The sequence below is a fragment of the Littorina saxatilis genome, linkage group LG2 (genome assembly GCF_037325665.1).
Source record: "Littorina saxatilis isolate snail1 linkage group LG2, US_GU_Lsax_2.0, whole genome shotgun sequence".
Lineage (NCBI taxonomy): Eukaryota > Metazoa > Mollusca > Gastropoda > Littorinimorpha > Littorinidae > Littorina > Littorina saxatilis.
In genome coordinates, this window is record NC_090246.1 from 58,131,110 (window position 1) to 58,251,941 (window position 120,832).

Consider the following 120,832-nt stretch of genomic DNA (forward strand, 5'->3'; position numbering starts at 1 on the left):
ACCTTACTTCCTCCTTTCTAAGACCTTACTTCCTCCTTTCTAAGACCTTACTTCCTCCTTTCTAAGACCTTACTAAGACCTTACTTCCTCCTTTCTAAGACCTTACTTCCTCCTTTCTAAGACCTTACTTCCTCCTTTCTAAGACCTTACTAAGACCTTACTTCCTCCTTTCTAAGACCTTACTTTCTCCTTTCTAAGACCTTACTAAGACCTTACTTCCTCCTTTCTAAGACCTTACTTCCTCCTTTCTAAGACCTTACTTCCTCCTTTCTAAGACCTTACTTCCTCCTTTCTAAGACCTTACTTCCTCCTTTCTAAGACCTTACTTTCTCCTTTCTAAGACCTTACTTCCTCCTTTCTAAGACCTTACTAAGACCTTACTTCCTCCTTTCTAAGACCTTACTTCCTCCTTTCTAAGACCTTACTTCCTCCTTTCTAAGACCTTACTAAGACCTTACTTCCTCCTTTCTAAGACCTTACTTCCTCCTTTCTAAGACCTTACTTCCTCCTTTCTAAGACCTTACTTTCTCCTTTCTAAGACCTTCCTCCTTTCTAAGACCTTATACTTCCTCCTTTCTAAGACCTTACTTCCTCCTTTCTAAGACCTTACTTCCTCCTTTCTAAGACCTTACTTCCTCCATTCTAAGACCTTACTTCCTATTTCTCAGTAAGATCTTACTTCCTCCTTTCTAAGACCTTACTTCCTCCTTTGTAAGACCTTACTTTCTCCATTCTAAGACCTTACTTCCTCCTTTCTAAGACCTTACTTCCTCCTTTCTAAGACCTTACTTTCTCCATTCTAAGACCTTACTTCCTCCTTTCTAAGACCTTACTTCCTCCATTCTAAGACCTTACTTCCTCCTTTCTAAGACCTTACTTCCTCCTTTCTAAGACCTTACTTTCTCCATTCTAAGACCTTACTTCCTCCTTTCTAAGACCTTACTTCCTCCTTTCTAAGACCTTACTTGTACAGAGTCTCTGTTTATAACCCTTGTAAATTTACCTCCATTTTATTTTATAACTGATTGTCTCAGATTTGTGGAAGTCTTAACGACAGGGCCCGAATGTACATTCTGTTGTTTGAGATGACACAACATGCATAGGCACTCTCTCTCACACAGACACAGAGAAATCCACACACACACACACACACACACACACACGTAGGCACTCTCTCTCACACAAACACACAGAAATCCACACACACACACACACACGTAGGCACTCTCTCTCACACAGACACAGAGAAATCCACACACACACACACACATAGGCACTCTCTCTCACACAGATACAGAGAAATCCACACACACACACACACACACACTCTCTCTAACACAAACAGAGAAATCCAGACACACACACATAGGCACTCTCTCTCACACAGACACAGAGAAATCCAGACACACACACACACACACACACGTAGGCACTCTCTCTCACACAGACACAGAGAAATCCAGACACACACACACGTAGGCACTCTCTCTCACACAGACACAGAGAAATCCACACACACACACACACACACATGTAGTCACTCTCTCTCACGCGTCCGCCCCATGATCGGAAGGTCGTGGGTTCGAACCCCGGCCGGGTCATACCTAAGACTTTAAAATTGGCAATCTAGTGGCTGCTCCGCCTGGCGTCTGGCATTATGGGGTTAGTGCTAGGACTGGTTGGTCCGGTGTCAGAATAATGTGACTGGGTGAGACATGAAGCCTGTGCTGAGACTTCTGTCTTGTGTGTGACGCACGTTAAATGTCAAAGCAGCACCGCCTTGATATGGCCCTTCGTGGTCGGCTGGGCGTTAAGCAAACAAACAAACAAACTCTCTCTCACACAGACACAGAGAAATCCAGACACACACACACACACACCTCACACAATTACGCACACACACAAACATAGTCACACACACATATTCATTCCCTACTGCCTCTTACCCCCTCTGTTACACACACAAACCACAATTCAGACAAGGCGATAATTTTCCAGTTTAGTATTTGTAAATCATTTCAAACAGAAAATAATGTTTATATCACTGAGCAGCACAGATACAACAAAACAACACTAGGAAATAAGAATATGGCTTTGCAAATAATAAACAATAAAAATGAAATTCTTTTCTTCAATAATGTCCATTGGTAGCTTTGTTTTCCCTGTAAATGATATGCATTGTTGATCAGTTTTATACTCAGCATTTTGAATCAAGATGAGTTACAGATCAAATAGAGATTGATCTGTTCAATCCATTCCATTGCTATCGCTAGATAAACATGAATATTAAAACCAAAGTGTTCATCCCAATTTGCATGTGCTAATTAGTGTGTATGCATGTGTGGGATCCACAGATGTGTGTGTGTGTGTGTGTGTGTGTGTGTGTGTGTGTGTGTGTGTGTGTGTGTGTGTGTGTGTGCGTGTGTGAGCGCGCACTGTGTGTGTGTTTGTGTAAATCTTTGTGTGCATGTGTGCATATCTGTATTTGTGTGTGTGAAGTGTCTGCCTAGTGGCACTTGTGGGGGTGGATCAGTTGGATTGAGCGATACGGCGGAAAAGGGGGAGGGGGGTATATTGTGGAGCCAATTGCTGGGACTCACACTTTAGAAAAGCTATTTATTATTATTATTATTATTATTATTATTATTATAATTATTATTATTATCATATATAATGTGTTAACTTTCAGCTAGTCAATGCGTTATTCAAAAATATTATTTCTGCACTGAAAAAATTCACAAACATACACGTGTCAAAAGAAAGCAAACAATGATACAAACAAAACAACGGAAAAACAGCATAAAAACTACGGTACAACTAAAACAACTCGTTTTAATATTTGAGAAAAACAACAACTCAAAATCTGTATAAGGCTACTGGTGTTAATTAAATAGAAAATCTGAATAAAATCAAAATTACAAAGAATCCCACATCTAGAAGAAAAAGTATACCAAAGCTGTTAAGCCTCACTACTAAAGAACATCAATCAGCTTCCACAATTAGCCTAAATCACTGTAAATGGTTTTTTTTTATTTAATGCAAATGTTAACAAAACAATTTCTTTTCTTTGATATGTGCAGACATCCCTGAAGCAGTCAAGAGTGCTTTCTGTACAAAACGATTTATACAGAATTTGATAAACATATTTCACCATGAAATACATACTTTTTCAATACAATATGGGAGATAACTAAAAATTAATAATCCGTGACTACTTCGTAGACTGATCCAAATAGCCCTAACTAAAGACTGCCAAACAATCTTACCTAGTAAAAACTTAAACAGAAATTCATAAGAACAAAACAGGAGCAAATATGGCAAGAATTTAATTTGCTCACATCACAAATTGGAAATAAACATTTAAAAAATCATGCTGTCAAAAAGACTACGCTGAATCGCACAATATATTATCAGTATCAAACTATTATCATTACAAAATAAATTACAAATCTCAACATCAGATATGCGACTCACTGAGCAGGAAAAAAGTCCACAGATATCAAAATCTTATCACCTCCAAGCAGATCAATTTCCGAAAGGAAATATGTGTCCCTCCAAAAACTTAACATTATACATACAATATAATGTTAAAATAGTACATGTATACAAAATATACAAAGTATGCTTCAATTAAAATCCCCAATACTGTATTTCGATCATTTTTGCCCCTCAAACCTTCAACTCAGATCCAAAAAAATGTATAAACTTTGCCGACAAAAATAGTAATTGTTATAGTACCAAAAATACTGCATCTAGTTTTCACTGTGTAAAACCCAACATGTGTTGCTCCAAATCTGGTTCTATACGTATCCACTGTTCTCACAAAGTATCAACAAGATTTTGCATGTCAGCTCTAAAATATTAAGCAAAGATTAGCAAAAAGGAGTCAGATCAAACATTAAAAAAAAAGATAAATTTAAAACGGGCAAAAAGTTGAAGCATTTGGGCAGATTCTGATTACATCTGTGATATGTAAATGTATATGAGTACAAATCATAATTTTACAATGATATTCTTGGAATGTTCTGATTATTGAGGCGTGGATTGGGTGGGATGGGGGAATTAACTGCTTTCTACCACTCTCTTCAAAAATGACCCATTATCCCTTCAGCATTTTGTGAACCTTTGTAATGAAATGTTTCCCTCAATTGGGATCATTGCTTAATTTGTTTTTCCCTTTTGTTTCAACCTCTTGCATTAGAGATCTGCTTTCAGCTGAAAAGTCAGTCACCCTAATGCACAGAGTCAATGTACAAAAACAACACAAACCATGGAAGGAAGTACTTTTGAAAGAAAGTGGAAATACAGATCAACAAGTAGTGTACAGCCAAAAGAAATTACACAACTTGAAATCTCTCATCACACCCTGTCTTATTTGGCATTCAGGCTGGAGGTACTAGTGGTGGACATTATACAGTGGTAACTCCAACAAAAGGACACCATTGGGACAAGCCAAAGTGTTCCTTTAACACTGCAGGTGGTTTTTCCTAACAGCTACAGTTAACCTTTGCCGATGCCGCTTTTGACTACACACTCCCGACGATGCGGGTTTGTCTGTACCCATACATTTGAAAGAGGGTTTTTACCGTTTATTCCTCTAACGACGATGTGGGTTTGTCTGAACCCATACATTTGAAAGAGGGTTTTTACCGTTTATTTCTCTAAAGACGGGGTGGGTTCAGGGAAACCCACAGCGCTACTTCAGTGGGTGCATCGAATTTCTCCCTTCACCGACCTCTTGCAGGGGAGGGAGAGGGGGAGGGAGAGACTGAGAGAGACTGAGAGACTAAGTAAGAGAGAGAGAGAGAGAGAGAGAGAGAGAGAGAGAGAGAGAGAGACTAAGAAAGAGAGAGAGAGAGACTAAGAAATAGAGAGAGAGAGACTAAGAAAGAGAGAGAGAGAGAGAGACTAAGAAAGAGAGAGAGAGAGACTAAGAAAGAGAGAGAGAGAGACTAAGAAAGAGAGAGAGAGACTAAGAAAGAGAGAGAGAGACTAAGAAAGAGAGAGAGAGAGACTAAGAAAAAGAAAGAGAGAGACTAAGACTAAAAGAGAGACAGAGAGAGAGACTAAGAGAGAGAGACTAAGAGAGAGAGAGAGAGAGAGACTAAGAAAGAGAGAGAGAGAGAGATTAAGAAAGAGAGAGAGAGACTAAGAAAGAGAGAGACTAAGAAAGAGAGAGAGAGAGACTAAGAAAGATAGAGAGAGAGAGACAAATAAAGAGAGAGAGAGACAAAGAGAGAGAGAGAGAGAGAGAGAGAGAGACTAAGAAAGAGAGAGAGAGAGAGACTAAGAAAGAGAGAGAGAGAGAGACTAAGAAAGAGAGAGAGAGACTAAGAAAGAGAGAGAGAGAGATTAAGAAAGAGAGAGACTAAGAAAGAGAGAGAGAGACTAAGAAAGAGAGAGAGAGAGAGAGACTAAGAAAGAGAGAGAGAAACTAAGAAAGAGAGAGAGACTAAGAAAGAGAGAGAGAGACTAAGAAAGAGAGAGAGAGAGACTAAGAAAGATAGAGAGAGAGAGACAAATAAAGAGAGAGAGACTAAGAAAGAGAGAGAGAGACTAAGAAAGAGAGAGAGAGACTAAGAGAGAGAGAGAGAGAGAGACTAAGAAAGAGAGAGAGAGAGAGACTAAGAAAGAGAGAGAGAGACTAAGAAAGAGAGAGAGACTAAGAAAGAGAGAGAGAGAGAGAGAGAGACTAAGAAAGAGAGAGAGAGAGACTAAGAAAGAGAGACAGAGAGAGAGACTAAGAGAGAGAGACTGAGAGAGAGAGAGAGACTAAGAAAGAGAGAGAGACTAAGAAAGAGAGAGAGACTAAGAAAGAGAGAGAGAGAGAGAGAGAGACTAAGAAAGAGAGAGAGAGACTAAGAAAGATAGAGAGAGAGAGAGACAAATAAAAAGAGAGAGAGACAAAGAGAGAGAGAGAGAGACTAAGAAAGAGAGAGAGAGAGAGAGACTAAGAAAGAGAGAGAGAGAGAGACTAAGAAAGAGAGAGAGGGAGACTAAGAAAGAGAGAGAGAGAGACAAAGAAAGAGAGAGAGAGAGACTAAGAAAGATAGAGAGAGAGAGACTAAGAAAGAGAGAGAGAGAGACTAAGAACGAGAGAGAGAGAGACTAAGAAAGAGAGAGAGAGACTAAGAAAGAGAGAGAAAGAGAGACTAAGAAAGAGAGAGACTAAGAGAGAGAGACAGAGAGAGAGACTAAGAGAGAGAGACTAAGAAAGAGAGACAGAGAGAGAGACTAAGAGAGAGAGACTAAGAGAGAGAGAGAGAGAGAGACTAAGAAAGAGAGAGAGACTAAGAAAGAGAGAGAGATTAAGAAAGAGAGAGAGAGAGAGAGAGACTAAGAAAGAGAGAGAGAGACTAAGAAAGATAGAGAGAGAGAGAGACAAATAAAGAGAGAGAGAGACAAAGAGAGAGAGAGAGAGAGAGACTAAGAAAGATAGAGAGAGAGAGAGACTAAGAAAGAGAGAGAGAGAGACTAAGAAAGAGAGAGAGAGAGACTAAGAAAGAGAGAGAGAGAGACAAAGAAAGAGAGAGAGAGAGACTAAGAAAGATAGAGAGAGAGAGACTAAGAAAGAGAGAGAGAGAGACTAAGAAAGAGAGAGAGAGACTAAGAAAGAGAGAGAGACTAAGAAAGAGAGAGAAAGAGAGACTAAGAAAGAGAGAGAGACTAAGAGAGAGAGAGAGACTAAGAAAGAGAGAAAGATAGACTAAGAGAGAGAGAGAGACTAAGAAAGAGAGAGAGACTAAGAAAGAGAGAGAGAGACTAAGAAAGAGAAAGAGAGAGAGAGACTAAGAAAGAGAAAGAGAGACTAAGAAAGAGAGACAGAGAGAGAGACTAAGAGAGAGAGACTAAGAGAGAGAGAGACAGAGACAGAGAGAGAGAGACAGAGAGAGAGAAACAGAGGGAGAGAGACAGAGACAGACAGTCAGATAGACAGATAGACGGATAGACAGATAGACGGATAGACAGACAGACAAACAGACAGAGCAACTGACAACAGACAGACAGACAGAGAGATACGGACAGACAGACAGAGAGACAGACAGTCTCTTGGAGACAAACAGGCAGACAGACACTGTTCCGCCGCTTTGGTAATTATGGGTGTAGCAGAACCCGCGCCGTCGGCAGAGGGATAGTTACATTCACTACTACTCTTTAAAAGTATGGGTATGTGTGAACCCGCGCCGTCGGCAGAGGGATAGTTACAATCACTACTACTCTTTAAAAGTATGGGTATGTGTGAACCCGCGCCATCGGTAGTGTTTATGTAAATTATCATAATCAATTAATTTTAATGTTTTGTCATGTACACACTAAAAATTTGCAGACAGAGAGCAAATTAGGTGTGTGAGAGATACTTAAAATTTCAAAACGATACCTTTAATGGTTCCAGAGTTACAATGATTTTAGTGTGTCTCTGGGTACAGGTGAACCCAGGAAGCACGGCAAAGGTTAAGTCAAGTTATCAGACAAAAGGACAACACACGGTGTCCTTTAGTAGAGAGTGTCCTCTCATTGGAGGGGCCTCACATTGCAGGTACCACTGTAGTCTGAGTGTGTTGCTCAAGCCAAAGTAATGACATCCAGACTCACACAAAATGAGCACAAGTTGACCCAAAAGATGCAACGATAGGTCAAATGTGCACAGCATAAATACAAAGTGCAGTTTCTGCATAGGTATCACTGGGTTTGATGTTGACAACATCATAGATATGTTTAGAATGCTGGCAAAAAGCACAGCCAGGAATGTTCATATTACTTTCCATTTTAATGTTCACAGTTCTGCTTTGAAGTTTCCTTTATTGACATACACACATGCTCTCTCTTTCTTATTGACTACTCTAGTAAACAATTTATTTTTTGAAGCTTGTGAAATTGCATTGTTTACAGTTGGTAAAAACTCTCTTTTGGTGAATTAACAACCCAAATGAACAAAAGTGGAGGCAAGATTCAACTTTTGACATTAACCCCATGTATATCTAGTGTATGGAAATGCATGTATCTCACACAAAATACTGTGTGCAAATAAGCATTTTGGGCAACCTGAACTACAATTTCAGTATTTTTTCCTTCCAGTTTCATCAGTGACAAAAATCAACACACACAGCAATTAGCAATCACACTTTCAGACCAATCATGATCAAAGTAAACCTGGGTAAACTGCCCATAGATCATTTGTATATGAAACAAAATCTATAAATGAATTGAATCATTCATTTAAAAGAAATCGGAGCACAACATTTTATGCACTCTGGAATGTAAGAAATGTGTTCAAATAGTCACAGTCATGATGCCGAAGACATCACAATGATATGTATCAATGACTGGTTAAAAGCTCAGTCTGGAATGTGTAGAAGATTCATTAGTTTATCTCAAAGGTTTGCATTGAATATTTGTCATTAGCGCTCTGACAGTAGGGGGCCGATTCAGGTTTGTTCACATAATGTACACACTCCAAAAGAGTCAAAAGTGGCATTAGGAAAAAGCTAATGGTATTGTTCAAGGTAGATCGCCTGACGGGCGCAGTGGCGTGGTGGTAAGACGTCGGCCTCCTAATCGGGAGGTCGAGAGTTCAAAAATGTGATTGTTGACAGAAAATAATCTTGAAAGTCAGGAATAAAATCTGAATACGATCTGCTTGAAGTCGATCCTAATATAGTATCCATCAATTAAAGTCAGTGAGAAAATAAGACACAAAAGGGGATTCTTCCAAAATGATCTGATTATACTTCAAACAGGTACATTAACATCTGACTACGTTCAGCCAGAGCTTCAAACACAGCATTAACCCATGCATCTTTTCAGTCACTTTTTGAATTACAAGTGTAAGTATAACCCTGTATTTGAATAATCTGTAATATTACAGACTTGATTCATATGCTCATTCGTCTAATTATACATAGGTGACAATGTATATACCTATTTCCACAAATCTGTAAATACATTGTTGATTAAACATACGCCCATACAACAGGATAACAGCTTTCAAATCAGAGTCCCTGGAATGCAAAAGAGTAGTGTCCCCTTCCCATCATTATCTTCCCATACACCGAATAGTATGTGATAAATATTTTTTGTACACATCTTTGGTGAGGGAGATCAAGTACACAAGAACATTTGTCAACTGTAAGCACACACATAGTAAACACATATAAACATTTTCACCAAACTCTGTATAATTATGACACCAACGGCAGAGGAAAGAATTAGGAAATACAGTGCAATCTGGCAAAAGCCAACATCTTACACCTCAGATCAGTCTGATCAGATCAATCAAATTAACGCGTTTTAATTTTGCTGCAATAGTATCAGTTCCTTTTAAGGAAGGAACACATTCAAAGCAAGTATTAGTGTTTTCCATAAAAAGTCAATCTCTTTTCGGTAAAGTTAAACTAATATTGACAAGGCAAAGCTTGTCTTCTACATAACAATTTGTTCCTGTGGTCTTTTACGAGAAAAGAAGATACACCTATACAACAAAGAGAATCTCAACCTCTTAGTTCTAAAGGGGGAGATCTCCTTTGTTTCAAAATGCAGTCTTTATCAAATGGCCATATGGTTACACAGAAATCTCAGGAGAGAACAAAAAAATCTTTTTTCTCTTAGGAGTATCTTCATCTTAAGGCAAGAGTATAAAACAGGCAAAAATCTCAGAGAAAAAGTAACATGAACTTCTTGTCTCTAGAGAATGCATTTGTCCAAATTTTATTTGTTTTTGTTTGTTTGTTTGCTCAACGCCCAGCCGACCACGAAGGGCCATATCAGGGCGGTGCTGCTTTGACATATAACGTGCGCCACACACAAGACAGAAGTCGCAGCACAGGCTTCATGTCTCACCCAGTCACATTATTCTGACACCGGACCAACTAGTCCTAGCACTAACCCCATAATGCCAGACGCCAGGCGGAGCAGCCACTAGATTGCCAATTTTAAAGTCTTAGGTATGACCCGGCCGGGGTTCGAACCCACGACCTCCCGATCACGGGGCGGACGCCTTACCACTAGGCCAACCGTGCCGGTCCAAATTTTATGGGTATTATACACCAAATATATCTTTGAAAAAAGGCAACCTTTTCTCTTTCAAAACCGCCCTGATATGGCCCTTCGTGGTCGGCTGGGCGTTAAGCAAACAAACAATCTTTCAAAACTGCATTTGTCTTACAGCTAAGAACATAAAAACATTCATATCCAATGTGAGAAAATAGTGAACAGAACAAAAAGAATAACAATAAAAACTATCACAAAAATGATCATATTAAAAGAAACCTGAAAAAAACCAGCATCAAATAGTCAACAAGAAGGGCAAAGCCCATACGACTCACATGCTTGACCTAAACCTAGCAATGACATCATACACTAAGAACTGCTTTACACATTTTTACAAGGTCAAGGTCATCCAAGGTCATGCAACACAAAGCTGTTAATTCAAGACATAGGAAGTACAATGGTGCTTATTGGCTCTTTCTACCATGAGATATGGTCACTTTTAGTGGTTCACTACCTTATTTTGGTCACATTTCATAAGGGTCAAAGTGACCTTGACCTTGATCATATGTGACCAAATGTGTCTCATGATGAAAGCATAACATGTGCCCCACATAATTTTTAAGTTTGAAACAGTTATCTTCCATAGTTCAGGGTCAAGGTCACTTCAAAATATGTATACAATCCAACTTTGAAGAGCTCCTGTGACCTTGACCTTGAAGCAAGGTAAACCAAACTGGTATCAAAAGATGGGGCTTACTTTGCCCTATATATCATATATAGGTGAGGTATTCAATCTCAAAAACTTCAGAGAAAATGTGAAAAATGTGAAAAATAGCTGTTTTTTAGGCAACATTTATGGCCCCTGCGACCTTGAAGCAAGGTCAAGATGCTATGTATGTTTTTTGGGGCCTTGTCATCATACACCATCTTGCCAAATTTGGTACTGATAGACTGAATAGTGTCCAAGAAATATCCAACGTTAAAGTTTTCCGGACGGACGGACGGACGACTCGGGTGAGTACATAGACTCACTTTTGCTTCGCATGTGAGTCAAAAACCCTCTCCTCTTTCTAGACTTCTCTATTTAGAAACAGCTACAACAAATCAAACAGATTTTTTATGAATAAGTGATTACAATAAAAAAATAAAAAAGTTATCACTATGCAAAGGTAAACCACTACAACAGAACTACTAGCCAAGAACAACATCGAACTATAACAAAGCATACTAAAATAAACCAAAAAATCCAACTATGCATGACAAATTGTCTGCATATTTTCTTTCTCATCTCTCCTTGCATAATGCAGAAAAAGCAATGTTCACCAACAAGCCAAGTTAAAAAACACACAACCTGTTATCACATCAAGTATCTTTCATCGGTCAAAAGCTTTTATAAACATGGCTTCCTTTCAAGTTCAGCTCTGATTCCAAAATTTTAATAATAAATTTTCATTTAATTAATATACTTACCCAACTCACATATAGCAATTAACTCTAGTTCAGTGCTGGTAACGCTGTACGCGTTCCCCTTGGTAACAAGGGAGACCACCCTAAAAAAGAGTGATCCATCCCATAATATCAGACCGATGTCCGGTCCAACATCCGTATGCGTGCGCATACGCCGCCATTTGTATCATTCGAACGAAGCCCAACTCACTACTTTTTTAGAACCCAATACCACCACAGCGGGGAGGCGGGAGGGTTTAAACGATGTGAGTTGGGTAAGTATATTAATTAAATGAAAATTTATTATTAAAATTTTGGATTAAATTACATATCTTTACCCAACTCACATATAGCAGATTGCTACTATAGGTGGTGGGTACTTACCAAAATTTAAGCACGCAGGACCTGCCCCGCAGCTACCATCGCAGGTAGCGCAGAGCTGCCATCCTGCCTCACTGAAGAGACATCTCTGAGGTAGAAATTGACAAAGACGTCCTCAGAACGCCAGTATGCAGCTTCCAGTGCTTCGGCTAGTCTGCCAGACCGGAGAACTGCCACTGAGGATGCCCAGGCTCTCGCCTCGTGGGTCCTAGCCGAGGTGAGAGGCAAAACTGCCCTAATATCACCGGACTGCAAGTGCCACCAGGCATATGCTTGCTTGATCAAAGTGGAGATCCATTTGGTTAGAGTCACCTTTGCGATATCCTTACACCTAGCCGTGTTTAGAGATATGAAAAGTAGTTTTTGACTCTCTGCCCTAAGAAGCCGTGTTCGAGACAGGTAACATCTGAGAGCCCTCACGGGACAATTCGCAATATCAGGATCTCCAGGAGCCAAAATCTTGCTCAAGGGTGGAATGCGCAAGATGGGAGAAATCTGACCGGGTTTCTGGTTCTTCGCGAGGAAGCCGGGAATAAACTTGAGAGAAATGGAACCATCCTTCTCAAACGCAATGTCTTTATCTAAACCTGACAAAAGAGTGCACCTCGCTACCTCTCCTTGAAGTAGCGAGAAGCGTTAAAAACACGGTCTTACGCGTCAAACTGGCCAAACTGGCTGACAAAATAGGCTCGAACTCCTCCGAGGCTAAAAAATGAAGACCAAAAACAAATCCCACGCAGGCAGCAGCGACTTGGAACGAGCCGCTGAAAGGGAAGCACCCTTGATAACGCTAGCGATCACTCCGCCGAGTGAAATCTTGTGACCTATTTGCACGAGAGTTGAAGAGATCGCGGACCTCCGAACCCTAAGAGAAGAGGGAGAAGCTCCCTGATCAGCCAACCAAGAAAGGTGGTTGGCTACTTGAATTGACCTAGGTGAAAGAGGCTTAACCCCATTAAGCGAGCACCACCTAGACCAAGCTGCCCAGTGTGAGGAGTAAACTGAAGAAGTAGACTTTCTATGTGCATGGCCAACGAAATTCAGAGTAGAGGAAGAGGCCCCCGCCCTACGCAAAGCGCTTCGGACAGAATCCACGCGTGTAGGGTCAAGACCTGTGGGTTTTCGTGCTGAACGCCTGACCGAGGCTGCACGAGATCTCCTCTTTTTAGGGCGAGGGGGATCGGGGGCCGAACTGCTAGACGCAGTAGGTCGGGAAACCAGTGCTGGCTTGGCCACAGCGGAGCGACCAGAACCAGCGCTGGTCTCTCCAAGTCCACTTTCCTGAGGACTTTGCCCAGAAGGCAGAACAGAGGGAAGGCGTACGCTAGTAGGTTTGACCAATCTATCTCTCTATTCACCTTCCAAGCCAGAGGATCTGGGAAGGGGGATACGAAGAGAGGAAGTCTCGCCGAAAACCTCGTCGCAAAGAGGTCTACCATGGGCTTGTCGATCTGAGACCAAAGCCGATGCAAGGACTGGTGTGTGAGAGTCCACTCTGAATGAACAATCCTGTCCCCTCTGCTCAGCGTGTCGGCAAGGACGTTCAGGCTGCCTTTCAAGTACACTGCTGACAACAGAATGTGCTGGGCGTGACACCACGTCAAAATGCGGCATGCAATGCCGGAAAGACTGTGAGACCAAGTCCCCCCCTGTTTGCTCACGTACGACGCGACAGACATGTTGTCGGTGTGAAGACGGACATGACTGCCCTCCAGGAAAGGCTTGAACGCTAGAAGCGCCAGGGAAACGGCCTCCAACTCCAGCACATTGATATGCAGGGAGGCCTGAGAGCAATCCCAAACCCCCGAAACCATGTGCTCGTCCAGATGAGCACCCCACCCCGTCAGAGATGCGTCCGTAAACAGCTCTCTCTCCGGCGGTGGACGAACAATGGGAACCCCTATGAACAAATCCGGAAGGAGCCACACACTCGTGGTCTGCTGAAACCAAGTTCCCATTGCGATCGGAACACTCCAGTCCTGGGATGTCTGATCCCACCTTGACTGCAGGGAGGCCTGAAAAGGCCTCTTGTGAACCCTGCCTAGCGGAATAAGAGAAGCCATGGATTCTGGCTAGAGAGAAAGCATCAGACACACCTGCCGGAAGAGAACGCAGTTCCTCCCGAGTGGAAGACAACTCCAACGCTAACGTCGAAACCTGCGCGCTAAGCGTCAACAATAACGCCGCAACATCAGCTGGTGCTAACCCAGGGCAACCAGGCGTAACAGAATCAGTAGGTGCTACACCAGAAAGACTACTCTTGTCAGAAGATAAACAAGTCTGACCGGAAGCTGCTTGAACGTCTGTCAAAACGGGAGACTTAACAGAAGATGGCTCTGACGATAAAGACGCGGATTTTCCTGCGCCCTTATCTCTCCTCGAGCTTCTTTTAGGAGGCGTATCGTCAGGTACCTGCCTCGAAACTATGCTTCCGTTTCGCGCTATCAATGAGCGCAGCCTCCGCCATAGCAAACAAACTCACAAAAAAATTTCACAAGTTCAGACAAGCGACGAAACGTCGCTAAAGTTACAACAAAATCAGAAAGATCTCACCACACAGCATAGGTACAGGTGAAAAGCTAGGCGGCGACCAAGGGGAGAAGCCAAAGCCAAAGACTCTGGAGAAAAGCTGAAAACAGCCGGAGCGTACGTCAGGAGCATCCAGTCCACTTGAAACGCTGAGTGAGAATGATACAAATGGCGGCGTATGCGCACGCATACGGATGTTGGACCGGACATCGGTCTGATATTATGGGATGGATCACTCTTTTTTAGGGTGGTCTCCCTTGTTACCAAGGGGAACGCGTACAGCGTTACCAGCACTGAACTAGAGTTAATTGCTATATGTGAGTTGGGTAAAGATATGTAATTTAACTATTACTTTATTTCAACTTCCAGTCACATTTTCATTTTTCGCCCCAGGAATCTGTTTCTCTTGTCAGTGTCTCTTCTCCTTTTTAAAAACAAAATACAAAACAAACCACACTTGTGCACACACACACACACACACACACACATAAACACACACTTACTCACAAACACGCACTCGCTCACACATCACCATTATGTCTTGGATTCATTTGGGATCTCTGCATTGGACACTTGGAGAGTGGCGACACCGTTATTGTTAACTTTTACACCGATACCGTTGGGATCAACAACATTAGCGTATCTTGTGTCAGGATTATCCACATCCGGTTTCGATGCCATGGAAGCGGCTGCCACCATCTGATCTTCATTGAGACGAGCATAACCGAAGTCTCCATCCTTGTCTGGCTGCTTCTGAGGTTGCATGACTGAGTCGTCAGGGTTCTCTCCTGGTAGGCTGCCAATCTGTGATTAGTCACAAAGCATTGTGGATAATAGGTGAGAAATTCAAGTTTTACGCCCTCACGGCAAAGCCATTAAGGGCATGTACCCGGGTTTTAACCCGACTTTAGATGAGATACACAAGTGTATGCGTGTTTAGGTGGTATCAGCCATCTGCACTTATGGCAGAATGACCGAGGTCTTATACGTGCCACTGTGGTGACACGGGGGTGGGAGATGGATACCGTCTCTGGGTCTGCACATAAAGTTGATCCGTGTCCGTCCCGGCCCGAATTAGAAACAGCGACCTTTCGATAACAAGTCCAGGGATAATAGGTGTCGTACAGCAGCAACTTTAGGGGAGAGGGCAGAGGTGGAAGGGAGATGGTTGGGGGGAGGGCAACAGGGGAGGAAGAAGGGGTGGGGGGGGGGGGGGGATGCAGCAGGGGATGGAGAAAGTGGGAGGGGGTTACAGGACTTAACTTTTTCAAAAAATGTATTCTTAAAATCATGTATTTCTGAGCATGGTGTATATTCAATCTCATTTCAACTTATGCGTTATGCTCTGTTGGAAAATACATGAAAGCTGTTTCTAATGCACCCGTAACCACAAAAAAAGTTCTGCGGTCAATGATGCAGCAGCCATTCTCAACTTTTCCTTGTTTCTTCTTCACATCAAGGGCATATGGTCTGCATATTTCTAAAACACTGGTATTTGGTGATATGACATAAATTCATCTGGAAACAGACAGACAGACAGACAGACACACATTGTTCTGTACTCACGTGCACCTGCTGTCGATCCCCATAGCCAGGGTTTTCAAAGGAAACAGTTTCATTCAATTTAAACCTTGTTCCTAGACGGCTTCTGTTGGGAAGAAAAATTTAAAAAAGTGTTACGTCTTGTTCATTCATACAACCAGTACTTTGACTCTAAATGTGACCAAACTATTACTCAGTACTTGTACGCGTGCACAAACACAGACATTAAAACAGACAGACACACACACACACATAAAAAGACAGACAGACAGACAGACGGACACACACACACACACGAACAGCACACTATTCGAACACACACACACACACACACACACACACACACACACACACACACACACACACACACACACAGTGGAACAAAAGCTGACCTCATGAGCAGAACACACACACACACACACACACACACACACACACACACACACACACACACACACACACACACACACACACACACAAACACACAAAGTGGAACAAAAGCTGACCTCATGAGCAGAACGGCCAGAACGACAACAACGATGATGACAACGACAACGGCCAGGATGATACCAGCAACTTGTCCTCCGTCCAGACCGCTGTCACTCCCACCTGAATGGCACACAGTTAATAAGGAACTTCGATCAGACGCTTTTAAAAAGAAACACAGGCTGTCTAATACAGTGTCCGCTCGATATCATGCCTTTTTCTTTTGAAAACATGTGCATCATAGCTCTTTATTCACTGCGCTGTGAACAGTGTGTCTCCACCAGTAATTCCCATTGAGCTGTATCTAGTCAGCTTGCCTCACCCTAAAACCACAACAACAAAAACCCTTCCACAGGCCAAGAAAACTCGGACAAGAGTTATTTCCAAACATCGTCGATTCTTGCTGACTGAGATAAAAATGCGTTGTTGCTGGGTAACATAATTACATCATTAGTTATCTAAGAAACTGTGTGGAGTGAGTAAAAGCATTATTTTATACACTCACCTTGAGCTGCAGATCCAACACCTCCTGGGGATACGGTAGTTGTCATACCTGCAATAATAGGTCATTAAATAATCAGTAATCAGTGAACGCACATGTTTTGTACACTGCTACAGAGGAATCTCCCCCCCCCCCCTCCCCCACTTTAAGATTTCCAAAATTCTGAGAAATCAGGTCTTGAAAAAGAGAGAGTCTTAAAATGAAGGTAAATTTACAGGTGCTATGAACAGAAAAACTGAAAAAACAAGTATCTTAAAAGGAAGGCAGTCTTAAGTCAGGGGGTACGGGCAGGCCTACACAGAGAAAACACTTGTCATGTGGGTCACAGGTCACCACAGTAAAAGCCCCCCTTACAAGACCCCTGCTTAAAGGTACTGAGCTTGTCAAATCCAGGTGCACGGAGCCCCTGGGGCTTTTAGTCATACCTCAGGCAGCTATCCGTTAGAAGAACTACCAAGTTTCATTGACTTGCACCCAAAGAGTCAAGAACAGCGATTATTTTACGAATTAATTTCGTACTCGGACCCGGCTGGTCTTGACCTATTTTTGGATCTAAATTTAGATCAGGTAGATCACCACATCATGCACAAAAAGACACGTCACTAAGCAAACTATGTCAGACGTCATCATGAGTTTGTGTAAAACAAAATCGAGGCCGGAATCACTCAGTTGAATCGAACTCCGACCAAACACCACGTAATAACTAGGTTAATGTATGCACTCGCGTGAACAAGAAACTGTCGAGCTTCACAGATGTCGTCGTTGGGTAGTTTTGGGTTTGTTTTACTACCATAGGAGGATTTTTGAACTGTAAATGCACTCAGCTGCAACAAAAACGCAAAATGAAGGCTGTGAGCTGCACTGTGCCTTTAAGGCCATTGGTTTTCAGACCTCCTCACCCCCCTCCGCTTCATACCATGCTTTTTCAGATTTTCTGTAAAAAACAACTTCTGCAAATGTACAGACCTGGGAACCCCTGTTTTCCACTTCAAGCAAACTTAAAAATTAAAATAAGCGTTCTCTACACAGCATTTGTACATCCATGATTCAACCGTGTTTCACACGCATCCATCACACCGTTAATCAAATTTACCAAAACATTTAAAAACAAATGCTTCTTTCAATGTTAACTGACAAAAATTGTAAACATGAGTCAAAATACTGGATCGGCTTTGGGATGCGCTTGTGAAGAAAAATAATCTAGGAATTTTTCTTGTCAAATTTTTGTCACCAACTGTACTGCTCGTATTCTAGACAATCATGCGTACTAAATATGACGAACTTGTATGGGTTCCCAGGTCCGATTGTACCCTCATTTTAACACACACACACATTCAATCTCTCGATCCCTCTGTCACTTTTTCCTCCTCTTCAATCCACCCCCCTCTACCCCACTCCTTCAAGCTTCAATCCACCCCCCCCCCCCCCCCTCTACCCCACTCCTTCAATCACTTACCAGACATAGAAACAGTAACAAAATCAGAATTCTGGCTCCGCCCAGCTTTGTAACTCTCAGCCGTCATCCAGATATTATACATATGGGCGTCATCAGCATTCTCTAGCTCATAAGTATTCTTCGAGCTGACAGCATATGCATCAGTCTGCAAAGCAAAAAAAACAGTATACATTAAAGTTTCCTATCACAGAACACATGCAACTTGGAAACAAATCACAAGGATGTCATTAAAACTTGCTTCAAGTCACCAAAACTAATGCCATCATTTCAGCAGAACTGCCAAACGTGTGTGTGTGTGTGTGTGTGTGTGTGTGTGTGTGTGTGTGTGTGTGTATATTTGTCTATGTGTGGGTGTGTGTTTGTTTATGTGTGTGAGTGTGTGTGTGTGTGTGTGTGTGTGTGTGTGTGTGTGTGTGTGTGTGTATGTGTATGTGTGTGTATGTGTGTGTGTATGTGTATGTGTTTGTGTATGTGTGTGTGTGTGTGTGTGTGTGTATGTGTGTGTATGTGTGTGTGTGTAAATAACATAACTTCAATGACCATTTCAACAAATTTGCTTGAAAAAAAAAATCCTACCCACATCCCTGCATAATCACTATCACATGCAGACAAAACTGTACCCACACCTCCACCCCCACCCCCCCCCCCCCCACCTTCTACCCTCCTCCATTTACTTTCCATCCACTAATGACTGAATAATAAAAACACACAAAACTGAACAAATGGTAGACTTGTTGCGCCAAATTCTCATGCTGAAAAATATACGTTTTTTTTAAATATGCTAATTACTATAAGGCTTATTTCTCAGCCGTTGAAGACAAATTACACACACAGCAACTACTGAAAACTACCGCAAAACACACACACAAAAGCTGACAAGATGCGCTCATTTACACATTATAAACCATAGTGAGCCATAAAAGAAAGGGGGGGTAAAAATTGCATGATGTTGGTATAAATTACACTGAACTAGCAGTCGTTTAGGAAAGCCAGGGTGAATCACTTACAATGGTTTCCATCTGTGGCCTTGGATTGCCAGTGAAGTTGTAGTAGACATGGTAACTGGTAACACGGTCAGCATTGCGAAGGGGTTGATCCCAACCGATTTTAATCTTGCCACCCACAAACGAGACAACAAGGTTTACAGGAGCTGTAGGAATCCTGCCTGAAAACAAAATAATGATCTGTGAGTTACACTCAATATTGATGAGCTAGGAATAATGCGGTATCTTCTAAGAGGTTACCGGTTCTGAAAGGATCTACAGCGGTCAGTTGGCTGCAAGTCTCACTGCAAACCATAGGGTAAAAGAGACAGAGTAACACTAACAGATTCAGTAAAAGAGACATACATGTACTGATGCAAATACACATCAGACATTTTGTAATGCACATTTTCACTGAAAACATCACAGATCGCGAGTTTAATGGGTAGGGACATGCTTATTGATGCTTACATATTGATACAGTAAATCCTTTGTTTGAGGAACCTCTGTCTTCAGACCCCCTCTGTTTAAAGACCTCATTTTCCAAGATTTTTCTTCATTAATTTAAATCAGTAAATGTACCTCTATTTCAAGACTCCTACTATCATAGGACCTAATTTTCTCAGATTTTCTTTCAGGTCTTAAGACACAAGTTTCACCCTGTATGGTGTGATGGTCCATGTGACTGTTCAGAATAGGATGTCAAGAGCAAGGCTATTGGTGCACTGAGAGGACACTAGCCAAATGTGTCCCTCCATTGCAGGCGTCCTCTAATGGAAAATTTCCTAGATAAATTTTCATTTAATTAATATACTTACCCGAATCACATTAGCATTGAGTCACCTGAGATGCTTATCACTGAAAAACGCTTACCCGGCTAAAAATTTTAAAGGGAAGCAACCCCATCACCAAAACGAAAGTGAAAGTAGCTTTGGTAATGGGCCAGCACACCGGGAGTTACCTCCCATACGGGTGTGTGCCACGTCACTTCCTCTAGGAACACGTGCCTATTCTCATACGGCTTTAAAAATCTTAAAACCATACGCGGGGCAGGTGGGAGGGAATACAGTATGTGATTCGGGTAAGTATATTAATTAAATGAAAATTTATCTAGGAAATTTTCCATTAAATAACATATTCTTACTCCGAATCACATTAGCAGATAACATCAACAAGGCGGTGGGCTAGAAATGAATCAAAACTCACCATCAAGTTCTGGACAGGAACTGGCCTGCTGCTATGAGCGCTGGAAGGCTTCTGAAGCCATCCTGTCGAAGAGCCGAGACGTCCCGAAGATAAAAGTTTAAGAAAACATCTTCAGAACGCCAAAACGCAGTTGTCAGCACCTCCTCTAGACATCTGGAGCGCAGTACTGCCAGAGAGGATGCCCACGCCCTCATTTCATGAGCTCGGGCCGAGTCAAGTGGCAAGGAGGGCATGACCCCCCCCTCTTTGTGCGAGTCCACTCATAAGCTTGCTTAATGAGCGAGGACACCCACCAGGCCAACGATACCTTCGACAAATCTTACTCGCGCCTAGAAAAGGGCGAGATAAACAGCAACTTCTGAGAACTAGACCGAAACGGCTGAGTCCGGGCTAAGTACAGACGAAGAGCCCTCACAGGGCAATTGACCGAATCAAGGTCATCCGGGACCAACGCGCTGATCAGAGCCTTGACTCTAACCAGCGGAGAGGCCTGCCCCGGAGACTGATTCTTGGCCAGGAAATCGGGACGGAAACGCAAAGATGCGGAACCGTCCGACTCAAAGGAGATATCTCCAGGCTGACCCGACAGGGCGTGGACCTCGCTACCCCGTCGGGCCGTTGCCAACAAAAGAAGAACCAGCGCTTTGCGAGTGACATTGAACAGAATGGCCTCACTCAAAGGCTCAAAATCCGCAGAACATAGGAATTCCAGGATTAAAAACAAGTCCCACTTGGGAGCGGGCAAACGAGCTTTAGCTTCCTAAAGAGCAGCCCCTTTAATGACCGCAGCTATAACGCCCCCGACTCGAACAGACCGACCGATCTGCTTAAGAGTCGCCGAGATAGCGGAGCGCCGGACCCTCAACGAGGAGCCTGAGGCGCCCTGCGACGGGGTCAGCTCCGACTTTGCCCGGTTGATCGAGAACCCCAACAAGTTGGATTCTCGAAGAACCGTCAGGGTATCTTGCGAACAGCCGCTCTGGGACTGGTTCATGATGAGTCAGTCGTCCAGATAAGCCCGCAGGCGGATACCCTAGGACCTCACCAGTGCACAGACCTGTCTCACCACCATGGTGAAAATCCATGGTGCGAGGGACAGCCCGAAAGGGAGTGCGCGAAACTGGTAGATCTGATCTCCCCACCAGAAACGAAGCCATTTCCGGTCGGCCGGATGCATAAGAATGAAAGTATGCGTCCGTGAGATCGATCGAGGTCACCCAGTCTCCTGGGCGGAGAGAGTCTCGGACAGAGGCTGGCGTCTCCATCTTGAATTTTATCTCACTCAAGAAAGTGTTGAGGAGAGATAAATCCAACACGGGACGCCATCCTCCTGACGCTTTGGGAACGGCGAAAAGACGCCCTTAAATCCCAGGGAGCTATGGACCCGAACTCTCTCCACCGCGCCCTTCTGCTCCAGGGAGGCAATTTCCGACTGCAAGACGGAACGTGCTTCCTGCGAGAAGAGGCGCGGCGGCACTCGGGTAAGAGGCGCCTTTTCCTCCCGCCAGAGCAGGCGGAAGCCCGATCTCACCACTCCCACAATCCATTGGCTGTCTACTACCGACATCCAACGAGAAAGCGCACGGGAGAGGCCTCCCGCCATCACCAAGGTGGAAGGCGGGAGGGGGGTGAGATCGGGAGCGCTTCATTGGGGGTGTGGCTTACTCCCAGAGCCGCCACACCCCCTCCCCGATGCCGTCCTCTTCTTCCCGCCACGAGCGACCGGCAGAGCCTGCCGCTTCTGAGCTGGCTTGAGGTTCGACAATGTCTGAGCCTGCTTTTGCTTAGAAGGCTTAGACTGTTTCACCCCCTGCAGAGTGAAGTCGAGGAACTGACTGTCCTTGTTCGACTGAATCTCCTTCTGTCTGGCATCCATTGCCAGAGAACAGAAGCGAGATTCCTCTGAGACCGGGGAGACTCTCAAGGTCTCCCTAGTAGCCAGCTCCGTGAACTGGGACTGCGAGAGGAAGAGATCCCTCCTACAGAGGACCGCTTGAGTGTACTGTAGGGAGGAAAGACGCAATTGTTCCTCATTGACCTTGGCCAAGGCGGTAAAAAGCGCAGAGACATCGTCCGCATTTTGTTCTTCACTGAGAGTGAAAAGAACCAGCGAATCGGTCAATGCCCGATACAGAGTCCGAACAAGAGTCTCCGCAACGGAGGACAGTTCGATCTGCCGACGTCCAACCTCCTCAGCAGAGAAGAGGGAAGCCTCAGAAACCGGCAGAACCGGATCATGCTTGATCGGTTTAGCCAGAAGAGGCAGCCAGCTCTGGCTCTGAGTGGGCAAGCTAAGCTTCCTATTGCCCGTAGGCACAAAGGAAGAGGCTTGAGAAGCCGACGCCACCCACTGCTGAGCTGATTCCGGAACTGGACCAAAAGGAAGCAGTAACGGAACAGGCACTGGCCGAATACCACTCCCCGCATGTGCTGGACGAACCAGCGAATGCGAAAGTTGGTAAGCCACTGACGGAGACTCGGCGAACCGGAAGGAAGAAACATCTTCCTGTGCCGGCCGGAAGTCCGCCATGGCCGAAGGAACGAACGGAGCGGAAGAGTCCGCAGCCACTACCCCTTCGGGGAAAAAACGAGACGCTACTTCCGCCGCGATGTCAAGAACAGACTTGAGCTTCGACGGAAACACGCCCCGAGACTCCTCGTTGACCACTGATGGAGCATCAGAATAGTCACACATGGAACCATGACCAAAACCACCAGTTCCGGAAGCAGAAGCATGCCCTGGCAAACCGGAAACCGGAATGCCTGTGCACGAACATCATCCTGCAACCCAGAACCTTGTGAAGGTAAGGGTAGGCAGGACGACCATCCGTAAAAACCGGAGCTGGATGAGCTGACGTCACTCCCCCATCCGAGTGGAGTGATGCCTGCTCAAGCCTAGGCACTAAATGGCCGGAAGGCGTACGCTGGAATCCACCCTCTGGTATCCGGAAGGAAGCACCAGAAGAGGAAGCAGCGTGTCCGGCCGAAACCGGAAGTGTAGCCGACGAAACCGCGCAATGCGGAATTGAAGGCTGCACTGGTTGACTTCATGGTCCGGAAGAACCGGAAGTCAGTGAATACTCCATACTGCCGCAGCCGCCGTAGCGTGCCTGCGTGGACGGATCATCACTTCCGGCGAGTGCCGGTAGTGTAGCCGACAGAACCGCGCAATGCGGAAGCGAAGGCTGCACTGAAACCAAAAACACCAGTTCCGGAAGCAGAAGCATGCCCTGGCAAACCGGAAACCGGAAATGCCTGTGCACGAACATCATCCTGCAGCCCAGAACCTTGTGAAGGTAAAGGGTAGGCAGGACGACCATCCGCAAAAACCGGAGCTGGATGAGCTGACGTCACTCCCCCATCAGAGTGGAGTGATGTCTGCTCAAGCCTAGGCACTAACTGGCCGGAAGGCGTACGCTGGAATCCACCCACTGGTATCCGGAAGGAAGCACCAGAAGAGGAAGCAGCGTGTCCGGCCGAAACCGGAAGTGTAGCCGTCGGAACCGCGCAATGCGGAAGTGAAGGCTGCACTGGTTGACTTCGTGATCCGGAAGGACCGGAAGTCAGTGAATACTCCATCCTGCCGCAGCCGCCGTAGCGTGCCTGCGTGGACGGATCATCACTTCCGGCAAGTGCCGGAAATGCGGCAGCCGAAACCGACTGCCGCCGCTGTTCGATCAAATCCGGGGCCTCGTAGGTTATCGCCGGAAATGAAAGATCAGCATGGTATCGGTCGTGACCCGATGCGAAAGAGCTGTCTCCCGAGAGAGAACGTCCAGGCGCCTCACGAGGGCTATCGGACCAGCTCTGCTTACCAGCCGCAGCTGAAGAGGGAGGACGCTGCTCCAAACCGGAAATGGTAGGCAAAGACACGGAAGCCAACGCCCGGACGTCACTGCCAGATGCCGGAAACGCCAAACAACTGGCGACAGAACGCTGGAACTCTGCCTGCACCAAGCTGCGGATTTCCGGAACCAGTGTCTAAAACAGAAAGGAACCAACGCACCCTGCACAGGTGCTAACAACGAGGACGAAGTCTCCGTAGTAGAGAACCGGAGCAGACGTAACAGTAGCGCTAGGCGCCGCAAAAGATAGCAGAAGTAGTAACAGCGCTAGGCGCCGAAATAGGTACAGACAACAAAGTGCTACGTTCTTGGTCTGTACAAGTAAAACTGCTTAAGAAGAAGCCTTGGGCTTAAATTTCCCCTTGGGGTCCGACTTGCCACAGCGCTTGTCTGAATCAGACATGCTGTCAAATCCATGTAAACAACACGAAAACATTTTACTGAACGTAAGTCTAAACGACTGAAAACTCAGTAAAAAACACACACTTTCGCGTCAACAAATTACGATAGCTACACTTGCCCGACAAAAACAGAGGCACGTAGAGCTACAAACAAAGTCACACAAGCTAGTAAACTAACTCACACAACAAAATGGCGAAACACGCAAGTAACTGACACACAAGTCAACAACGCGTGGCAACGCGAAAAAATTTACTGACACGTAAGTCTAAACGACTGAAAACACAGTAAACACACACTCTTTCGCGTCAACAAAAAACGATAGCTAAACTTGCCCCACAAAAACAGAGGCACGTAGAGCTACAAACAAAGTCACACGAGCTAGAAAACTAACTCACACAACAAAATGGCGAAACACGCAAGTCACTGACACGCCAGTCAACAACACGTGGCAACGCGAAAAAATTTACTGAAACGTAAGTCTAAACGACTGAAAACACAGTAAACACACACACTTTCGCGTCAACAAAATACTATAGCTACACTTGCCCAACACAGAAAGGGGCACGCAGAGCTACGAGCAAAGTCACACGAGCTAGCTAACTAACTCACACAACAAAATGGCGAAACACGCAAGTCACTGACACACAAGTCCGCAAAAAACGGACAACGTACAGTAACGAAAACAGCGCAAACAACCAACAACAAACGGGAACGAGCTCACCAAACTGTAGGCAAGGCGAGCAGAAAAGCTGGGAAACGTGGCCGGCGGGTGTCACTCAAACACACAAGGTCAGCCACAGAGCGTCAAAAAGTGAACCGTCCTCTCCGAGGTGAAAAAGACGTATGAGAATAGGCACGTGTTCCTAGAGGAAGTGACGTGGCACACACCCGTATGGGAGGTAACTCCCGGTGTGCTGGCCCATTACCAAAGCTACTTTCACTTTCGTTTTGGTGATGGGGTTGCTTCCCTTTAAAATTTTTAGCCGGGTAAGCGTTTTTCAGTGATAAGCATCTCAGGTGACTCAATGCTAATGTGATTCGGAGTAAGAATATGTTATTTAATGAGGGGTATACTTTGTCAAGTTTATAAAACAATAGGCATTTCCTTTTGTTCTCTTCAGATGTACCTCACATTGCAGGTACCACTGTACAGACTGACACCCTTCAGATGGACCTCACATTGCATGTAGCACTGTACAGACTGACACCCTTCAGATGGACCTCACATTGCAGGTACCACTGTACAGACTGACACCCTTCAGATGGACCTTACATTGCAGGTAGCACTGTACAGACTGACACCCTTCAGATGGACCTTACATTGCATGTAGCACTGTACAGACTGACACCCTTCAGATGGACCTCACATTGCAGGTAGCACCGTACAGACTGACACCCTTCAGATGGACCTCACATTGCAGGTAGCACTGTACAGACTGACACCCTTCAGATGTACCTCACATTGCAGGTACCACTGTACAGACTGACACCCTTCAGATGGACCTCACATTGCAGGTAGCACTGTACAGACTGACACCCTTCAGATGGACCTCACATTGCAGGTAGCTGTCACAAACGGCCATTAAAACTGCCACACTCACCATATCCTTTCTCAGCACATTCCAGAATTGCTGTTTCCTCTGCACACTGCATCAGATATGGAGCGTCAAGGATATTCTGGGGCACCTGTGCTTTGCATAAGGGCAGGCACATGCCCGGCACCACAGCGTCCTCACAGCACAGAGAGTGATCCGCTCCGTCTGAGGGAAACAATGCACATTTGTTAGACTTGAAGGAATAGGAAATTATCAGCTCAGCACAGAGAAACAGAGAGAATGATAGAGACTTTATTTGCATGCTTGTGTAGTTGTTTGATTGAATGTGTACATCACAGTGTTTGTGTGTACATGTGTTTGTTTGATTGTGTTTGCATGTGTGTGTGCATGCGTGCGTGCGTGTGTATGTGTGTGTGTGTGTGTGTATGCATGTGTGTGTGCCTATGTCTACGTGTGTGTGTGAGTGTGTGTATGTTTGTGCGTGCGTGTGCATAGGTAATTGCCTCAGTCCCCTAAGAAAAATCACTAACCACATGACTGTTTTGTAGGACTTTTTTTCTCGAGACAGAATAGCACCTTACGCTGCCTCAGCAGTCAAGCAGACAATTTTGTAGCACATTATTCAATTAACCAAACAAGAGCAACTAAAGGAGGGAACGAGGGCTGCTAGCTTTACCTGCTGCACATTCCATGAGCTCCTTGAAGTAGAAGAGACAGAAGCCGTACGTCAAGGGATTTTGGATTGCTTGTGCGGGACTCACTTCAAACGTGCACAGTGGCATGCAGTTTGTAGGAACGTTTTTACGTGAACAGCAAGCTGTGTGGAACAAAATCACATTGTCATTGTGGTACTTGTTACTACTCTGTACATTACTGATACTGCAGAGAGAGAGAAAAAGAAGAAAAAAACCTGCCAAAGCAAGAAAGAAAGAAAGAAAGACAGAAAGTAAATAAGAAAAAAAGAAAGAAAAGAAGAAATAAAGAGAGATCAGCACACACATCTATACATGAATGCACTTATGTTCCCGCTTCCAAGCACAAGTATGTACACACACGCATGCACGCACGCAAGCACGCGCACACACACACACACACAGCAACAAACACACACACACACACACACACACACACAGCAACAAACACACACACACACACACACACACACACACACACACACACACACACACACACACACACAAAGTGAAATAAAATCAGCAGAAACAAAAGTACAGCACAGTACGTTTATCATCATTACAGCTTAACTTCAAAAATCCAACTCAGAAAAATTGACTTTAAGTAAATACTGACTCACCTGATACATTTCTCTGTACCGATGGTGGTGGAGGAGGAGGGGTTGGCACCTTGGAAGGATCTTTTGACACAAAGAAAGTAAAACATTCTTTTTTTTCTTTTCCGCCTAACATTTTATCTTTAGACTATGTGCACCCAACTTAACAGGAAAGAGGGAGATCAGAAGACAAAGTAATGGTCAGGTTGGATGGATGTGATGGTTGTAGACGGAGAATGACAGATGGAAATGGCGAGATTGAAAGGGAAAGACACATAAGAGGCTAATTAACATTCGGCCAGACAGGGACGGTGAGATTTGAAAGAGACTGACACACTCCCTCTCGCACCCTTCGTTCTTCTGATGATGCTCGACTTCTCTGTCAAGGTCGCTTTAAACGCAAGGCTCATGGCTTCCGCACGTTTTCGTATTATGGACCTCAGTTATGGAATTCACTCCCCTTTCAATTACGTCACTCTCCATCCATTTCATCTTTTAAGTCCAATTTGAAAACTCACTTGTTCCAACAACACTACGGATAGTTCCTTAGTATAGAGTCTGGGGATGTGAGATGTGCATGATGTGTTGTTTGAATCTGACAGTGATTGTATGATTTTTGTATACATGTATTGTTGTCACGCGCTTTGAACTTCTGATAAGGCGCTTTATAAATGCCCGTTATTATTATTATTATTATTATTATTATTATAAGAGACAGACAAACAGAGATGGCAAGATTGAAACAGACGCACAGGCAGGGGGGGATAACAGACAGAGACACACAGGTCAGTAGAGATGGTGAGACTGAAAGAGACTGACACAGGCAGGTAGGATAAGAGACAGACAAACAGAGATGGCAAGATTGAAACAGACGCACAGACAGGGGGGGATATCAGACAGAGACACACAGGTCAGTAGAGATGGCGAGACTGAAAGAAACAGACACACTCGCAGGGAGGATACTAGAGAGAGAGAGAGAGAGAGAGAGAGAGAGAGAGAGAGAGAGAGAGAGAGAGAGAGAGAGAGAGAGAGAGAGAGAGATGGACAGATCGAGATGGTGAGATTAAAAGAGACAAGCACAGAGGAATAGAGACAGACAGACAGACCAAGTTGGTGAGATTAAAAAAACCCAGCCAAACTGGCAGGAAGGAAAAGTAAGAGACAGATGAACAAATAGAGATTGTGATTACACACACACACACACACACACAAACACAAGCATACAGATGGGCTGACAGAGATGGCGGGATTGAAAGAGACAGACACAGGCAGGGAGGATAAGAGACAGACAGACAGAGATGGCAAGGGTTTGAGACAGACACAGGCATTGAGGATGAGACAGAGAGATTGAAAGCAACAGACATGCTAGTAAGGAGGGATGGTAAACTCACACACATGCACGCAAAAACACACACACTCCTAGACTCTCACCCGCCAGTTGCGTTGTGCCAGAAGCCTTCCCATACTGGTTAAAGACATTGCACCTGTAGGCCCCATAATCGGATGGCTCAACACGCGCTATCTTCAGTTTGAAGGCCGTAATACCGGTGTGGTAACGAGAGTCGAATGAAAAGGCATAGCGAGAGGAACTAGGAATCGGCATGCCGTCTTTCGACCAGATGTCTGCTGGGTTATCAGTATTCGGATGACCTCTGAACCAGCACGCAAGAATGGCTTCTGCTCCAATGTTCGGTCTGACTGTGTCCGTTCGGAAGTAGTTAAACTCCGGTTTGACTGGAAGAGAAGGATGGAGAAGATTGGTGAATATGCCCTAACAATTTATACTGAAGAAAGGAAATGCATAAATCAATCAAATCAGCCAGTCAGTGACATTTTTTCTCTACATATATAACTGAACCAGTGTCTTCATATGGTTCGTTTAACCTGTCACCAAAACTGTTTGTTTGTTTGTTTATTTGTTGCTTAACGTCCAGCCGACTACGCAGAGCCATATCAGGACGAGGAAGGGGGGGATGAAGGGGGCCACTTGTCAAGCGATTCCTGTTTACAAATGCACTAACCCATTACTTGTGTCCCAGCAGGCTTTAGTAAAACTAAATTAATACCTACTGGAAGATTACCAGTTTCCAGTATGTTAAAATAGGCTTAACCTATCTACTGCTGGACTTACATCAGAACACTAACAGATTAAACTATACATGAATCGCGAGACAAGCGGCAAGAGAAGAGATTTTTGGAAAAAATACAGGTGAATGAGCAAGAAGGCAGAAAAAAGAAAAGAATTCATGAAGAAAAAGAGAGCATGACAGGAAAGAGGAACCAAAAATCTACCTAACAGCAAACTAGAAAGCTCCTGCGGTTCCAAAAACAGGAGGGGCCTTTAATTTCATAACCGCAGTGCCCCACTGCGGGAACCAAAACTGTGTGACCAGTTTCCTACAAAGACACTTAAGACAGGTTCCATGCTGGTAACTTCTGGCTGGTTTGTAAAATGCTAGAGTAACCACTGGCCTAGTTCTGTATTTAAGTCATTCTTCAGTGTGAATACTTACATCGCACATTGACATAACTGAGAGCGCTTGCGTTGGCGCCAGAACTGGTGGCAGTGCAGTTGTAATTTCCCTCAGAACTCCTGTTCACATTCTGCAGCACAAGGATTCGGCCAGTCCATCCGGGCAGAACACGATCACGCAAGCGCCATGTAACAACTGGCGCCTCTTTGAAGTTGATAACAATACAGATCAACCGAACGTCTGTACTTTGCTCAAAAACTTTTCGTTTTGGTGAGTGGGATATAGAGACCTGAGGGGCTGAACACACAGAAAAACAAACAAAAACAGCCATTTATTCATTTAAAATACACACAAATACATACATTATACTCTAACCAAATTCAGTATCCCCACAAAATAGTATGTCTACAAGCAAACATGCCAATATCAGACCTGTTTACCTACAATTACTTGCATGGGCCTTTTCAAACTAAATCCTGTGGATTTCTGGAGGGATCCTCCAATTTTGTGATGTAACATGAAAATGCCACACCCTAGGTGTCATGTTCAGCAACTTTTAGGCAAAACAGATATAAAATGGTGTTGAATTGGAAGCTGCTCAAATTTCTTTTCACCAAATTTTACACACACACAAATCGAAAATTTTAGTAGTAAATTTTCATTTGATTAATATACTTACCCAACTCACATATAGCAATTTACTTCAGTCTAGTGCTAGAACGCTGTATCGCATCACCTTGGTAACAAGGGAGGCCACTCTAAAAAAAGAGCTACCTTGACCCATAAACAGGACAGTCACGTGACTTCCTGACCTTGCCGCCATATTGTAATCATTCGCACGAAGGCGCAGAAAAACTTCCCTCTTTTTTTAGAACAACCCCACTAGCGTGGAAGGTGGGAGGGAATTAACTATGTGAGGTGGGTAAGTATATTAATCAAATGAAAATTTACTACTAAAATTTTCGATTAAATTACATATCTTAACCCAACTCACATATAGCAGATTGCTAATAAAGGTGGTGGGAAAAACACTTACTTCAGACAGCAGGCAAGACTTGGCCTGCAGCTACCAGGGCTGGCAGGGAATTACTGCCGTCCTGTCGCGTACCGGCAACATCCCGCAGGTAGAAGTTGATAAAGATGTCCTGCGATCTCCTGTATGCAGCATCGAGGACTTCTGCCAGCCTTCCTGAGCAAAGAACTACCAGCGAAGAGGCCCACGCCCTGGCTTCATGTGTTCTTGCAGAAGTCAGAGGAAGGACAGCATGTCCAACACCCTCCTGTCTGTGCCACCATGCGTACGCTTGCTTAATCAGCGGAGCAATCCATCTAGCCAAGGTTACCCGAGACACGTCCTTACTCCTTATTGTGTTCATGGAGATAAAAAGCAATCTCTAGACCTGATGGGCGCTGTGCGAGCTAAATAACTGTTTAGGGCCCTAACTGGACAGTTAACCAGGGCCGGGTCTCCTGGAGCAAGTACCCGACTTAAGGGAGGGATCTGAACGATGGGGGAGGCTAGACCAGGCTTTTGATTCTTAGCGAGTAAGTGAACCATCGCTTTCAAGAGAAATGTCTTTAGACAGACGTGAAAGGGCATGCACCTCACTGCCTCTACGGGCAGTAGCTAACAAGTCCAAAAACAAAGCTTTGCGAGTCAAGTTAGCTAAACTTGCCGACTGCAAAGGCTCAAAATCCTGCGAGGCAAGAAATTTAAGAACCAAAAACAGATCCCAAGATGGTAAAGGAGACTTTGATCTCGAGGAACCTATAGCTGCGCCCTTGAGGACGCTAGCAATGACACCGCCTAGGTTAATGCAATGTCCTAACTGTTTCAAAGTAGACGAGATAGCAGAGCGCCGAACCCGCAAGGAAGAAGGAGATATGCCCTGAGCAGCCAACCAAGAAAGGTGGTTGGCAACCTGCATGGACCGGGGAGAAGTAGGATTAACACCATTCCCGGAACACCACTTTACCCAAGCTGACCAGTGGGAGGAGTATACCGATCCAGTGGAAACTCTGTGGGATTTCTGTACAAATTCTAATGTGGAATCTGAGGCGCCTGAGCGACGCAGAGCGACCCTGACAGTATCCACACGTGAAGCCTCAGCGATTGGGGGTTCTCGTGATGTACGCCCGATCTTGGCTGAACCAGTTCTCCCTTTTTGACGTCTAGAGGAATGGGAGGACCGTCCGCGAGACGAAGAAGATCGGGAAACCATTGTTGGTGGGCCACCAAGGGGCTACCAACACCAGGTAAGGCTGTTCTGTCTCCGCCTTCCTCAGAATCTAAGACATTGAGACTGCCTGGGAGGTATTTTACCGACAACAAAATGCGATGCTGACTGCACCAGATCAGAATCTGACAGGCTTTGACAGACAGAGTGAGAGACCGAGACCCGCCCTGCCGGTTGATGTAGGCCGTTACAGTAGTGTTGTCTGTGCGTACCCGAACATGTTTGTCCGTAACCAGAGACAGAAAAGACTGGAGACCCAGAAAAACAGCCTCCAGCTCCAGCGCATTGATGTGCCAGCTGCTTTGTGTCATGTTCCACAGACCTGAAGCAGTGTGAACAGAGAGGTGAGCACCCCAGCCCTCCATGGACGTGTCTGTTAACAGGTCTGTGTCCGGTGGAGGAAGAGAGATTGGGACTCCCTGTGAAATCCAGGGCAGTAGCCACTGCCTCATCGTGTGTAGAAACCACCCTTCCAACGAGACTGCTGTCTGCCAGCCTTGAAGAGAAGGCTTCCACACCGAACTCAGAGCCGCCTGAAATGGTCGTTTGTGTACCCTGCCTAGGGGCACAAGGGAAGCCATAGATTCCATCTGACCGAGTAGGGAAGCTAGAACGCGCACAGGCGCTTTCTTCCTCAGAGTCAGAGATCTCACCAGGTCCTGAAGCTTGTCCACCCTTCTCTGAGAAGGGCGGCTCGACCAATCGACTGTGTTGAAAGTCATGCCGAGATACGTAAACACCTGTGAAGGCGTGAGTTCTGACTTCACCAGGTTTACTGAAAATCCCAGGTCCAGAGATTGACTGAGGACCAACTGGGTATGGGCTCTACAAGCCTCCAAATCCTGATTGAGAATGAGCCAATCGTCTAGATAAGCCCGTAAACGCACCCCTTTTTGCCTGACCAGGGCACAAAGCTGACGCACGACCATTGTGAAGATCCACGGGGCAAGAGAAAACCCGAACGGGAGAGCTCTGAATTGAAAAACCTGTTCTCCCCACAGAAATCTCAGCCACTTCCTGTCCACAGGGTGAATGAGTATGTGAAAGTAAGCGTCTGTCAAATCTATTGACGTGACCCAGTCTCCCTGTCTGAGTGCGTCTCTTACCGACGCCGGAGTCTCCATAGTAAACTTTACCCCTCTTAGGTATTTGTTCAGGGGAGACAAGTCCAAGACTGGGCGCCAGGCACCCGAGGCTTTTGGGACCACAAAAATTCTGCCGTAGAAGCCCTAGGAATTGTGGTCCAACACCTCCTCTATTGCCTCCTTCTTCAGAAGAGAAGTGATCTCGCCCTGAATGGCCAATTGAGCTTCCTGTTTCCTGGGGAACTGAAACGAGGGAGGTACTCTCGTTAACGGAGCTTTGCCGTCGAACCAGAGTAGCCCGAACCCCGAACGCACAATGCCCACAATCCACTGGTTATTTACCGACTGTAACCAGCCTAGCAGGGCCCGGGAGGGGCCGCCCGCCACCCCTGCCCCGAGAAGAAGGACCTTGGCGTTGCGCCTTGCCCCTATTCGACGAAGAGGTCTGAGGCTTAGGAGGACCCTGACTTTTGTTCTGGTGTGAAAGACCATGGTGAGCAATCTGTGCTATGGCCATGTCTCTTGCGTCCTGCGTCTCCTTACGGAGAGCATCAAAGGACGGCTGTCCCAGCAGAGAACCCTCAACAAAAGGAGAAGACTTAAGAGACTCGATCGTAACTTTGTCTTGAATCCTAGAACCCGTGAGGAACGCAGACCTGCGAGCGTGAACGGAATGAGCGTAAAGGCGCGCTGACAAACTCATTTGTTCAGACGACACCTTAGCCAAAGTGGCTAACAAAGTAGTGACATCCTTAGCCACAGCGTCGTCCCGAAACTGAAAAGAGTCGAGAGACGAAGAGATCGATCTAGAAAGAGATCTTTGCAACGTCTCCGAGAGAGAGGATAGCTCCAACAAACGCCTGCCAGTTTCCTCCAGAGACACGAGGGCTAACTCCGTATAAGGAATCGCCCTGTCCCTGCTGTAGCCATCATGCCGAAGAGCCGCTAGTTCCGGAGTGATCGGAAGCGTAGTGCGCGGCAAGGCAAACGACTCAATGAGGTTAACCGGGTTGGACGGAAGGCAGAATCTCTTTGCCATACCATGAGGTAACGGCACGGAGAGGCTCGCAGAAGCGAGCCAAGGCTGTGCTGAAACAGGAGCCTGACTGTGCGCCACCAACAGAGGAACTGTGAGAGAAGCACTACCAGATTGCCCCCCAGCCAGCACTCTGGACAACTCGTAAGCTACCGAAGGAGACTCGCGGAAAGGGAGCTGCTGTTTCACGTCTTTCTCTGAGCGGAAATCTCCCAAGGCTGAAGGAGGTGGGGCAGACAAACCTGTCTGTGTTGCCACGCCTTCTTCGAAATACCGTGAGGCAACTTCCGCTGCCAAACCCAAGGCTAGCGGAAGCTTGTTCGGTACACGGAAGTTGGTGTCTTCATCATCCTGAGCGGAAGCACCGAATTCCGAATCGTAGTCCCGCACTTCCGTGCATGCCGGAAGTACACTACCGCCGTGGCTGTGATAGCCAGGCGAAGCGTCAACCGGAAAGGAAGACACCCGAGGGATTTTATACCCAAGCGGTGTCCCCCTAGGGACTGCTTCCTGCCCCCCTGGCGGAAGCGGGGAACGCTGTGCCGGTCTGGCCTCGTACGATACAAAGGCTGCCGACGGTAGCGAATCCCCTGTTTGATCAAAGACCGAACGCGTATCTGGGCTCCTACCCTGAACCAGCCTCCCGCGCGAGCGGAACGGCGTAGCCAGGGGATCGGAACTTTCACTCTCTGCCCGGCACTCGGGTGGAGCTACTTCCTCCAGGATACGCCCTTCGCATTTGCCGGAGAACCCAGCTACTGACGAAGGATAAATACCTTGAGCATAATCAGACCGAAAACCAGAAGAGGCCTGAGTACGCAGAAGAGAGACTCCGTCGCCCGCATCAAAGGAAGCATGCACATCGGCCGAAGTCACTGTAGCCGAGGGGGGAACACGCACCCTGGCCAGGGAACGTGTATCGCCGACACCCGTAGGCAAAGACAAAAACTCCGCCCTAGTCGACGAAAGCTCTGCTGAAAGGGAGGAAACCTGAGCGCTCAAAGAGCGGAGAATAGAGGCAACATCCTGTGTATCACTAACAGAGCTAGAACCGGAAGCAACCGGTACAGATTCTGACAGCAGACTCGGCATGGAGGGAGATTTAGGCATGTCAATCTTAACATCAAAAGAATGTTTGGAAGAAGGGTCTAAAACCTTCACAATGGCTTGACTAGAAGAGCCCTTCGACTTACGAGACTTAACAGGAGAAGGCTCCGTCACTTGCTTAGAACTTTTCTTCTTACCGCTATCCGACATGGCGGACGAGAGCGTGTAAAAAATTTCTAAGTGCAGAACAACCTGAGTCAAGCAATAAAATGACAAAAATATGCAAAAAAGCTCACCCCAAACACAAAGTAGGAGAAGAGGGATGTGCAAGGAATACCAAGGTGAAGTCTGACCCAAGGAAAAGTCAGACGAAAGGCTGAAAAGCCTAAGCGAAGCGAAACACGTCCGTAGCCACGGAGCGCTGAGTAGAGAATGATTATAATATGGCGGCAAGGTCAGGAAGTCACGTGACTTTGTCCTGTTTATGGGTCAAGCTAGCTCTTTTTTTAGAGTGGCCTCCCTTGTTACCAAGGTGATGCGATACAGCGTTCTAGCACTAGACTGAAGTAAATTGCTATATGTGAGTTGGGTTAAGATATGTAATTTAATCTATTAGCCTCAGAACCGCACATAACCTGATTCTTTTTTGTTTTAATCACAATTTTGTTTTCTGAACTTCTAATTTTGACCTTTGCTTGTAAAAATTACAGAAAAACCTAAAGGACACAGGTCTGCGAAACTGACACTTACTAGCCCTATCAATGTAGAGGGTTCGCCATGGAGCAGCAGGGCCACTGCCTTTTAAGTTGTGCGCTGTGACAGTGAAGGTGTACATAACTTCTAGCTCGAGTTCACTGATGGTGTATGGAGCCGTCACATTCTGCAGACATAACAAATTTCATTATTGCCTGCAGATATATTTCTCAGTCTTTTTGCAATAGACGATTTTCGGAAATAACTCTGTTGGGTTTGCATGGGTTCTGAAACAGTGAGTACCCTTGCATTTGCGCAGCCAAACTTTGCCATGTGCTTCCTGTACACATGGTTGAGACACACGCTCTCGCTAGTGACCGGCCTATAATGTCACACGGGAAATAATGTCACTTTGGGAAACTTCACATGCATATTATTGTATTACACATTCTTATGAATGTGTACTATGCACAACATCTTGCAACATGCGCTCCTCTAACACACTAACCGTATTACACATTCTTATGAATGTGTACTATGTACAACACCTTGCAACATGCGCTCCTCTAACACACTAACTGTATTACACATTCTTATGAATGTGTACAATGTACAACACCTTGCAACATGCGCTCCTCTAACACAACAACCATATTACACATTCTTATGAATGTGTACTATGTACAACACCTTGCAACATGCGCTCCTCTAACACACCAACCATATCACACATCTATGTACAACACCTTGCAACATGCGCTCCTCTAACACACCAACCGTATTACACATTCTTATGAATGTGTATTATGTACAACACCTTGCAACATGCGCTCCTCTAACACACCAACCGTATTACACATTCTTATGAATGTGTACAATGTACAACACCTTGCAACATGCGCTCCTCTAACACACCAACCGTATTACACATTCTTATGAATATGTACAACACCTTGCAACATGCGCTCCTCTAACACACCAACCATCTCACACATTCTTATGAATGTGTACTATGTACAACACCTTGCAACATGCGCTCCTCTAACACACCAACCGTATCACACATTCTTATGAATGTGTACAATGTACAACACCTTGCAACATGCGCTCCTCTAACACACCAACCGTATTACACATTCTTATGAATGTGTACTATGTACAACACCTTGCAACATGCGCTCCTCTAACACACCAACCGTATTACACATTCTTATGAATGTGTACAATGTACAACACCTTGCAACATGCACTCCTCTAACACACCAACCGTATTACACATTCTTATGAATATGTACAACACCTTGCAACATGCGCTCCTCTAACACACCAACCATCTCACACATTCAAGAATGTGTACTATGTACAACACCTTGCAACATGCGCTCCTCTAACACACCAACCATATCACACATTCTTATGAATGTGTACTATGTACAACACCTTGCAACATGCGCTCCTCTAACATCCTAACCGTATTACACATTCTTATGAATGTGTAATACGGTGAGTGTGTGTGTGCCCCTGAATCCTCCAACCACTTCTCTCCCCTGTCATTTCTTTCCGTTCCTAGAGTTCCTTCCCTTTAGTGTTTCCCCTCCATCTTCTTTTCAAACCTTGTTCGTTCCGTGTTGCTTTTGCTTTTTGTAACCCTTTGTGTTGTTTGTTTGTGAACCTGAAAAGCTTTCATAAGTGAAAATTCGCATTGTATTGTGCTGTCCTTGTATCGGTGAGTACAGAATTTTTCAGTTCTGTAACTTTAAAAACATTTAGTCAATCTGTAGGCATCAAAAAATAGATCAACTTCTAAAACCAGTCATTAGCGAGACTACATTCAGACTGTCTCGGCTAACCATACCCAAAGACCGAGACGGGTCACGCTCGTCTCCGCGAAGCATGCGAACATTATACTCAACCTATTTTGTGGATTTTTTCTTCTCTCTGAATGTGAAGTGAAAAAAAACAAGTCGCGTAAGGCGAAATTACTACATTTAGTCAAGCTGTGGAACTCACAGAATGAAACTGAACGTAGTCCGCCGCTAGTGCAATAGGGAGTGAAAGTGACGAGCCTGTTTGGCGCGGCAGCGGTTGCGCTGTGCTTCATAGCACGCTTTACTGTACCTCTCTTCGTTTTAACTTTCTGAGCGTGTTTTTAATCCAAACATATCATATCTATATGTTTTTGGAATCAGGAACCGACAAGGAATAAGATGAAATAGTTTTTAAATCGATTTCGGAAATTTAATTTTGATCATAATTTTTATATTTTTAATCTTCAGAGATTGTTTTTAATCCAAATATAACATATGTATATGTTTTTGGAATCAGAAAATGACGAAGAATAAGATGAAATTGTTTTTGGATCGTTTAATAAAAAAAATAATTTTAATCACAAGTTTCCGATTTTTAATGACCAAACTCACTCATTAGTTTTTAAGCCACCAAGCTGAAATGCAATACCAAACCCCGGCCTTCGTCAAAGATTGCTTTGCCAAAATGTCAATCAATTTAATTGAAAAATGAGGGTGTGACAGTGCCGCCTCAACTTTTACAAAAAGCCGGATATGACGTCGTCAAAGGTATTTATCGAAAAAATGAAAAAAACGTCCGGGGATATCATACCCAGAAACTCTCATGTCAAATTTCATAAAGATCGGCCCAGTAGTTTAGTCCGAATCGCTCTACACACACACACAGACACACACACACATACACCACGACCCTCGTCTCGATTCCCCCCTCTATGTTAAAACATTTAGTCAAAACTTGACTAAATGTAAAAATGGGCATGGGAAATCTATTTTTAGTAACGACATCTTAATATCACGTGACTCTTCAGTCAATTTTATGTTAATCTTATGCATACCCTAATAGAGCTTTTTCAATTCTGAACACAATAATATACAACACAAACAAATGCGACCAGAGTAGCATTCTCGATGAGCTTTTGAAAAACCTCAAGCAATGAAATGGAGAAAACAGGGGGGAAATAGCAACTGTTGAGAGTTAATAGTTATGGCAACACAAACAAGAATAAAAGAGGTACACACTTGACACAAACTGTGGTCATGATATGCAGTTTTGGGATCTGACACAAACTGTGGTCACGATATGCAGTTTTGGGATCTGACACAAACTGTGGTCACGATATGCAGTTTTGGGATCTGACACAAACTGTGGTCATGATATGCAGTTTTGGGATCTGACACAAACTGTAGTCATGATATGCAGTTTTGGGATCTGACACAAACTGTCGTCACGATATGCAGTTTTGGGATCTGACACAAACTGTAGTCATGATATGCAGTTTTGGGATCTGACACAAACAGTAGTCACGATATGCAGTTTTGGGATCTGACACAAACTGTAGTCACGATATGCAGTTTTGGGATCTGACACAAACTGTGGTCACGATATGCAGTTTTGGGATCTGACACAAACTGTAGTCATGATATGCAGTTTTGGGATCTGACACAAACTGTGGTCACGATCTGCAGTTTTGGGATCTGACACAAACTGTAGTCACGATATGCAGTTTTGGGATCTGACACAAACTGTGGTCATGATATGCAGTTTTGGGATCTGACACAAACTGTAGTCATGATATGCAGTTTTGGGATCTGACACAAACTGTAGTCACGATATGCAGTTTTGGGATCTGACACAAACTGTAGTCACGATATGCAGTTTTGGGATCTGACACAAACTGTGGTCACGATATGCAGTTTTAGGATCTGACACAAACTGTAGTCATGATATGCAGTTTTGGGATCTGACACAAACTGTAGTCACGATATGCAGTTTTGGGATCTGACACAAACTGTAGTCACGATATGCAGTTTTGGGATCTGACACAAACTGTAGTCACGATATGCAGTTTTGGCATCTGTTTTTAGGTGATATCTTTGGACCCACTACCTTTCAATTGCTCAATAAGCGCCCCATAGCTTTAGCGTTATTCGTTCCAAACATATTGTATCTCTTTCCTGGCGTGAAAACTGCCACTGCATCTCACCTGAATTGTGCTGTAAGAATCAGGGCTGTGCACTTCTGTTTGCCAGTAGTGGACGTCGTAAGTACACAGCTCATCAGCACCGCTACAGTTGGAGGCTTTCGACCATATCAGTGTCACGCTCCTATCATAGTTATTGACTACTAAGAAACCGTACGGCATGGAGGGTAGCAAGCCTGAAAGAAAAACAAAACAATATTTTGAATCTTACGCACTGCGAAACTAAAAGGGTACAAAATATCTTTAAGGCATGGATGCTAGCACGCCTGAAAAAAAACCATAATTGTTGAATCTTACGCACTGCAAAACTCAAAGGGTGTAAATTAACTTTAAAGCATGGATGCTGCAAGCCTGAAACAAACTAGACAAATGTCAAATATAGAAAATGCAAAAATACAATAATGAAGGTGGCCTGTAATGACAGAAATATTTTGGTAAAGTTAAAGGCACCATCTGTCTCACATAAACTATCAGTTTCTGACCACACACACCAACAGGCTTTAACATACAGTACAGACATCCGTTCCTTTGAACGTTTAGCGAAAGCGCAAGAGGACAGTCTGGAGAGCAAGAATATTTCAGAGAATTTATTTTCTATCTTGCCTTGAGCGGCTTTATGGCCTCGCTTTGACACTAGAGGAGAGTCTTGAAAATGTGAAAGTATGGAGACGGAGCCATGCCATCGTTACGACCAGAACCGACTGTGTTAGTAGCATTCCTGGACGGGTCAAATGCTAGTAACTTATTATAACTGAAGAGGGTAGTCACACCTGCAGTTGTGTCCCTTGATCTCTGCTGGCATATCAAAATCTCCACAATAAACCAAGATTTCTTCTGACATTTAGGAAATTGGTACGGTTTTGTTTAAGCCAAACGATATCAACAGAACTAGAGTAGACTTGATAGGCTGTAGTTGTATACAGTAGGCAAACAGTGGTAGATGCTTAGAATTAACCACTAAGTGCGTACATTATTTGGTTTACATGTGCTAAATAGAGACACAAGCGATCTGAGCGAGTCGTTATTGACAGGAGTTTGAGTTGGCATGTAGCCCCATACCTGTGTTGGAGAGGAAGCAAGATGTGATGATGTTGAGACTGGCATCAGCCAGACAGCCAGCCTGCCGGACAGAGAAGTTGGTGGAGGCGCCAGAGCCACACAGGGGAAGACACTCCGTGGACAGACCACTTTCCTGACAACACAGACGGTGATCCCTCCCATCTGCAGAGGCAAGTCAACAAACAATAATTAAAGGCAATCAATTTAAGGCTGCGCCAGACAATGCAGTTTTGCTACGATTTACCCTGTCCCACTATTAGATTCAGCTATCATTCTGCATCACACGAACCATACAATGAAATTTCACGTCACCCATCTTGCAAATAGAGTGCGTGGCAATTTTGACCTCTTGACCATTCACTGCACAGCACAATGACATGACATTCTGCCATTAGCTAGACAACTTGTTTCCTGCCAAAGTCATGGGCAGAGTATATACGTGTTCTTTTCATCGGGCACTTCATGCCCGCACAGTCGTAACTGAATGAAAAATCACTGAGCAACAGAAATGCAAGATTTTGTCAAAGTCTAACAGACCATTTGAAGCAGGTAAGGTCATGCGATACACACAAAAATAGACTTCAAAAGTACATGCTGCTCAGCATAAAAACATATTGTTAGCACACTAAATTAAAAAAAAAAATTACCTGCAGCACAGTTGAGGATGTTGTGATTCTCTGCACTGCAGTTGGCAGCGTCTGCAGCGGGCTGGTTCAGACACAGGGGTTGGCAAGAATCACTGATGCTGCTTGATTTGCAGCAGTCTGCACACAGCAATGAAATCATCAGCGTAATTTAGGGGGCAACAGTGAAGAAAACTCTCAAAGGCCACAGAACATTGTTCTGGTGAACTGGTTACATGAGTAATAACAGAATTTTTAAATCTCTTGAACAGAACTTCGTATTTTGTTCATTGCCGACACAAACTAGAACAAGAAAACAGATTTACATGTAGGTGGACCAACACACACACACACACACACACACACACACACCCTGTCATTCTTGCTCTACTCTCTGAATCTGCATACTGACTTATCTGACAGTAAATAAAATCTGTCAGACTCAGACATTTGAACTGCAAAACAACACAATTTACACAACTAATACAGCAACACCTAAAACAAACTGGAAAGAGAAAACAGAAGTGAGAAAGAAAGAGAGAAAAAAAGAAAGAAAGAAAGAAAGAAAGGGAAAAAAAGAAAGAAAGGGGAAAAAAAGAAAGAAAGGGAAAAAAAGAAAGAAAGAAAAAAAGAAAGACAGAAAGACAGAAAGACAGAAAAAAATGGAATATCAATGCTCACGAGTTCTGTTGTTCCAGAGGACACGACTCTGGTTTGTCAGTGTGGGTGGCACAAATGGCAGGTAGGTATCTGGTGACAGCAAAACAAACCATACTCTAAATGTACTCCTACAAGACATACAAGGCGCCTGTGTTTGTTGCTCATTTCTAACAGTGCTAGCAACAAACACACAACACTCTCACTTTCTCAACAACAAAAAGTCCACGGATCTTACTCTTTCTCAAAATATCTTTCCCCAGATCGTTATTCTCTCTGAAATGTCTTGCTTTCAACAGAACTGTTTGTTAACTACTGTCAACATAGAACACTTTTTTTAATCATTTTGTGTGGGGAACCGTTGACCACCAATTTTGATTTGCAAGTGTCTACAGTAGGTATGTACTTGTGTGTTAAAGTGTGTTAGTGTGAGTGTGTGTGTTAGTGTGTGAATATGTGTTAGTGTTAGTATGTGAGTGTGAGTGTATGTATGTGTGTATGCGTGTATGTGCATATGTGTGCATGCCAGCATGCATGCATGCGCGTGTGTGTGCTTGCATAATATAATCTGTATAATTCGTTCAATATTGTAGACAAATGGACAACAGGTGTTCTTTAATGGGAAGTGTCCTCTCATTGAAGGGTTCTCATGCGGCAGGTACCACTGTACAGAACGTTGTGACTGTGATTACTGCTTACCCAGAGCTGGGGTGAAGACAGTGATGTTCTGTGTGGGGGGACTGAACGATTCATTCCGATAGGACGTCACTGTGATCGTGTAGTCTGAACCTGGATTGAGATTTTGCAGGATAAAAATCTGGTCTTCCGTCGTCGCCTGAAATAAAATGGAAATGTACTCTTTTAGAGTAAAAAATAGGTTTTCTTCATTTTTGAGAACATTTTTAGATCCCATTTCAACCTATTACAGAACCTGAATCCTGTTATGAAACATGAGCTATTAGCTGTGTGATCTTCCACTTTGCTGTGTGAATGTTATTTTGTATTCTATTGTTCTTCTTCTGCCTTCATGGGCTGAAACTCCCACGTACACTTTTTGTTTTTTGCACGAGTGTGTTTCTATGTGCATGTCAGTTATTTCTCCACCATTTAGGCAGTCATACTCTGATCTTGGAGAATGCATGTTTGTGTGGCAGATTTGATTAAGACCTGCCCGGGGGGAGTGTGCAGAATGTTTCTCTGTCTCTCTGATGTTGTTAGTGGCCTCGCGTTGTGTTTTGTATGTATGTGAGAATGTTTTCTGTTTCCCCCTCTTTTCCCCGATGCAATCAATGTCTTTCTTTCAAATAATGTGGCCCACACCGTGGTTGAACACTTCACATAATCTTTATTTCATTAAAAGCGTTCCGGTCGTTCTCACGCAATCATCACACCCCTTATGGTTACTGCTTCTCTTCCTTTCTCTCGCACTCTTTCATCGTACGTCTTCGTCGGTCCTAGTCATCACTGTCCGCTACCTATCATTTCCCCTGGTTACTCCTGGACACCGGTTAAACAGGTCGTCCGAATCTTTACTGGTAACTAACCCCCCCATTCTTGGACACCGATTAAACAGGTTGTCCGAGTCTTTACTGGTAACTAACCCCCCATTCTTGGACACCAATTAAACAGATTGTCCGAGTCTTTACTGGTAACTAACCCCCCATTCTTGGACACCGATTAAACAGGTTGTTCGAGTCTTTACTGGTAACTATAACCCCACATTCTTGGACACCGATTAAACAGGTTGTCCGAGTCTTTACTGGTAACTAACCCCACATTCTCGGACACCGATTAAACAGGTTGTCCGACACACTAATGAATGAAAGGAAAAGTAGCTTACGTTGAGAAAAAGTAGGACTAACTATACTCTCGGTTGACAAGGAGTGAATAAAGTAAAATTCCCGATTGACAAGGAATTGATTAAAAGTAAGATTCCCGATTAACAAGGAATATTCCGAGCCCGCGAATTCGGAAACGTTATATAAACCCCAAAATCTTCGGACTATTTCGCATACTCTTGCGCTACCGTGAACTCTGACCCTGGATCACTAACTTCCGGCAAATAATCCGATTCTTTCTCGAATTACATTACTCTATTTTCCGCTAACCGTCGTTAAACAACCAAGTCCGTAAGTGACTATTATCATAAAGAAACTTGTCATTTTATCAAACAACTCCCGCACATCGATATTAACAAATTAGCAACTGGTCGTCTGCAGTCAAGTCACGTCTGCTCGAAGCGTCGGTTCTAAGCCATCATACAGACTAGTATCGTGCGTCGTAAATTACGTCACATCAAAATTCGTGTCAAGCTACGAAAGTGCATGCGTACCAATGATCGGTAGCGAAGTCACTCCAATACACGCATGCATTCTAAACATTGTTACGTGGTCTGTAAGGCTATTCCCTCACACTTGGTATTTGTTTGTTTGTTTGTTTGCTTAACTCCCAGCCGACCACGAAGGGCCATATCAGGGCAGTGCCGTTTTGACATATAACGTGCGCCACACACAAGACAGAAGTCGCAGCACAGGCTTCATGTCTCACCCAGTCACATTATTCTGACACCGGACCAACCAGTCCTAGCACTTACCCCATAATGCCAGACGCCAGGCGGAGCAGCCACTAGATTGCCGATTTTTAAGTCTTAGGTATGACCCGGCCGGGGTTCGAACCCACGACCTCCCGATCACGGGGCGGACGCCTTACCACTAGGCCAACCGTGCCGGTCATGCTTGGTATTTAAATGTTTCTGTAACCCCCAGAACTCTGACATAACTACATTATTTTCTCCATGCATACTATTAGTCTTCTGCTTGAATGCACACACTAAGGAGGATAAGGCACTAGCAGGTATTCACGTAAGTTGCACAGGGAGATCGAGAAGAAAAAAATCTCCACTCTTATCCATCAGGCGCGGCACGGATTCAAACATGGGAGACCAGCGTCTTATCTACTAGGCTATTTCCCTTGTTGCATTGTATTATAAATGATAGGCGTGCTTGTTATTACATACGTGAACCTATGTTTTATTTGTTTTATGTGGGGTGTCCTATACAATTGTTGTTATAATCGTTTACAGGCAGGGTGTGCCGAAGAAAGTTTTCCATTTTCATGTAATATCTTAATGGACAATAAAGTGCTGTTATTGTTATTGTTATTATTATTTTTCAGGCTGAGGGACAAACCTGCACTGCAGCGCCGTTGTTTAGGTTGGTGTACTTGACGACATAGTACACCGGTTTGGGACCTGTCTCTGGGTTCTTCCACTCCACAGTTACAGTGTGACTGGTCAGGTTGGTTACCATCACTTCTTCCGGCATGCGCACCAGATCCTCTGGTAAAAGAAAACAAAAACAAAGCAAGCTATCAGGAATTTGTTTTCTGCATTAAAGATGTTACAGTGTTACACTTCAAAAATCTGATAAAATGGGGTCTTAAAGGGGGCGGGAGTCTCAAAAAGGAGGTTAGGAACAGAACATCTACGAAAGGAGGGTCTCAAAAAGGAGGTTATGAACAGAACATCTACGAAAGGAGGGTCTCAAAAAGGAGGTTATGAACAGAACATCTACGAAAGGAGGGTCTCAAAAAGGAGGAAGTCTTAAATCTGGGGGGGGGGGGGGGAGTCTTAAAAGGGGGGTTCCACTGTACAATACAAATTGGAATCTACACCAACAACACTTTGTCACAATTAAATAAATAAATAAGAAACTTATAAACTAATGCTTTGTAAACTATAAATACTGAAAATAGATAAATAAACAAAGGCGTACATCAGTAACCCACTACTGCATCATGAGCAACTAATCAAACAAATTGATGAATAAATCCAAAAGTCAATCAATCACTCCATCAATCCATAATAAATGACTTGCCTGATGAACAAATACATGAGTAAATCACTCGCATAAAGTTGCCCAAGGAGACTTCAAAAACATCTCCACCCTTAATTAATCCATCAGGCAAGGTAGGGACTCGATTCTCTTGTGGGAATAGACGAATTCCAAAAATAACTGTGTCGGGTTTGTATGGGTTGTGGGAGAGTGACCTTTTCTTGCAAAACCTCTGAGGGGCCAATCACTGGAGAGGGGTTTGTCGGAAACACATGGAAACACGCACGTGTTTCCGTCACACCCCTCGCTAGTGATTGGCCCCTCCAATGTTTGTACGAGGTTTTGCAAGAAAAGGTCACTCTTCCTTAACCCAGACAAACCCGACAGAGTTATTTCCGAAAATCGTCTATTCCCCAAGGACAAGAATATATAGCAAATATCAAATCCATCAGTCACTTAATCCATCAATTTCTCAATCAATCAATAAGGAGGAATGGCTTGCCTAATCCCTCTTCATAGCACATGACGATTTTTGAAGTGTCATCCAAGCAAGCATAAAACCTGGGGCCCAAACTCCCAGGAGAGTTATGCACACACAGATCATAGCACTGTTCCTGCACTGCTCTTCGTCGACAGCACGGCGTGTGGTCGCGACCATCTGAAAAACCACACAAAGCTTTGAGTACAGTGGAACCCCCCTTTTAAAAACCCCCAATTTAAGACTCCGTCCTTTTCAAGATCTTGTTTTCTCAGACTTTGTTTACTACCTCTGTAAAATTACCCCCGATTTAAGACTCCCTCCTTTTTAAGACTCAATTAAGACCTCCAAAAATCTAAGAAAATTGAGTCTTAAAAAGGAGGAGAGCGATACAGTGGAACCCCCCTTTTAAAAAAACCCAATTTAAGACTCTGTGTGTGTGTGTGGTGTGTGTGTGTGGTGTGTGTGTGTGTGTGTGACTGTGTGGGAATCTGTGTGTGTGGTGTGTGTGTGCATGTGTGTGGGTGTGTGACTGTGTGGGAATCTGTGTGTGTGTGGTGTGTGGGTTTATATTTGTGGATTTGACATCAGGTGAGTGAGTCTAGTCTTACTTAGTCTAGCTTGGTCTGACCTGGTCTAGCTCTGCCTGGTCTAGTCTAATCCATACTTCATACTTACCAGAAGCACATGTCAGCACTGTTCCAATATGAGAAGCGCATGTCTCAATGTGTTGTGCATAGTACATAGTCATATTCGGTAAGTACTGACACCCTTGAGAGCACACTGAAGGCATCCCAGAATCGATGCAGCACTCTGAAATACACAAACAAAACAGATATATGCAGAAGCACGGTATCAAGTAGTTAGGATGTACAGTAGAACCCCCCTTAAAGCCCCCCCCCCCCCCCCCCCGTTTACAACTCCCTCCCCTTCAAGAGCCTGTTTTATCAGAATTTCTCTTCATAATTACCTCTGTAGATGCACCCCCCGAATTTTAGGACCCCCTCATTTTCAAGACCTCATTTTCAAGACCTCATTTTCAAGACCTCATTTTCAAGACCTCATTTTCAAGACCTCATTTTCAAGACCTCATTTTCAAGACCTCATTTTCAAGACCTCATTTTCTAAGATTTTTGGTGTCTAATAAGGGGAGTTCCCCTGTATACTACAGACCTGTGCACACTCAAAACGCTCATCAGTAGTAAACAAACCAAATTTCAGTAGCTTTTAAAATGTTTCAGTAGTAAGCTGTAACGACAGTTCAAGACATAATTCTGCTCACAAAGCATAACTGGAGAATAACTGGACTTCCAGCACTGTTGTACCACTTTCTTCTTCTTTGTTGACAGAGCTGGTGTCTCCTCTTCACTATCTGAATCTCGCACTTTCTTTTTCTGTTCCATGTTTCACTTCAATCACAAGTTGCCACGCAGACGTTGGACGAACTAAGTCTAAGAACACAGACTCAATACTGAGAACACGCGCGCTTCCGGTAAATCGGAAAACATCTTTTCAGCGCAACGGCCAACTAATTGGTCAAAACATCTTAAAACAGAAAAAAGTACAATTTTTTTTGTGTGGAGTAAAACATCGGAATTTCGGAATTTTAATTAAAAATCCGTAGCACCGTATTCTGCATATAAAAATCGGAGAAATTACGGAGAAACCGTAGATGTGCACAGGTCGGATACTATGTCTGTTGTATTCTTCTTGAACAAACGTAACTGTGCCAAGACCTTTCTGTCAAGTTTCACAAATTTAAAATGTGTCCCCAATAATATAACTTTCTGTATCTATAAGAATCCTGAAAGTGTATCCACTCTGATGTGTTGTAATCACCTAATGCGAGTTTTAAACTGACTGTCTTGCTCATAGATGGCAGGAAAAAGACAAAGAAAGAGAGAAAGAAACTGATGAACTACTTAGGGTCACAAGAAGAATGATCACGGAAGAAGTAAATCCTTTCCCCACATCTTTAACAAGAAGCAAGCCTAGCTATCAGTTTGAAAAACTTCTCCACCTATGAAAATTGAGAAGATAAAATCTGATACTCACGTGAAAGATTGTGTGCTACAGTAGGCCTCTCAACACTGACTCGCTCTGTGAAAAAAATAAGATATCAAATTTTACAAACAAAAGAAAAGTTATTTACAAACCAGCAAGGAAACCATAGCAGTCTTATGGCATGGTAACGTTCTTTTTGTACTGTTGTTAGAACTAAGATGGAGACTGATAATTGGGGGGATATTAAGAAAAATCATCCTTTCAACAAACAAAAATAAAAAATTCACTGATGTCGCTAACACAAATGTACATTTGCTGAGTGCCACAATCAACTCCGTTTAGATGCTTTCAATTGATGACATTCTTATTCTCATATTTTCCTTTAATAGTACATGTATTAGTGCAATTATACAACACAAATATGCACACACAAAGCCACACACACACATGCGCACACAGAGCCAGACATACACATGCACACACAGAAACACACTCATGCAAACACAGACCCACACACACACACACAGATCCACACACAGACATGTACACACAAAGCATCACACATATGTAGAGCAGCACTGACACACACACACACACACACACACACACACACACACACACACACACACACACACACACACTGGGAAACAGTGAAACACACACATGCCAACACAGACACACACACAGATCCACCCACACATGTACACACAAAGCATCACACACACACACAGACTCTAGGAAACAGTGAAACACTGACCTGGGTATGTTGTGAATTCTACAGTGGCAGAGGGCAGACTGCTGGAGTCGTTGGCCCTTGAAATCACTCGTATGGAATAGCTTTCTGTTTCTGTCAAGTTACTCAACTCCACAGACGTCCCGGCTACTTCCATCTAAGAAGAAATAAGAAACAGTTAATAATTAGCTCACATACATGTCAAACTTTGTTCAACAGCCCACAGCCCTTAAAGTGTCCTAAAACAGCTTACTGCTGCTACGCAAATATACACACTAGGTATACACATGCACGAGCACATGCAAACACACACCTCTCATCCAGTTATACATTGCACTGCATCTTTCGTGTATGCGTTTTGAACTCTCACAATGCATTGCAACAAAGGGGTAAACTAGGATGATGATGCCACCAATGAGGAGTAAGAGAAAGAGGATCATAAGGAGGGCTCACTGGGCATCCACTTCAACAGGCTACAAGATACAAGATACAAGATATTTATTCACCAATTTTGCAAAAGGATTTCATCTTGGCACGGCACGGTAAAAATAAAATAAAAACCAACCAGACACATATGCAGACACACATCACCATGCATGCATACATACGTACATTACACTGACATCCATTTCAATATGAAAACTGCTTTAATAACTTCAACAGTGGCTATGCAAATCCCAAAGCCTGATCATACCACTGTGATCAGTGAAACAAAGGGATATAAGTGCTCTAAATGCACATGACATGCGCCACAAGAGTTAGTGAGAGTAATACTCTTGTTGCACACATCCTATGCATTTCTAAAGTACTTACGTCACTTTGTTTCTCAGATCTTCAAACAGCGCTTTGGGGGGCCCGGAAGCTCAGTTGGTAGGGCACTGGACTTGTGATCCGAAGGACTAGGCTTCGAATCCAAACCGGGATGGACACAAGTCAACTTTATGTGCAGACTCAGAGACGGTATCCATGTTCGAACCTTGTGTCACCACTGTGGCACGTAAAAAGACCTCGGTCATTCTGCCGTAAGTGCAGGTGGCTGATTACACCTACACATGCGCACACCTTGGTAGCGCGACTTGTTGGCCTGCTAGCTTTCCACTGGGAGGAAGCGACCCAAATTTCCCAGCGGTGGGACAATAAAGTAACGAAATGAATGAAAATGAAATGTCCCAGTTGATTAAGTTTCTTACCACTGTGATCCATGGCGCACTTGCGTTGCCTCGTCGCAGCTGCACCATGTAATCATCCACAGATGCACCAGCAGAGGGGGCAGACCAGGAGAGGAATACACTGTGAGCTGACACTCTTTGCAGCATCAGTGCCTGTGGGGCTCTAGGCTGGGAAGCTGGGAACACAAGGGAAAACGCTGAGTGAGAGGATGACAGAGAAAGAGAGAGAGAGGAAGTGAGTGTGTGTGTGTGTGTGTGTGTGTGTGTGTGTGTGTGTGTGTGTGTGTGTGTGTGTGTGTGTGTGTGAAGAAAGAGAGAGAGAGAGTGAGAGAGAAAGAGGAGGGGGAAAGAGAGAGAGCAGAAGAACCATAATGATTGTGGCATGAAAAAAACAAGCAGACAGAAAAGTAGAAATTATTCTATCTTTCATGAGACTTCTCAGCTTCACAAACCACATCTAACAGAAAAGAGAAAACCCACACAATTTCTTGAACTAAGGCTATCTTACCCAATCCCTGCTGCATGCAGGCTTCGATGACTGACAGCTTGGGTATACACACAGCCAGCGACTTGTCGAAGGTGGGAGGATTGCCACTGCACAGTCCCAGGCAAGCGTCCGGAACATTGTTACCTTGACAGCAGCCACTGTTGTTTCGCTCTGCTGAAAAAGATAAATTGGATAAAAAGATTAGAAAAATAAAGATCCAAGACAAAGAGTTAAACAGTTTGAAAAGCCTAGGCAACATACTCATTGAGCTACTGTCTTGATTTGTTTTTAGCTTTAGACTAAGTAAATCATTCTCCATTAAAAATATTCTCTTCAATATGATTGAAAATGCATGATTAAACATTATTTTATCTTTCTATCCATACCAGAAACGAATATAAACTCTATTTCATTTAAAACTAATCAATTTTGTCCTTCTCCTGAAACGCTGTTTTAAAAACGAGTTATGCCAACATTCATGGGTGGGACTGAAAAATGTCATGAATCCTGAACCTCAACCGAACCACACACACACACACACACACACACACACACACACACACACACACCCAATACACACACACACACACACACACACCACACACACACCACACACACACACACACACCACACACACACACACACACACACACACAAAAAGAGAAAAAAAAGGTCATAATCGAATCCGGATTTCCGGCATATACCGGAAGAATCCCACCCATGAAAATTCCACCACGATGCCAATATGCAAATACTGGAATGCCTGTTATAAACCATACCACCTACTGTCACTTTTGCTTTAACAACACATGTATATATGTTTCTGCCTATACCCTCTAGTAGGAAGTGGGGGTACTCTCAGCAAAAACCTACCAGCAAGACAGGTGAAAACATCGTTGAGAGAAGAGTAACAGTCCAGCATGTCGGACACATTGAAGGTAGACCACAGATGGGGGTGGCACAACTTGGTCTGGCACTTGCTGGAAACTTTCCGGGACTGGCAGCAGGCTGAAAACAAAGTGCATATATACCGGTTGACTATTTGTGCATAGCTGCCAACCTTCTGAAGTCAAAATCCAGGAGCCAGGGGGTCAAGGGGGACCGTTTAGTCTTGAATATGAGCAGGGAGAAGTTGTAAAATTCTGGAGATTCCCCGGAAATCCGGGAGGGTTGGCAGCTATGATTATGTTATGCACTTTCAGGTGCACAGTATGTAATCAAATGATAGGATTTGCAGAGCTTAGTTCATGATACTGAGCCCTATACAGCTTCGCATAGACATGGAAATCCACAGATGCACACTAACACTCTCTCCTTCTTTGTCACACACACACACACACACACACACACACACACACACACACACACACACACACACACACACACACACACACACACACACACACACACACACAATTATCTCTGCTTTTCTCTCTCTTACACCCTCAAAAACACACACACAATTATCTCTGCTGTTCTCTCTCTCTCTCTCTTACATTCTCAAACACACACACACACACACACCCATTATTTCTACTTTTCTCTCTATAACACACACTGACACAGAACGTGAGAGACAAAATTACTACTGCTGTAAAAAAAACTCTGGGGTAAAACAAAAACAAAAAAACACAACAGCAATACAAGACAGCTTTCCAACAACACTTATGGTGATATAAAAACATACCCAGTACATCTCGTGCTTGTCCAGGTGGAGATGCTGAAACACACAACAGCAATAATATGTTATGTATCTTTTTTTTTTAACACGTAATGTTTTAATTTTTTGTTAACATGTATTGTAATATACCAATCTTTTTGTTATGGGCGACGTGAACCAAATTACCCAACCCTTCTTCTTCTTCTTCTTCTGCGTTCGTGGGCTGAAACTCCCACGTACACTACGTGTTTTTTGCACGAGTGGAATTTTACGTGTATGACCGTTTTTACCCCGCCATTTAGGCAGCCATACGCCGCTTTCGGGGAAAGCATGCTGGGTATTTTTGTGTTTCTATAACCCACCGAACTCTGACATGGATTACAGGATCTTTTTCGTGCGCACTTGGTCTTGTGCTTGCGTGTACACACGGGGGTGTTCGGACACCGAGGAGAGTCTGCACACAAAGTTGACTCTGAGAAATAAATCTCTCGCCGAACGTGGGGACGAACTCACGCTGACAGCGGCCAACTGGATACAAATCCAGCGCGCTACCGACTGAGCTATATCCCCGCCCTTACCCAACCCTTAAAATTGACAACATAAAAAATTTGTTAATAAAGAAGTGAGTCAACATATCTAAAGCTGGAAAGAAAGTAGTAGTCCTTGGAATCACGTAAAATAATTAATTGAATTGTCTTTTATACTTACAATGTGACATCTCTTATGATTTCAATGGGCGGATCAGTTAATTTTATGGGGGGGGGGGGGGGGGGAGGGTTCCCGAGTTTAACCTATGGGGAGTTTAACCTATGGGGTGGTCTCTTTGATGTCTTGAGAGGAAACTTGGCCAGGGTAGTACATGCACCAGAACTGGTGGACACCATGGACAATGTCAAACATGAAATCGAAGCAGTTTGCTTGAGGAAACAGTCGTCAGCAACTCAAACTTCTCTGTTTTTCTTTTTTAAGAAAATCTGACTTTCTTTGTGGCCCCCTGACCCCGCCCCCTCCCTCTGTAAGGACCCCCCTCCATAAGTACCGATTTTTGTTAACATTTTCAAGGTCGCTAGAGAGGGGTTCCACTGTATTAATTTAGAATTTTAAGTGTAGCAAATGATGTTTACCAAGACATGCAGCATGGTCCTAAATTGAAAATTTTCATCTAAATTTTAATTTGATTATATACTTACCCAACTCACATCAAGCAATTTACTCCAGTTTAGTGCTAGGACGCTGAATAGCATCGCCTTGGTAACAAGGGGAGGTCACCCTAAAAAAGAGCTACCTTGACCCCTTAACATGACAAGTCACGCGTGACTTCCCGACCTTGCCGCCATCTTTGAATCATTCAATCGAAAGCGAACATAGAAAAATTTCCCTCTTTTTTAGGAACAAACACCCATATAACCCCAAAAGCGGGGCAGGCGGGCGGGTATCAACTATGTGAGTTGGGTAAGTATATAATCAAATTAAAATTTAGATGAAAATTTTCAATTAAATTACATTCTTATCCCAACTCACATCAAGCAGAATGCTAATGAAGGAGGTGGGGAAACAAAATTCCACTTACCTCAGACAGAAGGTAAGACTTGTCCAGCCGCGACAATGGCTGGTAGGGAGCTACTGCCATCATGACGAGTGCTGGCCACATCTCGCAGGTAGAAGTTGATGAACACATCCTGCGACTTCCAGTAGGCAGCGTCTAGGACCTCTGCTAGCCTGCCTGAGCGGAGGACTGCCAGAGAAGTAGCCCAGGCCCTGGCTTCGTGCGTCCTTGACGACGTCATAGGTAGGACAGAATACCCAATGCCAGCTTGACTGTGCCACCACGCATACGCTTGTTTAATCAGCGTAGAGACCCATCTTGCCAAAGTGACCCGCGACACGTCCTTGCTCCGTTCTGCGTTAATTGAGATGAAGAGCAGTTTTTGGTCCCTAGACCTAATAGGAGTGGTACGGGATAAGTAGCTAGTGAGAGTACGAACGGGACAATTTACCAAATCAGGGTCACCAGACGCGAGAATCCTACTTAAAGGAGGGATGCGAATAACAGGAGAAGAACGACCAGGTTTTTGATTTTTGGCAAGGAACTCTGGCCTAAATCTTAAAACGACAGAGCCATCGCTCTCAAAAGAAATATCCTTAGCCAGGCCTGAGAGAGCGTGCACCTCACTGCCTCTACGGGCAGAGGCTAACAAAACAAGGAACAATGCTTTACGAGTCAGGTTAGCTAAGCTCGCTGAAGCTAAAGGTTCAAAGTCCGGTGAGGCTAGAAACTTCAATACCAAAAATAAGTCCCACGCGGGAAGAGGAGACTTAGCCTTCGCAAAACCAATCGCTGCCCCCTTAATAACACTAGCAATGACACCTCCCAGGTTAATGCTATGCCCTAATTGCTTCAGAGTAGAAGAAATGGCTGAGCGCCTGACCCTCAAAGAAGAAGGAGCCAAGCCCTGAGCAGCCAAACACGAGAGATGATTTGCTACATGCATCGAGCGAGGAGAAGTAGCAGAAACACCGTTCTCCGAACACCACTTTGTCCAATTTAACCAGTGAGAAGCATAAACGGTGCTGGTTGATTCCCTGTGGGCCTTTTGGACAAACCCTAAAGTAGCCTCTGAGGCGCCTGAACGGCGCAGCGATACCTGGACAGCTTCCAGGCGTGAAGCCGTAGGAACTGGGGGTTCTCGTGAGGAACCCCCGACCTTGGTTGTACGAGATCTCCCTTTTTCACGCCCAGAAAGAAGGGAGGACCGTCTGCGAGACGAAGGAGGTCGGGGAACCAATGTTGGCTGGGCCACCAAGGGGCCACCAACACCAAGCAAGGCTGTTCCAGCTCCGCCTTCCTGAGAACCTTCCCCAAGAGGTGAAACGGGGGGAAAGCATAAGCTATCAGGCGCGACCAGTCTACTTCGAGAGCGTTTGTTTCCCACGCTTCCGGATCTGGAAAGGGGGAGACAAAGACCTGGAGCCTGCGGGAGAATCTTGTTGCAAAAAGATCGACTGTGGGCTTGCCGAAATGCAACCACAGACGCTGTAGGATCTGATGAGTCAGAGTCCACTCCGTGTGCAAAGTCCGCGACGGACGACTGAGGCAGTCCGCAAGGACGTTGAGTTTGCCTGGAATGAACTTCGCCGACAACAGAATCAGGTGCTGGCTGCACCAGGCCAGAATCTGACATGCCCTGACAGAGAGAGTGAGAGACAAAGTGCCTCCCTGTCTGTTGATATATGCCGCCACGGTCGTGTTGTCTGTGCGAACCCGAATATGCTTGTTCCTGACCAGGGACAGAAATGACTGGAGTCCCAGGAAAACAGCCTCTAGCTCTAGGGCATTGATGTGCCAACGACTCTGCGTCTCGCTCCACAGGCCTGACGCAGTGTGAACAGAAAGATGGGCACCCCAACCCTCCATAGACGCATCTGTGAACAGAAACTCGTCTGGAGGGGACATCGAGATTGGCACCCCCTGTGAAATCCAGGGGAGCAGCCACTGCCTCGTTGTGTGCCGAAACCAGCTTTCGATAGAGACCACCGTCTCCCAGCCCTGAAGAGAAGGCTTCCACAGCGAACTCAGGGCGGCCTGAAATGGCCGCTTGTGGACTCTGCCTAAGGGCACAAGAGTGGCCATTGACTCCATTTGGCCAAGAAGAGAGGTCAGAACACGTACAGACGCTTTGTCTTTCAAGGACAGAGTTCGAATGAGACTTTGCAACTTGTCCACCCTTCTCTGTGAAGGGCGTACCAGCCAATCGACGGTGTTGAACGTCATGCCCAAGTACGTGAACTCCTGAGACGGCGTGAGTTCTGACTTCAGCTGGTTGATTGAAAAGCCCAGCTCCAGCGCTTGTGCGAGCACCCACTGAGTATGTGTCGCGCACAACTCCGAGCTCTGACTGAGAACAAGCCAGTCGTCGAGATACGCCCGAAAACGCACCCCCTTCTGTCTGACCAGAGCGGCAAGCTGGCGGACAACCATCGTGAATATCCAAGGTGCAAGGGATAAGCCGAACGGCAGAGCCCGAAACTGATAAATCTTCTTGCCCCAAAGAAATCTCAGCCACTTCCTGTGCGCAGGATGAATGAGAACGTGGAAGTAGGCGTCGGTTAAATCTATTGACGTCACCCAGTCCCCTGGCCTGAGTGCGTCCCGAACCGACGCCGGAGTCTCCATGCGGAACTTCACCACTCTGAGGTATTTGTTCAAAGGAGACAGATCTAAGACTGGGCGCCAGGCGCCCGAGGCTTTTGGCACCACAAAAATTCTGCCGTAGAATCCCGGTGAATTGCGGTCCAACACCTCCTCTATCGCTTGCTTCTCTAGCAACGAGTAGACTTCCCCCTGAATGGCCTCCTGAGCCTCCCTCCTCTTGGGAAAACGAAAAGAGGGAGGAACCCTGGTCAACGGGGCCTTGCCGTCCAACCAGAGGAGCCGGAACCCCGAACGCACTATGCTCACTATCCACTGGCTGTTTACTAGCAGTAACCAAGCCAGTAGGGCCCTGGTGGGGCCGCCCGCCACCAAAGGGGTGGGGGCCAGATGAGCAGGTGGATCGGGGGGGCATCATTGGGGGGGGGGCTTGCGCCCCGACCCCCGCGATTTGCCAAAAGATGGAGCACTCTTCGGGTAAGGGGCACCTCCGCCCCTACCCCGAGAAGAAGAACCTCGGCGCTGAGCCTTGCCTCTGAACGAGCCCGAAGACTGGGGCTTAGAAGAGGTCTGGTTCTTGTTTTGGTGCGTGAAACCATGGTGCGCGATCTGAGCTATAGCCAAGTCTCTAGCATCCTGCGTCTCCTTGCGAAGCGCATCCAAGGATGGCTGACCAAGCAACGCACCCTCCACAAACGGAGAGGACTTAAGAGCCTCAATGGTCACCTTGTCCTGAATCCGAGATCCCGTGAGGAAGGCTGACCTCCGAGCAAGGATAGAATGAGCATAAAGGCGAGCCGACAGATTCATCTGTTCAGCCGACACCTTAGCCAGAGAGGCTAGCAGAACAGTGACATCCAACTCCACAGCATCGTCCCGAAACACGAAGGGATCTAAAGACGACGCTATAGACCTTGACAGAGATCTTTGCAGAGTCTCAGAAAGAGACGACAACTCAAGCAGACGCCTGCCAGTCTCCTCCAGAGACAAAAGAGAGGCCTCCGTGCAAGGGACTGCTCTCTCCCTACTGTAACCGTCTTGCCTAAGTGCTGCGAGTTCCGGAGTGACCGGAAGCGTTGAACGCGGCAAGGCATACGAGTCAATGAGATTGACCGGGTTAAAAGACAGCAACCTCTTAGAAGCGCCGTAAGGCAAAGCTGAGGTCACACTCGGTGTAGCCAGATAAGCCTGTACAGACTCAGGAGCTTGAGCATGAGCTGTTAACAGTGGGACAGCTTGGGAAGCACCACCAGCCTGACCAGTGGCCAGAAGCCTAGAAAGCTCAAACGCTACTAAAGGGGATTCCCGAAACCGGAACTGCTGTTTCTCGTCCTTGGTCGACCGGAAATCCCCTAAAGCAGAAGAGGGTTGCACGACTGAACCGGAAGGCGTCGTCACACCCTCCTCAAAATACCGATAAGCCACTTCCGCCGCTAACGCCAGAGCTTGCGGAAGCTTATTCGGTATGCGGAAGTTGACCTCCTCGTCACCCTGGACGGAAGTGCCAAAATCCGACTGGTAGTCCCTCACTTCCGTGAATCCGGGAACGACACTTCCGCCGTGACTACCATAGTCCGACAAAGCGTCGCCCGGAAGAGACGCCACACGAGGGATTTTATACCCAAGCGGTACGTCTCTATGGACTGCTTCCTGCCTGAAAGGCGGAAGCGGGGAAAGCTGTGATAGCTGTGCTGCCGCACCCACTGTTCCTCTAGGGAGTGTAGGAGGACGCACTTCCCCTGTTCGGTCAGAGACCGAACGCGTGTCTGGGCTTCTCCCTCGATCTAGACGTTCACTCAAACGGAACGACGCAGACCGAGGGCGTAAGCTTTCGCGCACACGAACCGGTGTGGCTACTCTCTCCAAACCACGCACTTCGTTTTGGCCGGAGAACCCGGTTACTGGCGAAGTATAAATACCTTGATCGTCGTCAGTCCACGAAGCCGCTGAACGCAGCAGGGAAACACCACGGCTATCATCAAAAGAGGCGTGTACGTCGGCAGACGTAACAGTGGAGGAGGGCGGAACACGCACCCTGGCCAGGGAACGCACACCCCCCACGCCGGAGGGCAAAGACAACATCTCAGCCTTGGTAGATGATAACTCCGCTGAAAGAGAGGATATCTGAGCACTCAAGGAGTGCAAAATAGCAGAAACATCCTGCTTCTCGCCGACCGGACCTGAACCGGACAAGACCGGTGAAGCAGACAACGGCAAACTAGGCATAGCCGGAGAATCTGGCAAGTCTATGTCAACATCAAACGAGGATTTAGACAAAGGGTCAGTGACTCTAATCGAAGCTTGACTAGACGAGTGCTTAGATTTACGAGAAGACTTCCTCGTAGGAGAAGGCTCGGCCGCCGACTTAGCGTTATTCTTCTTTTCCTTATCCGACATGACGAACAGAAAAAAGTGTAAACAATGCTAAGTACTCGACAAAACCTAAGTCACAAAAACGATAACAAACGACAAAAACGCTCACCCAAACACACAGTAGGAGCAGAGGGACCGTGTGCAAGTACCAAGGCAGAGTCTGACAAAGGCAGAAGTCAGACAAACCGGCTGAAAGCCGGAGCAAAATCAAAACACGTCTGTAGACACAGACCGCTGGAGAGTGAATGATTCAAAGATGGCGGCAAGGTCGGGAAGTCACGCGTGACTTGTCATGTTAAGGGGTCAAGGTAGCTCTTTTTTAGGGTGACCTCCCCTTGTTACCAAGGCGATGCTATTCAGCGTCCTAGCACTAAACTGGAGTAAATTGCTTGATGTGAGTTGGGATAAGAATGTAATTTAATTCAACTGCACTTCTGTATTTTACGCTATCTTGAGCAAGAATCTAGGCCTGCATTATAAATACTGTATTTTTAGACCAGGAAACAACAAGAACATGTGTCCATTAAAGAGTGACGATCTGCAGTGGGACAAATTCTGACCCATATTCTGGTTGCCGAAATGGAGTGAGAAGCAGAGATGAGTACTAAGACTCACAATCAAGAGGCAACTGAGTGTAGCGATTTTTTGCTTTGCGTCACTGACCTATAATTTCTGCTACATTGTAGCATGCAATGCTAAAAAAAAACGGAACTGTTGGCAGCTCTGGATATATCAGAAAGAAACAATAATTGTTGACTCACTGTCCTCCGCCACAATGTCATACTGGTTGGTGGGCTGACTGGAGCCATGATCGCCCGCGGCAACCACATAAAAAGAGTACATCTTGTTGACCTCTGCTGACAGCGTCCATTGTAGTGTGCCAGCATTCAGCAGACTTGTCTGGAGATAAAAAGAAAAACAAGTGAGAAAATGAAAGAAAATATTCACCTGGTAAGTACCAACCAATCTGCCATGAGCACTATCGTCCTTAAAACTATGGCACGAAACAAGATGAAAGACCCAGCATTAAAGGCAGGCTTTCTGCAGCATTAACAGCTGTTTTTCTGCAGCATTAAGAAAGTCGTCCTGTGCAAAAGATGCAAGTCATCATCTTAAATTTCTCCAGGCTCTTACTTGAAATAAAACCATCCCTCCACTTGGACAATACCCAAAACTGACAGCCTGGTTGCTGCCAAAGAAGGTTAGGGGCTTTGTTTGTGAAACAATTTGACCGAATACCCCTCGGGTCAATAACGAAATGAATTTATATACAAAAATTCACATCCTGCACAGGAAGGAAATAGCAAGTTGATTTTTGGTTTGTGTCAAAGTGGAGGGATGCTTTTATTCCAAGTAAAAGCCTGGAAAGATCTAAGATTGTGACCTGAACAGTTTGTATGAGAAGGATTGTGCCTTTAAGCTTCCAGCAGCTAAGCATACCAATGGATGTAAATGTAAAGGAAAACTAAAACTTTTTTTTTTTTAAGTAACGCTTATAAAGTAAGCTGTTAAAAATGTCTAAAAAAACATCTGGATATTAGAAGACAGCAACAAAAAAGAATCACATAATTTTTATTTTATTAAGAACATATAATTTGGAACAGTGTCAATGTGTTTGCTGTAAATGAAATGTTATCGTAACCAAGATCATAACAGGTGTAAACTAATGTCCTTCTTTAGTTTAACACACATCTAATTCCAGTGATAATTTCTATGTAAATAAGCATGTGCAGGTACACACAGACTCACCGCTCTGAAATTGTTGTCAGAAGATTTCTTGTAGTAAACGATGTATCCACTGACAGCAGAAGGGTTGTACTTGGGTGCTTTCCAACTAACTATCAAATTGTAGGATCCGTTTCTCGATACCATCAACACTGACAGGTTCTGGGGAGGGCTTGGTATCAGTGCTGAAAGTGGAGTTTGTGTAAAATGTACTCAGGAAGATGTTAGTGTGTGTGCGCATTTGTGTGTGTGTGCGCATTTGTGTGTGTGTGTGTGTGTGTGTGTGTGTGTGTGTGTGTGTGTGTGTGTGTGTGTGTGTGTGTGTGTGTGTTTGTGTGAAAGTGTATGTGTGTGTGTGTGATTCACTGATTGTGTGCATGCGTTCATGTGTGTGTGTGTGAGTGTGAGTGTTCTGTCTGTCTGAGACAGTCAAAAAAGACACGTATATCGATTGGTTGCACACCCACACAAATGTGCATCTTGATTTACATTTAAGTCACACATAGACATTCAACTTACAGGACCTAACCTAAAATCTTTACCTTAAAAAAATCTGGCATAACTGAAGAAAAAAAAGAAAGTGATGTTGACAAATTATGAAACAGGATTATTCTTCAATGCAAAACACAATTATTCACAAACCCTTGTGACAAAAGATTATACCCAATAAGACAACTTTTCTCTCATTTCCTATGTCTTTTCACCCCCATCCCACCCCCCCCCCCCCAACTCCTGCTTTCTTATCTCAATTCTCAAACACCTCTCACTGCCCTCACCCCTTTGCTTATCCCACCACAAGCCCAACACTACTTCACAGTAAAGAGAAAAAGTTGACTTTGAAAACTCACCTCCACCAAACTCATAGCAGGAAATAATTGTATCGGTGTATGCAAGGCAGTACAACTCATCGTTGGTAAGCCGCGACATTTTGGCCGGATCATTGCTACATAACAGGAGGCAGCCTGTTGGGACGCTAGACTGAGCACAGCAGTTCTCATGGTTCCGGCCATCTGAAACCAGATTTTCTTTGATAAGTTTTTCATTTGGCATTTCTTTACAGGCAAGCAAGGTCGTTCTCAGATCAATAAACATGACCAGCTCTTGTACACAAATAAACAATGTTACCTCCACCCCCACCCCACTACACACACGAAGACATACACAAAGAAAAATAATTAAAGAAACAAGTGTTTTGAAAAAACTAGAGATATGAAGCCCCTCAGGTATGATCATGATATAAAACAGTACTGTGACTGAAAGAAACCTTAGTTATTGCAAGGCATCATTCGTGCCACTGAATAATTATCATAAATTAATTAATATTAGATGTTTTTTGTTTGCTTGGTTGTTTAAAATATTAAAACAATGATATCGACTGCATCAGATTACTTCATTTGTTTATGTAGTTGAAAACCCTTCTTAATGCCCCTGATTTAGGTATTTCCCCTTTTGAGACCCTGCCTCCTCAGGTTTTCCGCTCATGACGTGGGGAAATGTTCTTCTATTATACAAGAGGCGAAGCCTTCAAGGCTCCCGTAAGAAATCGACAAACAGTAACACAAACTCATTCACTCCGTCACACATACACACACACTGTAAGCATAGGTGACACGGTGCAAGAGTGGGAGACACTAGATCTAGATCTGTCTGTCTGTAGCCTACTTACGGGGACATGACTGCCAGATCGACACTGCGCTTTCGACAGCGCGTCCTCGCGCACACACTGGAAACACGCTGTGCAGATCAACCTGTAGGAAATCTCCTTTGGTATCTTCTTTATCTATTTTTCTGGGGCTACGAAACCGAACAATGTGAAATCGTCTTCCCCGAATCGGCGAACTGCAGCTGGGTGAGAACTGTATCTATACCACAATCCTTCACGCGATCTGACTTAACCTTGACCCCTGACCTGGTCTACATACCACACACGACACAAACCAGTCACCTGTTATTACCCCCCCACCACCCGTTTTCTTTGGATACACACTTTAACTACATACGTGCCGACGAAATGTTGATCATTGCTTCAATACTTTGAAGCTGTTGCTTGGATAATAACCAGGTAAAATTAGTATTTCGGTGTTCAGTTAAATGTTAAAGTTTCTATCACACACATACACACGCACAGACAGACAAAAGTTAGCATCGCATAGGCTACACTTACGTGAGCCAACAACTCAATCTCTCTTTTAAGACCCTTTTTTTCTCTTCAGATTTTGGAGTCTTAAACAGAGGATGCCACTGTGAAGGGGTTTCTGCTCATAATGCCTGGAAATGTACCTCAATATTAAAACTCAACCTATCTTTTAAGATCCATTTTGTTTCAGATTTTGGAGTGTTAAAAAGAGGATGTCACTCGAATACGAATACGAATACGAATACGAATACTTTATTATCTCATACAGAGAAATTTCAGTGTGGTGCACATTAAAAGACAAAACAAATAATAAGACAACAGATAAAAATACCATACGAAGCATACTACACTGACAAAAGACAGTGAAAAACGTCAACAAACAGAGAGACAGGCACCACAGCAACGCCCCTCTGTAAGCCATCCGACAGACCTGAGCCACAGTAGATGAGCTTGTTGAGATCTGTAGCACAGGCGGCAGTAAAATTGGTGCTGGGAGCAGAGGACGGATGACAGGCAGGTAGGCAGGCGTCACTCACATTCTGCTGCTGACAGCACACTGAAAACAATGGTAATTAGGTGAAACATGGCACAGTGTCAGTGCAACAGATTTGTTAATTGACAGTGTCAAGACAAAGTCTGACACTATGCTGGCAGCAAAGTGGAATCGATGCTAAAACTAGGTGATATGAAACAGGCACCTGTCCATATCAGGTGAGATGCACCAGACGTCGTCGTCGGATTCAACCGACTACCCAAGATGAAGGAGCAGTAAAAGATCTGTCGGTCAAGAATTTCTAAATGAAGTGTAATACTAAGCTGGAAACAAACAAGAGAAAGTAGAGGTAGGATATCCGTCAGTCTTCAATATTTAAACAAAAAAAATTGTGAAACAAAGTTAGGGCAAAAGATCTTATAATTATCAATGTTTGAAAAAAGTGTCATATTAACACTAGCAAAACTCTTGCCTACGTATCAAGAGGAAACCATCTCACAACGCAAAACTAACAACGAGCTCTTAAGAACAAAGCTGAGAAAAAAACACAAACTTTGCCTTGTGGGTTTTCATTTTGCAAGACCAAGTCTTTATTTTTTGTTGGTGTAATGTAATCTCTCTGGCCTAAGTCTCTTGCCGACAGTTCAGCAGCATTACCTTTTTAGGCCTCTTTTATCATGTTCCAAGCATCTGGTGCTATTTTGTTTTCAAGATTTTAACATTGCAGATAATGTTTAACTCACCTGTGGTATTGAGGGGTGTTGTTGGAGCATTCGCTTCTGGAGAAACGTCCGAATCTGTTCAACAACAAAACGTTCTCTGCATGTTGAAGATCAGCACCATAATAAGATATTCACTGGTATGTATAACTCTTTAAGATATTCACTGGTATGTATAACTCTTAAAGATATTCACTGGTATGTGTAAGTCTTAACACCTGTATCAGTATACTAGATGAATACCCGCTTCGCCGGGAAGAAGTAGAGCCGAATACCCGGCTTTGCCGGGGACCCGGCAGCCTTGCCAGCGCACCGTACAAAGGAAGGGAGATAAACGCGCAAAACACTGGAGAAGATAAGGAAGAGTTACTGGGAATGGATGTACAGAAAAACCAAAATCGGTTCAGCGCTGCGCGCTGAGAGCACGTGTTGAAAATTTTCATCGACCAGATTGTGTTTTGGGTGTACCTGAATATGCCCACCAAATTTGAAGCAGATCCATCGAGAACTTTGGCCGTGCATCGCGAAGTGACCGACAGACAGACAGACAGACAGACAGACAGACAGACAGACAGACAGACACAGACACAGACAAGCCGTATATAGATATAGATGTCAAAACATCTAAGTTGAAAACAAAATGTATCAAATTTATTTTGAGTTTTTCACTTTTCAAAACCTTTACAGTGATCCTGATTCATCTGCTCATTTTGTTCCAGCTATTTGACCAGACAAACCATAGCTTTTAACTAATGACAACTTTAATACAGAACAAAAACCGTTCAATGGAACTACAGCTGTACAACAGGCCAGCTGGTGATTTACTCTCCCGAATTTCATATTTTTAGTTTAACTAGTTAAGGGGAGGTGGGCCAGTGCACTACCTTTTTTTTAATTTTGAATGTTTTATTGTGTCTGAATGTTATTTTATGAAAGAAATGAACAAATGATGACAAAGAATAGTCACTTTTTGTATTTTCGGTTGCTGGTTTTTGTTTTACGCGACAAAAACAGTCAAAATACAGACAAAAGTGGAGTACAGGAGATACACGGATTTTCATCAGATGTGATTGTCACACTTCTAATTATTGTTTTATTTTATCCTTCTGGGTATGCTCTAGGGGATTACGAAGCAGATCTTGTTTATTATATTTATATTTGAAGTTAGGAACACTTCTTTGTTACAACTGTCAAACTTTAGGGTAACGCTTGCGAAATTATTTTTTGAAATAATCTGGATATGACTATAATAAAATTTCAGCAAATTCCCTTCGTAATCCCCCAGAATGTTATATTCTGCACAAACTACAAAAGAAAATATTGCTCTAGCTAAATTACAGCCAGAGAAATCGCGTAACCCAAGACGTAACCGTAGGCAAAATGGCTGAACTGAGAAAAACGACATTGAAGATTGAATACCACAGAAACACTATTGAAACAGACACAAGGACAAATCTGTGTTATGAATGAACAGCTTAGTTTATTTGAATTGCAAACTACTTAGCCTTTAGCACGCCAGCAGAGAATTTATGCGTCCATCCCTTCTTTCCCTCTGTCAACCAGCATGGGGATACTGCCCCAGCGCTAAACGTGTATCAATGATCCGATTCTCGTTTGTATTTGCATGCGAGAATAACAGTATTTTTAACGGTAACTTACTTGAGCCAGAACGATACTTATTTCCTTCCGTTATCTCGTCGATTTGTTGGTTTCCTCGAAGTTTTCTGCTTTTGTTTTTACATCGATACAGTACTTTGGTGCTTCGACAAGCAAGATGGAGGATGATGAGTTTGAAACTTTCGTTTGAGTTGTTTTTTGACAACAAATCGTACGTGGAATCTGAACGATTTACTGAGGAAGCTCTTCGCAATGAACTGTGTATCGCGGTGAAGAAAATGACACAGTTCGTCAAGACAGTGACGGAATTTACGAAAGTGCAGATTGATACAAACAGTTGCTGATCCAGTTTCGTTTGGGAAATGGCGGGCCCAGCAAACACTACCGATAATCTGACTGATGTTGGATACTTTCTCCTGTTTTTGTTTTTTTGCGTAGCAAATGCTCAACTTGCTTGTCGAGGAGATACTGCACAGAAACTGACTCAAATTCAGCGCAAAGCAAGCCAGTGCCGAGACGTAAAAAGTGTGCTGCATGGTGTGTTCGGAAATGGCGACCTGTGGATCTGCGTGGAGATCAAAGCTTTCCTCTGTGTCGGAAACACCGACAGAATCCAAACTTTGGCCTAGTACCAGCGGAACTACTTGTTGTTGCTAACCGAACTAATAAAGACATTGTCCTCTTTCTTATTTCGAGCCATTGTTATCGTATCAAAGGTTGTTTCTCAAGGAAAAATTCGCTTTCGGTTGTCACCGATCGTTTGATGTGTAACCAGGATGTTGTAAAACCGAGTGAACTTCGGGTGTTCCCGTCATGGCCGAGAGTCTCTTCGGTAGTTTCCGTATGCAAAATTCGTAAGCTGAGCATGCGCACTCACAAAGTAAACTGGTTCCCGATTTCGGTTTATGAAACGAACCAATGGATGTCGAGTACCTTCCAAATAAGGACATTTCCGTTCGATTACGATTGCTGCCTTTGCAACGGACAAGTGGCTGAGTGAATGGAACATTCATCAAAACACTGATGTCATGTTATAGGTCAAGAGCTGCTGCGCAGTTTCGTATGTCGTGAATGCACTGTTTTGCTGAGGACAAAGCCGTACCTAGCCTTTGAAATGAGACATTTTTTGGCGGGGGAATATCGACTACAGAAGACAATCAATGCCACACATGTTCACATTTTGTCTTTATTGACAGATAAATAGGACACTTTTGACAAAAACACCGACACACATGGATGATAGGTATGTTATGGAAACATAATCTGCTAAAATACCCAAAACAGTGTTTTGAACGATTTGGTCAATTTTGCACTGGCCCACCTGCCCTTAAATGACAGTTTCCAACACAATGTTATGTTTTTATATCCATATTTACATTTTTATAATTCCTATACAGTGGTACAGGCAACGTCAGGACCCCCCGATGAGAGAACACCTCCCATGAAAACAACACCTTTTGGTTGCTTGTTATCTTGCCAAAATGTACCTGTGATGTAAGACCACCTGCAATGTAGGGACAATATGCTCAGTGTTGTTCTCAGGCGCCAGTCTTCCGCTATTGCCGTTCTGATCTGACGCATTGGTCTGACCCCTGGTCTGTCAACCATCTTATGGGTTTAACATGTAGAAGGCCCCCTAACAAAAAAATCTTATTGCATGCAGGACATCTGGACCTACTTTCAATCCAGGCCTAGCTGATCTATTATTCTCTGAGTCTGGGAACAACACTGTTTGGATGTCCTTTCCTAGCAGGTACCACCGTATTTTAACCCCTGGCCATACTTTGCTACCATAAAAAAATTCAATACTCTGACACGGGAAACAACTACTGTAGATTGCCTTTGAAATTGTGAATGAGTGCCTCCCCTGGAGACCATTTTCTGAGTTTGGGTCCAATTTGTTAATACCTTGTATGTTATTTTTTTCGTTGATATTTGTAACTAAATTCTTACGACCGTGAAGGGTTAAGTTGAACACTGACCCATGAGGACGAGCTCAACGGTGCCTGCCTGCGTGGTGCCATCCACCTCACATTTGTACACTCCCTGGTCCCTCACCTCCGCCGGGTGGATCTGCAGCAAGTACCTGTTGCTGTCTGAAAAACACAAAAATTGCCGGCCATGTCAAAGATATCACACAGTATCCCTTAAAATATGCAAGTACCTGTTGCTGTCTGCAAAACACCAAGCACAAACATTGCTGGCCATGTTAAAAGTACCACCCAATACCCCTTGAAATACGCAAGTACCTGTTGCTGCCTGCAAAACACCAAGCACAAACATTGCTGGCCATGTTAAAAATACCACCCGATACCCTTGGAAATACGCAAGAACCTGTTGCCATCTGCAATAACACCAAGCACAAACATTGCTGGCCATGTTAAAAATACCACACAGTACCCCTGGAAATATGCACATAGATGCCAATTTGGCCGGGATAAAAACAAAAAACAATTTAACCAAGATAACAAGATTCTCTTCAGCCCAGTGCAAAAAATCAAGGGTTTGCGATGGTAAAGATTCCAAACATTACCCCCTGAAATTGTCATATACAGGGTGACCCCCAAAAAAGAGTACCCAAACAAAACGTCATGAATTGAACAAAAATAAAGCAATCTTCATAAAATTTATTTACACACACAAGTAGCCTCTGCATGGTTTGCACAGAAAATTTTAGCGTTCTAGCTTGTCTTTCAGGAAAGTTATGCTCATTCTACAGAACATGTTCCAAAAGGCCTCCGCGCCGCTGGAGGCAAACTTGAACTCGCCGCGCAAAGTTATCAATCACCCGCACACACTCCTGTTGCGAGATTCCGCGAATGGTTGTTGAGATGGCTCTCTTGAGTTCTGTGAGTGTCTGTGGGTTGTTCCTGTAGACGTTGTCTTTCAGGAACCCCCAAAGATAGAAATCTGGGGGATTTAAATCCGTGGGAGGCCATTTGGAGCATGTTCTGTAGAATGAGCATAACTTTCCTGAAAGACAAGCTAGAACGCTAAAATTTCTGTGCAAATCATGCAGAGGCTACTTGTGTGTGCAAATAAATTTTATGAAGATTGCTTTATATTTGTTCAATTTATGACGTTTTGTTTTAGGTACTCTTTTTTTGGGGTCACCCTGTACATGCCCATGTGGCTGGGATAAAAATCAAAACAAAACAAAAACTCAAGATAACAAGATTTGGTCTAGCACTGTGCACAAGGAACGCTTTGCCTTATTTTTTCAAAGCATATTTTCTAACCCTGTCTTGATTTGTAATTCATGCAGTCAAAACAATGAAGTACATACCGATCGGATGAGCTGTGCTGTACCTTGGGTCGTCGACCAAAAGCTCGTCACCATGGAAAATGGTGGTGGAATGCTTTACGAAAATCCAATTCAACTGAAAAAGTACAAAATGAACAATTATAATAATAATTTAACACAAGAAGAGCAAACGCTCGATCGAGTCACTTTCGCAGTTCTGAATATTATATGAGGCATCAGATGGACAGGAAGAAATTGCTATTCACAACACAATGAGTCACGTTCACATAAAATTTGAGCCCGGTCACTTTTATAGTTTCCGAGAAAAGCCCAACGTTAAGTTGTGTGTTGCCGAACAGAAAAGGCTAGTTATCTCCCTTGTTTTTCTGATAACGTTCGTAAAAGGCTACAGATGTAAATACTTTGATGTAAAGAATAATCCTACAAAGTTTCAATCACATCCGATGAACTTTGTCAAAGATATAAAATGTCTAATTTTTCCTTTGACGCTGACCTGTGACCTTGAAAAAAGTCAAAGGTCAACGAAACCATCGTTAAAGTGTAGAGGTCATTGGAGGTCACGACTAAACAAAATATGAGCCCGATCGCTTTGATAGTTTCCGAGATACTTTGTCAAAGATATAAAATGTCTAATTTTTCCTTTGACGCTGACCTGTGACCTTGAAAAAGGTCAAAGGTCAACGAAACCATCGTTAAAGTGTAGAGGTCATTGGAGGTCACGACTAAACAAAATATGAGCCCGATCGCTTTGATAGTTTCCGAGAAAAGTCCAACGTTAAGGTGGTGTCTACGGACGGCCGGCCGGCCGGCCGGCCGGACAGACTAACACTGACCGATTACATAGTCACTTTTTCTCAAGTGACTCAAAAACCACAGTTCCAATATACACGGAACACCAAAGAAACAGCACTCTCAAGGTAAACTTTTGACGGGATAATTACGGTACCTGTGGGTGTACGTGCAATATCCTATGATCAGTCTCATTTTCAAAGGGGTCTCTATAACCTTAGTCAAATTGTCTGGCAAAAGAGAACTTAGATATGATCAGCACATTTGTTTTAGAGATGGACGCTTGTACTGTGCGAGGGGAGGTATGCTGTCACCCCTGTGTGTGAATGCGGCTGGTCAGACGAGTAGTGCGAGAGTGCTGTGACATCAGACAGGACTTGAGGGAGAATGGGTGTAGATGTGTTGGTTTTATGTCGGAATAAATGATAAATTATTTTGGTGTTTAGCTTAATGCCTTTGGCAAGGCGAGAAGAGATGGAAGCAGATGTGGACTTTTGTCACCGAGAGGACAGAAGTCGTGCTTCATTGGAACTGCAGAACTTCCAGGACTAGTGTGGGATGTGATTCCTGAATTAATGTGTTATGAACTGCGCTTTCAAGGATTCTGATGGAAGAGTGGTAGTACTAGTGTAGTGCCAGAGTGTGTTTTCTTCTTCTGTATGGCAAGGGGGAATTGTGTTGTGTGATTTAATAAATGATGATTTTTATTCAATAGCCAGGGAATGTTTATTCCTTTTGTTCCGTGTGAGTTGTTCGAGTGCGTGTTGTCGCCACCCCATATATATGTTTGTGTGTGATTGTGTATGACTGAGTGTAAAGGAATGTGTTTGAGTGTGTGAGAGTAGTAATCCCATGCATGGAAAAGCCAATACCAGGTCACAACCTTCTTTCGCTCAGGGTCACCTTAAGGTGAGAGTCTTGCATGCCTCGATCTTTGGTTTTTAAGCCTTTTTAGTTTGCAACTCTTTTATTATTTCTGTTCTGCCTAGATTTTATGGTTGATCTCAAGTGTGAATGACTTAAAAGTCTGTACTTCTGGGAGAAAAAGTGCGATTCAACTCTTTGCTTCTTCCCACACACAGTTTCAAGCCTCATTACGATAATAGGTCCGTTGGTCCTGGACTAAAAATATGTTACATATGTAGTATGAGTCCAAATGTACTGGCCTTGTCCATTTCATGGAAAAATTGATGGTCAGAAGACCGCCTACATTTCAAAACAAACAGACAGTCCACCGGCCAGGGTCAGCCCAATATGTCAAATCAAAAAAATATGTGTAAATGACCAAAAACCGAGGAACAACCCTTCACACACACACAGTGACACACACTTCAAAATACAAACAGAAAAGCTGCCCTTGTCATTACACACGATTCTCACCTTGTTAGTTCCCAGGTTGTCAACACGACACTCCAGGATGATGTATGCCCCCACTTTGCTGTGAGCTTTTGTTCCCTGCGTGAGTACCACTGGAGCTTGGCCATCAACTGAATAAAATATTTGAAAACAAATAATGAGTGCAAATGTATACACAATAAGAATGTACAGCATGTATATGGACAAATACACACAGATTTCTTTTCAATTTAAAAAGCAATTGACATTTCATGAAAATATTTTTTTTTATAATCAAACACTTAAATAGTGTTATTACATAACACTTGTTTTTTTGTATCAGTACACTGACCTGCGGTCAACAAAGAAAGAACAATGGCAAGTAATGCCAACTTCCACTCCATCTTTGCAGAAAAGCTCTCAATCTGAAAAAAAAAATGAAAAAAGGTAACATTTCAAAAGGCAACATATGTGACAGAGCATAAGAGAACGGCAGTAGATTTACTTTTTTGTTGGTGGCAAAGTGAGTTTCTAAAGTCACAGCCAAAAGCAATTTAGCTAGGAATAGGATGTTGAACAACATGCAAAACACAGATTGATTCAATCTTTCTCAGCTGCACAGAGACCCAGTACTGCTTGACGTTTTGGGGAATTTGAACTTTAAAGGAACCATAAACTCACAGTCAGTACGACGGGTATAGGTTTTTAAGCAAAATTACCTATTCAGCTTGTTTATTTTCAGAAGAATGTATATATAGACTAGAGCTTTATACCCTGCAGGGTTTGAGGTCCTTTGTTGCTGCCCTACATGCCAACCTACATAAAGGGCATTGTTGTTGTTGACCCTTTATCAATAATTCTTCCCCCGCCAACCAATCATTCTCCCCCCTCAACGGCTTTCAGCCTGTAATACTTAACACAGTACAAGCATGCAGCAAATCACATAAGCCATAAACTATCCCTGACTTGACAGCATAGTTGACTTAAAAGCACAGTGTCTACAGCACAGGTAATTTATTACATCCATAAACTGTACAAAAGCAAACAATGAATAAATAAACCCCACACTTTTTGACATCTAGTGATCTACTTATATCCGCTGGCTTATGTAAACGAGGTGTATCCAATTCAGATTATGTATACAAGTACACCTCCTGCAACATATTTACTGAATTATTCCCATAGGTCAGGAACCAGAAATAAATTACAGTGGTACATGCAATGAAACAACACCCTTAACTCTTACCAGTTCGGGGGGTTTTAGGGCATATTTTACAGTGCTGTTGGTGCCTAAACTTGCTGAGTGGCTATCTGGGGTCATATTCTAAATGAAATATAGAAAGTTACATATCAAATGAAAGGAAAATGAATAAGCTTTTCATATTTGCAAAGATAATTGTGCTATCTTTAAAGGTAAAAAAGGTTATGGGGGTGACAACATGATTTTTGTTGAAATTTGTACGCCCATTTTTTGGAACACGTGACAAACACAAAGAAGACTTTTTTTTTGTGTTCAGTTTATTTTAGATATGCTGCTAACTAGTCTGTTTTGGCATTCAATTTTACATAACATAGCAAAGTTTTATTGAATTTTGCTGATAAACAAAAAAGTTATTGTCACCTGAATACCCCCACCCAAATTTCAAAGTTGGACATTTCATGACATACGCATGCCTAAGGCACTGGTTGGTCCGGTGTCAGAATAATGTGACTGGGTGAGACATGAAGCCTGTGCTGCGACTTCTGTCTTGTGTGTGGCGCACGTAATATGTCAAAGCAGCACCGCCCTGATATGGCCCTTCGTGGTCGGCTGGGCGTTAAGCAAACAAACAAACAAATGCCTAAGGCCAAAAAAATAAAATAGTCTGTTTACGGTATCCCGACCGACCCTATTTTTTCGCGCGACCCTAGACTTTTTTTTGGCATTTGGGGGAAAAAAAGAAAAAAGTCTGTTTTTGGGCAAAATAACTTAAAAATATGTTTTTGTGGAAAAAAAAATTTCTTTAAAAAGTGCCGAACTACCGACCCTATTTTTCTGGCCTATGTTACCGTTAACAGACTATTTTTTTTTTGTGCCTAATAATGCATTCCTATAACGAACTTATAACAAAAACCCAGCTTGTTTCTGTCATAAAGTGTGTCTAACATATGAGTTTATCCACTGTCCGACCCATCCAATGTAAAATAACCAATTTTTTTTCGATAATTAGATAATTGGTCAGTGGAAAACTACAGGGGGGGGGGGGGGGGGGCATCGTAAGCTTGCTTACGATGGGTAAGGGAGCGAACTGGTAAGAGTTAAAGGCTGCCATATTCGTAGCGTTCATTAATTAATTCATATTGTTTACATGTGCCAATAATGTTATAAAACTGTACCCAAGGGGATATAATAACGATTGGCTGTAGCTTTCGAACACAGAAAAAATTATTTCAGTATTGCAAAGTGGTGTTGATAGTGTCGAATGTAAACAGAACAGTCTCAAACGCCATCTTTGGTTTACGAAACGTCACGCAGTGATGTCAACGGTCTAAAAATAGCCCAAGTCCTGGAGAACTGTTGCTAAACAATGCAATAAAGAATTTATTATTTCTCGTAATTGGTAAGGACTTCAAACCTAAAACTTTGCAGGAAGCTTAATTTATACATCCCCGCAACGATGGGAAAAGCCCTGGAAGTAATTAAACTAATTAAATAGGACTATGTCAGCCTTTAAGACCAGCTGAAAGTATCCTTGGGTGTGGTTTGATGTTAGACATTAGAAAAAGGGATTACAGAAAGTGTCCTTAAATAGGACTGGAAGGTGTCCTATCATCTGAGCTGGGGCCTTACTTCGCAGGTACCAATCACACAGTACACAATTTTATGAATGGCCATCCATCATTTTAAATTTCAGCCTTCAGAAACTGGACAAAGGTGGTAATGTACTAATTTCAAGCAGGTGATAATTTCGGCCAATCAAGAGTCAACTAGAGTTAATGAACAGCAAACAAAATCAAATCACAAAGAAATGGGATTGCAAATACGGAAGTGTAAGAACACAACTGAACCAGAATCTGAACCTCTTGTTTAACAATTGAACCTGACAGTAAGCTCACAGACAAGTTACAGGATACAGAATAGAAGGTTTGAAGGTACACATACAATGACTTGCACAGAACTTTGGGGAATGCTTGAAACCAACTGAAGGTGTCTGCAGTAATTACCCTCAGCCACTCACTACGTGTATTAAACATATTCAAATAACCAAGACAAAATTGTCACCTTCTTCACAGCCCAGTGCAACAGCTGAAAACACTCAAGAAATGTTTGTCTGAGTTCACACTAAGAAAGTTCAGTCTCAAAATACTAACACTTGAGCTGACCTGATGATCAACCGAGGACAATTATAATATATATCTATCTATTACTTATATTAAAATGGATGTAAGTGCATGTGTCTGTCTGTCATGTGGTCGCCATACCTTAGAGACGAATAGAAGCAAGAACAAGATCCAGAATATTTCATGCGCTATTCCATGAGATACATATTTGAAAGCTGTGTCTGGAAGTCATGATGACGAGAAGAGCTGGGCGAACCAAACCGCTTGCTGCTTAAAATTCGTGTAATTATTTGGCATAGTTTGGGAGCAGTTTTGAGCAGTACAGTACATGTACAGCAAATGTCCCTCGGACGTTTTTAGGTCCAAAACGTCAGACAACTTTCCAAAATGGCGCCTTCGGTATACTATCTTTAAAGTCTCTGATGGGGTAAACCAATCGAAGTGCATTTTACAGTTGTTTATAGGGTGACGGTGTGTCTCTTAATTCATTTATGAACTCTTTCTAGGCATTTAAATTTAAGCCACCAACATAGTATCATTCGGTGTTTTGGATACATGTAGATTTAACATGACCACAATTCAGAAGCACTAACATAGTTAATTACAATGATACATCTTAATTAAATATTGACACAAACAGCCTGCTGATTGTTTAATTCATGCAAACAGGTAGTGTATCGGTAAAGTGCTCTCAAGTCGCAATTTTTCAAAGCAAACCCCGTGTCAGAAGAAGATCTTGTGAGTCTAATTTATTGACTCAATATAATGCTACTGAGTTAAAGTCATTGCATGGCACTATATATATATATATATATATATATGTATATAATAAACTATTTGTGAACCAGCACAGCGTTAACCTTACAACTCTAATACACTATTTAAGACAACAGTCGCAGCTCCATACTCTCCTGACTTATGTTACCAAGACAATAATGAAAAGCATTGAATGAATTACTGTTCATCCTCAAAAACAACCCCTGCAAAAAATTCTAAACATGTACCAGATAATAAAACAGTTAACTATTTCAAGCTCACATCACTCGTTTTGATTTTGATGACAATTTGACATTCAACTTCAAGATCGATTTCTATACATGCAAACTTCTGGAGGGATCATACAAAATACAAGCCACTTATGGCTACAGCATACCTGGAGTGCTTCATTGTTTTAAATCAGGCTAATGAAATACTTGCGCAGACGGGGTCTATTAGTTGACCAAAAGTGGGTGCATTTTCTGTAGGTGCACTTCCTGTATACAAGGAAAAGCACCCGGGAACATTTCCAAAAGCATTTCACTGACTCTCGCTGAAAGTTAGTCCCGTGATGCTTTCATAAGCGACATCGGCAGAGTTTGATATGTTTCTATCATTCTTTTTCTGTTTTCAAAAAGATTTAAATCACTGTTGCAATTTTTAACAAGTCCTCCCGTCAACCGCATTTTGGATGTCTATAAAGGGAAGCAACGCTGAGGTTTGTCACGCGCTTGACGCGAGATTAAGCGACATCGTATTTTCCCGAACGTATTATTCCCTGTATCAGTGTATGCATGAAAAACACCTACAGGAAGTGCACCCACAGGGAAGGCTGCGATAATGTGTAGTATTTTTCATGCCAGCGTCCGACGAACAACGATTGCGCGCGCAGGAAAATCTGTAGAATCAAGCCTTATAAAATATAAGCATAGTACCTACTTTTGGTGTGCCCTCCAAAGCACTGTTACTTCAACACTGTTGTTTGCCAGGAAATGTTTACTTGCTGGTACGTATACTTTGCAATGTAAATATTCAGGTACTTAACCGATTTCCAACATCATCAAAACAAGCTATTGATGCAGAAATTCCATGTGTCAAACTGTCATTCACCATGGCGTATGATACACATTCGCCCGATCATAAACGTACCAAGCAAACAATAAAAAATAAAACAGAACTGAAAGGAAATGAGAAGCACAAACTGGCCATTATAATCCAATAACTCCTGATCATAACTGTCATCCCACTCCAAGCTACCCCTATAAATTCTACAATGTTTCTTTCAGACACATGCATTGATCGTCTAGCTGTATACAACCAATAAACTGGAAAGGTCATATTATAAGGCCAACAAAAAAAAAGTTGTATATTTCTGGTAACATGGCTACAAAAAATAGGGTAGGTTGGTAGGGATTTCGTTGTTGTTGTTTTTGGTCAGGGTAGAAAATAACTATACAGTGACGCAAAGAGACTGGACTTATATACAAAGAATTCAAGGGATCATTGTTTACAAGCAAGAAGGCAATATAATATATATTACAGTGGAAATGAGAATCCAGTGAGATTCCGAATCGCACTAGTGGAGATTGGAATTCCAGTTTGCACTAGGGCAAACTAGAATTCTCATCTCCACTGGATATTTGCTAGTGAAGATTGGAATTCCAGTTTGCCCTAGTGCAAACGGGAATCCAGTTTCAGTGGAGATGAGAATTCCAGTTTTCACTAGGGGAAATGGGAATTGGGGGGAATTGGAGAAATAATGTGTTCAAAGGTTTATAATTGTTGTTAAAACCATTTCATCTTGATTCACTCATGACTTTAAGGCTTACTGAAGTTACTCACTTCAGGTATTGAAATAAAAATAAATATTATTGAATTGATATAATCGAACAACACAGAGTAATTGCGCACAATAAGGTTTTATTATCAATATCATTAAATCATATCACATGTGCATGTAGGATCCAATAGAACTCGCCATCAGGCCTACTTCGAAAGTCCACCAGATCAATCTGGACGCACTGCAGAAATTCTGCTACAGCTTGTGCATGTCTTCAAAAACAAATCAACAACAGTCCATTTGATGCCAGCCTAATGCGCTTTGATCTCTGCCCATGTTTTATCACGTCCTACATGCCCATGACATTGGAAAACGATGTCGAAAAGTTTGTCCTGTGTGATGACTGGCTTGTTGGATTTTTTGCAGTACACAATGTTCCTTGCACCAATTTCTTCCAATTTGAACTGTTTTTGGCTCCAGTGTTTGAATTTTGCTCCATGTTGGGATTTTTGTCCGGGGCTAGAATGCAGACACGCTTCAATCTTGTTGATACTTTTCTTGAGTTATACAAAATGCATCTTTTTTGTTTGTATCCAAAGATCCAAGATGCTGCTCTAAAAGAATATATATATATGGCCTTAAGTCTGAAATGGTGTCCACAGCTGAAATAGCTGTGCAACCTTGGCTCTAACCTGATTTGTACATCAAAGAAAAATAAAATCCTTGTAAAGATTAATGAGACTTGTAAAAAAAAGTATGAAGTACACACCTAGAGAAACATTGTGTGCTCAGTTGTTGTTTTTAATGAAAATGTCGCCATTATCTGAAGTCAGCAGCAGTACATTTTGGCCATTTTTTGTGACATGACCTTACAGCATATTGAAACATGGTCTACTCTGTCATATTTATGGGACAGAATGTCATGAATGACTTTTCACTGAGCCAGTAAAACTAAAATGTACCTTTGACAAAGCAAAGTTTTTGAATTTTGTCAGTGAGCCTGCAGAAAATGGGGAGACAAAATTTCACAGAAAGTTCATAACTATTTCCGTAAGACTTCATTTATGTTCACTGATCAGCTCTAAATAATAATTAAAGATTAAAACCTGATATATTTTTGTCAAAAAGTATTTTACAGTATGTTTTGCAGAGGTATAAAACATAAAAGGGGTTGTTTGACTTGTTTTTGCATGTTCAAAAGTAGTTTGAAGTTTACGTGCAGATTTTCTTGTGAAAAAAGAGTTATGAACTTTCCAACCTTTTGCCTTATAAAATGAGTAAATTGACTGGTTGGGGAACACCTAGCTTTGTAATGCATTTGGATCCACTAGCAGCAGTCACACTGAAAGTTTGCATCAAGTTCATTCATTGGTGTTTGAGTAATTGAGAAATAAAAAATTCTTGTGAGAAAGTTATGAACTTTCCTACTATCTCCACTGAGAGTGTTTTTTGTCCTTAAATGCTAGCCATGAAAGTTAAGGTTGTAGTGGAACAGCAATTTTGCATATAAAAGTACATTAGATTTAGATACTAAGCAATTTTTGTCACTAAAGTCAAGCAGTATGCTTTAGTTAGCCATTTTCTCTGTGTCTTGCGCACTATTTTTATGTGAGAGTTACTAACTCATGTCAAAACCCAAAATATATGTAAAATGACTATTTTCAGTTTCCAAATTACACTGTACCATGATTTTCATCACAAAAAGAATCTACTGGCTGCTGACTGTTTCTTTCTGAAGTACTTAGCCGTTTTGTCATGAAGTTCATAACTTCACATAACTCAAGCTCATTTTTCAAGGGCGTGTTTAAAATAATGCCTTGTTAATAGCAAAAGAGTACATTTGACTTTATCTGGACATTTTGTAAGAAGTTTTCTGAATATCAACCCTCAAAATTACATTTTGATAATTCCAGCATGAATCTGGGTTGACTGCACGGTGTACATAACTTCACATCAACTGACCCTCAGCCCCACGGTGTGAAGTTATGAACACATGCCATGAGTATGATTTATACACAATAATTAATTTACTACACTAAAACACTACCTCAAATGATGTGCTGCTCTTCTCCAGAGTAGGCTGTTACAGTTTGATGTCATTTTTATTTTAATTTACCAGCAGATTTTAGTACGTAGCTTTTCAGTTAAATAAATGATGTGAAGTTATGAACACACAGTCAGCTGACATAAACACTAACTAAATAATGATTTCGGTAACAGTTTTCATGACTGAGTTTGGTTAAGTAAATCATTAAGTTGTTTAGAATTATTTGCAAGAGACTTTAGTTAGTTATTTTAGTATAAATGTGTGATTGATGTGAAGTTATGAACTTTCACAAGTTTCAAACAATTTGTTTTATTTTGGCAATTAAAATCTGATTTTGTAATATAAGTGCAGCTTTAGCCTATACTATAACTCTGTGTTCTCAGTTTGTCATTGTTTTGCAAATATATTATACAGTAACTGTACTAGAGACCAACATAACAAAAATTCTTGTGAAGTTATGCGCACCCTCACATTTTATGATTTTTGTTATCGTTTGTTTTCACAAATGTTTTACTTTTATTACTTAGTTGTATGTTGATTACAAAGAGTAGCTGGAGAGAAAATAAGATGACATATGCACTTTCTTACTTTGGTTTGAATTAGCCATAGTTTGTGATGTCACGGTGTGAAGTTATGAACTCCTAGGACATTCTAAAAAAACTTTCAGTTTCTGCCAACTCTTTGAGTCAGACAAACATTTTGGTGTATTGAAATCCTTTTGATGGTACTTTTCAAGCACATTTTGCACAAAAACAGCAAAATTGTAGATTTAATGATAACTTATGCCAATATTTGCTGTGAAAAAATTGTGACAATATTAATTTCTATAAATAATACAGATAACCAAAAAATCTTCTCCACACTTCATCTTCAAAAATTACCTTCATGTTCCAGCTCACCTTTTTCAGATTAAAAAACAAAACAAATTGTTTCCTGCCTGTATAAATTAAATTTATTATACCAATAAAAGTAAATTATGTGAAGTTATGAACTTCCCATTAATGGAGTTCACATCTGCATCATGCGTGGCCAAAACAAGTTTAACTTGCTTGAAATGCAAAGTAATTTGCTGTAGCAATTTGCTCAGATGTCTAAAACAGACCCAATACATGTAGCAACAATGATTTAACAAGTCTAAATTTTGTGACGGTGTGAAGTTATGAACTCCTGCAAACTTTTAAACCTGAATCTATGAAGTGATCAAACATGAGTTTTCTTAAATCATAGCTGTTCCTTGCGTATTTATGCTCTAAAATACATCTCTATTTTCAAAACAAAGAAAATGTTCATTTTTAAAATTGATTTTGTATGTCACAAAAATGGACACCTATTCTGACTTTGGGCCCTATACAATTTCTCCTTTTGCTCCATGATTCACTCTCTGAGTCAGTTTAGCAGAAAACAAACTGCAGCAAGTCAAAATTTCTAACTGAGTGGAGAAGACTAGTGTTCACTCTTTCTTTTGGACTAAGAGTTCACAAAAGAAGTGAGAAGGCCAGACAGAAAGCAACTGAGTGAACGTTCAGTAGTCGTGGTTTTACAATAATCAGTGATGTTCCGAGGCGTCGGTCATCGGTCATAGACCGATTTAGGTTGTAAAATGACCGATTGCAAACACCTCTGTCCCATCAAATGTCCGATCCGATCGCGAAGTCCGCGGTCATTGTCCGATAGTATTACGTCTAGAGCGGTCACTGCAAGAAGAATCTGTACAAACTGAAGTATCAAACCCCGTTAAAACGAGTTCGAATCGGGGCCTACTTGAACTTCAATTTTCACTCTCGGTCGAACAATAACACAAGGGACGCAACTCTCGACCGAACAATATTACAAGAGCCACACTCGCTACTTTTGACAGCGACACTTTACTTCCGCCGCCACATTTCTGCAAAGATGCCGCCGAAGAAAAAGGTTTGCGTGGTTTGCGTGGAAAAAGGGCAGATACTTTTGAGTGGCTTTGTTTAAAAAAAAGGACGACACGGACAGTCAAGTTGCACTGGGCCTTCGGCCCCGTCGGAGACTGAAGCCTCAGAAGGTGAGCCAATAGATCTACAACCTCAGGAGGAGACGCAGGAAGAGACGCAAGAAACGAAAGTAGGGGCGACCAGAAAGTTTGTGCAGAGCTGGTTTTCTATGTTCCCTTGGCTCAGCTACAGCAAAGAAAAAGAACTGATGTTCTGCACCATCTGTCAGGAGGATGGCGTTGCCTCAAACTCGTTCACCGTTGGTTGCAGCAACTTTCGCAAATCCGCATTGGCAGACCATGTACGAACAGACGATCCCTACTGAACACTGTTGCATTTAAAATATTAAAATAAATTTGGAACTGTTCAGTTTTTATTTGCCTTTATTCATATATTCTCAGTCATCTAAAAAGGTTAGGTGCCATGATTGGTTCGCTTGATCTGAATGTCCTATTGTTTTTTTGTAGTCAGGACATGATGTCCTATTAGTTTTTTTATTCAGGACATTTTGTCCTGTTGCCCTCCAGTCCTAGGAACAACACTGCAATACAATACAATACAATAATACTGTTAGGCCGAGGCCATCTCTCTCTCTCTCTCTCTCTCTCTCTCTCTCTCTCTCTCTCTCTCTCTCTCTCCCTCTCTCATGCTTCATCTTATATAAACTTTTAACTTTGTAATATGATTTAATGATGTTGATAAAAAAACTTATTGTGCGCAATTACTCTGTGTTGTTTGATTATATCAATTCAATAATATTTATCTTTATTTCTGCATTTAAATACCTGCAATGAGTATAAGCCTTAATAAAACATGAATGACTCAAGATGAAATGGTTTTAACAACAATTATAAACCTTTCCACACATTATTTACCCCAATCCTATTTCCCCCATCTCCAATGAAACTGGATTCCCCTTTGCACTAGGGCAAACTAAAATTCCAATCTTCACTAACAAATATCCAGTGGAGATGAGAATTCTAGTTTGCCCTAGTGCAAACTGGAATTCCAATCTCCACTAGTGCGATTCGGAATCTCACTGGATTCTCATTTCCACTGTGAGTGTGACATATATGTACATGTATATATAACCATTCAAAAATCCCACAGGCGTAAATGATCATGCATAAATCTCATTTGCAATTGCATTTGCTGGGTCAAACCTTAAACCTGAGCATAATTACATTCCAAGTTCTCATTTGATTCACACCGTAGAACCAGCACTAAATTCATTTCACTTTCCAGGTTACATAATGTGTGTATAAGCAGAGACATACATTGAAGAGATGCGAAGCGAGGCCGCTCACGTGAACTCTTGGGGTACCGCGCTCGGTCAGCGCGCGACTGTCAGTCATCCTCCCGTACTACGTTGTTGTTCGCTTGCTCTGACACCGATTTGAAGTGCTTTTCTGTCATATTTCTTTGGATATATCCAGCTTCAGACGAGAGATATCAGTGATAAGTAAACTTGATTCATATTCTGTAGCTTCAATAGTGTGCACACGAACGCATTTGAGAGGATTGGGTTCCCCAAGTGAGTCAAAAACACGGTTCCCTCGGTTCTTGCGGCCATTGTTCTAAGTCCATGCCTTACATTGTGCGTGGAGGCAATGTTTGGGAGCTAATATTTTCTTTTGTGCGCAACGTTACCTTCCCTTAACTGGCAAATGCATTACTGGTGTATACATTAATCTGTTTGTATAATTTTTGACGCGCTGTAATTAAATTTGATGCTTTTAAGTCTCACTCAAGTGGTTCTCGCACTTACACTGGCGTGTGGATAAAAAGTTTTTAAGAAGAAATGAGCGAAATTGCATACTTTAGGATTCATCTTCTAATCACCAAATGATGCAATAATCTTCTTCTTGTGATTTTCTGTTTCTCTTGAGTGCAAATAATTAACAGTTTGCATGTTTTATTACCTATGATTTTCTATGAAACAAGAAGAGCAAACGCTCGATCGAGTCACTTTCGCAGTTCTGAATATTATATGAGGCATCAGATGGACAGGAAGAAATTGCTATTCACAACACAATGAGTCACGTTCACATAAAATTTGAGCCCGGTCACTTTTATAGTTTCCGAGAAAAGCCCAACGTTAAGTTGTGTGTTGCCGAACAGAAAAGGCTAGTTATCTCCCTTGTTTTTCTGATAACGTTCGTAAAAGGCTACAGATGTAAATACTTTGATGTAAAGAATAATCCTACAAAGTTTCAATCACATCCGATGAACTTTGTCAAAGATATAAAATGTCTAATTTTTCCTTTGACGCTGACCTGTGACCTTGAAAAAGGTCAAAGGTCAACGAAACCATCGTTAAAGTGTAGAGGTCATTGGAGGTCACGACTAAACAAAATATGAGCCCGATCGCTTTGATAGTTTTCGAGAAAAGTCCAACGTTAAGGTGGTGTCTACGGACGGCCGGCCGGACGGCCGGACAGACTAACACTGACCGATTACATAGAGTCACTTTTTCTCAAGTGACTCAAAAACACAACAATTGCCAGCTTGGCGCCAGTGGGAGGATTACTTGCCCCTGCCGTAGGCGAAGATAACGCGAGCGGGAAGACAGCGCTTCGCATCTCTTCTGGATCTGGATCTGGATAACCCGCCTGGGTTGGTGGTTGGCGGGTGCGCCACAGAAGCCGACGACGACTATCAACGTGACGTTTTTGGGTGTGCGCATCCAAAATAGTCTTAAAAGTTCACTGTACACAAGGTGGATATAGTGTACAACTCCAGCTGGTCTTCTTGCTGCTGTACTTGCGGTTTTAGTCCTAGAATGTAGGCTTTCCAAGCACAGTTAAAAATGCTATGTTACAATGTTAAAAACTGGATAAAAACTACTGAGGCTCTCACACTGGTTTCTGCCCCCCTAACGCTGATGAGAAGGCGCTGGGCGTGGTCAAGGTGTCTCTGGTATAAGTTAAGGCTGGCCATAAGTTAATAAGCACAAGAATGAAACTGAAAGTGAAAGCTTACAAAGACGTAAATCTGTCCCTACATTCTAACCCCGAGTCGACGGAACAATGCCACATCCTCCAGTCCAAGTGTACTTATATACACAACCTTGCAGATAAATACGGCAATACGAATGCTTACCTCAATACCTGTGGAAATGCCTACAGGGGATTTAATGTACACATTCCAATACCAAAATGGCAAAAACAACGTCGCATGAGATTGTGACACTTAAAACTTCGGAGAAAGATCCAAGCTGACGTAATTTTCCGGTTTGAGGTGAGGCGTTCTAGCCTAGGCGGCGACAGAACTCGTTAGTTTCTTGTTGGCGTTTTCCCCCGTGGTCAACCATGCGGATCGTCGACGATCGTGTTGTGTGTGTGTCTACCACAGCGCCTCAAACACAGCAAGGGAGACAACCAACATACCGATTGTTCAGTTGTTGAATTCGCGCGGTGTTGATGTGGTGAAAAGGTACGACACCAGCATGTGCCCGCAGTGCTTCCCACTAATTCACTGAACTGATCTGCGCTGCGCTGCGCGCGCGCGTGTGTGTGTGTGGGTGAGTATGTATGTGTGTGTGTGTCGGAAAATAAACAAATTCGGTCATTTTCTGCGACATTGTGCAAGTACGGTACTGGCAATGGAAATACTCGATGCAATAAATATACTCAGTTGTTTGGATATCTATTTGGAAGAATTAATATGTAAAAGTGTTATAACATCTGTTCTACAATAGTTCAAATTCACACACACACACACACACACACACACACACACACACACACACAGACTCACATTAGTGCTTACCCTCACCTCGTCTCGATTTCCGGTCTATCGATCCACAGGAAAAAAAACTAAATTGATGATGAACTAACTGAAGTAACTTTAAACTATGATGATGAATTTATTCTGCGGAAGATATAGATGCTCTGCGGCAGTTTATTTGGCTGCAATTATATAAACGAATTTTGCCATCATCTGCCAAGGATGAAAAAGTGGCACACCACAGAAAATGCTGAACTCGAAGTCAAAGACGCAGAACAGATACGAACTGACGTCGGAGTACAAAATAGAATTTATAAAACTCATCGAACAAGGGCATGCCACTCTTGTGCGGAATTTGATTATAGCGACTGCTGAGGACGGGCAACTGCAGGCGGAAAGGTACTGATGCGAGACGGACACTCATCAGCGGCAAGATTTGGTCACCAGAGTTTGACGTAAGAAGGGGTATCGTGATTTTGCAAGGCACATGGGACCACATTTCTCATCGGCAAAGACTGGTATGATGAAGTTTTTGAGATCACTAAAAACGTACCCAACTTACTGCGGTCAACTTTTGATTTGTTGAGTTGTTCTCGGAAGTCCGAGACCCATGAATATCTCCAGAATTACTAATTATAGCCCCGTACAAGTGCCAGTGACGTTCCATGTATTGAAAGAAGAGTAAATATGTTCCGAGATTCATTCAGTGCAGGAATCATATATAAATCTGACTTTGTCCTTCTCTATGTTGCTTGTTCTGTGCTAAGTGTGACTCGATCAGTCACAGACTTTATCTATATACGAGACTCAGAGACTAGAGTCGATCTGGACCATAAGTTCAGTTTTGAACAGTCTTTTACGTTTGCATGTAAACATATTATATAACCTTCGCTGCTAGGAAAATGTCTGGCACACTCAAAATCTAGCCTGGTGAAACTGAAAGTGAAAGATTTTCCTTCCAATTATTATTATAGTTCAGTTTTCCAATTATTTTAGGGCGTGGCTGGAGGTCCGGCGAGATCCCGAGCCTTGGGGCTCGAGCACCAGCGAGTCGGTGCTCGGGAACCGACACTCACATGGGTGCTCACCCTGTAAATCATTATTGTGTGTTTGTGTAGAAGTTTCTAATCGCTGTTCAATTCAAAGAACTGTGGAAAAATAAGTTAAACAGATTATTTTTTTACAGTAAAAATAAAAATAGACCGACAATGGCAGGGCTCGAACCGGAGACTTCATGATCTCTAGCGCATTTCACTACCGACTGAGCGAAAAAGGCAAGGTGACTGATAGGTGAAAAATAGAAAAGTCTATTTTGTGAGATACTGGTGACTGCCGGTGCCCAAGCCTGGGGGCTCCAGATAGCGCCACTCCGTTGTTTAATAATAATATGTAGTAATTTTACATTAAGACCCTATCGTATATTCCAACTTTCAAGATAGAACTCCCACAAACTTCAAAGCATAGTAAATCATGTGGTACAGCTATCTTGCAAGACCTGCAAAACTCACGACTTTTGAAACTAACAATCTTAACATATGAAGAGCTTATGTTTCATGGATATATCTCGCAAGAGCTGCACGGATTCTGAAAAGGTCTATTGCCAACGTTATCTTGGTAGTGTAAGTGGTAGGGACAACTAGGATTCAAGATCCTATAACTTTAAGCCTTGCAGCTTTTGATGTTTTCCTTTCTTTATGTATCTTTGTCATTTGTGTGGTCATTATTTATAGCTTGTCTGTTGCAAACTCAAAATCATTACTCATTATGGGTGACGAAGGAATCATGCAGATACCGATGTTGAACAATAGGATTTTTTTTAGTATTTGAATAGATCCATGCCTCATGTTTGATGTTGCTTTGAAAGCTGATCTAATTCTCTAAGAATAATTGTCTTCCTTCTTATATAAAACAGACCCAACTATTGTTTTTTAATGATGAGTTGGCTGTTGTTTTTGGAGTAGGGAAGCTAGCTAGGGATGTTTCTTGGTTTAAGGACCTCTTTTGATATCAATCAGTCACATTTTATTTCCCCCCATGCTATAGCTAGCAGAAAGACGTTTCATTGATTGTTGTTTACTCTAGCCGTTCTAAAATTAGATAACAAGAAGGTAATATTGACTAATAATTAATGTAATTTTTATCTGTCAACATTTTTCATTCTTAGAAAATTATACTTTCAACAGGTTCCAGCACAGCAGTATACAATATGGCATCCCTGAGGGAACGATATGAGGCAGCCATGGTGTTAGCTGGTACCGGAGACTGTCTGGGTTATAAAAACGGCTCCTGGGAATTCTGCCACTCTGGGGAGGAGATATTCAAGGAGGTGACCTCATTAGGTGGTTTGAAAAAGCTCAAATTAAAACGTAAGTTTGAAGCACAAAAAGAGAAATGGAGAGTGTCTGTGTTGTTCCCAGATTCGGAAGACAAAAGGTCAGTTGGACCTGGATTAAAAATATGAATAGGTCAAAATGCCCTTGTGCTAGGAAAAGGGATAGTCTGAAGACCTCCTAGTCCTAGTCCTACATGTCATTGTCAAAACTAATGGACTGTTGACCGGCCAGGGGTCAGACTGATGTGCCTGGTCCAAAAAGTATAGGTCAAAGACCGAGGCCTGGGAACAATTGTGTGTGTGTGTGTTTGGTTAAATATATATATATAATTAGCACAATATATATATATATATATATATGTTGTTCAGATAATGATGATGATGATGATAATATATAATTGCAGTTGACAAAGGGTGGTAATGAGTCAACTATGTTAAATGAAAGAATTTGTAGCACTGGACTCAGTTTTAGAAGTAAAAACATCAAATAAGTCCAATTGATTTTTAGGCAGTTTTTAATAACTAGAAAGGTATGTCAAAAAGTACATGTGTGTAAGAATGTATTAACCCTTAGGCTGGTTGTCGCGCTACTTTACGTATACTGTCACCTGGTTGTCACGACATATGTCGCGCTACTGGCTCAGTCTGTTTGGTCAGTTCCGATTACCTCCCATGGATGCGAAAACCTATATGACCGTTTTTCTTTATTTTTCTCTCTGTTAATTCACCAGTGGCTATGTAACATGTGTTACAGAATTGCACCTGAGTGTAAGGGTTAACACAGATTCCTGGCTTTTTTTTTTGCAGTTCCAGGCTGGATGGTTAGTGATGACACGGTGATGCTTCTGGCCACAGGCGAAGGTACTTTATATTCTAGCTGAAATCCATAGATCGATCAACAGAAAGACTGTGTTAATTAAACGTCTTGATTTATTTTTTAATCGGTGCATTGTCTTTTCAGTATGCATGTACTGTAATGTCTACATTTTTGTGATCACTATAATTATGTAATAATACTTTTTGCTTGTAACTTCTCAACACTTCTGCAGGTCATACTTAGCCCGCAATGAGCTCTGACGCGATGACGTCACACAGTCGTGTGCAGAGTTGTCCAACCTTGCCTCAGGCATTCCGGCGGAACTCGCGAGAAGGCAACACGCGAAATCTGCACTCCGAATCTCCTGCATTTATCGACATGGTCTCTAGTTGTAGTGTTAAAAATTGCCATAACAGACAAGACTTGTTGTCAACGGAAAGGGCAAAGAGACAAGGGATACAAACTGAAGCGAAGAATATATCAAAGACAAAGCCTCAACACAATATCCTGAACTGCAACTTGTGAAATCTGCAACACAAGACAGAGAACACTCACGTTCATTCATTATAAAATGAAAGCACATTCTTACCTTTGCAGAAATGACAGAGTTCTGACAGCCATCAGGTCTGTAGCACTTGACATCCCTCACCCAGCCAGAGACAAAAAGTCGGTAGGAATCCAAACTTTTGTAAGCTTTCAGCTGCTCACATGTGTATGCACTCTTGCCAAGCACAAAATAGTTTACGATGTTGATGTCACTCAGCTCTGGCAAATCGTCCGGATTTGCTGACCAGCACCTGGTTGGAATGTCATACGGATCATTCCCGTCAATCTCTAAAATCTTCTGGTGGTATCGCCGCCTCTCCTCTGGTAACAATCGCTCAGAATATTTTCGCTTCTCGCCCGGTCGCTGTTTCTCCATCTTGCTTTCGGCAATGTTTTGCCTGAGGCAAGGGAAGTCACTCCAGATTCTTCTCTGAACGCGTCAGAGCTCATTCAGATATACCAGAACTGGCTAAAAGTGACTGATAGATTTAATATTCATTTCAGACTCGGAGGTACAGTGTAAATTACGTTTGTACATATATACTAGCGGAAAAAAGTTAGGGACGGGCCACTGATTTCCCCGCTGACTTTCATTTGTTTGAAACACCCTGTTCTTTCGTCAGCAAAATCAAATGGCTGTCGCATGCTACACACCAATGGGTAGGTTATGCTGTGTTAGCAGGAAAACTGCACGGGACTCCCGGGCGCAGAGCTGCAGCACGTGACTAAAATAGCAAAATCGCCCAAAAGTAGGCTGTTGTTTGGCGTGCGCACGGGTAGAATAAGGCAGGTAACATGGCAAAATTGTTGTGCACATGCAAGGACAATCCTTCGAGTGTGAATTGTGATCACGAACTCGGCTTTATAAGCCGCCGATTTTCTGCGAGCTGCCATCTCCTCACTATGCCTGCCAGACGGAAGCTGACAACATTCAACCGAGGAAGAGCAATTGCCTGGCTCCACGACGGCGTATCCAAGTGCGAAGTGGCCAGGCAACTTGGGGTATCGCATTCAGTCATTGTAAGGCTGAATCAACGGTTCCAGACGACAACCAATGTCGAGGAGAGGCCCAGGTCGGGTCGCCCCAAAAAGACTACTCCTAGGGAAGATCGTTTCATCCAACGGCAGGCGCTGCAGCACCGGGCCACCACCTGCAAGGTCATCAGAGGGCAGTTACGGGAGGCCACTAACATCAACATTTGTGAGAGGACCGTCGGCAACCGCCTGCATGACGCCCGGCTGCGGAGTCGTCGTCCTGCTGTGCGTCCCCTGCTGACACAGGCTCATCGCCGGGCTCGTCTGGCCTGGAGTCGCCGCCACTTGAGATGGACGCGCCGGGACTGGGCTCAGGTCCTATTCAGTGATGAGTCCAGGTTCAACCTGTACCATTCTGACGGCCGGCGCAAGGTCTGGAGGCGTGAGGGCGAGCGTTATGAAGACGACACAGTGCATGAGAGGGTGGCCTTCGGCGGGGGCTCTGTCATGGTTTGGGGGGGGCTTCAGCCTTCATCAACGCACCCCCCTGTACCGTGTGGTCGGGAATCTCACTGATCAACGCTACAGGGACGAAATTCTCGCCCCTATTGTCTTGCCGACCCTGCAGCAGATTGGCCCAAACGCCGTGTTTCAGGATGACAATGCTACTCCTCACGGGGCCAGGCTTGTCAACGACTACATCCAGCAAACCGGGGTCGTCAGGATGGATTTCCCTGCCTGTTCGCCAGACATGAACCCCATAGAGCATGTATGGGACGAACTGGACAGGCAGGTGAGGGCCAACCACCAGCCTCCCAGAAACCTGCAGCAGCTGCTGCAGATGCTCCAACAGGAGTGGCAGGCCATTCCACAGGCCTTTTTCACGAAGCTTATGAACTCTATGCGGTCAAGGTCTGGTGAACTTGAGCGCAAACGTGGCGGACACACCCATTATTGACCTCATGAAAGACTTGTTATGTTTATTTGTGACCCCTCTGCTGTTTGTGGACATGAATAACCGAATCGGCTCGATGAAATAAACCCAAATTTTGCAGTTGCGTTGCACATTGACTGAAGTAAACGTGTTCCAAATTTCCGTACGATATGTTTATTCGTTCTTTTGCTGTGATTGCGTGTGTGAACCGTCCTTAACTTTTTTCCGCTAGTATAGTATGTCATCAGAAACCCCCTGCGCGTTAGGGGGAAGAATTTACCCGATGCTCCCCAGCATGTCGTAAGAGGCGACTAACGGATTATGTTTCTCTTTTTACCCTTGTTAAGTGTTTCTTGTATAGAATATAGTCAATTTTTGTACTGGAAACTTGCATTCTCCCAGTAAGGTAATACATTGTACTACGTTGCAAGCCCCTGGAGCAAATTTTTGATTAGTGCTTTTGTGAACAAGAAACAATTGACAAGTGGCTCTATCCCATCTCCCCCCTTTCCCCGTCGCGATATAACCTTCGTGGTTGAAAACGACGTCACGTTAAACACCAAATAAAGAAAGAAATGTCATCAGAAGTGTTATTAAGTTGAATTACCTGTGTGACAAGAGAAATTTGGCAGTTTAGATTTAATTAAACTTTAATAGTTGTGCTGGGGCAGGGAGATAATTATCAGTCGGTAGCGGACGTGCTTGCTTAGAATGAAACCAGTTTGTCTCTATCAGTCACTCAGTGTGGGTTGGAAGCCTGTCAGGTTCAGCTAAGGATTTATTTCCAGAGTTATCTTAGACTCTCCTTGTTGTCCAAACACCCCTGTGTGCGTGCATGCACTTGTTAAGCATTCTGAGTTCACGGTAAGTCTTCTCTCAAGGCTTGGAAAACACTCAAACGTGCATCAAAAAAATTAAGAAGAAATGGATAGTGTGAGAGAAAAAATTAGAAGAATGGGATGTGTGAGGACAAAAGAAGAAGAAAGGAATCATATATGAGAAAAAAGAAAAGAAATGTATAGTGTAAAGAAAAGAAAAGAAGAGGTAGATAGTGTGGCACAGGCAGCTCACTCAAGGGAAAAAGCCACCTGAATTTCCACGAGGGTACATAACTCACAGGACGATATTACTTCACCTTACCTACTTTACCTTACCTACCTTATCTTACCATACCTTGCCTTACCCTACCTCCTACACATCCATCAGAGACATAGGGGTTACATGCTGAGTCTCTGTGAATATTAAAAATAATGGTCCAAGTTTGCGGATCATGAAAAATGCGAGCTTTTTCATGACCGCGAACTGAGACCATTATTTTCAATATTCACTGAGACGAGGTATGTAACCTCTTTATTCCTCCTTTCTTCAGTTATTCAAAGAAAAAAAGGAGTTTTTGTGCTAAAGTTTGATCAAATCCTAATCACTCAACCAGTCTACCTTCGCAGGCGAGTGAGTAATGCGCGATTGTATAGTTTCGTGAAAATCATTCAATTCTGTTAACACTTCATGTCAGTAAACCTCTTTTTGGACTAACATCAAGTTGCGGTAAAGGCAGATATTGTGTGTTCTGTTCAAGTTTTGGTATCGGTAAAGAAATTTTGTTTCGTTGAATTCAGTAGCAGACGAACTTTTGCACCAGTGTTCCAACGCTAAATACTTATGAAGTTTGGTTTTCTGGGGCAAAATAGTGTATGAAACCGCTTTATGTTCTTTAAATTGATGGTATGCGTGCATTTGGTTGCGTGTGATCTGTTTATAAAAAGAAATATTGTTGAAAACTGACCGTCGGATTGCAGTTTTTTGTTGATGCAGCCGAAATATGAAAGGGGAACTACTCGTGTCGCTAGACAAAGTATGAGAGTTACTTGCCTTGGGAATTTGCTAGCGCTGAACGTTTGTGCACGGCAGATCTGGATTCAGAAAACAACCAAACTCATGGATTTTATATTGAGATTCATGTGTTTAAGCCTGTAGTTGCTAGTTTAAATTCGGTATGTTTGTATTGTTTGCTCCAGAAATGTATATTTCGTACATTAGAGTGTTTCGGAACTTTTGAGTCACAAAAAGTATACCCATAATGTGTACCTTCTCTACCCATGAGCTATCGAGGATTCAGGCCCGTTGGGTAAGTGATTTTGGTTGTTGGGTTAGTTACCAAAAAATAACTAGCCCTACAAGTTTACAGAGAGAAAGAAGCAGAAGGGGGAATACATTCTTTTCTCAGCATGGAATATTTTTGTTACCAAAAGAAACTCAGGTAGAAGAGGCTATTCAGTATTACTGCATGTATAACTCTGACATTATAAGTATATAAAACAAACTAAACTACTTTTCGTCTTTTTCTTTGACTTATGTTCACAGCACTGTCAGACTTAAGTGGTCAGCCAGACAAAGACAAGCTGTTTACAAGGATTGCGGAGAAGTACAAGGAATGCATGAAGGATATGGCAGGCAGAGCACCGGGTGAGAATTTTGTTTTTACATTTTAGTCGCTGACATTTCTTTGAAAAGACAAAGACGTGCACGTACCTTAGATGAGAAGTGGAGCACCTTCCGCCAAAGATGGAGTACCGAATCGTGTACAGGTTTTGCTTATTGGCTTGCTTGGAGATAAAAGTGTATGTTCACTTTTTGGAGGGCTAAAATCCTTGCACAAAAACACAACTTTGTACAACTGTGCTCAGTTTGTGAAATTTTAACATGGTAGTGCGGGATAAAGTTTTGGTTGACTGCATGGAGTTCAAAATTTGTATCCAAAGGGATGTGAGCAAACAAATATAGCGATAGTGAGAGTGTAGTCATTTGAACGATCTACCGACCTTTACGCTATGCCAATCTTGAGCGACATGTCATTTTTGTTAGAAATGTAATAGTAATAGGTGACTCCCCCAGCTCTCTGCCAGATTAAAACAACATCATTTCAAATTTTCATATGTCAGTGACTGATGACGGACATCTAGTATACATTGTAACGTTGTGTTCACATGTGTATGCATGAGTGAAACCTTGCAGGTTCTGCATCGTTGTACCTTCTGTCTGCACTTCATGCACAGAATTGATTTCACTACAGGGGCGTGCAGTTCGATGTCTGTGATGCAGCTGAAACCTGGTGTGAAGGGGGGCTTTCGCATCCCATTCAACCCTAGGTGTGTACTTGCACTGACTCTTCACACATTTTTTTTCAATAACAATTTAGCTTTTTGCTTCTGCATGATGGCTGTGGAGCTTCCCATTCAACCCTGGGTGTGTCCTTGCACTGGTACATCACAACGTTAACCATGACAGTTCAGCTTTCTGGTCCAGCATGCTGTAGAGGGTCTGTTGCATGATGGGTGTGGAACAGTTGGAATCTGGCCTAAAGCCTGTCCTTAATTGGGCCTAAATTCAACTTTGCAAAGACTTTGTGAAGTTTTATTATCGAAAACTCAGTGCTAAAGCTTGGTGCGGTCAGCTTCGCGAAGTATACTTTGCGTAGTCGACTTGGCCCAGTTAAGGACAGGCTTTAAGGGGGTTCGGGTTGCTCCTGCATGTAATAATTTTGTGTCTGCTCCTGCATGCTGCAGGGGCCTGTTGCATGATGGCTACCGAGCAGTTGAAACCTGACGTGGAGGAGGGTTTTTACATCCCGTTCAACCCTAGGTCTGTACATGGACTACTAATTTTCTCCTTTTTTTTTACCTACTTGTTTGTACAGGTGCTTCATGTAAGGCCGCTGCTCATCAGCTCAAACCACTGAGGAAGCAAGGTTATCGCATACCGTTCAATGCCAGGTACAGTGGAATCCGCTTATTGTGAACTTGAGGGGTATGAAGAGGAATCCAAACTAGAAAATAGACAGCCACCCCACATAATGACATCCTCCCCTCCCTGGGTTTAAGACTATTCAGCTTGTAAAACCCTGCTTTTTCAGATGATATGTAATGTTTATAAAATGTTGTGATTTGACCTCCATTTTAAGACTCCCTCCTTTGAAAGACCGCATTTTCGTTGATTTGTGGCTGTTTTAAATTGGGGTATTACAGCATGGACACCATGAGCAGGCTATCAGAATGAGTGGAAACATTTTGTAAGAGCACAAAAGGGTGGGGTAATAAATAACCGCTGGTCAATGATTGGCTCAGCAGCTGTGTAACCATTTCTTGCTGTGTTGACATTCACTTGCTTTTCTTTTTCTTGGTCATTCATGTACTGACATGACTTGCACAACTGCATGCAAGAAGGTTATGGTTAGCTGTAGACTTCTGTGAACTTACTGCCTCACGCTGATTTGTCTATAGCGAGATCGCTTCAGCCTTTCTGCAACCTTTTCATTTCTGTAAGGGTAGCTCTGCACAATGAATTGAGGGGGAAGGGGTTATTTCAGACCATAACCAAGTTCACAATTAACGGACTCCACTGTATGCGTGATAATGATATGTGGTTTATTGCAAAATTAATTCACTCTTTCTTGCTGATTGTACCAGGCACATGTGCACATAGCACAGCCATTTCTTTTCAAAGAGACGAATTCTGGAAGTAAGTCTGTTTGTGTTTTTATGGGTTGTGAAAGAGTTGTATTCCTTGAAGAAAGGCAAGCTGAGCTCAACAGGAAGAACCAGTGAAGACACGCTGTTGGCACCACAGGGAATGATAAGCTCCAATTTGAATTTTTTGAGAGAGAAAACGCTGTTTATGTCTGCTTAATATGTGCTGTCATCTTTTGAAAACATGCAGATTGGACCTCAATATTAAATGTGACACCAACAGTGTGTCTCCCCTAGTTACTCCCAAAGAGGTATGCATGTAGCTGAGGTAATTCCTCTTTTTTGACGGAGTATGTGACTCTTCCACGTCCCATTAAAATCCAGACACACTTTTTTTTCAACATGAACTATTCAGCACCAAAGGTCCCAGCTGCAGAAAGCATCCTTAGGTCATAACAAAGTATGTCATTTGTAACCAGAGGAACACATGCTGACTAATAGATTCAAGAATCTGAATGGGCGGGGATGTAGCTCAGTCGGTAGCGCGCTGGATTTGTATCCAGTTGGCCGCTGTCAGCGTGAGTTCGTCCCCACATTCAGCGAGAGATTTATTTCTCAGAGTCAACTTTGTGTGCAGACTCTCCTCGGTGTCCGAACACCCCCGTGTGTACACGCAAGCACAAGACCAAGTGCGCACGAAAAAGATCCTGTAATCCATGTCAGAGTTCGGTGGGTTATAGAAACACGAAAATACCCAGCATGCTTCCTCCGAAAGCGGCGTATGGCTGCCTAAATGGCGGGGTAAAAACGGTCATACATGTAAAAGCCGTGGGAGTTTCAGCCCAAGAACGAACAAACAAACAAAAAGAATCTGAATGCTGTCTTTCTTCTTTTTCTTCTTCTTCTTCTTCTGCATTTGTGGGCTTCAACTCCCACATGCAATTTTTTCCATGAGTGGTCTAAGCTTTCGCATATTGGTACAGTATATCTCTGTACAGATTTTTGTTAATGAATTGTTCACTGTTATTTTGGTGCACAGGGGTTCGTTTTGGGAATTGTTGCAGTGTGTGTTTGGTGTTGAAATATATTTTTACCCTTTCTTATGAATACTGTACATGTAGTTTTATGTTAACACAGAGGTGGTGGCTGTGGAGCAGCTATGAGATCCAGTTGCATCGGACTTCGTTACCCAAGGTAGTATTTAATGTTCTTGCTCCCATCCGCTTAATTTAAAAGAAATCTGAATTGAAATCAATTAAGGGAGCGTACTGTTGTAAAGCTCTACAGAAAAGACAGAAAACAGAGGGTGTGTTTGTGCCTTTTTATTTTCAGTAGTTTTCAATTTTTGTTGTGTTACTCGTACTTAAAGTAAAATAAAAATGAATTAAGCCTTTGTTGTAAAGCTCTTTTGAAAAGATTGAACTCTTCGCATTACTTGTACTTGATTCACTGGGTAAAGGGGATTATTTTGTGTATCCAACAGACCAAGTGATTTGAAAGATCTGGTAGCTGTGAGTGTTGAGTCTGGTCGCATGACCCACAATCACCCAACAGGCTACCTGGGTTCCTTGGCCTCCGCTCTCTTCACCTCTTTAGCAATTCAAGGTAACAAAGTGGCTTGAAAGGCACAGTCCTTCCCATGAAAAATTTGGCTCACTGTCTCAGGCTTTCACATGGGATAAGACCATCCCTCCACTTGGGATATACCAACAAATAATAGCCCAGGTGCTTTGTGGACAGAGTGAAAAGTTTTCGATGAAACTATGTCACAAATATATAATTGCCACAATTAATTGTCTGTTAAATTAATTTATGTAAACATTCACATTGCACAGAAAGCACCCATGCTGCTGCTTTTTGGTTTGTGTCCAATTGGAGGATTTTAAAGCTTTAGGTGGCTTCTCAGAAAGGGAGAACGCCACGGTACGCTTTATTTTTTCATTTCATCCCCGTTTCCATCCCTGCACATTGATTTCTAAAACCTTTTAAATGATGCTCACTTTATCACATTTATTTACATGTATATAACTCATGGGATGGCTTTTATATTTACAGGAAGACCACTGAAGGAATGGGGTCGATGTTTGCTTGAGACACTTCCGCTGGCACTGTCTTATGTCACTGAAACGGGACATTGTGTGGATGAAAACAGAAAAGCATGGTAAGAAATCCTCAACATTTCAAAAAAAATTTATTTCTTTTTACATTTAAATCATGTTTTAACATAGACTGGTGTGCGTGTGTGTGTGTGTGTGTGTGTGTGTAGATCGATTCCGAGGAAACTACTGAACCGATCTCCATGAAACTTTACATAAAACTCTTCCAGATATCCCCGGACTGTTTTTTCTTTCGTCATATCCGGCTTTTTGTAAAAGTTGAGGCGACACTGTCACACCCTCATTTTTCAATGAAATTTAATAATATTTTGGTCAAGCAATCTTCGACGAAGCCCAGACTATGGGATTGCATTTCAGCTTGGAAGCTTAAAAATTAATTAATTAATTTGGTCATTAAAAATCTGAAAATTCGAATTAAAAATAAAATGTTAGTAATCCATCCCAAATTGACTTTATCTTATTCCTTGTCATTTCCTGATTCCAAAAACATATAGATATGCTATATTTGGATTAAAAACAAGCTCAGAAAATTAAAAATATGAACATTCTAATTAAAATCAAAGGTTACCAGAAATCGAGATAAAAATTATTTCTTTTTATTCTTTATCATTTTCTGATTCCAAAAACATATAGATATGTTATGATTGGATTAAAAACAAGCTCAGAAAATTAAAAAAATCATAATAAAAAAAATCGTGCTTTCCTATTAAGTGCTTTACTCTGCTGCGCTATTCTGGTACGCTACTGCACTACACTGGCTTGTCACTTTCTGCACGCTTTTGTCGTGAAAATGGTATGAGTTTTCTCGGCTCAAGGCCTCAGGGAAATTCAGTGCGTTAATTTCTTTCTGTGAGTTCGACGGGTTGACTAAATTTAGTAATTTTGCATAACGCGACTTGTTTTTTCTTGATTTGCTTGTCAGCCAATGATGTTGATGTTGTTAAATTTTTGCAGAACTTTGCCGGTGCTTAAAAGATAAGAGCGTTAATGTTTCATTTATCTTTTTCCATTAGAGGTCAGTGCAATAAGGTGTTAATTTTTTGGGTGTTTCTGGATTTACGTTATATGTCTTTAGATCGGTTTTAATAGTACGCTTTAAAGGTTGCAGACGCTGACAAGCTCAGTTGTGAAATGTATTATTAATAACCTACATTTTCAAGGAAATTAGTTGAATTTTCTCTTCTTGCAAAGCCAGAGACTACTAATGGACTGGATTATGTGACCTCACATGTTAGATCTAGTCTTTTGCTCAGTTACACTGGGTGATGATGATGATGATGATGATCATTCTTGTTTGTGATTGCAGTGGCTCTTCATGGATGATTTGTATCTATTTTAGCATATATTTTGTTCATGTGTATGTTTGTTCACCTTGCCAAGTGATTTTATAAAAATTACTTCGTTGTCTGACTCAAGTTGTTTATTGGCAGGGCGTACTTCACCAAAGCCTGGACAGATTACCTGACCTTGCGTAACATTCTGGATGGCGATTCAGACCCCGTGTTTCCTGAAGCCTGGGGTTTTTCAGAGCGTGACAAATTCTACAAGAGTGTGAGCTACAGTGGCTGGGGAGGCTCCAGCGGCCATGACGCTCCAATGATTGCGTAAGTTTTAGCTTGTGTGATCAGCTGCTTGTTGCTGAGCCCTTTTGGCTGCAGAAATTGTATAATTTTTTGTTTTTTACGGAAGCCCTTTTGAAACTGCACTATTTATTGAACAATTAGGTTTTGTTGTACTTTTCCTTTTCTTTTAAACAAAATTAAAGTTTCACTTGTAAATTGGATTAAATTTAGGATTTTTGATCTTTTAGTTACTTTTTCTTACGCGTTAATTGTGTTCTCTAATATATATACTGTTCAAAAAAAGAAACGCATAGCTTGTAATATTTGGTTAATTTAGTTATATGGCTACAAGGATATCCACCAAACTGCAGAAAATGTTTATCTGGTCGTCGACCTTTCGTCCATTGCCACAAGTGAGCTCTGCACGTGACGCATGCGTTATCAGTGGCTACAATGTCAAAATTGCTCATTTGGCATGACCACTCGTCATGCTTCAGTGTAATCTCGTGAAACTCGGGGAATATTGAGCTCTCACCATGTCTTCCAAAACCCATAAAAGCGGATTGTTCGCCACAAAGAAATCAGACGACAATTCAGCGACGAAAGATGGCCCGATTGAGCAAAGAAGACCGCCAAATTGCATTGGGTCGTTTACAAGCAGGCCAAAGTCAAAGTGCAATCGCCAGGCACTTCCACGTGTCCCAGAGCACCATCAGTAGACTGTGGGTCAGGTTTCAAGCCACTGGCTCCGTTGCTGACTCCGTTGCTGACTTGCCACGAGCGGGAAGACCAAGGGCGACAACTGCTGCTCACGACCGCTTCATACGGCTCCGCCACCTCCGGAATCGTTTCCTGTCGGCCTCATCTTCTGTCCAGGCTCTCCCCGGGCCACACCGATTATCGGACCAGACCGTGCGGAACCGCCTGCATGAAGCTGGTTTGAGAGCTCGCAGACCTCACAGAGGAGCTGTCCTCACCCGCCGCCATCGCCAGAACCGAGTGCAGTGGGGCAACCAGCACCTTCGCTGGACCGTCCAGAATCACTGGAGACACGTGTGGTTCAGCGACGAGTCCTACTTCCTGCTCCAGCGACATGATGGTCGGAGGAGGGTCTACCGGTGAGTAAACGAACGTTACGCGCCCAACTGTGTGGATGAGGCACCCGTTCATGGTGGTGGAGGCGTCATGGTGTGGGGGGCGATCAATACCGCTGGAAGGAGCACCCTGGTGCACGTCCAAGGGCGCATAACTGCCCAGCGATACGTGGAGGAAATTCTGCGCCCACACGCCCTTCCTCTTCTGGCTGACCAGGATGCCATATTCCAGCAGGACAACGCTCGCCCGCACACAGCACGACTCACCACCCAGTTCCTCACCGACCACCATGTCCAGGTGCTTCCCTGGCCATCCATGTCGCCAGACATGAACCCGATAGAACACCTCTGGGATGAATTGGACAGACGTGTGCGCAGGCGAGAAGAAGCGCCGGCAAATCACCGCTATCTATTGCAGGCACTTCAGGAGGAGTGGGACACCATCCCACAGCAAGATATCCGGCATCTGATCCAGTCCATGCCCAGAAGGTGCCGGGCAGTTGTTGCTGCTCAAGGCAGTCACACCCCCTACTGACTTGACAGCCTCGGCACCCAATCGTATTGATTGACTGATTGATTTGAAGATGCAAATGAACTGTGTGTGCATTCAACTGTGTCCATACCAAATTTCAAACAAATAATCTAAATATTGGATTTTCTGTTAATTTTTTCGAAAAATAAAACAAATTTGGCAAGTAGCAACTATGCGTTTCTTTTTTTGAACAGTATATAAAGAAGCTGCAGATGTCTAATTGGTTTGATTAGGTGCAAAGTGATCTTAAATTCAGCTCATGAGTATATGAATTAATTATTAAATTTCTGTGTCACAGTAAATTCATCAAACCAGTAAATTTGTAAATTTACTGAAATTTTCAGTAAATTTGTAAATTTCCTGGGTGTCAAACTCAGTAAATTTGTAAATTTCCTGAATTTTTCAGTAAATTGGTAAATTTACGGAGTGAATTTACAAATTGACTGGTTTGATGAATTTACTGTAACATATATATGTAATGCTTTGAACATAACCCAGTTCTTCATTGCTTCATTTATTGCTTTTGCAGAAATATGTTAACTTTTGTTGAGAATGCACCTGAAATGTAAGTGATACAATGTAATGTGTCAGAGATAAGAGACATTGCAGTCAAGTTGTTCTTTTCTGCTTCTTTTTAGGTATGATGCATTGCTTGGTGCCAACTGGGACTGGGAAGAACTTTCCCAAAGGTATGTCACATAATGTGAAATAGTGTAGGCATTCTCAACTCAACTCAACTCAACTCAAATTTATTAATCCATATGGAAATTATGTTGTAACAATACTCATTTCCAATCAAAAGAATGCATACTAAACACAGTCTCACTAACGCAAACAGTCATCCGTCAAGTCAAGTCTGCCAACTCACAACTCACTCACACAACAACAGCAACAGCAATACAATTTAACAAAAACCATAATTCCAATAACAAAAAGACGTCCAAGAGTCCACCTCCACATCCACGCACACACAAGGTTTACAAAGCACCACATGTCGACTAGAACACCGCACATTTGGGCTACGGTAATACAGTTACTAAAAATACATACTTTACAGATAACCCAGCAACAGAGTACAGTAATAATTATGACAGAGAAACATGATAGAGGCCTCTAACATGTGATTGGTTGAAAGCATGGATAGCTCTGGGAACAAAAGAATTGCGGAAACGTGACGTTCTAGCAACCATAGCCCTCAGTCTACCACTCCTGTCAATGCGTCGAGAGTCAAATTCAGGTTTCAGTGGGTGTGTCTCGTCAGCCAAAATTGAGGTCAGTCGGTCAGTCAGTCGTCTCTGGCAAACTGATTCAATGGTCTCTTGTTTCCTGCCTACAACAGATCCAGCCTTCTTGACTAGCTTTTCTAGCCTGTCACTATCCTGTTTACTAAGGTTACCCCCCCAGCACACACATGCATATGTCAACACGCTACCAACAGTGGACAGATAGAACATTTGCAGGATGTCATTACGAACAGAGAACGATCTAAGCTTCCTTAGACAGTACATGCGCGTGTGCGCTTTCTTCAAGATTTGGTCAGTGTTGGCATGCCAAGACAGCTTGTTGTCGATCACTACACCTAGGTAGCGATAGCTTTCAACCTGCTCGACTTCAACACCAGCTATCACGATAGGCTTGTGTGCTACCTTTTTTCTTCTAGTGTCAAAAATCATTTCTTTAGTTTTTCCTGTGTTCAAGTCCAGGTAATTCTCGTCGCACCAGTCCACAAAGCTGCTAACTTCTTGTCTGTAGTGTGTGTCATTGTCGTCAGTAATCTGTCCTGTAAGTCCAGTATCGTCAGCAAATTTGTCGATGAAGCACGACCCGTGAGAACTCCTGCAGTCAGCAGTATACAGGGAGAACAGAAAAGGTGACAATACTGTTCCCTGCGGAGCTCCTGTGTTGGTATTCAGTACACTAGATAGCGCGGTCTGCGGAGCACCGGTGTTTGTGTTCGGGCCATTAGATGGTACTGTACCAGCCCTAACAAACTGGGGTCGGTTGGTCAGATAGTCTGTGACCCACAATACAGTTGGAACGCTAATTTTCATCTTCAGTAGCTTTTCAGCAAGAAGGTGAGGCTGTATCGTATTGAACGCGCTAGAAAAGTCAAAAAACATCAGTCTAACACATGCTCCAGGTTTATCCAGATGAGAATAGATACTGTGCAACACATGTAAAACGGCATCCTCAACACTTCTACCCTTTCTATATGCAAACTGCCACGGATCCATAAACTCCGCGGTAAGCACCTGAAGCTTCACTAATACTAGTCGCTCAAGAACCTTCATGACAGCAGAAGTCAATGCTACAGGTCGCAGGTCGTTCATCACTTTGACCGGGGTTTTCTTTGGAACTGGGACGATGCAAGATGTTTTCCAAAGGGATGGGATTTTTGACTGTGACAGAGACATGTTGAAAATCACAGTGAGAATTGAGCAAAGCTGCTCAGCACAAAATTGTAGGACATTCAAGATAACAATGTTGTCTATGTTTATATCTATGTGTTTGTATGCTTCTGTTTGTTCATGGTTGCTGTGTTTCACAGAGTTTAAACAGGATACCCTGTGCCTTTTTGGGGGGATGATTATAAATTTATAGAGCTGAACTTTCTGTGCAAAATCAAAATTAGTGTATAAATAAAAAGTCAGTTTTTGATTTCATGTTATATTATCAGAATGATAATACAATGATGATGAAAAGTTTCCAGTACAGTAGAACCCCTCACAACGACCCCCCTCTCTAAGGACTACCCCGCCACAACGACCCTTTTTTTTTTAACCGATGTGTTTCCTTATATAGTTGTCACCAGTGTAGCGACCACCCCGCTCTAACGTCTAAGGACCGACCTAACAGCTTGTGTAACGACTTTGTCAGACAAAGCCAAGACTCAGTCAGCGTAACGCATCACTGACAAACCGGTTATAACCAGTTATAACCGTCTTGCGTAAGCAAAGGCACTATTTAATATCATATTCTTACTCCGAATCACATTAGCATTGAGTCACCTGAGATGCTTATCACTGAAAAACGCTTACCCGGCTAAAGAATTTAAAGGGAAGCAACCCCATCACCAAAACGAAAGTGAAAGTAGCTTTGGTAATGGGCCAGTACACCGGGAGTTACCTCCCATACGGGTGTATGCCACGTCACTTCCTCTAGGAACACGTGCCTATTATCATACGTCTTTTTCACCTCGGAGAGGACGGTTCACTTTTTGACGCTCTGTGGCTGACCTTGTGTGTTTGAGTGACACCCGCCGGCCACGTTACCCAGCTTGTCTGCTCGCCTTGCCTACAGTTTGGTGAGCTCGTTCCCGTTTGTTGTTGGTTGTTTGCGCTGTTTCGTTACTGTACGTTGTCCGTTTTTTACGGACTTGTGTGTCAGTGACTTGCGTGTTTCGCCATTTTGTTGTGTGAGTTAGTTAGCTAACTCGTGTGACTTTGCTAGTAGCTCTGCGTGCCCTCTTTCTGTTTGGGCAAGTGTAGCTTTAGTATTTTGTTGACGCGTAAGCGTGTGTGTTTACTGTGTTTTCAGTCGTTTTGACTTACGTTTCAGTAAATCTTTTTACTTTGCCACGTGTTGTTGACGTTTGTGTCAGTGTCTTGCGTGTCGCCATTTTGTTGTGTGAGTTAGTTTTCTAGCTCGTGTGACTTTGTTTGTAGCTCTCCGTGCCTCTGCTTGTGGGGCAAGTTTAGCTATAGTATTTTGTTAACGCATTAGTGCGTGTGTTTACTGAATTTTCCAGTCGTTTAGACTTATGTTTCAGTAAATTTTTTCGCGTTGCCACGTGTTGTTGTCAACATGTCTGATTCAGACAAGCGCCGTGGCAAGTCGGACCCCAAGGGGAAAATTAAGGCTAAGTCTTCCTCTTCCAAAGCAACGTTACTTGTTACAGACCAAGAGCGTAACACTTTGTTGGCTGTACCAATTTCGGCGCCTAGCGCTGTTACTACTTCTGCTTCTTTTGCGGCGCCTAGCGCTACTGTTACTTCTGCACCTGTCTCTACATCGGAGACTTCGTCTTCTTTGTTAGCACCTGGACAAGGTGCGTTGGTTTCCTCTCTGTTAAAGTCACTGGTTCCAGAAATCCGCAGCTTGGTGCAGGCAGAATTTCAGCGTTCCGTCGCCAGCAGTTCGGCGTTTCCGGCATCTGGCAGTGACGTCCGGGCATTGGCTTCCGTGTCTTTGTCCTCCACTTCCGGCTTGGAGCAGCGTCCTCCCTCTTCAGCGTCGGTTGGTAAGCAGAGCTGGTCCGATAGCCCTCGTGAGGCGCCTGGACGTTCTCCTTCGGGGGACAGCTCTTTCGCATCGGGTCACGACCGATACCTTGCTGATCTTTCATTTCCGGCGATAACCTACGAGGCCCCGGACTTGTTCGAACAGCGGCGGCAGTCGGTTTCGACTGCCGCATTTCCGGCACTTGCCGGAAGTGATGATCCGTCCGCTCCGGCACGCTACGGCGGTCGCGGCAGGATGGAGTATTCACTGACTTCCGGTCCTTCCGGATCGCGAAGTCAACCAGTGCAGTCTTCACTTCCGCATTTTGCGGTTCCGTTGACTACACTTCCGGTTTCGGCCGGAAACGCTTCTTCCTCTTCTGGTGGTTCCTTCCGGATACCAGATAGTGGATTACAGCGTGCGCCTTCCGGCTTTCAAGCGCCTAGGCTTGAGCAGGCATCACTCCACTCAGTCGGGGGAGTGACGTCAGCTCATCCAGCTCCGGTTTTTGCGGATGGTCGTCCTGCTTACCCTTTACCTTCACAGGGTTTTGGGCGGCAGGATGACGTTAGTGCTCAGGCTTTTCCGGTTTCCGGTTTGCCAGGGCATGCTTCTGCTTCCGGAACTGGTGACTTCGGTCATGGTTCCACGTGTGACTATTCTGATGCTCCATCAGTGGTCAGCGAGGAGTCGCGGGGCGTGTTTCCGTCGAAGCTCAAGTCTGTTCTTGACGTCGCGGCGGAAGTAACGTCTCGTTATTTTCCTGAAGGGGTGGTGGCTGCGGACTCTTCCGCATCATTCGTTCCTTCTGCCATGGCGGACTTCCGGCCGGCACAGGAGGATGTTTCTTCCTTCCGGTTCGCCGAGTCTCCGTCAGTGGCTTACCAACTTTCGCATTCACTGGTTCGTCCAGCACATGCGGGGAGTGGTATTCGGCCAGTGCCTGTTCCGTTACTGCTTCCTTTTGGTCCAGTTCCGGAATCAGCTCAGCAGTGGGTGGCTTCAGCTGCCCAAGCCTCTTCCTTCGTGCCTACGGCCAATAGGAAGCTTGGCATGCCCAATCAGAGCCAGAATTGGCTGGCGTCTTTTGCACTCCCTAGGGCTACCCTTCCGGTTTCCCGGGAATTGCTGCCTCTTCTGACTAAACCGATCAAGCGTGATTCGGTTTTGCCGGTTTCCGAGGCTTCCCTCCTCTCTGCTGAGGAGGTTGGACGTCGGCAGATCGAACTGTCCTCCATTGCGGAGACTCTCGTTCGGGCTCTGTCTCGGGCATTGACCGATTCGCTAGTTCCTTTCACTCTCAGTGAAGAACAGAATGCGGACGATGTCTCTGCGCTTTTGACCGCATTGGCCAAGGTCAATGAGGAACAATTGCGTTTTTCCTCCCTGCAGTACACCCAAGCGGTACTCTGCAGGAGGGATCTCTTCCTCTCGCAGCCCAATTCACGGAGCTGGCTACTAGGGAGACCTTGAGAGTCTCCCCGGTCTCAGAGGAGTCTCTCTTCTGTCCGCTGGCACTGGATGCCAGACAGAAGGAGATTCAGTCAAACAAGGACAGTCAGTTCCTTGACTACACTCTGAAGGGGGTGAAACAGTCTCAGCCTTCTAAACAGAAGCAGGCTCAGACATCGTCTAACCCCAAGCCAGCTCAGAAGCGGCAGGCTTCGCCGGCCGCTCGTGGTGGGAAGAAGAGGACGGCATCGGGGAGGGGGCGTGGCGGCTCTGGAAGTAAGCCACACCCCCAATGAAGCGCTCCCGATCTCACCTCCCTCCCGCCCTCCACCTTGGTGATGGCGGGAGGCCCCTCCCGGGCACTTTCTCGTTGGATGTCGGTAGTAGACAGCCAATGGATTGTGGGAGTGGTGAGTTCGGGCTTCCGTCTACTCTGGCGGGAGGAAAAGGCGCCTCTTACCCGAGTGCCTCCGCGGTTCAAGCCCCCCTTCTCGCAGGAAGCACGTTCCGTCTTGCAGTCGGAAATTGCCTCCCTGGAGCAGAAGGGCGCGGTGGAGAGAGTTCGGGTCCACAGCTCCCTGGGATTTTACGGGCGTCTGGTCGCTGTTCCCAAAGCATCAGGAGGATGGCGTCCCGTGTTGGATTTATCTCTCCTCAATACTTTCTTGAGGGAGATAAAATTCAAGATGGAGACGCCAGCCTCTGTCCGAGACTCTCTCCGCCCAGGAGACTGGGTGACCTCGATCGATCTCACGGACGCATACTTTCACATTCTTATGCATCCGACCGACCAGAAATGGCTTCATTTCCGGTGGGGAGATCAGATCTACCAGTTTCGCGCACTCCCTTTCGGGCTGTCTCTCGCACTGTGGATTTTTACCATGGTGGTGAGACAGGTCTGTGCACTGGTGAGGTCCCAGGGTATCCGTCTGCGGGCTTATCTGGACGACTGGCTCATCATGAACCAGTCCCAGAGCGGCTGTTCGCAGGATACCCTGACGGTTCTTCGAGAATCCAACTGGTTGGGGTTCTCGATCAACCGGGTAAAGTCGGAGCTGACCCCGTCACAGACATTCACTTATCTGGGGATGTCTTTCGACACGGTCGCTTGGACTGTCCAGCCTTCTCAGAGAAGGGTGGACAAGCTCCAAGCTCAGATTCGCTCCACTTTACCTCTCCTGATGGCTTCCATCCGCTCGCTCGCCTCCATCTTGGGGCAGATGGAGTCTATGGCTCTTCTGGTTTCACTGGGCCGGGTCCACAAATGTCCGCTTCAGTTCGCGCTGAAGCCGTTTGTGGACTCTCCTCTGGTGGACTGGGACGCCCTCATCCCTTTGCAGGGATGGTTCCAGTCTGCGACCCTTCCGTGGTTGCACACGGAGTGGGTCTGCAGAGGTGTTCCGATCGTCGTGCCCCTCCCCGACCTGGACCTCTTTACAGATGCGTCCAGGGAGGGTTGGGGGGCACATACAGATCTTCAGACTCCTCCCTTTCCGTTACTCAGCCGAGTAATCCGGAAAGCGGAGATGGAGGAGCCGGCCCTTCTTCTTCTGGTCGCTCCTCTGTGGCCGTCGCAGGTCTGGTTTCCAGATCTTCTTCGGCTTGCCCAAGGGCCCCCCATTCCTCTCGCACTCGTGCGAGGGGAACTAGTGCAGCCCCGAACAGGCATTCCACACGAGGAGCCCAGTCTTCTGAAGCTTCACGTGTGGAAGTTGTTCGGGACTCGCTGAAGCGCTCTGGGGCGTCGTCTTTGACTCTGGACTTGGTGGCTCGCTCGCATAGAGCGTCCACCTCTTCAGTTTATGCTTCCCACTGGAAGGCATGGACTGCCTGGTGTTCAGCTAGAGGGGTGAGTTCGGTGGCTCCGCGCTCTATTCAGGTCGCTAACCACCTCTCTTTCATGTCTTCACAGGGCGCCTCAGTCTCCTCGTTGAGGGTCCGGCGCTCCGCTATCTCGGCGACTCTTCAGCAGATTGGTCGTTCTGTTCGAGTCGGGGGCGTTATAGCTGCAGTCATTAAAGGGGCTGCTCTTAAGGAAGCTAAAGCTCGTTTGCCCGCTCCCAAGTGGGACTTGTTTTTAATCCTGGAATTCCTTCGTTCTGCGGATTTTGAGCCTTTAAGCGAGGCCAGTCTGTTCAATGTCACTCGCAAAGCGCTGTTTCTCCTTTTGTTGGCTACGGCCCGACGGGGTAGCGAGGTCCACGCCCTGTCGGGTCAGCCTGGAGATATCTCCTTTGAGCCGGACGGTTCCGCATCTTTGCGTTTCCGGCCTGATTTCCTGGCCAAGAATCAGTCTCCGGGGCAGGCCTCTCCGCTGGTTAGAGTTAAGGCTCTGACCAGCGCGTTGGCCCCGGGTGACCCCGATTCGGTCAATTGCCCTGTGAGGGCACTTCGTCTGTACTTAGCCCGGACTCAGCCGATTCGGTCTAGTTCTCAGAAGTTGTTGTTTATCTCTCTCCTTACTAGGCGCGAGAAAGATTTGTCGAAGGTAACGTTGGCCCGGTGGGTGTCCTCGCTCATCAAGCAGGCTTATGAGTGGAGGCGCACAAAGAGGGGGGGGGTTATGCCCTCCTTGCCACTTGACTCGGCCCGAGCCCATGAGACGAGGGCGTGGGCATCCTCTCTGGCAGTTCTGCGCTCCAGACGTCTAGAGGAGGTGCTGACAACTGCGTATTGGCGTTCCGAAGATGTTTTCATAAACTTTTATCTTCGGGACGTCACAGCTCTTCGACAGGATGGCTCCAGAGGCCTTCCAGCGCTCATAGCAGCAGGCCAGTTCCTGTCCAGAACTTGATGGTGAGTTTTGATTCATTTCTAGCCCACCGCCTTGTTGATGTTATCTGCTAATGTGATTCGGAGTAAGAATATGATATTAAATGGAAAATTTCCTAAATAAATTATCATTTAATTAATATACTTACCCGAATCACATACTGTATTCCCTCCCACCTGCCCCGCTTATGGTTTTAAGATTTTTTAAAGCCGTATGATAATAGGCACGTGTTCCTAGAGGAAGTGACGTGGCATACACCCGTATGGGAGGTAACTCCCGGTGTACTGGCCCATTACCAAAGCTACTTTCACTTTCGTTTTGGTGATGGGGTTGCTTCCCTTTAAATTCTTTAGCCGGGTAAGCGTTTTTCAGTGATAAGCATCTCAGGTGACTCAATGCTAATGTGATTCGGGTAAGTATATTAATTAAATGATAATTTATTTAGGAAATTTTCCAATTAACCGCTGAGAGGTGTGATGGTTGGGTGGGCTGAGTAAACATCACAAACCAATCATCGAGAAAACAAACTCACGTGACCAACACACACCGTTCAATTCAGTCAGAATAGACAGTCTTTGGACAGAAGAGCAGTGGAGATCGACATGGCGTCTACAAAGAAAAGAAAATATTTAACTCTCGAGAATCGAGTGAATGTTGTGAACAGACACAAAAAGGGAGAAACTGCCATCGCGATTGTAAAAAGTCTTGATGTTGGAAAATCGCAAATTCAAAGAATTATCCAACTCCAAGAAAACATTCTGAAAAAGGTGGGGAAGTGGTGACAAGGCAGTGAACGCACTCACCATGCACTGACATCATACAAAAGCAGCCACACAAACACAGCACAGAGGCAGAGGCAGGTGTGCAGATGCTTTGTGAGAATAAGCGTTGAAAACCAGTTTGAATAAAAAACCAGCAGATAGAGCCGCATGTCATAATCATTCTTCTTGTCTGGCTTTATTGACTGCATGCCGATCTTGTGGCAGTGACTTTTCACTCTTCAGTCGGACTGTACACAAACCGCTCTCACTCTCCCTCACTGACTACCCAAAGCGCTGACAACTGATGTTTGGAAGAGTACACCTCTCTATTTCTCTCCAATGCTCTTCCTGCTGACTTCAGTGACACCGGACACCCCACTGAGTTTAGCCAGCTACCCCCCCCCCCCCCCCTCTCTCTCTCTCTCTCCCCCAGCCATGTACTGTTTGGTGCTGTGGCCAGAGAGGTGTCACCGGCTAATTGAGGCCAGCTGCACTGTTCACTCAGAGCAAAACTAGTTGACTGTGTCTAACTTTTGACAAAGCAACACAACTGAAGGGTTCACAGATTAGGTAACCAACTCACTGGTCAAGGCTGCAGGGAAACAAGAGTATCTTTTCAATGAAAGAGGTTACACACAGATACGCGATGCTGAGAACGGTGGCCGATTTTTCACTCTCTTTCTCGGAGGGCCTTCATCATTGCAGGGACTGCTGTAAAGAAATGCTTGCTCAGAAACTAACTCTTTTTGCATTGAAACATGCACCAGAACTGGTGGACACCATCGACAATGTCAAACATGAAATCGAAGCAGTTTGCTTGAGGAAACGGTCGTCAGCAACTCAAACTTCTCTGTTTTCTTTTTTTAAGAAAATCTGAGGTGACTTTCTTTGTGGCCCCGCCCCCTCCCTCTGTAAGGACCCCCCTCCATAAGGACCGATTTTTGTCAACATTTTCAAGGTCGCTAGAGAGGGGTTCTACTGTACAGCTACACAGACCATTACTGGTTACTGAGAACATCACTCTATTTGTTACTGAAAAGAAAAGAAAATGCAGACTGCTTAGGTTTCTGAATAATAGTTTTGCATTCATAATTTGTAGCTATATGTTTCAGGCATTGCGCCTATACTAGCCATTTCTTCGTCACATCCTCTCATAAGTCAAAATGTCATTCAGGGGCATGTTCCATGGAGGTGACAGTGACAGTACAGGCATCATTGCTGCTTGCTGTTATGGTGCCGTGCAGGGTTTCAAAGGAGTTCCTGAAGCCAATCATAAGGTGAGCGTCACCTGTTAGCCTCCCCTATAACCTGAACACACACATGCAAGCATTCCTGTATGCACACATGCACGCTCGCATGCACACGCACACACACACATGCACACACACACACACACACATGCACACACACACACACACACACACACACACACACACACACACACACACACTAATGAAAACAGTCTTGTGTTTACTGGTTATATGAGAATGTAATAAGGATGTTCATAGATCATCAATGGTGCTTATCAGCAACAGTTTATTTTTCGCTGACTTGTATTTTTATTTATTTTTATATCAGTATAAATGAATACTGTGTGATACTGGTCAAAACAGCTTGCGCAGTACTGAACTCATTCTTTTTTCAAAACACTTCTAATTTCAGTCTTGGTAGACTAATTCTGGACTTGTTCATTCCCTTAGAAAACACGTCTGATTTCAGTAAAGGAGGACTAATTCTCTTTTAAAACTTTTCCGATTTCAGTACATTGAATATCGTGATCGCCTTGTTCAAGTAGCCAACAGAATGCTGTTACTCGCTGAAGCAGATGAGCCGGCAAATTCAGGAAATGCTACCACAGGGTCTTCAGGTGAGATTGGTGCCACAGGAGAGTCTGCTACAGGAGGATCTGCTGCAGGAAGCCAAGAGTCAACCTCAACGACTGACAGGGACAGCAGTCAGTCTCAGAGTCAGGATTCTGTGGCTCCTGCAGAGTCTAGTTAGCCTTGAAGTGAAAGCATCACAAACAGCAGGAAAGATGCAGGCGCTTACCTAAAAGTATTGCGGATGTGGGATTTTGATGTTGCTGACGGACATTTTTGTTTGATTGATACGCACCATCTGCCGTGATGAACATTTTTCAAGCTCCCTCCACCATCATAGTTTAGATATGTGCCTGTGACAAAAACGTTAAGTTTACTGAAATATTTGATCATGTAAAAAAATTCAAGATAAAACTGGACATGAAAATTGTCTTGAATTCTTTTTTCAACATCTTCTGCAAACACACAACATACCATGATTTAGCTGATAACTAAAAAAGCACAAATAGCTTTTTGGCGACATTTGTGTCACACATTCTGCAAGGACACGAACCTGGATGAGGATGTGCCCTCTGCAGAAAATACACATCAAGTTACAATCTTTTGTGTTTTTTCCTTCCACTTGACGAACACTTTTAAATAAGTGTTCAGAACATCAGCAAGAAAACAGGTAGAAAAATATATAAACTGGTTATGTCATCTGTGAATGTACTGGTTGGTCCGGTGTCAGAATAATGTGACTGGGTGAGACATGAAGCCTGTGCTGCGACTTCTGTCTTGTGTGTGACGCACGTTATATGTCAAAGCAGCACCGCCCTGATATGGCCCTTCGTGGTCGGCTGGGCGTTAAGCAAACAAACAAAACAAAAAATCTGTGAATGTCAGGAAAGCATATAAAATACTTGTACCGTACTTTCCGGGTGACAAGGCGCTTCGTTATCTAAGACGCACCCCCTTCTTTTTAAAAAAAATTGTAATCCAGTCACCCATTGGACGCAGGGGGCCGATAGGGCGCACCAAAATTGAAAAAGTATACCGGTAGTGGAAGAATGAAAATAAGCCGGCGAGATCAAAGCCAGGTCCATTGTTTATAGTTTTTGCCATGAGAGGTGGTTCCTGTCATATCTGAGAGAGGAAACACTTCCTGCTTCGGGGTCAGTGACCGGTCAGTGACCGAGTTTAACAGAGTCGAACTCTGTGTGTGCGGCGAGATCAAAGACATTGTGATAGCTGGGTGGCCTTGTTTATAGACACGACCTTCTTCCCAGGGGTCAATGACCCAGTTTTTGCCATGAGAGGTGGTTCCCCTGTCATATCTGAGAGAGGAAATACTTCCTGCACCGGGTCAGTGACCGGTCAGTGACCGAGTTTAACAGAGTGGAAATAATTATGTGTGCTCTGTGTGTGCGGCCAGATCAAAGGCAGGTATTGTGATAGCTGGGTGGCTTGAGAGCTCGAGGAAACTTGGCCAGGGCAGTACCTAGTAGCTGAAACATGCATTATCACAAGTTGTTTGACTGGTACTCAGGCGGTCTCTTTGATTTTTTTCGTATTTCATACACGGATTAGACGCTTCGTTATACAAGACGCAGGGGTCGAACTCGGGGTCGAACTCGAGGAAAAAAGTCGCGCCTTATGACCCGGAAAGTACGGTATGTATTTCCTCTTTGGCACATTGCAGCGACTCGATGTGTCTGGTCAAAATTGATTTTTATTGGTGATAATTATCAATTGATTTTTCTGTTTTGATAACCTTTTTGATGATTTTTTAATTTTTATCTCAGGTACAGTTCGTTGATTAAACTGTTTCTTCTGTTAATTTTTAACCTCTTCCTTCACAAGTATCCCCTTTACCTGTGATTCTGGATATTTCATTGTATGTTTGAACAATTCAGGCAATTGTGCAACACCAAGTAACAATCACTCTGTCTTTGTATAATTGTTGTTTCAAATATGTATGTGTATTTCACCCATATTATTTGAAAACGTCACTTCTGTGTTATGTATCTGTTGAGTCAACAGATTAAAGTGCCGCGTCCCCCTTTTCGTTTAGCTCTCAATGTCAGCCTCTGCAACGCAGTGGGCTATGTATATATATCCGAAGGGACAGTAACCGCAGCAAACTCTCCTTTTACAGAAAATCTAAAAAGGATGATTGCCACAAGCTCATAATTATGTTCCTCATTCTTTTCTTTTTTTTTTGAGGATAAAGGTCGCATGTTCATTTCAATGCTTGTCATTCTCTCAAGGGTCAGGAGACTGGTTACCCCCCACGGGTTAGGGGGAAGAATTTACCTGATGCTCCCCAGCATGTCGTAAGAGGCGACTAACGGATTCTGTTTCTCCTTTTACCCTTGTTAAGTGTTTTTTGTATAGAATATAGTCAATGTTTGTAAAGATTTTAGTCAAGCAGTATGTAAGAAATGTTAAGTCCTTTGTACTGGAAACTTGCATTCTCCCAGTAAGGTAATATATTGTACTACGTTGCAAGCCCCTGGAGCAATGTTTTGATTAGTGCTTTTGTGAACAAGAAACAATTAACAAGTGGCTCTATCCCATCTCCCCCCTTTCCCCGTCGCGATATAACCTTCGTGGTTGAAAACGACGTTAAACACCAAATAAAGAAAGAATGTGTATTTCTGGGCCCCTTGTGGGCAGTGCATTGTACATTCAGTATTGCATGAATATTTTTTAGAATGATAGCTCGAGAGGTTCTTGAAGGATTCGCCTTAAATTGGCAATATCTACGACAAAGTCGTGTGCTAAATTCCAGACGCATCGCTTGATAATCTTTGGAGTTGTATTTAAAAGAAAGCCCGCTTGACCACTTTAACGCTTTGTGCCGCCAGCACTTTCGACTGAAGCGGAGAGCTATGCTCCGGGGTGGCGTAGTGGTAGAGCATTTGCCTCTCACACTGGTGGTACATATTTTGGGGTGCGTTACAGCCTTTATGTATGGGTGTGTGTGTTATTTATTTTGTATTTCTGTATATATATATATTTTCTAATGTATTTATTCATTTGTTTATTTATTTATTTGTTTATTATATTTGTATCTCGTTATCTATTTATTTACGTTTTTATTATTTTTTGACCTGTCAAGCGCCAAGAGCTGTTGTTGGGATTTGCGCTGTAAATAAAAGTTATGACACAAGTACCAATTCAGGAACAGGTAATTAAAGGCTATGTTGTTCTCAGGCCTCTTTCTTCGGTCATTGTCGCATTTTTTTGGTGTTGATCTGACGCATTGTTCTGACCCCTGACCGTCACATATGTTTGACATGTGGGAAGTATTCTGACAGAACAATGTTTCTGTAGCCAAGATATTTCGACCTTTACATATTTTCAATCGAGATCCTACATCCTATTGTTCTTTGATCCTGGGAACAACACTGTAAATGAAGGCAGTGAAAAATGAGAAAGCACTCATTGTCATGACCACAACAGACTATGTCAGTAGCATTCATAGACAGGTGAGACTCTAGTGTTGTATATGTTTGGCAGTTTTGATATTCATATTTTGTTCGATGATTTTTATTTGAATAGATGCAAGAGAGGTGTGATTGGATCTTTATGATGTTTTACAATGTTCATTGTTGTCTTTTTAGCATTTCAGTTCAGGGGTAAACTTTCACTGTTAAATGCTGTTGCAATTGGACCTTCCTTTTGTATGGCCTGAACTTCATTGAGACAATTAAAAGGCTGTGATATACTGTGATTTTTCTTCTTTTTGAAATGAATCACGGTTTGGAACAAGTGATTAATTTGTAAATGCCAAGGCTAAGCCGGGCTGATATATCCTTTAATGTAGTTACTTGTGCATTAAAAACTATAAGCAAACAAAATTGGAGTGTTTGGTATTTTCTGTAATCTGCAGTTCCTCTCTTATTTAAGGACAGTTTTGAAGAAAATGTGTGAAAGACAAAATGTTGTGCGAACGCTGGTGCTGAAAGCAGTTTTTACAATCCAATGCATGAGAACATCCTTGCAAAACAAGTTTTTGGCCTGAAGATTGACCCAAAGTGACGCTGCAGGGGTCTTTGTCGACCAAAAGAGGGATTCCCTGTAGGTGGAGTTCCTGTAGGCGTTTGGCCTGTATACAGGGAATCCCCCCAGGTGGAGTTCCTGTAGAGAAGTACGATACCACTCAATCTCGTGACTGCCAAAAACCGCACAAATTCATAACACCAAAAGTCTGCCTTTCTTTCTCTTTAGAATTACTTTATTGATATCATAAAGTTCCTGAAGATAATCTCTTGGAAACTGCAGATTAACTTGCCCCTGTTTGTTTTTCCCCGTTAATATTTTACCTCTGCGTGTGTGTGTAGTAGTACATGTAGTGTGTGTGTAAGTGACAGTGTTGTACCTGAGAGCACAATTCTCGACTTAAAGACATCCAACACCGATTAAACAACCGTTAAAAATCGCCAATATTTTGCCTGATGTATGTTTAAAGTCTGACAAAACAAATGTGTTAAAATCAGAGAAATCGATCGTTGCGTTTTTAAGATACAGCCTCATGAATATGTTGACATTTCACGTTTTTTTGTAAATCAGGGTAGGCTATTGGAAATGGGATCTAACTGATTAATTAAAATCACAAATACTTGTTTTTGTATGTGGCGTAAATACCGACTTTGTGCACATAAAAATGATGGGTTTTGTTACAAATAAGTGTTTCCATTCTTTCTGAAATGGCTAATATTCCTTATAATTTACATGACGTTTTACGTGCTAAAATTAGACCACCTGCTTACTTCAACTGAATATATCTGCTAATAGAACCGTTAAATTTTCATAAAAGTTTGACATAATGCACACCTGGGTCTACACAATTAGATACACACAAATAAAAAAAATCGATCGTTAAATTTTTGCATAAGTTTACAAAACATAACCCTAACCCCATTTATAATTTTAGTACAAAAGAAGGTTGACATTATGACACTCGTTGCGTATGGAAAATACACTTGAATCTAATGATTTTGTTGTTGTTACATATTCGTTGTGTGTTACATCAAATCGATATTGTTAGGCATCTGTCCGTGTTTCCATCCGTCCGTCCGTCACACTTTTGATCGCTAATAGCTCCTGCGTTTGTGGGCCCATTATCGTGAAATTTGGAATGACATATACCATTGTTATGGTATATATGTGGTTAACATTTCTACCCAATGGCTACGCGAGTACCGAGGTTGCACACGGTTTAGCGCTCACACGTCATTTCCTTTGCCTATACCTCCAGCGTTTCTTGACCGATTCACCACAAATTTTGTGTCGATGTGGATATGCTGATGCTTAAACCTGGCGCAACACTTCAAAAACATTGCTTAATAATCGTTGGAGTTGTAACTGAAACAAAGCATGGGCGACCGCTCAATCGCTGAGCGCAGCTAGAGGTGTTCGACCCAAGCGTACGGATAGGCATAGAAATTAGACCGCTTACCTCTCACGCTAGCATAAGGCGTTTGGCTGCCAGTCGGGGCGACATTATTATTAATATTATATTATTATTATTATTATCATTATTACCATTATTATCATTGTTGTTGTTTTTGTTGTTGTACTTGCTGTTGTTGTTGTTCTTGTTGCCTGTGTAATTGTAATGTGCTTGTATTATTTTGTTTTTTTTATACATGTATGAGAAATGATTGCGTGTTGGTTTTTATGTTGTTTTCATTTATATGTTTTATATCTATAAAAACACCGCCCTGATATGGCCCTTCGTGGTCGGCTGGGCGTTAAGCAAACAAATAAACAAACAAATCTATAAAAACGCTATTAAAGTGAAAGAAACAGGCGCATGAGAGGAGATCTCCCCATAGCCCGTGAATGCATTACCCAAACTACAAACAGCTGTGTCAGATGTATTATGGACTAGTCAAACGCTGGTGACAATTGACGAAAACAATGTACCTGTAGGCCTTTGTCGAATGTGAAATGCAATGAATCACGTGATAAAGAAGCTGGATGGGGTTTCGCACCCATTGATTATGATCAGAAACGCGTAAGTGTATGTGTGTGTGTGTGTGTGTGTGTGTGTGTCTTTGTGTGTTTTGGGATAAATTGTTAGTTTGTCTTTTGAGCACTAATGCGTATTTATGTGTGAAGTGTTTTTACCGTGTGCTTTTCTGACATTGCTATTGTATAATAGCCAGCAGAAGCGACTGTCATGATGGTAAATTGAGATCAGTTGCATAATTTTCATAAATGCATGTCCACTTTTATCAATCGATTGAGCAGTTGTAATGATAAGATTAAGATGCTCAAGATAGAAAAAACACAGACTGAATCAACCGCAATGCATATGATATATACAATAAACAAAACAAATCTAGCCAGGCAAAACTGATGCTACCCCAATATTGCACTGTTGCACTGGAAGAAGAAAATGCAATAATCTATATGTTGTGTGGTAGGTAAAAGCAGTTGAACCAATTGTGTATATCTACCATTGAGTTGAAATATCAACATGCCTTTAGAAAACCACGCACGTGCATCACACACACACACACACACACACACGCGCGTGCGCACACATTCACGCACAAACACACACGCACAGATACACGCACGCACAAATACACATGCACGCATTGACGCACGTACGCACGCATACACAAACACACACACGCCCACACACATATACACACACGCACATTCACACACACACACAGACACACACACGCACACACGTTTCTGATAATAATCGTTGGGTGGGAAACCCAATCCATTTATATCCGTTTTACATTTGCATAATAAGTCGTACATAAAGAGTACACAAAGAGGTTATTTCATGTGAGAAGAAAAACAACAAACGAGATTGCGAATGATGCACCATATCCATCGCTAAATACATCAACGATAAAATCTACCTCTCTCTCTCTCTCTCTTTCTCTCTCTCTCTCTCTCTCTCTCTCTCTCTCTCTCTCTCTCTCTCTCTCTCTCTCTCTCTCTCTCTCTCTCTCTCTCTCTCTCTTTTCAAAACAACTATTGTATTAAAGTTTTGAATCTGAATCTCTCTCTCTCTCGCTCTCTCTCTCTCTCCCTCTCCCTCTCTCTCTCTCTCTCTCTCTCTCTCTCTCTCTCTCTCTCTCTCTCTCTCTTTTCAAAACTCTTGCTCTCTCTCTCTTTTCAAAACAATTTTAACGGGTGAGGCAACATCTTTGGAAGAGATGTAAGCCATATATATATATAACTAGATGAATACCCGCTTCGCCGGGTACGGCTTCCCCGGGAAGAAGTAGAGCCGGCTTTGCGAAGGAAGGGAGATAAACGCGCAAAACACTGGAGAAGATAAGGAAGAGTAATACCCGGTTTTGCCGGGATGAAAGCGTTGTGGACAGTGACCTTCTAAAAATAGTAACGGGAATATGGATTGACGCCACACGAAGGAAGGGAGATAAACGCAAAACACTGGAGAAGATAAGGAAGAGTTACTGGGAATGGATGTACAGAAAAACCATAAAAACCAAAATCGGTTCAGCGCTGCGCGCTGAGAGCACGTGTTGAAAATTCTCATCGACCAGGTTGTGTCCGGGGTCTACCTGAATATGCCCACCAAATTTGAAGCAGATCCATCGAGAACTTTGGCCGTGCATCGCGAACACACACACACACAGACACACAGACACACACACAGACAGACAGACACAATTCGTATATATATATAGATACTAGAGGAATACCCGGCTTCGCCGGGGTGAATCGCGAGACAGAGACAGACAGCGTGGCGGTTCACCAAAATCACCTTTGAAGGCAAAGTCCTGTCAAACGGGTTTGAGAATTTTAGAGCTTATTTCTTAGCCCTATATTATCTGTTGTGGCTTCTCAAATGCCAGAACATACAGACAGACAAAAAGCGCTAGACCCCATCACAAACAGAACTCTACATTCCACAGGTTTTTGCCCACACACACACACAAACACACACACACACACACAGAAGCCGTATATATCTATATCTATAAATATATAGTAGAGATAGGTGACAGTGTATTTTTCGCGTGGCTATAAATTGATTCGACCTTTTCACTTTGACAGTAAGAACAACTTACGGGTGCAAGGGAAGCGTTCTGGACAGCGCAGTGACATTCTAAAAATAGTAACTCAGTACAAACGGGAATATGGATTGAAGCCACACGAAGGCGCAAAACACTGGAGAAGATAAGGAAGAGTTACTGGGAATGGTGAATTCGCCGGGTCAGTGAATCGCGAGACAGAGACAGACAGCGTGGCGGTTCACCACAATCACCTTTGAAGGCGAAGTCCTGTCAAACGGGTTTGAGATTTTTAGAGCTTATTTCTTAGCCCTATAGTATCTGTTGTGGCTTCTCAAATGCCAGAACATACAGACAGACAAAAGCCGCTAGACCACATCACAAACAGAACTCTACAATACACAGGTTTTTGCCCACACACACACACAAACACACACACACACACAGAGAAGCCGTATATATATATATGTATATCTATATCTATAAATATATAGAGATAGGTGACAGTGTATTTTTCGCGTGGCTATAAATTGATTCGACCTTTTCACTTTGACAGTAAGAACAACTTACGGGTGCAAGGGAAGCGTTGTGGACAGCGCAGTGACATTCTAAAAATAGTAACTTACAAACGGGAATATGGATTGAAGCCACACGAAGGAAGGGAGATAAACGCAAAACACTGGAGAAGATAAGGAAGAGTTACTTATAATGGTGAAATGAACAGAAAAACCAAAATCGGTTCAGCGCTGCGCGCTGAGAGCACGTGTTGAAATATCTCATCGATGATATTGTGTCCGGGGTGTAGCTGAATACGGTGTCCAAATTTGAAAAAGATCCACCGAGAACTTTGGCGTTGTGATGTGGTGTAGCGGCTTTGGTGTGTCGGTATGGGGGCCCGGGTAGCTGAGGTGGAACCAAAATCGGTTCAGCGCTGCGCGCTGAGAGCACGTGTTGAAATATCGACCAGGTTGTGTCCTGTCCCGGGTCTACCTGAATATGCCCACCAAATTTGAAGCAGATCCATCGAGAACTTTGGCCGTGCATCGCGAACTCACAGACTGACAGACACACACACAGACACACACACAGACAGACACAAGTCGTATATATATATATAGAAGCTAAGAAGGAAGGAAATACATATTATTTCATATACATTTTTACCCGTTTTGGATTTGTGTACGAATAACAAAGAACAGCCTTTTCAATCACAACATAGCAACATCTTGTAGCAGGCGTAATGTCAACTTCATAAAATAATTCTCTTTTTGTGTTTGCTATATTCGCCCGATCATAGGATAAACTGAACAAACAATCTTCACTGTCGTGTATGTCATCAG

At 43.4% G+C, this 120,832-nt stretch overlaps 3 protein-coding genes across 7 annotated transcripts; 1 reads left to right on the top strand and 2 right to left on the bottom strand.

Moving 5' to 3' along the window:
• Positions 1 to 10,420: 10,420 nt before the first annotated feature.
• LOC138959367 (Ig-like and fibronectin type-III domain-containing protein 1) lies at positions 10,421 to 84,726 on the bottom strand. Its single transcript, XM_070330795.1, has 36 exons — positions 84,467 to 84,726; positions 71,849 to 71,921; positions 71,542 to 71,648; positions 69,394 to 69,487; positions 68,090 to 68,203; positions 64,515 to 64,568; positions 63,709 to 63,834; positions 61,990 to 62,151; positions 61,166 to 61,326; positions 60,178 to 60,316; positions 52,921 to 52,953; positions 52,107 to 52,241; positions 51,255 to 51,407; positions 50,768 to 50,922; positions 49,602 to 49,734; positions 48,896 to 48,940; positions 47,519 to 47,653; positions 46,865 to 47,020; positions 45,718 to 45,866; positions 43,229 to 43,364; positions 42,554 to 42,622; positions 41,897 to 42,013; positions 41,250 to 41,411; positions 40,194 to 40,366; positions 36,239 to 36,368; positions 30,123 to 30,380; positions 29,041 to 29,343; positions 27,634 to 27,693; positions 26,998 to 27,138; positions 26,367 to 26,525; positions 19,337 to 19,494; positions 18,330 to 18,474; positions 16,877 to 16,924; positions 16,392 to 16,494; positions 15,910 to 15,991; positions 10,421 to 15,147 (listed from the first exon to the last, which is right to left on the bottom strand). The coding sequence occupies exons 2-36, from the start codon at positions 71,898 to 71,900 to the stop codon at positions 14,878 to 14,880; spliced, it is 4,617 nt and encodes a 1,538-aa protein (XP_070186896.1). The 5' UTR covers positions 71,901 to 71,921; positions 84,467 to 84,726; the 3' UTR covers positions 10,421 to 14,877.
• LOC138959366 (uncharacterized) lies at positions 54,044 to 57,460 on the bottom strand. The gene has a single exon (XM_070330794.1). The coding sequence runs from the start codon at positions 57,456 to 57,458 to the stop codon at positions 54,465 to 54,467; it is 2,994 nt and encodes a 997-aa protein (XP_070186895.1). The 5' UTR covers positions 57,459 to 57,460; the 3' UTR covers positions 54,044 to 54,464.
• On the top strand, positions 76,321 to 115,337 carry LOC138959368 (ADP-ribosylhydrolase ARH1-like). 5 transcript variants are annotated; one of them, XM_070330797.1, is made up of 12 exons: positions 76,321 to 76,579; positions 87,277 to 87,459; positions 88,233 to 88,286; positions 93,059 to 93,160; positions 93,768 to 93,843; positions 96,298 to 96,354; positions 96,644 to 96,765; positions 97,216 to 97,321; positions 98,708 to 98,881; positions 101,104 to 101,154; positions 110,847 to 110,949; positions 111,434 to 115,337. In XM_070330797.1, the coding sequence occupies exons 1-12, from the start codon at positions 76,414 to 76,416 to the stop codon at positions 111,671 to 111,673; spliced, it is 1,434 nt and encodes a 477-aa protein (XP_070186898.1). In that variant the 5' UTR covers positions 76,321 to 76,413; the 3' UTR covers positions 111,674 to 115,337. The 5 variants fall into 5 exon arrangements, with proteins under 5 accessions (XP_070186898.1, XP_070186897.1, XP_070186899.1 ...); XM_070330796.1 differs by lacking the exon at positions 93,768 to 93,843 and adding an exon at positions 94,261 to 94,336; XM_070330798.1 differs by lacking the exon at positions 93,768 to 93,843 and adding an exon at positions 94,392 to 94,467.
• Positions 115,338 to 120,832: the final 5,495 nt, after the last annotated feature.

What these genes read in the sequence shown, in the direction of transcription:
- LOC138959366 (XM_070330794.1), bottom strand. Translation starts at nt 57,458, where the DNA reads ATGCCCCCCCGATCCACCTGCTCATCTGGCCCCCACCCCTTTGGTGGC.
- LOC138959367 (XM_070330795.1), bottom strand. Translation starts at nt 71,900, where the DNA reads ATGGAGTGGAAGTTGGCATTACTTGCCATTGTTCTTTCTTTGTTGACC. An exon ending in TTGCTTCCTCTCCAACACAG is followed by an intron (nt 40,367 to 41,249) that starts GTATGGGGCTAC and finishes TTTTTCTTTCAG; the next exon opens with GCTTGCTACCCTCCATGCCG. An exon ending in GCTCATGGAATGTGCAGCAG is followed by an intron (nt 26,526 to 26,997) that starts GTAAAGCTAGCA and finishes TGTTTCCCTCAG; the next exon opens with ACGGAGCGGATCACTCTCTG.
- LOC138959368 (XM_070330797.1), top strand. Translation starts at nt 76,414, where the DNA reads ATGTGTAGTATTTTTCATGCCAGCGTCCGACGAACAACGATTGCGCGC. An exon ending in CGCATCCCATTCAACCCTAG is followed by an intron (nt 93,844 to 96,297) that starts GTGTGTACTTGC and finishes ATGTTAACACAG; the next exon opens with AGGTGGTGGCTGTGGAGCAG. An exon ending in ATCGGACTTCGTTACCCAAG is followed by an intron (nt 96,355 to 96,643) that starts GTAGTATTTAAT and finishes TGTATCCAACAG; the next exon opens with ACCAAGTGATTTGAAAGATC.